Raw genomic sequence first — 144,179 nt, 5'->3', positions numbered from 1 at the left:
TGCCCAGCTGGACCCAGTAGCATCAGGAGCACCACCATGACAAAGAGGAGTAGCTGCTACAGCCTTGCTAGTGACAAAAACTGTTGATTTAGCATTGGGATGCTCATTAACAATTATGTGCCCATATGAAGTAGAAGCATTGTTGCTAAGGCATAGAACACAGGCATTCTTGCATCAGTGAATTATAAGGTATGAAATTACCTTGTTAAATAGCAAAAACATTACATTGAAAAGCTGTAAAATCCTTAACTCTTCCACCTTGCTTCCAGATTTACCAACTTCAGGAGAACCATTACACAGTTGTGAAACACTAGTGTCCATGGCAGAAAAACCTTAGACAATTCAGTAGTAAGAAGAGGACAGATGGAAAACGAAACTTATATGCAAGACCATGTGTTGAAATAATAAACAAAAGTAATTTCATATATTAGGGAAATAACATGCATCACTACATAACTTGGAAGGAAAAGAGATCCATTAGTTAACATGAGAAGTGGAAATCTGAAGAAACATGAGAAGTATTAATACAACACAACACTATTAGACACAAAACATAAAATCACAAACTGACATATTGGATGACCTTGTTTAAATAAATAAGTGTCTGAAATTGTATTTATTGCAAAATGTAAATATGTATATAGTTAGTTCCATAAGGTCTTAGGCAAATAGAAAGATCAATAGATATTTCTATTTGACTGATGTCAGGATGTGGAACAATGCATATTATTGTATTCTATGTAAATAATCTCTATAAATAATGTATATACTACAATTAGGTTAGTAACACTGATAGAGTCTGTAAATATTTAGCATAGCATGTTTATATGTTGTACATAAGATTAAGTTATAGATTAGATTAGAGACTTAGAAAATAGTTATAAGTAGGGAATAGATTCAGAGTAATTTAATTTAAACATAGCATAGACAATTAGTTATATATAGGAATAAACTTAAGCTGCATTTGCAGATAGTAAACTTTTAATTATTTATTTTAAAGCTGAAATTGTGTTTAATTGATATATATATGTATATATATATATAAAGATAGATAAGATAGTCTGCAAATAATAAAATATATAAAATCGGAAAACCATTTGTTTTAGTTAACTTAGTAAGAGTAAGTAGTATTAGCACTAAGATTCAAATTTCTTTGTAATGGTTTTGTTTAAACATTTATTGTACTGAATTTATTGTAAAACCCAAAACTACCCTTACCCAAACTTTCCAGCAAAGAATTCCTTAGAATAGATTTAGTAAATTGGTAACCATAATAAAAATAAGTGACCTTGGGAAGATCACAACAAAAAATTGTGGAAAGGAAACAAGACTGACAGTTGGTAGGGGAAGGGGCAACTGGTAGTGGTAGTTGAGTCTTGTGACTAGCACTTCATTCTTGCCAGGCTTGACTTCCTTCCTGGTGTTGGAGGTGGGAGGAGCTTGTTCAGCCCAGTCTGAAGTGGTGTGCCTCTACTTGGTTCAGTCCAAAGATTCAGGCCCAATCAGCTCTGAAAGTTAGAACTTTACTTGGTTTCTTGCTGTCTATCTCAGAGATGTCTCCCCTATTTTTAAGAATACTATAAAGCCTGCTACTTCATCCTCCCTAGGGCTGTGTTCTAGTCTTAGGTTTTTAAGGGTTGACAGATAAATGTGCATGTATGCATATTTCCTTAGTGTGTGTATACATACACACTTATATTTTCTTTATGCATTTTTGCATGCTGCCTCCCCCATTAGAATATGAGCTCCATGAGAGCAAAGTTTGGTTTATTTGACTTTCTTTAGATTCCCAGGGTGAATGGGGTGTTCAGGGAGGGGTAGTATCTCTGGTATGGAGTGCTTGTCATACCCTTCTAGGGCTCTCCAGCCTTTGACCCCCACCTGACACTCAGCTCTCACTTGTGGCTCCTAGTAGCTGCTAGCATGCGGCAGCGGCCACACCCTGGGCAATGGCTTCGACAGGCCGACTAAACCTTGTGAGAGTAGCCATCGAGTCGTAGACCTCTGGTGAGCCAGGGCCTTGCTCACCCAGCATGTGAAGACTGCTTCAGCTGAACAGATGGAAGAAACCAATAAGAAGGTTCAAATGCTGAGATGGCGACGCAGCAAAGCACTGCGGAGTGCTTAGGATGTGTTGGAGCACAAAGGCAACATGGCCATCCAATGCAGCTGAGGAAGTCTCCAGGTGTAACAACTTTTCATGCCACTGGACCCAGGCTTCCAATGCCGAGAGAGTGGGACTGTCTCTGTGCATTGACTTTTCCACTTAAATCTCCTTCATGCACAAGTGTCTCTGTATACACTCATCTATCATAGATGAAAACTCACAAAGACAATCATCATCCTCGGTTACTGAGAGACTACTACTACTACTACTACTACTACTACTACTACTACTACTACTACTACTACTACTATTGCTAAGTTTCTGAATTTGACAAAGCTAACACAGATATAGATTATACGGACATGGGAGAAACCCTCCACCAGCTGGGCCTCAGCTCAAAACTGTGGATGGTTCCAACCTTATTTAGGGGCATACCTTGTCCCTCTTTCCTGATACCTCTCCAATCCAAACTGGTTATTAAACTTTATCTTATTTGAATTCACATTCAGATAAGTGGACTATCTTTTCTGGGGCATAGAGGGACCTGAACATCAGTTCAGTCATTCAACGACAAACAGTCCTCATTTGGACCCCTGCTGCTTTCTCTTGGCAGGGGGCATATCTCTCCTTTGCCTCACCGAACAATATTCCCTCTCTCCCTTAAACTCCTCCATACCCTGCTACAAACCTTCCTTATTCCCTGTTTTCCAAATTCCCCATCTTTTCCCAAAAATATAACAATATACATAATGATATGCATACAGATATGCCTACATACTCATAAAACATTCCAAAGTTATGTGAAAATAAGGGAAATTTTTTTTAAATTTGAATATATTTCTAAATTCTTAAAAGTATGTTTTAGAGATGAAAATCTCAAAGAACAATAGAAAATTTATTTTTAAAATATATGAGTCATTAAGAAAATAATATTAAAATATTAAGGGCACAGATGCTTTTAATAGAATAATTTTATCAAGACATTTAAAAAGTGAACAAGATCAGGCAAAAAAATCAAATAGTAGAAAATAAGATCATTTTAATCTGAACTCAGAAAATCTTACTTTATTTCACACTGAAGAGGAGAATACAAAATCTTCCCGTTGACTTTAGTCAATGAAGTCAATGTATATCAGGTACTTGTAAACAGATCAAAGTGTGAATTCTGAGTCTGTCAAAATATGAGGCTCTATGAAATGAGTCTCTTGGGTCTTATTAACTGTGCATGACTTACAGATGACTTCAACAACTTTAGAAAGATTTGGAAGAAACTCAGGAATATGCATTTCTCAGGACACCAATATATTATATCATATAAAATGAATATATAAAGAAGATAAATATTCAGAAATCCAATATTATTATAGCTAGTGATGTAAGTAATCCTTTAAAAGGAACTCTATTATAAATTATTAATGTGATCATTTATAATGAGATACCTGAAAATTGTGTATTAATTACATTTTATAATTATCTAAAATTTATATTTCTCCCATCTTTTGCCAATATTCTTGAGTAAATAAAGTTTTGGGTGTTGTGATTCTGTGCTTAACAAATAAAAAAAGTAACCTTCATATAAGCAGCACTCTTGCCTTTGTATATTACATTGAAAGGTTTTAGCATTTACATTATAAAGAGTGTAAAATAGCCCTTCTTTCTAAAACAATTAACTTGTACTTGTTTTGTATGTTTGCTCCTGGAGGACTGCTTTGTTTCTCAGTATTTTTTATTTCTATACATAATAGTTTGAACATAGCAAGTCAAATAAGTACTTGAAATGCTATTTGCTTAAACAATTGATGATAACAAGCCCTTAACAATTAGATCTTGCTTTTAACATTGACTTTTCTTTGTCAGAAAAGAAATCTGTGTGTTTGAGTGTGTTTGTATTTGAAAATATTACCTGTGAATTTTTTTTCATACTACGGGAGGCAAGAGAAAGGACTAAATGAGTTTTCTAGGTGTATGTAGGTGGCATACAATTCCAGACTTGGTAACAGAAAAAAATAAATTAGAATCTCATTGAACACTATTAGTGAGAATCTGGATATATCAGTTAACCCCTCTGCCAGTGGGTTTCCTTATATATAAAGTCACATTACTAAAAGAAAGTCAATTGAGATAAAGTGGTATGGGGGAAATAGAGAGGTAAAACTTAAAGTATCATATTAATGAAAGCTATTATTCACATTTCTATTGGTTGTTAAAGATTCCACTTAATAAATTTATGAATATTGAGTTCTTATGAATTGTAATGAGCTAGCTATTATCATATATAAAGTATCTTTCTTATGCACAAATTAAGACTAATTTTTCTAGGATTTTATTTAATTAATTTATCCCTCTTTCTGTGTATATGTCAATATACACAGACACACACATTTACTAAATTTGTAATGATTTGAAATGCAATTTGCTAGTCCCTGGTGTTGTGGGGGAACTTGAGGTGACCTCAGGTTTGGGAAAGGTACTCTTTTTCAAGACTCCAAAACAGCATAAAAATAAAAAGAGAAATATATTAACTTGAAATTCATGTTGAAATGACCAGAAGACAGTGTAGGTTGGAGCACTGCCTCCTAGAGTAGATGGATTCTGGGCTCCTTATACCTTTTAGACAACAAAGACTATGTGACTAGAAATGAGGGGATGGAATGAGGTTAGGAAGACATGGGGGATGTTTGTTATATGATAAGGGCTAGAGTGATGTTTTGTGTCCCAAAGACACAGTAGGTGACTGGCAGTAGTTTAGGGGACAAGAAGATATTCTAGATACAATCCAGTGGTATCAGAATATAACCAGGGGATGTATATCTGTGTCCATCCCATAATGTAGGGGGGAATCCAAGGGGAATATTTCTCTCAGGGATCTTTCCTTATTGTGGGTCTCTGATACCCAGGATCACCTTTCCCTCAGCACCACAAGAATGCAAGGAAGGAAAGGAATTTTCCTGCTTTCTTTTTGACTGGAAACATTTCTGGAGTTTTGAGAATCCAAGGGAAAATTGGGGCCCCATGCCAGGGGAAGCCTGTACCCCATATCACTGGTATGAGTTGTTGGCAAGCTTCCTCAATAAAGGAATTTAATGTCTAGAAAAGGGACTTGGGCTACAAGCACTTCAAAACTTCAAAGATGAGTGATTTTATTACCTTAGATACTTCTTCTAGACCCTTCATTGTGGTAGATGTTATTCAGGAATTTCTTTTGACATCTTCAGCCATATGGGTGAGAACTCTATGAATTTAGCTAGGCTATTTATCAATTCAAAGACTTTCAGGCTGTTTCTAAGTCTAGACAGAAAAAAGCTTTAAGGACATGGGAGGAAGGCATCTTCCAGAGTTGGAAAAATTTTTGTTAACTTTCTGGCCACAATGAGAAAGTACCTTAGGGGAGGATAATGTAAGTACAAATAACTATAATATGAAATAATATATCAATAGCATGTAAAATAAATTGACAAGTACAGTATGAGTTTCAAGGGGGGGCAAGGTCATTACTAATTCCAGGGAATTATGGTTGATGTCCTGGAGGAGGTGGCATATGAATTATGCTTTAATAGATGGACCAAAATTCATACATGGGTGGGAGCTGGTTTATAATATTCTATATTTGTACTCATAATGCCTATCAAGAACAATGCTTAGCACGTAGCCCAAGTTGGCAAGTTATGATTTACCTATATACACACACACATGCACACACACACACACACACACACACACACACCCCAAAGTCCACAGAAGCTATATTCAATATAGATGGGATGTACTCTGAGAGGAAAAGGCACTAGTGTCTGAAGAGTCCTAGAAAGACTTTTAATATTTAGTAACATTTCTCAAAATTTTCAGTTAGAAGGTATCTCAGTTTAGAATTAGAAACATACTTTAAGTTATGGCAAAGAATTTGAGTACTCCATCATAAATACAGAAAACTGTAATTATAGTTAGGAGAATTAGAGATTTGATTTTTCTGAAGCCACAAGAAAATAAGATTCAGAAAAGGTTATCAGAGTATTAGTTGCTACAAATGTCAAAAAAGATGAGATTTGAAAAAAGAAGAGGTCATTTGGGGTTCAATTTCCTCATCTTTAAAATTAAATGATTAGGCAACATTATGATATATGACATTTTTCTAAGGTTCCTTTCAACTCTAAAGTCAAAGATATTATGATATTAGAATTAATTGATCATTCATGACTTTCTAGAAAATAATTTCAATAAAGTAATAAAATGGAAGCAACATTACAGAGGCTAATCAGAGAAGGAATGATAGGAAAGTGAAGGGTCAAAAAATTGAATTTTTTTGTCAAGAAGAAAAAGAGTGTAGATGTCATGGTAGATTGATAACATAGAATCATCAAAGAGATTGGCCAGGGATGATATATCTTTATAGACCATCAAGTGGCATACAAAACATTTAATAATGTATCATTTTGCCATCTATCCAGGCCTCTTACTCCTTACTCTTTTCCTATTTTCTTAACATTGCACATTTTCAGTTCCTTGAACTTCAATCCATTTTCTGTGTTTTCTCTCAAACTTAGGACTCTCCCCAAAACCTAGGATGCTTTGCCACATCAATTCTAGCACTTAGTTTCTCTGAACTATATAAAGATTCAATTTGAGCCCCTCTTTCTTGGGAATGTTTTCCAAGACCCTTGAGATACTAATGCCTTCTTTTGTCAGGTTATGTACTTCTATACTGTATATAGTTTATATAGGTTATATGTTTCCCTTGGTGTGTATATTTTATTCATTTAAGTAATGTATGTCAGTATGAGCTATCTTTCACAGGAAGGCATGGATTGAAATCCCTGGAATTTTCCCAATCCTATCCTCCCTGGAGGGGAATAGTCAGTCAATTAGCCTTTATTTTGTGCCTAATATGTGCCAGGGCCTTAGTAAGTTGAGGGATACAAAGAAAGAGAATATAATACTTCCTTTCATTGTGCTAGTTCAGGAGACAACATATAAGTAACTATTTAAAAACAAAAAAAATTATAATAAATGTACAAACTGTATCAAAATACCTTCCATCTTGAAAATGGGATAGGGGTGGAAAGAAGAGAGAGAACATGGATCAAAAATATTATAAATTGCTGAAAATTGTATTGACATATAATCTGGGGAAAAGTTAAGTGAATGAAAAAATTTATATTTGCTAGAGCAAGGTCAATGAAGAAAAAGGAGGTATTGGGATGCGTGGATCAAGTAAAGGTATTGGTTTTAGCAAAGAGTAGAGATGATTTTTGCTCTAAGGTAGGAAAATGGAGGCGAAAATAACTGGTGAATAAAGGTGAGTAGAATTGTGAAAGGGACATTTATGGATCTCCTGTCAAATGCTGTCAGTATTCCAGATTCATCTAATTTATATGCTGTGTAAAGAGTTGGATATGTAATTGGAAGCTTTTATAGAGGAGAACTAATGTGAGAATAAGTTTTCAATAATAATAGAGGGAAAGGGCTTGTATAACTATGGTGATGTCCAAACAAAGGTTATATTACATAATTTCATATTGGATGAAATCAACCTGATTTTGTTTTCCTCAGAGATACTCAGTACTTCAGGACCAAGAACAAAGTTTTCAACCATGAAGTTTAGTTTTCCAGGACTGAGAATTAACAATCTAAAAACTCTAGAAGCTAAGAGAAATTAGATTTGTCATAATCATTAAAGGTATTTCACACAGTTGAGAAAAATGAAACCAAAGTTAGAAGAATGGATACTAGAGTAAGAAAAACCTTTCATTCAGACAAAGACAAAATCTCTTATCTGACATTTAGTGGCTGTGCAGTGTTCCTGTAGCTCACTTAACTTGTTTGTAAAATGGGTTGGAAAATTAATATGGAATTGTCATATGATGCAAAATCTTTAGCCCCTTACCCTTCCCAAGATCAGACTGAAACAACCTGCTACCAAACTTGAGGTTACTTCTAACTTACCCTCCTGTCCTCTCAAGCTTTGAAATGGGAATGGAACTTTCCTCCTTTTGTTAAGCTCTTAAAAGGAAAAGATTAAAGAAATAAGGGCAGGGCTGATCAGCCATGGTAAACTTTTATTCATTTAAATATGGTGGTCCAGACAGATGGCAAGATGGAAAGGTATGTTGGCATCTCCCTTGTATGAACCCACCTCCCCTGTGAGGAAGTAAGAAGGAGGAATCCCCATCTTTAAGTCCATCTCTTCTTTCAAAACATCCACCAATGGGACCTGTCAAGGAAGATTCAAAATAAACTGTGAGGTCAATCAGAAAGAGAACACAATTCCTTTAATAAGCAAGAGGCAGGATTCTTTTTCATTGAAGGAGGATAGCAAAAAGATCCATTCTTTGTTCATGTGAATTGCATACCCCCATTAACAAACAATATTATTCTTGGAATGACCTCATAGTCATTATAGATTAAAATCCAATCATTAATAGTTTTGATGACTTTTTTGTAGGATAAGGAGTAAAAGAAAAGCTCCATGCCTCAGAACCTTGTAAGAATCCTTTCTCTAAGCCATGGGTTGGTCCAAAAGAAGGACAAATTTGTCCTCCAAAAGAGAGCTTCTTGGTTGAGGGAATCTGTGGTTGTGGATGAACTCTCCAGGGAACAGAGAAGAGTGAATAACTGCATGTTTTGTCTGCTTTATGCCCTTGTATCAAATTGGAACTTATATCACCAAATTTTTGTTGGGCATTTAAAAAAATGGAAATGTCTTAGGAGGTCCATGTCCTTATGTTTGAGTTTCTCTTTTTTGTTATATTTTCTATGTTTGAACTGGATTTGGGAGATATTCTCCTTTGAAGGAATTTTCATAATCAGGCTTTGACAGCCTTGAAGAAAGCATTCTCCCCTAAAAGAGAGAGGGGGCAGTGGAATATATAGCATGTAGCCTTTTCTGAGCTTAAATAATTGAAGAAGTCCTAGAAAAGCCACCATGACAATTATTACATGGCAAGCTATATAACTCAGTGGCTATGACAGCTTCATGACTCCTGCATCTCTGTGATAGTCTTTTCAGGAACTAATAGACTTAAAGTATTGTGCTTCACTTCACAATGTGTTTTCACATTATATCCTAGTTTAGATCTTAGAGAAGTATAATGTCCATTAATCTTTCTTTTTTTTAATTTCATTTTTTAAAACCTTTCCCTTTAGTCTTAGAATTTATACTGTGCATTGGTTCCAAGGCAGAAGAGTAGTAAGGGATAGGAAATGGGGGCTAAATTACTTGCCCAGGGTTACACAGCTAGGAAATATCTAAGGCAAGATTTGAATCAAGGAGCTCAAGTCTTTAGGTCAGCTTTCAATCCACTGAGCCACACAGCTGCCCCATATTTCATTTTTTGAAGGTTGAGTAAATCAAATTTTCTGCTTATAAATAAATAAGCTGTCACTTGATAACTTTCTACTCATAGCTGGCAACCACTTCCAGGTAACGCGCACACACACACACACACACACACACACACACATATATGTATATACATATACATATATATATATATATATAAACTATTTATTTGGAATATTTTTCCATAGTTACATGATTCATGATTTTTCCCATCCCTCTTCTCTCCCCACTCCCAGAACTGACAAGCAATTCTATTGGGTTATACATGTATCATTGTTCAAAACCTATTACATATTCTTCATATTTGCAAAAGATTGATCTTTTAATGCCAAAACTCCAGTAATATCCCCATGATCAATCATATGCTTTTCTTCTGCATAAAATATGTATTTTATATACTGTCTACAATGTACATTTTTTAAAATTGGAAATAAGTCTATATTTAATTTCAGATGACTACTTCTTTAAGACTAAAAAATGTTGGGAGATAGTGTATTTGTGAGGTTTATGGCGATGTAGGGAAATAGGTGCCTAAAATGAATTGAGATTCTATATGTGTGGTGAGCTCTTGAAGGTATCTGCCTTATAAGAGATACTTTCCTTTTGGGAAGTGATTCTCTCAAAATTATTCCTTAAGTAAGGGCCTCACTTTTGAGAAAGGAGGTAAATCTTTAAAAGGCTTCTGTTTTGATGTAGCACAATTGGACTCTATCCAGCCTTTAAATAGGGTGTAATCTAGGAAACTTTGTCCTCTACATGTATTATAAGAAGGAAATTTAATTAAGCAGCCTCTCATTTGTATTAACTTAAGAATACTTTTAATTCAATAACTTGTATCTGTGTAATTTGTAGTAAGAATATAGTCCCATGCAAGAGCTTGTGTATGTAACTAGACGAAGAATGTAATCCCAGAATAGTACTTAAATTGTGATCTTAAATGTGTGTTACCATATTAATCTTAAGAGAGTTACTATGTTAATCCTAGGTATGTGAATCTATTTTATAATGCACTTTATATTAAATTAATTCACATGAAAGGCTACAATGTCCAGGTCATCAAAAGTTCATGGAGGACAAGAACCCTAGCGGCTATAGGGACAAGAAAATCACCCAAAGGTCATGGAGAACAGAAGCCCTGAGAAAGCAGAAGCCATCTGAGGGTATGGGCCCTCAGGACTTATGGGAGTTGTAGATTTTGATGAGATAAAATAATACAAAGGATTAAACTTAAGCTTAACCAAATTTAACCAAAGCTTAAGTAGTTTGCTATAAGGTAATTTGAAAATTTGGTAATAAGTCGTTTCATATTTTAAATTCTTAATATTGTTTATGATAAAGATGAAATTTGATAAATGGTTATAAAGGTATAATGTTAAAAGTCTTTCTCTTTAATATGGATATTGTTAGATTATGGACTAAATTATTATAAAAATAATTAGAAGACAATAGATAGATATAGATTTTTTTTAAGTTGTGATGTTATTTCATCATTCCTGTACATTCTGGTTCTAAATATAATTTTAAAACACTGTTTTATTCTGAAGTTATGTGATTATTCTTTATGAAAATGGTAAAAATAATTCACTTAAGTTTATTGTATAATACTGCTAATGTTAAAGCCCTTCAATTATTTAATTGCATATAGATAGATATATAGATATAGATGATATAGATATAGATATAGATATAGATATAGATATAGATATAGATATAGATATAGATATAGATATAGATATAGATATAGATATAGATATAGATATAGATATAGATATATAGCTGGGAAGTTTCTGTGGCCAGATTTGAATTTAGGACCTCCTGCCTCTAGGCTTGGCTCTCAATTCACTGAGCTACCCAGCTTCCCCCTAACTGGCTATATTTTTTAAGAAGAAAATTTAAGAGGTCTATTTAAATCTCTTTTGTTTGCTTGAAAGCCATAACATCAAGTAAAAATTGTTATTACCTTTTTCTATTATAGCCACTTCTTAATTAGAGGAACAGTTATTTTTAATCTGAGAAAGAAGTAATTAGGAATTTAATTATCTTGTAAAATTACTTAATTGTAAATTATGAATTTTTTTCTTCAATGGAATTATAATCTATTTATCAGTATCTATATCTCATTTGGAGATTTACAATTGGACAATATTCTTTTAGAATTTTGGAATGCTGGGGAAGTTTTCTTGGATAATTTCCTGTTTGATGATGTCCAGGCTTTTTCTTTTGTCATGGTCTTCTGGGAGACCAATTATTCTTAAGTTGTCTCTCCTTGATCAATTTTCTAAATCTTCTGTTTTGTGAATGAAGTGTTTCATATTTTCCTCAATTTTTTTCAATCTTTTCATTTTGTTTTATAGTTTCTTGCTTCCTTGTGAAGTTGCTTGCTTCTAATTGTTGTATTCTGGTTTTTAAAGATTGAATTTCATCCCTGGTTTTTTGGTCATCCTTCTCCTTCTGGTCTGATTTTCTTTGGAGGTCATCTTTCATTTCCTTTGCATCATTTTCAAGCTGATTAATTTTGGCTTTCAAAACACTATTTTCTGTTTCCATATGATGTATCCTGATTTTTAAGTTCTTTTCTAGTTGCCTTAAACCTCTCTTAATTGTGTTTTGAATTGTATTTTGAGTTCTTCCAATGCCTGTGTCCAATTTGCTGGAGTTTCTGTGTTTTTGCTTGGAGTTCCTTGATCTTCCTCTGTTACATTTGCTCTCTGTTCATTGCCTGGATAGAAGCTGTCAATTGTAATTTCTTTTTATTTTCTTTTTTCTGTTGTTTGCTCATATTTGCCCTTCCACCTCCCCATAGTTGCTTGTAGTCTTGCTCCTCTCATTATATGCTGGATCTGTGGGTTTGGGCTTTTCTGTCAACCTTCACCCTTGAAATTTAGTAAGCCAAGCTCACAGAGCAGTCTGTGGGTGAGGGGTGTTGGAGCTTGAGCTTCCCTGCCCTCAGAAGTCTTAATAAGATCAAGCCCAGAGGAGTTGATCTTGCAGAGCTGGATATGTCCTGAGGCCAGAACCTCAGGAAAGGGAGTGGGGGATATGGAGTGTCTCAGCTGTGATTGGGTTGCCTTTTCTGAGGTTCTCCTCCAGCTGCCTCTTCACTGCCTGTGTTCAAAGCCCTGAGCCTGGCACAGTTTTACCCGCAAGGTATGCCCTCCAGACTAGCACTCTTACCCGCCCAGAGATTCCAGCCACTGCTGAAGGTTCAGTACTGTAGTTTGGCAGGGGTCCTGGGACCTTCCTTCTTTTTTCCCCTTAAATTCAAGTGTTCTTGAATTCAGGATTTTTGGGGGTACACCTTTTGAATTGAGTCCAGCAGGAGGGTTCCTTAGCTCTGTCCTATTGTTAGATTTGGTTTTCAGTCCCCTAGGAGCATTTGGTTTTTAATTGGTGAGGAAGGATTTTCAGAGGTCTGAACTTTCACTGTTTCTATGCTACCATCTTGACTCAGCCTCCCCTTTTTTAGAATTTTGGGAACACTATCATATATTCCTTCTCTATGTAGAATTAAAAAGAAAACAATCAATTCCCTGGTTTCTAATAATAGATTTAAACATGGGTAAGTTTAGCCACTAGGAGAGAATATAAGTAAGATCTTAAATCCTGACACTCTTTATTATTACAATATCAGGTGAGAAATAATTTAGCCCTAAGCAATAGTTAATAAAATTTGCTATTTAAGGTGAAGTACTTTATAAATATAATTGATATTATTTGGAGTTTGATAACAGATATGCTCATCAGGGTGTTCTACTAAGGCAATGATACCTATCAACAGTAGCCTTATGGGGTGATGTCTGTGATTTACATGTACAATTCTGTCTAATGAAAAAAAAGATATTCTGCTGGGTTTGTACCCCAAAGAGATAATAAGGAAAAAGACTTGTACAAGAATACTCATAGCCTCACAGTTTGTGGTGGCAAAAAATTGGAAAATGAGGGGATGCCCTTCAATTAAGGAATGGCTAAACAAATTGTGGAATATGCTGGTGATGGAATACTATTGTGCTCAAAGGAATAATAAATTGGAAGAATTCCATATGAACTGGAATGACCTCCAGGAATTGATTCATAGTGAAAGGAGCAGAACCAGGAAAACATTGTACACAGAGACTGATACACTGTGGTAAAATCAAATGTAATGGACTTCTCTACTAGTAGCAGTGCAATGATCAAGAACTCTTTGGAGGGACATATGAGAAAGAACTCTATGCATATCCAGGGGAAGAACTATGGGAAAAGAAACACAGAAGAAAAACAACTGCTTGATCACATGGGTCAGTGGAGTCATGACTGTGAAAGTAGACTCTAAAAGATCATCCTAGTACAAATATTAATAATAAGAAAATGGATCTTGATTGATGGCACATGTTAAACCCAGTGGAATTGTGTGTCAGATACAGCAGGGGTCTGTGAGGAGGGTAGGGGAGGAACATGAGTCTTGTAACCATTGAAAATTATTCTAAATCATCTAATTAAATAAAATTAAAAAATAAAAAATAAAGAGAATAAGATAGAGGAGTGATTCAGCAGGAGCAGAGATAGGTCTCCCCTGCCTTTATTTCCCCATTATGACATTTCTGCCTAAAGGGAAAACATTTCCACTTAATTAATTCTGATTCTGGCAGATTGAATTTCTGTCAATGAACTTGGCTGTATCTTTTATTCCTTCCTGGTGTAAAGGTTAAAATTAATGATTGGATGATAATTATATGAAATTAGGTGGTCACTAATATTTATTATATCTTGAGTAAGAAATTTATTTACAAATATTTAGAAATAAAGAGGCTTGTTGTTTATTGTGACTCCTTGTCCCTTCCCCTCTTCACAAGGGCCAATCACAGTTTCCAAATTGTCTAGCACTTCCCAGGAGAAAGTATCTGTAGTACTGACTTCTCATCTTCTGAAGGTTAAAAATAGGTTATCTTATCAAAAAGATTCACAGTTTTCTGATATGATTGGATTTCTAAGGGTGTAAATTCTCTAAGTACCTTGCTAGCTTCTCACCTAGTATTAAGTAGGGCTTTTAATCTTTTGTTGATTCAATTCAAAAGTAGACAAGGGGGAGTTAATTCTGTGTTCAGTCTAGTGAGGTACTAAGTAGGGGTACTTAAGTTAGTGTTAACTCAGGATAGACAATAGAGTAAAGAATTCTCTTTCACACTAAAATTTACATTAGACTAGTGGACCATGTCCCCTTTTCCCTAGTGATGATGTTTTTTTTTCCTTTTATAGAAACTATATAATAATGGCTGATGAAAGGTGAAATATCTGAACATAATATTAAATCATCTCTATTAGACTAAAACTGAAATACAGCTAAGCTCTTAGATTGCAAGACTGAAGCTATTAGAAATTTAATACCTCTTAACATAACTAAGTAGATGAGTATTTGGACGTGCTATCTACCAATAGTTAACTATATATTCATTTATAAGATTTTTTGAATATCTCTGAGTGGTATAAGACTAATTAGACAATGATGTAGCAACATGTAAAACAAGGATATAATTCTACAGATTAATAAGTGGTATGAGTATAAATTAATCTTGGAGACTTTAAGCTAATTTATAAGTATTAATTATTAAAGATAAAGAAAAAGAGAAATAAAGTTACCAGACTAACAATCTCAATGTCTCCAGCTGCAGTTTCAAGTCTTGATTCCTGGATTTCCAGCCTGGTATAATCCCTGCTGTACTCCTTGCCAAAGATGGCTTACATAGATAAGCACTTGGTCATCTAGGTAGTGAGAGAGCTTCTTTCATAAGCCAAAAAATGGCAGAAAGAGCTTTCCAGCTTGTCCTGGATCTTATATCTTGTCCATGATGTTAAACCTACTCCATTTTGTTAGAAGGCAAGTGGTGACATTTTGCAGGGAAGTGGCATGAGACTAGTAGGAAGACTCCAAAACTTTGGAAGAGGTTTAGGTTGGAGAAAGACAGTTGGGGTCTCTGGAAAATCTCTGGAGGTGTCAGCTGCAGTTTTCTTGGAGTCTATCCTTTTTCCTGATTTCCCATTTTGCTGTTTGTCATCGAGGCTATCCCTGGTCAACCTGATCCAGCTACAAGACCATGAAATCAAGTCTGCATCCTTTTGGATCTAAGACCTTCCCTGAACTTAGCAAAACCTTTCACAGACCCTTTCCTTAATTCTAACAGGGGGATATAGTTGAGGGTTAGTTAAGATTAGGGATTGTAGATTTGGGTTACGGAGAAGTAGAGTAGGAAAGTTCTTTAAGAAGAAATCCCTTTTCAAGGATTATTAGATCTGGTGGGGGATAAATAGATTAAAGTTAGATTAGATAACCCCAAATACCCTTTCCAGCTTTCCCTTATATATTAAATCCAAACTGTCTAGTGTTTATATATTTTGTCTGTGTTTATTAGCTCAGGGTCTGGCCCTGCCTGGTCTGAGCTTAACTACCTTTACCAAACCAGATTATTGGCCCTAAATATCAAACCTGAACCCAACACAACACAGTTAAGTCAGACTTTATATATATATATATATATATATATATATATATATATATATATATATATATATATATATATATATATATAATTAGCCAAATCAACTTTCTATGGAAAAGACTAGGACAAATTAAGCCCACTGAGGAAAAGCAGCCAGAAGAGACATACTTATGAGTTTGCCTGAGACTCTTGGCAAGGCCAGTCTCAGCTTACAGTAGCGCTGTTCTCTAGGCTGTAATTTAGGTAAGAAAGAATTCCTCCCACAGTATGGTCATCATCAAACCTTGAGGCCTTTCTTATTCTGAAGAGCAAAGAAATCTTTGTAATATCATGACTGAGAGATCTTCCTTTCCCTAAATAACACAGAATAGGTTAACTGTTACTCTTTCTTAATTTGCTTATGTTTGTGAAGGAATTCCTGGTAACTTATATTTTTGTGTGAAGTCATTTCATACAGTATTCTGTGGGAAAGCAACACCCCCAAGAATGATGTAATGTTCATTGTTTTACTCTCTATAAAACTCTTTTTGTCACAATAAATGGAGTTCATGGAAACTATGCCTCTCCATCTGGCCCCTGTTTTGTTATCTCTGCATCTCTCTCTCTCTCTCTCTCTCTCTCTCTCTCTCTCTCTCTCTCTCTCTCTCTCTCTCTCTCTCTCTCTCTCTCTTTGTCTCTGTCTCTCTCTCTCTGTGTCTCTCTCCTTTCTCTCTCAGCTATGGAACCCCAGCACTCTACATATAGTGCCCCCAACAGCTTTCTACAGGGCATCTGAGTCATGTGTTTTGACATCTAAGCACATAATCATGTCATGCCAAAGGGTCAGAAGCCAAGCAGGGTGGTTTATGCCCATCCATTCCAGAAGTCAGAAACTGTCTCTATGCATCCTACCTTAATGTGAATGTGCCAACTATGAGTTTATACTTTATGTTAATTCCACTCCTAAGGTAACATCAGAAACATTTCCTATTTTGTGTCAGAAGAATTTTGTGCAAAAGAGAAAATTATTTATAGTATTGTGTATAGGATATACTTTTTTATTTCAGATTTCAGATTAGCTTGGAAGAAGATAAGATCAGTAGTCTATGTATGCATAATATCCACTTTATTTGAGCATGGTTACCACCTGAATATTGATAATTTATTTGATAAAATGTGGAATAATTTGCCTAGCTTTTTACAAGTCCCATCCCAAGTCTATTGTTATAATACAAGCATGGAATATTTTTGGGGGGTAAAATCATTCATGTAGCCATCAAGTTTAGGCATAGGAGACACATAACAGTGTTGCCATCTATGACCCATATATAGGATGAGATCCTTAGCAGAATTTCATCATCCTAGGGTGGGTATAATAAAATTATATTGAATAAATAATGATATACATAATTCTAAAAATAACTGAAGCGAATATGATATTATCATATAATATATTCATATAATATATAAATAATAATAGAAATAGTAATATGATATGACTATATATGTCAAATACAGTAAAACCTTGGTTTGTGATGGTTTCTTAATCATCAAATTTGATATTTAATACATTTTGAAGAGAAAAAATTGTCAACAATATTTGACATATATATACCTGGCTCTTGAAGGACTTGCTAGAACTTGTTGGTGTCATGATCTCAGGGATTATATGCCTGCTTTTGTAAAACAAAGGATCACATGTTAGTTCCGGAGCATAAAGAACAGCTTAACACTGGGGAACTGCAGAAACTTCAAGAGGAACAGCAACTTGCGGTGGGAGAGTTTTCTTCACGTGAGGAGGAGATAAAGCCGATGCTCCTACTTCATTAACTAAGTAAATGTGTGTAAAATTGGTGGAACTGCAAGACTTGGTTGAAAAATATTACCCTGATAAAGCTTTAACAAGCAGAACTGGAAAATTGTTAAATTACCAGCCCATTTACCATTTTAGAGAAATTTTGAAACGCAGACAAAAACAACTATCATTTGGAATGTTTCTTTTGAATCTTAAACCTAGTGAATTTCAAAACTGCCTTGATATATTAGAACAGAAATATTGTTGAATTTTTGGGGAACAAGATGGTATCAATTCAATTCATCAAACCTTTATTGAATGCTTTCTATGTCTAAGGCATTAAACATTCAGAAACAAATAGAAAACACTATCTTTTCACAAAGTCCTTACATTCTATTGAGACAGATATGATTTATGCGCAGATAAATCTGATGAAAAGAAGGGGCTGATGGCAGCAAAGGAGAGCACAACGTTCTCTAGTAATGTATTTGATAAGAGAGAAAACTCTATTAGAGTGGGGGAATAGTTCAGGACCAGGGATGATGGAAGCTAAAATGAAGAAAATAACATGAGGGTTTTGAGCCTTGAAGGAGTATACGAATTCTGGTAATAATTTCTAATTCCACAAAGACCTGTAAGGATTAAAATTCTACTCATAATCAATGAATAAAATGAATTAAAAACATGCTCTGATGCAATGATCCAGGACAATTCTGAGGGACTAATGAGAAAGAACACTATCCACATTCAGAAGAAGATCTGTGGGAGTAGAAAGACAGAAGAAAAACAACTGCTTGATCACATTTTTTGATGGGGGTATGACTGGGGATGTAGACTCTAAGCGATCACCCTAGTGCAAATATTCATAATATGGAAATAGGTCTTGATCAATGACACATTTAAAACCCTGTAGAGTTGCTTGTTGACTATGGGAAAGGGGTAGGAAGAAGGGAGGGTAAGAACATAATTCATGTAACCACGGAAAAATATTCAAAATTAATTAAATAAATAAAATTTAAAATAAAGACATACTCTGCATCCTTAGTATATGTATTAACTACTCAATTCAATATTAGGTATATACACAAAACACTGTCTTTAACCTAAAGGAGTTTCTAACAGAGATAAAGCATATGGGGGATTTAGGGTCATGTTTTATTTTTGTTTTAAAGTTCACAGGAATCATGAATGAAGCCATAGTTGAGTTTATTGAATGAACCTTATCAGTACTAATAACAAATTAATCAACTATTAATTTGATTAAGCTTCCAGAATTGGACAAAACAAATGGCAAATGGCAAGATAATCTAGGAGTGGATTTTGACTGGTATTGGCCTTGATATAATGGGTCATGTAAGGCACTCAACAAATAGAATGGAAGGGGGTAGGAGAGAAAGACTTCTCAAATGAAAAGGATTATCGTTCAGCCCCACTCATTTTGGTCTGATTAGAAAACCTGACTCATAATCATTCTGACCCTCTGACTTATAGTCAGTTGAATATAACCTTAGAAATGGAGCTTTCCAAAAGCTTCACTGAAATATGGGAAGTTATCAGTTCTTCAAGGGAGAAGTCATACATGAGAGTTTAGTTTGAAGAGAAATTTGTCCTGTGTTGTGATAATTTTCTTCAACTACTTGAAAGAATGTCAATTAAAAGAATTAGCACATGAATGTTATTGTTAGAAATATAATGTAAAAATGTTATCAGAAATAACAAAAAAGTAATAATTGTTTAAGGATTTTCATAGAAAAATTTATTTTAATTGTGAAACAAAAAGGAACAAAAATAAAATAAAAAATGTAAAAAGACAAATGTACAACAAAAATTAAATGGTTAAGTACATTGTGATATATTGATGTAATGGCATATTATAATGTGTGAGAAAGGAATTCAACCCAAGCCCCCAAAAATTCAATTATTTCTCCAGTTTTACAGAGATACTTAGTAATGGAGCAGGGACTAGAACTTGAGCCACCTTGACTCCTAATATTGAATTCCTTTCACTACACTTTATAGTAAGGGACAAAGAAGCAAATTTGGACTCTATACAAGTAAAGATTTCCAGGAGATTTATCTAAGACAAGTATAGCCTATCTTGGGCTGTTGTGATCTCTCCTCCATAAGAAGTATAGAAGTATTGGTGTACCTAATTTTTTATTGAAATTATATTAGACTTAAGGCCTTTAAATATTTTTACAAGCCTAAAATCCTTTGTTCATTTTATTTCTGGACAATTTTTTTTATAAATATGAGAGGAGCTATTTAATTTAAAGGCTGCCTATATCCTAGAAAGTTAGTAAAACATAGAACTTCTGTCTTTTGGATAAAAGTTTCAAACTCTTATTAGGTAGAAATAATCTAATAATGCATCTTAGAAATACTGGCAATTCATTTTGCAGTAATCTGAATTATGCCACACTAACCCTAAAAAGGAATGAGCTGTGGTCACTTAGTATCCATATAAGTCTTTAAGACTTTTTTCCTCTCTATATCCTCAGGCTAATTCTAAGTATTAATTTTTTAATATGTAATTGGTGGGAAAAGTAAACATTTTAAAGAATATTAAAAATTAATTAATGAAAAAAGGATGATGAATGAGATTCATTTTAATGGCCACTGTGCTAATCTATTTTAGTTGACAATGCATTTGTTATAACTTTTTTTTCTTTTCTTTTTCAAATGAGAGGAGTAGGAGGAATAAAACCTATTTTTGATCATTAAAAATAATAAAAGGCCAGAGATGTGAATCTTAAAAGGTCATTGATGCCTTTTAAGAGATCAGTTTAAAGAGTGGTCAAGTAGCCCATTTGCAAAGGGTACATTAAAGAGTAAATTATGAGAAAATTGACTTCACTGGATATAGATTTTTTTTCAGAAAGTTTAGTAATGAAAGACAGATAGAAGATAATCACTGTATGGTTAGTTTAGAAAGATCAGAGGGGAATTTTTAAGGATTTTGAAGGTCCAAGAATGGTCATAGGTAGACATGAAGAAGATATTGTAGGATTCTGATTTTAAACAATAAAGAATATGAGGTAATTTCTCTAAGAATAACTTTGTTTATTAATAGTGGTTTATAATTCACATTAACAAAAATGAATTCTTTTCACCAGCCTCCTTCTGTGGAAAAAAAAAAAAAACAAGTGAGCCCTGCCTCTTGATTTTAAAGAGAATTGTGTCCTCTTTCTGATCAGCCTGATAGTTTTACCTTTGAACTTCCCCTAATAGCTCCCCTTGAATATTTCAAAAGAGAAGGTAGACATAGAAACCTCAATTCCTTTCTCATTATTTCATCACAGGAGTGGTGGGTCTTTGTTTATACACGGAAGATACCAGCACAAACTTTCCTCCTTACCACTCGGCTAGACCACCATATTTTAAATGCATCAAAGTTCAACATGGCCAATCAGTCCACCCTTAATTTTTTAAATGGGTCATGGTTAACCATGGTTGATCAGACATCCACTTAATCTTTTTAACCTTTTAAGATTGTAGCAAAAGAAAACAATCCCAATATAGTTCCATAACCTAGTAGGAACTCATGGGAGTAGCCTCAAATTTGGCAAAAGGATATTTTATCCTGACTTTGAGAAGCTTAAAGGGAAAATGGTTTCACATATTACAATTCCTATATTAGTTTTACACAAAACTCTAAAGAGTGATATTGAATATAAATGATTGAGGAGTTGATGATGGTAGTAAGATCCTGAAAGACTCGAGACAATAGGAACAAGGGTAGAAGTAGGGTTAGTTTTAATGAATAATAATATATTTTCTTTGATCAGTGGGAAGGAAAAGAGTAGGGGCCAACACTGAGAAATTATGAGGAATATGGTAGAACTATGTGCATCTCATTTAATTATTTCAATCTTGGTCAAATAATGTTAAGTCATTAGGAGTAAATGTGAGTGAATGGAAACACGATCCCCTTAAAGGAGGGTAGATGAAGGTTTTAGATTACAACATTTATCTGTGGGAATGGATAAAACATGAATTGGACTAGTTTCAAATGTTGGCAAAATTTGAATTCCAAACCTATGTCTGACACTAGCTCTTCTGAACTAAAGCAAATTATTTTATCTCTTTATCTCACTTAACTTTTAGGGTCCTTGTGAGATTATGAGCTGGTATATGTAAGACTTTTTAGTAAAGTCTTAAACAAGGACTATCCATAAATCTAATGAGGGTAAAGAAGATGACGATGAATTTCAAATAACAAAGACCTAGCTAAATTCATATAATATTAAGCAATAGATGAAAATATCTAAATTGGATTTCTGGGTTAACATGGCTTCAGTTTAGACACATGACTCTTCCTCTCCTCATCACCTACCAATATGGACTATATCAAAAGGCCAAAAATACCCAAATTCAGATGAATGAAAGGTCTCCATAATAGGGCACAGCACTAAAGTTACATGGAGAAAAATAAATAGGGACAAAAAGGAATACACCTTTTCAGCCACACATGGTACATACACAAAGATTGACCATGTACTAGGGCATAAACACATGGCAAACAAGTGCAAAAGAGCAGAAATAATAAATGCAAACTTTTTCAGATCATAATGCAATAAAAATAATTACTAAGAGTAAATGGAGAGGCAAATCAAAAATTAATTGGAAATTAAATAAAATAATAGGATTATCCAAAATTGGTTAAAGAACAAATCATAAAAACAATTAATAATTTCATTGAAGAAAATGACAATGATGAGACATCTTTTAAAAATCTATGCAATATAGCCAAAGCAGTACTTGGGGAGGTGGGGGGGGATTTATATTCTTGAGTTAATATATAAATAAATTAGGGAGTGCAAAGGTCAATGAATTGGGCATGCAAATTAAAAAACTAGAAAGTGAATAAATTAAAAATCCCCAGATGAAAAGTAAATTAGAGATCCTAAAAATTAAAGGATAAATTAATAAAATTGAAATGAAAAGAACTATTGGATAAGGGTAGAAGCTCATATTCTGAAAAAAAAATAAAGTACTGGCCCATCTAATTAAAAAACAGAAAGAAGAAAGCCAAATTGACATCATCCAAGATGAAAAGGGAGACCTCAGCTCTATGAAGAGGAAATTAAAGCAATCATTAAAAACTATTTTGCCTAATTATATGGCAATAAATATGCCAATCTAGGTGATATGGATGAATATTTAAAAATATATATAAATTGCCTAGATTAACAGAAGAAGAAATAGAATTCTTAAATTATCCCACATCAGAAAAAGAATTTGAACAAGCCATCAAAGAACTCCCTAAGAAAAAATCCCCAAGACCTGATGGATTTATAAGAGAATTCTATGAAGCATTCAAATAACAACTAAGCCCAATGCTATAAAAACTGTTTGATATAATAAGCAAAGAAGTAATTCTACCAAATTCTTTTTATGACATAAATATGGTACTGATCCCAAAGCCAGGCAGGTCAAAAACAGAGGAAGAAAACTATAGACCAATCTCCTTAATGAACATAGATGCAAACGTCTTAAATAGAATACTAGCAAAAAGACTCCAGCAAGTGATCATGAAGGTTATTCATTATGAGAGATTTGTGCTAGGAATGCAAGGATGGTTCAATATTAGGAAAACCATCCACATAATTGACCATATCAACCAAAACAACATGATTATCTCTATGGATGCAGAAAAAGTCTTTGACAAAATACAACATTCATTCCTATTGAAAACACTAGAAAGCATAGGAATAGAAGGGTCTTTCCTAAGAATAATAAACAGTATATATCTCAAACCATCAGCAAGTATTATCTGTAATGGGAATAAACTAGAAGATCAGATGTAAAACAAGAATGCCCATTATCACCTCTATTATTTAACATTGTACTAGAAACACTAGCAGTAGCAATTAGAAAAGAAAAATAAATTGAAGTTATTAAAATAGCTAATGAGAAATCCAAGATAATACTCTTTGCAGATAATATGATGGTCTACTTAAAGAATCCTAGAGAATCAACTAAAAAGCTAGTGGAAATAATTGACAACTTTAGTAAAGCTGCAGAATACAAAATAAATCCACATTAATCATCAGCATTTTTATATTTTATATATTTCCAACACATCTCAGCAGCAAGATTTAGAAAGAGAAATTCCATTTAAAACCACCCTACACAATATAAAATATTTAGGAAACAAACACAGTAAGTTGATGAACACAACTACATAACACTTTTAAAACAATTAAAACAAGATCTAAATAATAAATAATATAAATAAATAATTGGAAAAACATCAATTGCTCATGGGTAGGATGAGCTAACATAATAAAAATGACAATCCTACCCAAACTAATTTACTTATTTAGTGCCATAGCCATCAAGCTATCGTGAAACTTTTTTACTGAATTAGAAAAAAACATAACAAAGTTCATTTGGAAGAATAAAAGATCAAGAATAAAAAGGGAAATAATGAAAAAAAATGTGAAGTAAGGGGGCTTAGCAGTACCAGATCTCAAAATGTACTATAAAGCAGTGGTCATCAAAACAATATGATACTGGCTAAGAGACAGGAGGGAGAATCAGTAGAACAGACTTGGCATAAGTGACATCAGCAAGATAGTTTATGACAAACACAAAGATCCCAGCTTTTGGTACAAAAATCCACTATTTGATAAAAACCGCTGTAAAATTGGAAGACAGTATGGGAGAGATTAGGTTTAGATCAACATCTCACACTCTATATCAAGATAAAGTCAGAATGGGTGAATGACTTGAATATAAAGAAGGAAACTATAAGTAAATTAGATGAATATAGAATAGTATACTTGTCAGACCTTTGGGAAAGGAAAGATTTTAAGTCCAAGCAAGAGTTAGAAAAAATTACAAAATATAAAATGAATAATTTTGATTACATTAAATTTAAAAGATTTCATACAAACAAAAGCAATGCAACTAAAATTAGAAGGGGAGTAACAAATTGAGGAAACAATCTTCATAACAAAAAACTCTGACAAATGTCTAATTACTCAAATTTATAAGGAGTTAAATCAATTGTAAAAAAAAAATAACCCAAGCCATTTCCCATTTGATAAATGGTCAAGGGGCATGAATAGACAATTTTCAGGTAAATCAAAACTATTAATGAACACATGATAAAGTGTTATAATCATAAAAATGCAAATCAAAACTTGAATTGATCCAACTATTCTGGAAGGCTATGCCTGGAACTATGTACAAAGGGCACTAAAAGACTTCCTGCCCTTGATTCAGTCATAGAACTGCTGAGTTTGTACACCAAAGAGATAATAAGGAAAAAGACTTATACAAGAATATTCATAGCTGAGCAAAAAGTTGAAAAATGAGGGGATTCCCTCTGATTGGGGAATGGCTGAACAAATTGTGGTATATGTTGGTGGTAGAATACTATTATGCTCAAAGAAATAATGCACTGGAGGAATTTCATGTGAACTGGAATGGCCTCCAGGAATTGATGCAAAATGAAAAGAGCAGAACCAGTAGAACATTAGACACAGAGACTGATACAGTGTTGTGCAATCTATTGTAATGGAGTTCTCTACTGGTAGCAATGCAATGCAATTATTCATTCAATTCCTAGGGAAAGGGACTTATGAGAAAGCATGCCATCCACATTGAGAGGAAGAACTGGAAGTAGAAAAGCAGAAGAAATACAGTTGCTTGATCACATGGGTTGATGGGGATATGATTGGGGTTGTAGCCTCTAAATGATCACCCAAGTTCAAATATCAATAATATGGAAATAGGTCTTAATCAATGACACATGTAAAACCCAGTGGAATTGTGTGTCAGCTACAGGGGGGGATTGGTGGGATGGGAGGGAAAGAATGTGAATATTGTAACCGTAGAAAAATATTCTAAATTAACTAAATATTTTTTTAAAAAACCCTTACCTTCTGTCTTGGAGCCAATACTATGTATTGGCTCCAAGGCAGAAGAGCGGTGAGGGCTAGGCAATGGGGGTTAAGTGACTTGCACAGGGTCACACAGCTGGGAAGTATCTGAGGCCAGATTTGAATCTAGGACCTCCCTTCTCTAGGCCTGGCTTTCAATCCACTAAGCTACCCAGCTGTCCACTAACTAAATATTTTTTTTTTAAAAAAGGATAAAAAGTAAAAATCTAAAATATAACTAAATTGATTCAAAGGAATATTGAGAAACCCCTTTCTCTAAAATTTTAACTGATATTTAAGTAGTGTTTTAAAAATTTCAAAGTACTTTACCTACTTTATTTCATTTGAATCTAAAGATGTACTAAAGAGTTACGTCTTAAGTACAGGAACTGTACCATTTTTATATTTGTTTTTCTAGTTCAGTCTCTGTCATCTATAGGCCTGAGTAAATATGGCTTGAGTACTGATGAATTAACTATTACTTCCATTATACAGCTAAAGAAATTTAATCAGAGAAAGATTAAGTAACTTGTACTTGATTTAATAGCTAATCAGTATTATAGGAGAAAGTGAAGTCCTTTCTTATACTGAATCATCCACTTAAAACATTACACCATGCTTAAATAGTTTCATAAAACTTATTCCCAAGCATCTTTATTCTTCATTACCAAATAAAATAATAAGTTCATTGACCTAGAGGTGGAAGGAATCACAGAGGCCATATGGTCTAGCCCTTCATTTTATAGAGGAAGCAACTGAGATCCATGAAAAGTAAATGACTTGCCCAAGATCACAAGGCAATAAGCAACAGAGACATACTTGAACTCAATTTTTTTTTCAAATAATTTTCATCATTGATATGATTTTTTTATATTTTGGTATATTTTGAAGTTAAGCTGGCAAATCGTTAATTATTATTGTTTAATAGCTTTTTTTAAAAAATGCAGGCTACTGAGGCCTTTTTCCAGTCTTTAGGAACCGAGAGATATTCTATGAACCACTGGCCTCCTGCCAAATCTTGAAACATTCCAGAGTGTGACTCATCAGGCATCTTTCTTTATGAACTCATTTTAAAGAATGCCTAATTCTTAGAATTGGACACATTCCGTAATACATGCCCGTTGATGAATTTTAAACCTTTTACTTGAATATCCTTTTCTTTCATCACACACTTATTAATTAAAGCTATTTCTGCCTGCTTAATCTATTGGAATGTGTTTTATGGTAATAAAGATTTTCTATCTGAATGATTTCCAGCTAGGAGCCAACTCATTTTTTTCAGTAACATTCACTTTGACTTTTACTGTTTGCATCACTGTTTTGTTATACAAAACAACTGCAGGAGGGACAGAAGTAGGCATCTGTCAATAGTTTCGGGGGAAGGCAGAGGGAACATGATACAGGCAGTGAGGAACTGGAAAGTGACTTGTGATTCCCATTCAGGTCAGGGTAGTTATAAATTCAAAATAACCCAATTCAGGTTATTCAGTGAAAGAATGAAGACTAGAGGCCAAGAGTCTCTCAATGAAAAGTGCCTCAGCCATGTTGGTCACAGGATTGAATATATTATAATTCATTGCTCTTCTCTCATGTTCCTTTGTCTCAGGAGGCCAGTGGTGCTGATAAATACTGTGGAAAGAAAACTGAAACTGAGGTTCCTTGCAGTTTTCCTTTCCACAATATTTAGTGCATCTATAGTGTCTCTCCTAGACCATGGCTTTTAAAATGCTATTCATCTGATCTGCCTGAGTCATATGGAGTGACTTTTGTGGAGACTAGAACCAAGTAGTCATCTAAGGTAATGGTCACTGATGGGACCAGTTGCTCAGAGGCTAGGCTTTTTCCTAAGTGCATAAAGCTTTCATTTTTCTCCAGGATATATTTACCCCAGTGGGTGACTTTACTTCTCTCAGGTAAGTGCCTAAAAATAAGGAACATATTTTTTCAATCCTTTTAGGTACACGCTTCCCAAAGTGTCAAGAATATTTCTCTAGGTTTTTGATGATAATACATATATAACCCAGATCAAGTTACTTATCCTCTCTAGGAAGGGGAAGGGGAGGGAGGAAAACAATTTGGATCTCATAACTTCAGGAAACCTGTGTGGAAAATTGTTATTACACATAATTGATAAAATCCAATATCTTTTTTAAAAAAGAAAAAAGAAAAGATGAAAATGCATATTTCCCTCTCTTCTAGGTAATTCCTTATTATTGTTGTCTGTTCTTTGATTTTGAAAAGGACCAATGGAACCGCAGAATGATGTCTTGAGTTGTAAATGAATTGAATTGAAGTAAGGGTTATTGAAGAAATTGAAGAATTGAAGAAAATGATACATCTCGCTCTCCTTGCAAAATCATCGAAGTCCAGTGGCAAAACAAAATTCGAGATGAATGTTCATGGTCTGGTTTCCTGTGCATGGCACTGGCAAGTGTCTTCAGTGTTTGACAAACCTCCACAACTCCTGGTTCAGGTTCCTTCATGACAGATGGAATGAACTGCTCTCCTCTACCTCATCTACTGGGGAAAGTATTCACATTTTTGTTTGAGCTTGTCACTTACCATCAATCTGGTTTTGCCTGTCTGTGGAGATAATTTTACTAGGTCATAGCAGCTGCATACACTACAGCTTCTTGGAGCCACAGGTGAAAGTTTGGTGAAAGGTAGATATCAAAGATAGTACTGAAAAGAGCTCAGTAAGCTCTCACATTAGCTGTCCCTGAAAAAAAAAAAAATCATCATTGCTAGGTAACTATCCCAGAGACTCGGGACTGCTTAGAACACTAATTTTTTTCAAAATAAATGCTTCAGACCCCTCTGGAAATCCAACTTAGAGCATTGTAAAGGAGATGAGAAGCAGGGGCTGGGACAGGCAGTGCCAGACTGTCACATCAATCCAATGATCCAGCTATGAGCATTTTTTTACTGCATTTACTTTAATATATACTCTTGGTGCTAGAATTACCTCAGCTGTTGGCACCAGACTTGCCTTCCAATGGATCCTCATTAAAGGTTGTAAAGTGTATTCATTTCAATTACAAAGCTTCAAAGGAGTCCTGTACTGTTATTTTTCATCACTAGTGAGGTAATTCTTTAGTGATTGGGAGATTTAGGTATTAGCAAAGAGTACTAAATATTTACATCAAGATTTCTCCATTCATTATGCTCACTTCATTCATCAATAAATGCTCACTCTCATTTTCCACACTGATCATTATCATGATTTCCATAATTATTAACAAGAATTATTAAAAAAATTAACATTTGCTTTTTACATCAACCATTTAAAAAGTTTTATTATATTTCTACAATTATATGTAGATATAATTTTAAATAATTATTCTCTTACATTTGCAATCCATATTACTCTCCCTTCCTGCTACCCTTTCCCCTTTTCTAAGGTGGTAGATACTTGATATAGATTATATATATGCTTTCATGCAGTACACATTTTAATGTTCATCATGTTGTGAAAGAAGACTCAACACATATAAGAAAAAAGCTCATGAAGGAAATAAGGTGAAAAATAGTATGCTTTAATCTTTATTGACTCCATCAATTCCTTCTTTGGCAATAGGTAGCCTTTTCCCTCACAAATTCCTTGTACTGTCTTAGATTCTTAGTTAATTAAAGCTATTCACAATTTATGATCATACATTATTGCTGTTATTGTATACAATTTCTCCTGTTTTCTCTCATTTCACTTTGCATAATTTCTTAAAACTTTCCCATATTTGTATTAGGATCATTTTGTTCATCATTGTTTACGACAATACTATTCCATTACAATCATATACTAAAGCTTTTTCAGGCATTCCCCAATTGATGGACATTTCTTAAGTTTCCAATTTTTTTATTTCTTTTTTTTTTTAATATTTTTTTTTATAGTATTTTATTTGATCATTTCCATGCATTTTTCATTAAAGACAAAGATCATTTTCTTTTCCTCCCTCCCACCCCCCGTGGCCGACGTGTGATTCCACTGGTATCATATGTGTTCTTGACTTGAACCCATTGCCATGTTGTTAGTATTTGCATCAGAGTGTTCGCTCCGAGTCTTTCCTCTGTCATGTCCCCTCAGCCATTGTAGTCAGGCAGTTGCTTTTCCTTGGTGTTTCTATTCCCTCAGTTTGTCCTCTGCTTTTGGATAGTGTTTTTTTCTCCTTGATCCCTGCAGATTGTGCAGGGACATTACACCACCACTAATGGAGAAGTCCATTACGTTCGATGATACCACAGTGTGTTTGTCTCTGTGTACAATGTTCTCCTGGTTCTGCTCCTCTCGCTCTGCATCACTTCCTGGAGGTTGTTCCAGTTCACATGGAAATCCTCCACTTTATTATTCCTTTGGGCACAATAGTATTCCATCACCAACATATACCACAATTTGTTCAGCCATTCCCCAATTGATGGGCATCCCCTCATTTTCCAATTTTTGGCCACCACAAAGAGCGCAGCTATGAATATTTTTGTACAAGTCTTTTTGTCCATTATCTCTTTGGGGTACAAACCCAGCAGTGCTATGGCTGGATCAAAGGGTAGACATTCTTTTATCGCCCTTTGTGCATAGTTCCAAATTGCCCTCCAGAATGGCTGGATCAGTTCACAACTCCACCAGCAATGAATTAATGTCCCTACTTTGCCACATCCCCTCCAGCATTCATTACTTTCCTTTGCTGTCATGTTAGCCAATCTGCTAGGTGTGAGGTGATACCTCAGAGTTGTTTTGATTTGCATCTCTCTGATTATAAGAGATGTAGAGCACTTCTTCATGTGCTTGTTAATAGTTTTGATTTCTTTATCTGAAAACTGTCTATCCATGTCCCTTGCCCAATTTTTTTTTATTTCTACAAAAAGAGCTATTATAAATATTTTTACAAGTAGATCATTTCCACTATCTTGGATCACTTTACACCAGCTTTTTGATGTAGGGTAAGGAAAGTATTATTTTTTCCATTTTGTCAAGTAGGAAACTAGGGATCAAAAAAATAAGTAACTTGAACAGACACAGAGCCAGTAAGTGACAGAAAGATGAGTCAAACCGAAGGATATCAATGTTTAACAACTACATCTTGACTATTAAGTTGAATCTTCATTATAAACATTTTCCTCTATTACTTTCTAAAGTCTAGACAATCAACAAACCTTAATTCAAGCTCTGATTTACATCATTTGCTCATTTCTGGGCTGACTTCACAATGCTTTATATCTCAGTGCACTGATTCAGAATTCAACATGCTCTCTTGCTGATGCAGGTGTTCCCTATTTTTCTTCCCCCCCCCAAAGTTATTTCTGAACACTCTATCTATTGAGTCCTTACAAAAGTATAGGTTGCTTCTCAGTACTAGATTAGGACTTTCCCTCTTTGGAACATGTTAAAATTATGAAATTCAAAAGAAATAGAAAGTTTTAAATCATCTGCATGGTTTCATATAGAACTATATAAAAAGAGATTTATCCATAAAATTAAAAAGTCATTAAAAGTTTAGATTGGGAGAGCTGTTTTCCACCCCCTTCCACTAAATACCTCTCTATCTGTGAAATGTAGACTTAAAAATGAATACTATTCTCTCTTTCTTAGTTCCACTCCTATTTTGAGTTAATTACCTCTTTCTGGGTATAATGAATATTTGTCAGAATGTTCTGATCAATGTCAATATTAGACTTTAATATTAGTTGTATAACACTGTAAACTAAACGTGTAATGTTCTTTAAATTGAGGTAATATAACCTTTTAGAAACTGTGAGATTATATCAGGGGTTCTTACATTTTCTAAAACTTTCATTTTGTAATTAGACTTCTTTGGAAGACTAATGAAGCTTATAAGCCTTAGAATAATCTTCTTAAATAATCAAGGATATGCTAGTTTCTTTAAAATATTAGTGAAAATAAAGGTACATTTTTTTTCTCATTCAAGTTCATGGATTCTCTGTTATTTATCCATGAACTTCCAGGTGGTTAGTAACCACAGACCCCAAGACAAGAATCCTTATTTTAGGTACTTTCAGTAAGATTGGCATACAGCATAGAGTATTGGATTTGTGGCCAAGACTTGAATTCAAATTATATTTTTGACATTTACTAGCTATCTATCCTTGGGCAAGTCAATTAATCTTACTGAGCCACAAAATCTTCATCTATAAAATGAGGATAATAATAATACTTATACCAGCTGCCTCAAAAAGTTGTGTAACTGAAATGAGATATCAATAAAATGCCCTACAAATCTGAAAATATTATAAAATGTGTTTGATGTTTGCTATTTGTTCCGTTTCTATTGATTGGAATTTGAAAAGCGAGGACTATAAACTAAAATATTTTGTCTACATGATATTCAACAGCCTGTCTGAGGAATATGTTATAGCAAAAAGAGCACACTGACTCAAGAGTTAGATGACCTAGGCTCAAATCTCACCCCTCTCTCCTTTTTATTGTATGTCTGGACACTACACTTAGTTTCTTAGATTCTCAGTTTCCTCATCTATAAAATTAGAGTAAAATTAGATGGTCACTGAGTTTTGTTCCAGTTCTAAATCTATGATTCTCATATCATTTTAGACATAGTAGCAGGAAAGACAGATAAATAATTATCACATTTCTATTCAACTGGCTATATTCATACACACTATTTTCTAAATATTAGCAATGAAATATCTGTGAAATAACCAGTTTTTAATTTTATTAAGCCAACATATGACTTTATTATAGCATTGCTTTTATACCTGTGCTTTAAATTCACCTCCTCCCACTAAATAAAGGATATATGCATTTTACATAATATATATTTAATAAATGCTCATTTTAAGTAAAAGACTGTTTATCAGTTTGAAGTTTAAAAAGTACTTCCACACTCATCATCTCATTTTCGTCTCATATCTGCCCTGTGAGACAGCAGAGAAAATATTTTTGTTTTATAGACAAGAAAAGAGCCATATGAACTATAGGAAGGTCCAGCAAGGTAGTAGTAGTCTCTCGGTAACCAAGGATGACAATTGTCTTTGTGTGTTTTCATCTGTGATGTAGATGAGTGTGCACAAAGACACTTGTGCGTGAAAGAGATTTAAGTGGGAAAGTCATTGCACAGAAACAGTCCCACTCTCTCGGCTTTGGAAACCTGGGTCCAATGGCATGAAAAATCGTTACACCTGGAGACTTCCTCAGCTGCATTGGATGGCCGTGTTGTCTTTTGTGCTCCAACATGCCCTAAGCACTCCACAGTGCTTTGCTGCATCGCCATCTCAGCCATTGAACCTTCTTATTGGTTTCTTCCATCTGTTCAGCCGAAGCAGTCTTCACATGCTGGGTGAGCAAAGCCCTAGTTCACCAGGGGTCCACAACCCGATGGCTACCCTCATAAGGTTTAGTCGGCTTGTTGAAGCCATTACCTGGGGTGTGGCCGCTGCCACATGCTAGCAGCTACTGGGAGCCATAAGTCAGAGCTGGGTGTCAGGTGGGGTCAGAGGCTGGAGAGTTGCCCTAAGAGGGCACGACAAGCCCTCCATACCAGAAATACTACCCCTCCCTGAGCACCCCATACACCCATACATATAATATGTATGACAAGCATTATGTTACTCTCCTATTAAATTTAGTAGTGTCTACACTTTTACTAGTTTTATATTATTATAGACTTCCCAAGTATATGAACAAAGACAGAAAATGGGAGATGATGCAGGATATAACAGAGAAGATTTTGGAAAATGGAGAGAGCAGTACAAGGAATTGGGATTCTTCAGTCTAGAGAAGGGAAAGCTAAAGGTGACCCTAGAATCATTTTTAATAAAGTAAAAGAATTGTAGAAAAGAGAAGATTTCTAGCTGCTCTGTTGCTGCATTGAGAACAAAATAACCATGAGTGGATGAAGGAGAAAAAACAAACTAAATGAACAAGAAACCTAAGCCCTAATCAAACCTAACAATAAGACAGAGCCAAGGCACCCTCCTGCTGGACACAACTTAAAAGGTATCAGCCCCCCCTCCAAAAAAAAGCCAGAATTCAAGAACACACCAGTTTAAGGGGAAGGAAGAAGGACGGTTCTGGGACCACTCCTCCAACGAGAGTGCTAAGCCTCCAGCGGCAGCTAGAACCTCTATGTGTAAAAAGGTGCTGGTCTGGAGGGAGCAACTTGAGGGCAAAGCTATGCCAGGCTCAGAGCATCCAACACAGGGAGTGGGGAAGCAGTTAGAGGAGAAACGCAGAGCCCAGAGTGGGCAGCAGTTGCAGCAGAGGAGACACTCCATATAGTACCCCCCTTCCAAGGTTTTGACCTCAGTGCACATCCAGCAAACCAGATGGAATTAATCCCATCAAAGCCTCCAGAGACCAGGGAAGCTCTACCTCCAAAACATCTCCCCCACAGACTACACTGAGAGATTTACTAATAAAACTCCAAGTGTGAAGGCAGAAAGAAAAGCCCAAAACCACACACACACACACACACACACACACACAAGAGGAGCAAGAGCTCACACAACTGCAGGAAGTAAATAAGGGGTAAATATAAGCAAACAACAGAAAAATAAAAAAAGATATTACAATCGACAGCTTCTATACAGGCAATGAACAAAGAGCAAATGGAACAGAGAAGGATGAGGGAACACCAAGCAAAAAAAAAGAAAACCAACGAATTGGATACAGGGTCTGGAAGAACTCAAAAGACAATTCAAAACACAATTAAGAGAGGCTGAAGACAACTGGGAAAAGAACTTTAAAAAATTCTCTTGAGTTTTGTGCTTGGACATCAAATTTTCTGTTCAGGTCAGGTCTTTTCTTTACAAATGCTTGGAATTCTTCTATTTTGTTAAATGAGCATACTTTCCCCTGTAAGAATATTCTCAGTTTTGCTGTGTAGTTGATTCTTGGTTGTAGACCCAGTTCTCTTGCTTTCTGGAATATCATATTCCATGCCTTTCTGTCCTTCAGTGTAGATGCAGCCAGATCATGTGTTATCCTCACTGTGGTTCCATGGTGTCTGAATATCTTCTTCTTAGCAGCTTGTAATTTTTTTTTCCTTTATCTGATATTTCTTGAATTTGGCTATAACATTCCTGGGTGTTATCAGCTGGGGATTAAGTACAGGAGGTGATCTGTGGATTTTTCAATATCCACTTTTCCCTCTTGTTCTAGAATATCAGGGAAGTTTTCTTGGATAATTTTTTATAGTATGATGGCCAGGCTTTTTCTTCTGTCATGATATTCTAGTAGACCAATGATTCTTACACTCTCTCCCTTTGAACAATTTTTCTAAATCTTCTGTTTTGTGAATGAGGTGCTTCATATTTTTCTCAATTTTTTCATTCTTTTGATTTTGTTTTATAGTGTCCTGCTGCCTTGTGATGTCGCTTGTTTCTAGTTGTATTCTGGTTCTTAAAGACTGAATTTCAACCCTGGCTTTTTGGTCATCCTTCTCCTTCTGGTCTGATTTTCTTTGGAGGTCATTTTTTATTCTCTTTACCTCATCTCTCATCTTCTTTGCCTCATCTTTCATCTTCTTTGCCTCATCTTTCATCTTCTTTGCCTCATTTCCAGCAAGGTATAGAACAGAAATATCAACACACTCCTGAGTAAGTTCAATCTCTATTAAAAATATCTGGGAAATATTTAACAAAATAAATGCAAGTTAGTATCAGAGATGGATTTTATATAAAAGCTCTGCATTCTACTCTTTACAACAGTGATATCTATATCAAATGGAAATGGGGCCACTAAACCATGTGTAAAGATCTCTACAGGCTACATATTAGCATTATCCATTCTCTGTGCAATAAAATTAATTAAAGAAATAATTTTCTGAACTCTTTTTGCAGTGATAACTTATGTCTAAATTTCCCTTTGTGGTAGGTGCTATTATTATCTTCAATTTACAAATGAGGAAACTGAGGCTTATGTTGTTTAAATTACTCACTCAGTTATACGAATAATATGACTGAAATAAGATTCATATTCAGTTGTGTATATATATATATTTGAATTATATTTAATATGTATATATATGGAAATATGTATGGAATATACATGTATATGTATAGATATATGCACATACAATGTTTTTTAGATTATTTTTATTAGATAAATAAATAAATAAATAAATATATATATATATATATATATATAATGTATTTGTCCTATTCAGGTCATAGTTTACTAGCCTTCATAACAATAACCTCATCAGAGGATGTTGGGTTGTATATGTAGGAGTATTCAAAGTCACATCCAATATCAACTTCTGCAATGCCTGGACATCAAAGCAAAGATGCCCTTTGAAGGCTTGTATTCTTGGATGTGTCCTCCAGGCAAAGTGACTAATTCAATGAAGCCTTGTAATAGATATTGGATTATGCCACATAGATAATACCCCCATCTACTAGAATGAGAATGAAGTGAGTGAGACCATCCAAGAGATCAAGGAAGTTTTCAAATAGATTCTTCATTGTCAGCAAGCTTTGAGGCACATAACATGAAAACTATTTGGTTAAGAAAATGGAAACCAAAAGAAAAAAAATTCTCAGTGACCTGAAGCTGAATTACTTGAATCTCTATCTTAGCTTTTGACATACAGAATTTAAGTTTAAGAAAGACATTTTTTCTGCTCACGGGATGCCCAGTATGATTTCCAATGACACAAATTTTGTAGCTACATGGATGGTTATGGAAGAGATGGTAGATGCAAGACTGGTCACATCTTTGGAATCTTCAACTATTAGCAGATTGAAAGAATTTTCACCAAGCAGTGGCTGAAGCATATGTCAGCAGTTAACTCAATAAAATGCCATTCATATATCAACAAAAGAAGTTAATTTAATATTATTTATTTTTATTTTTTAAACCCTTAACCTCTGACTTAGAATGGATACTGAGCATCAGTTCTAAAACAGATTAGGGATAGAGAGTGGTAAGGCCTAGGCAATTGGGGATAAGTGAATTATCCAGGATTACATAGCTAGGAAGTGTATGAGGTTAGATTTGAACTACGACCTCCCATCTCCAGGCCTGGAACTCTATCCATTGAGACATCCATCTGCCCCTCAATAGTATTTCTAATTTGATACTATTTCAAAGACATTGAGGTGATGGCATATTGATTCCTTGGTTCTCCAGATCAGCACCAGGCCAAGACAGAAGACACTTTTCTCTTGGATGACTATTATCTAGGCCATTGTAACTAAACACAATAAAAACACAGTGCAGGTTCTAACTAAAATTCACATTCAGAGGAAAGAGATTGTGATAGTTGTTCTCTGCAGTGTGATATACCAAGAACTATTGATGTTTGATTTTGAGTTAATGATATGGAGATGTCAGCTATACTCAGCTATTAACTATGTCTGGAGAGTCTGCTTTAGTCAATGCCATTGCTCATAGAGATTATTCTTATGAGCTTCATCTTGTGTGTGTGTATATATATATATATGTATATATATGTGTGTGTGTGTGTGTGTGTGTGTGTGTGTGTATGTGTCTGTGACTTCTGTCCAATATATAGATGATATTCTCCTGTTCCTTTCAGCTGTGCCAACTTGTCTTAACAAAAGCGTATCATTATTTTGTATTTCTTTGGTCACACTCCTACCCTCTACTCTCAAAAAGATGGATCAATCAGTTTTAGATCTCAGCTTGATTATGTAACTTCCATTTCTCTCTCCCCTTCTTTCTTCTCGTCTAGGAAAGATACACAATTTCTTGATCCTTGTTAGCTGGGTCATGCAAATAAGAATTATTCCATTGGCTATTTTTTCCCTTTAGGAACAAGTAGATTTCATCTTCTTGAAGTTATAAATCCTTACTTCTTGATTGAAATAACATGTCTTTGATGTTAAATAATTTCATCATCATCACTAGCATATATATGCATATATGTGTGTATGTGTGTGTGTGTGCACTTAAAGTTCTAAAAAGTGCTTTTAAAATATTAGCTCAGGGGGCAACTGGGTGGCTCAGTGGATTGAGAGCCAGGCCTAGAGACTGAATCTTGGATTCAAATCTGGCCTCAAACACTTCCCAGCTATGTGACCCTAGGCAAGTCACTTGATCTCCATTGCCTAGCCCTTACCACTCTTCTGCCTTGGAGCCAATACACAGTATTGATTCCAAGAAAGAAGGTAAGGATTAAAAAATATATTAGCTCATTTTTTCCTCATAATAATCCTGATAGGTGGGTGCTATTACATCATTTTACTGACGAGTAAATAAAAAAACAGAGAAATGATAAGTGACTTACCCAGGAACACACAGCTAATCAAGTGTTTGCATCTGGATAAGTTTAACTTTTTCTAGTCTTCTTAACATATACTTGTCTGTCCTTTCTCTCCATTCAGGTAGCAATTGTCTTCTTTCTGTCCTTTGCATGTGCCACTCTATTTTATGGCTGTCACTTTGTTTTGTGCATGAAATACTTTCTTCACCACTGTCTTCTTGCTTTGCCAATATTATGCAAAACTGATCAAATTCTGCCTTAAGCAAGTCTTTTCCTAATTATTCCAAATAATTTTGCATTTCTTCTGAAACTACTTGTTGGTTTCTGAGGTACATGTTGATTAGAGTAAACTGCTTGAGATCAGGGGCAGTGTTCTTTCTTTTCTTTGTATTCCAGCACTCTGTACAGCACATGGTACCCTATAAATGCTTATTGACTAGACCTACATAAACTTGATAGCAAGTCTCTTCCCAAACTATGGTCACTCCCCCCAAAAAAGGAAGGCAGGAACATATGGACCTAAACATTTGTTTTTAATTTCATCTATGTCATGCATTCCTTGAGCAGCTGGTGAACCTATGAAACCTTCCTTAAGAAAAGGTTTTTATTTTTAATTGCATAAATAAATATATATATATGTGTGTGTGTGTGTGTGTGTGTGTGGAATTACCAATGAAACCAACTATACTATAATAGTTACTCAAATTAAAATATAAATAAATTCCACATCTTTAAGAAACCCAAAAAGAAACATTCAGAAGTGCTAGTTAATGAAAGAAGTTGCATGCCTAAAAACTGGGAAAACAGTATTGTCAAGAGTTGCCAGAAAGTTAGAATGAAATGGCCTCATTGACTGAAGGCAGCTGGAACCTCTAATTAGACTTATGGTTCTTGAGTGGATAGTTTAATATACAAAAACATGTCACTGAAATCTTGTTTACATATAAACAATATTTTATCTGAAGTGACCAATCACCTCTCATTGATTTTTTCGGTTGTTTGTAGTGATTGAATTGCTAATTTGACTTTAATTTTGTTTTTCAAAAAGACTAAAGAAAATGATTGTAGAGTCAAAGGGGCTTGTTTCCTGGAATTATAATCTGGTCAAAGGGTAAAGTTCTGGTTCAGTCTCTTTCTGTTAAGTCCATTTTTTCCATTTCCATTTGGTTATTTTGCTCAGTGTAATTAGAAATATATTTTAGGAGGCTTTATTTTGTAAAATAGGATATGTTAGGATTACTCAGAGATGAGGGTTATCATGCTTAGTACTTGACTGGGAGCTGGTATTTTTTCTTAGGAAATCAAATGTAAACATTTTTCTCGTTCTTTTTTTGGTGCCTTCCTGTTCAATAATAAGAAATGTCTTCCATTTCATACTGTTTTGAATGCCATCCAGACTGTTTAGCTAGTAATAAAAAAAATGCAGAATTCTACTTGCTGTAATAACAGTAGCTGACATTTATGTAACATTTTATAGTTTGTAAAGTGTTACCCACACTCTCTCTCATTTAATTCTCACAACAACCTTGTGAGAAAGGTGGTGAAGCCTACTCTACTTTACAGAGGAAAGTGAGGTCCAGAGAGTTTAAAGGAGCTTGCTTAAGGTTGCAAAGATAAATAAGTTTTCTTAAGTGATCATAAATAACATCAGGACACAGAGCTAGAGCTAGAATGACACAATGGCCATCCAGTTCAAGCTCCTAATTTCACGAATGAAGAAAATGACACCCAAGAAGCTTTTGTGAATTTTCTATGGTAGCACAGGTCAATGTTAGAGGCAAGATATGAAATCAATACTCTCTTCATTGTTACAGAGTAACAAATATTAAATGAATATTTCATTATTTTTCAGCAAGTATATATTGAAAATCCCACTCTGTAATAAGAGCTTACAAACATTTGGATAGAGGTAAAACATATGGACTGAATACCTACAGAGATTATATAACCAAATGAAAAATGGGTGGAATAAGAGCACTGAAATTCCTTGTTCTCTTATATCCTGTCTGACCACGCCTCCTTCTGTTTTGCTCCTAATTTTTCTTCTTCCCTGTCTCCCCACAGTATGAATGTTTCCCAATTCTCTTTATTTGAACCTTTCCCCTTAATACACTCAGTTATCACATTTAATAATCATCTCTTTGTAGATAAAAGCTAAGTCTATATCTAAGAGGCAACTGAGAAGCAAATGAATTGAGTTGGAAAGGAAGAAGTATAAAAATATATATATAAATAAATAAATATATATATATATATAGTGATATGGAAATCACTTTAAAAGACTGATATATATTAATTTAAGGTTGTCAAGGAATTCAGCTATGTAATTCCTAAATGAAAACTCAAGTCAGCAGTCAACCTTTTATGGAGTTTTTAATTACAAACAAGAGGAAGAAAGGTATGAGAGAGAGAGAGAGAGAGAGAGAGAGAGAGAGAGAGAGAGAGAAAGAGAGAGAGAGAGAGAAAGAGAAAGGGGAGAGAAGGGAATAGGGCTTAAATACCCACGCTGCTTAGGCTGGGCCAAAGGCCCAAGGTCTCAGATAGCCACCAAGGCAAAGAAAAGAGATCAGTCCCTATCACTCAGGTGACCAAAATGGAGAAACCGTCTGAGGGCCTCCACTCTAAGCACCAGGCTCCAACAAACACACTCTCCTCCACACAGGAAGTTCCAGCACTCCTGAGCTCTCCTCTACCTCACTTCCTGTGTCTCACCTGTGCCATTGGTGGCTCTAGCTTAACCCAGGACCGCCCAGAGGTCTGTCCCCTTTGCACATGTCTGTTGAAGGCCATATTCTCAAATAATTAAATCTTGAGCTTTGCTGCAGCCCTTTCTAAATCCTGTTACCTTGAGTAGGGTGGAGATTGTAGTTTCCAAGACCTGATTCTGTCATTCCAAGTATCTCTATTATTATTGATCAGGAAATAGCCAAATCCCATCCTCTAAAGAATGGTTTCAACAGGGTTGAGTAGTTTTGAAATTCACAATATACATATATATGCTATTATATTCCTGTCAATGTACTGTTTTTTTTCAAATATTATCTTACAAAAACCTTCTGAAAACAACTCTGTGAGTTCTTCTGCTATTATTATTTCCATTTTATAAATAAAGCAACTGAGGCAAACAGACTCAATCACTGACCCAGAGGCACACATCAAGTAAGTGTTTGAAAACTTATTTAAACTCAAGTTTTCCTAACTCCAGGTTCAGAATTCCAGTTGGTTGAGGCAATTGGTGGTTAAGTGAAGAGTGTATGGAGTACAAGACCAGGAATCAGAACGACTGATGCTGACTTCCAGTCAAGATGGCGGCTTAGAGAAAGCTAAAGTCCAGATCTCTTGAAACCCTTCCTTACCGATCCCAAACCAAATGCTCCTAGGGCATCGAAATTCAAAACAATCAACAGCATAGACCCCAGGAGTCCTCCTCCTGGACCTGGACCTGGATCAAAAGGTACACCCTCCCCAAAAGCCAGAACCCGAGACCACTTGGACCTAAGGGGTAGGCAGAAGGAAGGTCCTAGGACCCATCCCCCCCAACCCAGAGCTCTGAGTCCAAGTCCGAGGCAGCAGAGGCAACCTCAGAGCCCCACGGCCTGCTATTCTGAAGGCCACATCCTGAAAACAACCTGACCCAGTCGAGGGGGCACCCAGACAGCAGGGAAACAGAGAGAGACAGGGGAGCCTGTAACCCCCTGGGAGGAGCCCTTGGAGCTCCGGGAAGCCGCAGCCTCTCCCCCTCACAGAGCAGGGTGGTCTGGAACAACAGCAACACTCAGGGCTGGCAAAAGGGCTTCGGGAGCCGGCTACTCTGAAGGCCACATCCTGAAAACAACCTAACCCAGTCGAGGGGGCACCCAGACAGCAGGGAAACAGAGGGGGGGGGAGCTTGTAACCCCCCTGGCTGGATCCTTCCATTAGTGTCTCAGGAAAAAAAGTCCCTGTCTCAAGGCAAACTAAATTCAACCCAGGGAAATCTGATCTCATTAGGAGCCCTCAGAGCTCCTGGAAGCTGTGGCCCCTCCACCCGCAGAGTGCTGCCACTGGCCGGCTAAGGCACAGGAACAAGGGCCAAGCCAGGCTTAGCGGGTAGAAGTAAGACAATGGAGAAGCATCAGGAGGGTGCCGAGGAGAGGAGGGCAGTAATAGGGACACACCAGCTTCCTGGGAAGACAGAACAACAACCGCATAGAATGGACAATCTGCCTGGGGCTAAAACCTCTGAACTCCAGACAGAGATAAGAAAACCTAGTCCACCCCACTCAGATAGAGATGGCAAACTCCACAGAAGCACAAAAAACCCAAAATTCCAAAAAAAAATAAGAAAAAGGGGGTGACTTTGGACACATTTTATGGAGCAAAAATACAAAACACAGAGGAGATAGAAGAGGAAACACAAGCAAATGCTCTGAAACCTTCCAAAGGAAATGGAAACTCTCCACAAACCCATGAAGAATTTGAATCAGAAATGACCAAAAAGATGGAAGCCTTCTGGGAGGAAAAGTTGGAAATAATGCAAAAGAAATTCACGCATCTACAAAACCAGTTTGACCAAACTGTAAAAGAAAACCAGGCTTTAAAGCAAGAACTAATAAAGCAAAGACAAAAGACCAAGAAATTAGAAGAGAACATAAAATATCTTACTGACAAGGTGACAGATTTGGAAAATTGAGGGAGAAGAGATAATTTAAGAATAATTGGACTTCCAGAAAAGCCAGAAATAAACAGCAAACTCGATATCTTAATACAAGATATAATAAAAGAAAATTGCCCAGAGATTCTAGAACAAGGGGGCAATACAGCCACTGACAGAGCTCACAGAACACCCTCTACACTAAACCCCCAAAACACAACTCCCAGGAATGTAATTGCCAAATTGAAAAACTCTCAAACAAAAGAAAAAATCCTACAAGAAGCCAGAAAAAGACAATTTAGATATAAAGGAATGCCAATCAGGGTCACACAAGACCTTGCAAGTTCTACTCTGAATGATCGTAAGGCATGGAACATGATCTTCAGAAAGGCAAGAGAGCTGGGTCTTCAACCAAGAATCAGCTATCCAGCCAAACTGACTATATACTTAAAAGGGAAAGTATGGGCATTCAACAAAATAGAAGATTTCCAAGTTTTGCAAAGAAAAGACCAGAGCTCTGTGGAAAGTTTGACACCAAAATCAAAGAGCATGGAATACCTGAAAAGGTAAATATGAAGGAAAGGGAAAAGGAGAAAAATGTTATCTTCTTCTTTTACTCAAACTCTCTTCTATAAGGACTACATTTATATCAATCTATGTATACTAACATGTGGGGAAAAGACCAAAGAGAATAATCATTCTCACACAAAGATATACATGGGAAGGGGAGGGGAAAAAAAACCCTATAAGAAGGAGAGGAAGAGAATTTTTACTGAAACCTTACTCTCAGGGAAATTAATTCTGAGAGGGAAAACCATCCAGATCCATTGGGATCTTGAATTCTATCTTACCCAACAAGGGTAGGGAGAAGGGAAAACCAAGGGGGGGAGGGGGAGAGGGAAAACAAAAAGGGAGGGAAAGAGAGGGGGTAGGGGGAGGGAACAAAAAGGGAGGGACTAAAAAGGGAAACATATCAAGGGAGGGGACAAGGGGGACCAATTTAAAGTAAATCACTGGACTAAAAGGTAGAGCCGAAGAAGAAAAGGTTAGAACCAGGGAAGGATATCAAAATGCCAGGGAGTTCACAAATGACAGTCATAACTTTGAATGTGAATGGGATGAACTCACCCAAAAAATTTAGACGAATAGCAGAATGGATTAGAATACAAAACCCTACCATATGTTGTCTTCAAGAAACACACATGAGGAGGGTTGACACCCACAAGGTCAGAATTAAAGGATGGAGTAAGACCTTCTGGGCCTCAACTGACAGAAAGAAGGCAGGAGTGGTAATCATGATATCTGATAAAGCCAAAGCAAAAATACACCTGATCAAAAGGGATAGGGAAAGTAATTATATTTTGTTAAAAGGGACTTTAGATAATGAGGAAATATCACTAATCAACATGTATGCACCAAATAATATGGCACCCAAATTTCTAATGGAGAAACTCGGAGAACTGAAGGAAGAAATAGACAGTAGAACCATATTAGTGGGAGACTCTACCAACCATTATCAAATTTAGATAAATCAAACCAAAAATAAATAAGAAAGAGGTGAAAGAAGTGAATGAAATCTTAGAAAAATTAGAATTAATAGACATATGGAGAAAAATAAATAGGGATAAAAAGGAATACACCTTCTTCTCAGCACCACATGGTATATTCACAAAGATTAACCATACATTAGGTCACAGAAATATGGCACATAAATGCAGAAAAGCAGAAATAATAAATGCAGCCTTCTCAGATCACAAGGCAATAAAAATAATGATCAGTAATGGTACATGGAAAACCAAATCAAAAACTAATTGGAAATTAAACAATATGATACTCCAAAATCATTTAGTTAGAGAAGAAATAATAGAAACAATTAATAATTTCATCCAGGAAAATGACAATGGCAAGACATTCTTTCAAACCTTTTGGGGTGCAGCCAAAGCAGTAATCAGAGGTAAATTCATATCCCTGAGTGCATATATTAACAAACTAGGGAGAGCAGAGATCAATCAATTGGAAATGCAAATGAAAAAACTCAAAAGCAATCAAATTAAAACCCCCCAGCAGAAAACCAAACTAGAAATCCTAAAAATTAAGGGAGAAATTAATAAAATCGAAAGTAATAGAACTATTGATTTAATAAATAAGACAAGAAGCTGGTACTTTGAAAAAACAAACAAAATAGACAAAGTACTGGTCAATCTAATTTAAAAAAGGAAGGAAGGAAAGCAAATTAACAGCATCAAAGATGAAAAGGGGGACAGCACCTCCAATGAAGAGGAAATTAAGGCAATCATTAGAAATTACTTTGCCCAATTATATGGCAATAAATACACCAATTTAGGTGATATGAATGAATATATACAAAAATACAGACTGCCTAGACTAACAGAAGAGGAAATAGAATTCTTAAATAATCCCATATCAGAAAATGAAATCCAACAAGCCATCAAAGAACTTCTTAAGAAAAAATCCCCAGGGACTGATGGATTCACCAGTGAATTCTATCAAACATTCAGAGAACAGTTAATCCCAATACTATACAAATTATTTGACATAATAAGCAAAGAGGGAGTTCTACCAAACTCCTTTTATGACACAAACATGGTACTGATTCCAAAACCAGGCAGGTCAAAAACAGAGAAAGAAAACTATAGACCAATCTCCCTAATGAATATAGATGCAAAAATATTAAATAGGATACTAGCAAAAAGACTCCAGCAAGTGATCAGAAGGGTCATCCACCATGATCAAGTAGGATTTATACCACGGATGCAGGGCTGGTTCAATATTAGGAAAACCATCCACATAATTGACCACATCAACAAACAAACCAACAAGAATTACATGATTATTCAATAGACGCAGAAAAAGCCTTTGATAAAATACAACACCCATTCCTATTAAAAACACCAGAAAGCTTAGGAATAGAAGGGTCATTCCTAAAAATAATAAACATCTAAAACCATCAGCTAATATCATCTGCAATGGGGATAAACTAGATGCATTCCTAATAAGATCAAGAGTGAAACAAGGATGCCCATTATCACCTCTACTATTTGACATTGTACTAGAAACACTAGCAGTAGCCATTAGAGAAGAAAAAGAAATTGAAGGCATCAAAATAGGCAAGGAGGAGACCAAGTTATCACTCTTTGCAGGTGACATGATGGCCTACTTAAAGAATCCTAGAGATTCAACCAAAAAGCTAATTGAAATAATCAACAACTTTAGCAAAGTTGCAGGATACAAAATAAACCCACAAAAGTCATCAGCATTTCTATATATCTCCAACACAGCTCAGCAGCAAAAACTAGAAAGAGAAATCCCATTCAAAATCACCTTAGACAAAATAAAATACCTAGGAATCTACCTCCCAAGACAAACACAGGAACTATATGAACACAACTACAAAATACTCTCCACACAACTAAAACTAGACTTGAACAATTGGAAGAACATTAACTGCTCATGGGTAGGACGAGCCAATATAATAAAAATGACCATCCTACCCAAACTTATTTATCTATTTAGTGCCATACCCATTGAACTACCAAAATATTTCTTTACTGATTTAGAAAAAAACATAACAAAATTCATCTGGAATAACAAAAGATCAAGGATATCCAGGGAAATAATGGAAAAAGAAACACATATGATGGGGGCCTTGCAGTCCCAGACCTTAAACTATATTACAAAGTAGCAGTCGTCAAAACAATTTGGTACTGGCTAAGAAACAGAAAGGAAGATCAGAGGAATAGACTGGGGGAAAGCGACCTCAGCAAGACAGTATAAGATAAATCCAAAGATTCCAGCTTCTGGGACAAAAATCCACTATTCGATAAAAACTGCTGGGAAAATTGGAAGACAGTGTGGGAGAGACTAGGAATAGATCAACACCTCACTCCCTACACCAAGATAAATTCAAAATGGGTGAATGACTTAAACATAAAGTAGGAAACCGTAAGTAAATTGTGTAAACACAGAATAGAATACATGCCTGACATTTGGGAGGGGAAAGACTTTAAAACCAAGCAAGACATAGAAAGAATCACAAAATGTAAAACAAATAATTTTGACTACATCAAATTAAAAAGTTTTTGTACAAACAAAACCAATGTAACTAAAATCAGAAGGGAAACAACAAACTGGGAAAAAATCTTCATAAAAACCTCTGTCAAAGGTTTAATTACTCAAATTTATAAAGAGCTAAATCAATTGTGCAAAAAATCAAGCCATTTTCCAATTGATAAATGGGCAAGGGACATGGATAGGCAGTTCTCAGATAAAGAAATCAAAACTATTAATAAGCACATGAAGAAGTGTTCTAAATCTCTTATAATCAGAGAGATGCAAATCAAAACAACTCTGAGGTATCACCTCACACCTAGCAGATTGGCTAACATAACAGCAAAGGAAAGTAATGAATGCTGGAGGGGATGTGGCAAAGTAGGGACATTAATTCATTGCTGGTGGAGTTGTGAACTGATCCAACCATTCTGGAGGGCAATTTGGAACTATGCCCAAAGGGTGATAAAAGAATGTCTACCCTTTGACCCACCCATACCCCAAAGAGATCAAATGGACAAAAGGACTTTTACAAAAATATTCATAGCTGAGCTCTTTGTGGTGTCCAAAAACTGGAAAACCAGGGGATGCCCATCAATTGGGGAATGGCTGAGCAAATTGTGGTATATGTTGGTGATGGAATACTATTGTGCTCAAAGGAATAATAAAGTGTAGGAATTCCATGGAGCCTGGAACATCCTCCAGGAAGTGATGCAGAGTGAGAGGAGCAGAACCAGGAGAACATTGTACACAGAGACTAATACACTGTGGTATAATCGAATGTAATGGACTTCTACATTAGTAGTGGTGTAATATCCCTGAACAATCTGCAGGGATCTAGGAGAAAAAACACTATTCATAAGCAAAGGAAAAACTATGGGAATAGAAACACCGAGGAAAAGCAACTGCCTGACTACAGCGGTTGAGGGCACATGACAGAGGAGAGACTCTAAATGAAACTCTAATGCAAATATTAACAACATGGAAATGGGTTCGAATCAAGAACACATGTGACACCCAGTGGAATCACGCATTGGCTATGGGGGTTAGGGGGGAGGAAAAGAAAATGATCTTTGTCTTTAATGAATAATGATTGGAAATGATCAAATAAAATATCATTTAAAAAATTAAAAAATAAATTAAAAAATATATATAAAAAGAAAGACTAATGCTCTGTCTCAGAAATTTACTAAGTATAAGGCTTTGGGCAATTCACTTAATTTCTCTTAGACTCAGTTTCCTCATCTGTAAAAGGAAGGTGATATTCAGATCTACCTCCTAAATCATAAGGCTATTGTTGAGGCTCAAATGAAACAAAATATATAAAACACTTGGAAAACTTTAAAATACTAAATATTTAGCCCAACATCCTAGAAGATTCCTAAATCTATCTTTGCTAAATTTCTGTCCTCTACTTCTGACTGCTTGGATACCTAAATGTGGACATTCTATCTGCAGCTGAACCTCAACTTTTCTATACCTGAACTCATCATCTTTTCCTCAAACAAAAACAAAAACAAAATACTCTATATCATTCCTTCTCTTGATGGCACAACTCCATGCTAGGAAGCTATCTGAATTAGTACTTCTGTATATAGTTATAGTTCATGGGTCTTATCTCTCCAAAACTACTTATAAGCATTTTGATATCATTGGCTCTCCTATTACAGGATAAATAAAGAGAATTCCTTCCCCCTCCCCCTCTTGGGTTGTAGACTGACTTCCCATAATTCATTTGCATGCCTATTGGATGTTACCATACAGATGGTACATACAGGAGGATAATGGAAGGGGTGCCAATGATGCCTACTCTCTAATTCCCTAGATAGGTGTGTGAGAAGTGGATGGAGAATCATGTGGGAGGATCAATTTGTGGTCAGACTTACAGTAGAAAAATAGGCTTTAAACTTCTACTTATCTGCTTTCTTTATTTCAAGTGATTATTAATAAACTCTATGGAAAATAAGAACCTGGAGTTTTTAATTTAACTTTAACAAGTATTAGGTTCTCAAATTATACCACCTTTTAAAAAAATAAGTCTTAAAAGCAAATTACTGATACTTCAACATTTTCCTATCGAATTAATTGATCATTGGATTTTAACTAAATACCAAAAGTACTTGACATGTGGAGAAATAAAATATGCTTGAATTGTCTGAGGAAACTTGGATGTATTCTGGGGCTATCTATAAAATACTTAATCAGGCCAATCATTTTCAATTTAGGAGAGAATATACAAGACAAACCCTTAAGAAGGAACTCCTGGGAAAGGAGGGATCAAATTGACTTGACATTTGACTTCTTTCACTTGGTCCATAGAACCTCTGATTGATTGATTCAATAGAAGAATGTTCTCACCTGGTTAAGGTATCTAACTTTGTCTCTTGACACTTAAATTAAATAGGATAATTATCTAGATTAGGATGACCCTGGCCCTTGCACTTCAAAACATGATTTACTGGTTTCCTTACTTCTAAGTCTCTTCTTTTGATGATCTGTTTTCATTTGCCAACTTAATGCTCTAATAAAAAGATTAAATTACATAACTCACCTGTTAAAAAAGAACAAAAATAAAACATACTTTCTATATTTCCTTATTACAAATGTTTTCTGATAATAGTTTAGTCCTTCACAGCTGACCATCAGATAATATTTCTGTTATCTTATAACCTGTTCTGCTTTTGTTCACTTCACTTGGCAGCAGTACATATAAGTCTTTCCAGATTTTTGGGAATGCATCCTGTTTATCATTTCTTATAGTGAAATAGTTATCCATAGCAACAGTATGCCACATATTGTTCAGCCATTCCCCAATTAATAGAAATACATCCAATTTCCAATTCTTTGCCACTACAAATAAAAACAACAACTACTTAAATATTTCAATATAGGTAAATCCTTTCCCCTTATCTCTGGTCCTTTTGGGATACAGATCTAGTAGTGTTATTGATGGTTCAAAGAGAATGCATAATTTTACGGAATTTGGGGCAGGGCTCCACATTGCTTTCCTAATGTTTGTGTCAGTTCACAATTCTACCAATAGTGTGCATTAGCATCCCAATTTTCCTACATCCCCTCAAATAGTTGTGAAGTGGTATCTCAGAGTTGCCTTAATCTACATTTTTCTAATCAGTAGTGATTTAGAGCATTTCTTCATATGACTATAAATAGTTTAATTTCTTCATCTTGGAACTACCTGTTCATATCATTGGAACATTTATCAATTGCAAAATGCTTTATATTCTTATAAATTTGACTATTCTCTCTTTTTGAAAAATGATGCCTTTGTAAGAGATATTTGCTAAAAGAATTTTCCCAATATATTATTTTCCTTCTAATTAAATCTAATCTTGGTTTTATTTGTTCAGAAACGTTTTAGTTTAGTGTAATCAAAATGTTTCATTTTAGTTTTCATAATGTTTCCTGTGCCTTGTGTAAGGATGATATTAGAAAATAAGTAGTGTTTTATTAGTTTAGAGATAAGAAATAGAGTGGCTGGTTTGAGAAAGAATTAGAGTTTGAAGCAGAGCTGAGAGAACATGTTAATTTCAAATGTTGACAGTTATCGTTTTTCTGTGTCAGTTACTCTCTCCGGCAGTTGAGTTGGTCTCTGGCAGTTGGCAGAGACACACACTCAGAGACTCACTCTCAGGGCTGGAGGAGGTAACATCTTTGCCTCTCTTTTTTGTCTGAAGGAAAGATCTGAAGAAGCTTAGTGGTTTGTTTTTTTTTTCCAACTTGGGAAACACTATTGACTATTTCAGTCTTCATAATTTGGTTTATATCTGAGAAGACTAAGGAAAGATCTGGTCTTTGGTTTGGCCTCTGGGTCTCTTAATGTGATTCTTGTTGATACTAAACCAGCTAGCCTTTGTTATTTTATAACTGTAAGGTGAAGTTAAAAATTATAAGGATAATAGGGGCAGTCTTATTTAGATAGTATAAATTTGGGTTAGTCAGATCAGGGAGGATTAGTGTTGCCTTTGAAACACAGGAGAAGAGATTCCTTATGCAACCAGGGAGTTTATTTGGGTAGATTTAGAATTCCTTAGAATTAGAAATCTTTCTTATCCTTATATATTTCAACAAATATTTTATTTTTATAATAAAAGTTTCTTTAGTGTTTTTGCATCTGGCCCTGAAGGAAAGTTCACATTTGATGGAATACTACTGTGCTATAAGAAATGGCAAATAGGTTAATTTTGGGGAAAAAATGAAAAATACATGAAAATATGAAGAGTAAAATGAGTAAAACCAAAAGAATATTATATTCAGCAATAGAAATATTGTTTGAAGAATACCTTATGTAAGTCCATCTCCAGATAAAGGACTAATAGATAGAAATAAATAAGACATAATTTTATATATACATAGATCTTTTTGTCAAGTGGTGCCTTCTCCAATGGGGGTAGAAGAAAGAAGGGAAATAATTGAGTATTTTAAAGTAAAAAATAAAAAAAATAGATTTTTAAAGTACTATAGGCAACATTAATATCAGTATTTAGTATAATGATAGCATTAAATATTTCCAGAAAAACAAACTTGTTTGAAGGAAGAGATAGGCAATAAAATTACAATAGAGTCTTCAGGGGACCTCTTTCAGATTTAAAATATTTAATGAAAATAAAAACAAGCAGGAAGTTAATGATCTGAATAAACTTTTAGAAAAGTTAAATATTAAATATCTCTTGTAGTTACTGAATAGAAATAGAAAAAAGCTATACATATATTCAGCTGCAAAGAACATTTTTTTTAAAAAATGGCTGTAAATTAGTATATAAAAAACTTTCAAATAAAAAGAGAAATAAAAATAATAAAGGAATAGAATTACTATGATTTTGATTTTTCTAGTTTCATGATGCTATAACTCTGATCTTTAACATATTTACCCTCTGAATTCTTTAGAAATTGAGTGATTCTTAATTTTTCATTATATCAAATCAATACCTTTTTTGCTTAAAGACCAAAGTTTTTAAAAAAGTATACCCAACTGGGTCACTCAAGATTGTCTTAGATCATTGAATTGCTACCAGTAAAGAAGTCTATTACTTTTTTCACTACAATGTTTCACTTTCTGTGTATAACATTCTGCTGGTTCTGCTCCTCTGTATTACTTCCTGGAGGTCTTTCCAGTTCACACGGAAATGCTCCAGTTCATCATTCCTTTCAGTACAATAGTATTATATCACTGATATACCACAATTTGTTCAGCCATTTTCCAATCTCCCCATCATCTCATTTTCCAATATTTTGCCACTAAAAAAAAGGACAGTTATAAATATTTTTGTATAAGTATTTTCCCTTAGTATATCTTTAAGGTACAAACTCAGAAGTAGTATGGCTGGATCAAAGGACAGGCAGTCTTTTAAAGTCCTTTGCACATAGTTCCAAAATTGCCTTCCAGAATGGTTGGATCCATTCATAACTCCACGAGCAATGCATTAGTATCCCAATTTTGCCACCACTCCTCCAACATTTATTATTTTCTTTCACTGTCATATTGGCCAATCTGCTAGGTGTCAGGTGGTACCTGACAGTTGTTTTGATTTGCATTTCTCCAATTTTGAGAGATTTAGAACACTTTTGCATGTGCTTATTGTGAGTTTTGATTTTTTTATCTGAAAATTGCATATTCATGTCTCTTGACCATTTGTTGGGAATTGGGGAATGGCCTGATTTTTGTGCAATTGATTTAACTCAGAGGTTTTATTATAAAAAAACTTCCCCAATTTGTTGTTTCACTTCTAATTTTGGCTGCTTGTACAAAACTTTTTAAATTTAATGTAATCAGAATTATTCATTTTGCATTTTGTAATATTCTCTATCTCTTTCTAGGTCTTAATTTTGTTTTCCTTTCCCATAGATCTGACAGATATACTATTCTATGTTCACCTAATTTACTTATAACTTCCCTCTTTATATTTGTCATTTACTCATTCTGAATTTATCTTGGTGTAGGGTGTGAGATGTTGATCTAAACCTAATCTCTCCCATATTGTTTTCATATTTTTATCAAATACTGGGTACTTGTCCCAAAAGGTAGGATCTTTTGTTTTATTAAACACTATCTTGCTGAGGTCATTTACCGCAAGTGTATTCCACTGATCCTCCCTTCTTTCTCCTTGCCAGTACTATATTATTTTGATGACCACTGCTTTATACTACAGTTTAAGATCTGGTACTGCTAGGCCCGCCTCCTTCATTTTTTATTCATTATTTCCCTTGATATTCTTAATCTTTTGTTCTTCCAAATGAATTTTGTCAGATGTTTTAAAAAATATTTTGGTAGTTTTATAGGTATAGCACTGAATAAAGTAAATTAATTTAGGTAAGATTGTCTTTTTTTTTATTATATTAGCTAGTCCTATCCATGACCAAATGAAGTTTTTCAAATTATTCAGACCTATATTAATTGTGTGGAAAGTGTTTTGTAGTTATGTTCATATAATTACTGTGTTTGTCTTATAGATTCCTAAATATTTTATATTGTCTAGAGTGAATTTAAATGGAATTTCTCTTTCTAACTCTTGCTACTGAGATGTGTTGGAAATATATAGAAATGCTGAAGATCTGTGTGGGTTTATTTTGTATCTTGCAACTTTGCTAAAGTTGTTGATTATTTCTATTAGCCTTTTAGTTGATTATCTAGGATTCTTTAAGTAGAACATCATATCATCTGCAAAGAGTGATAGTTTGGTGTCCTCATTGCCTACTTTGATCCCTTCAATTTCTTTTTTCTTCTCTATTTGCTACTGCTAGTGTTTCTAGTAACATGTTAAATAATAGAGATGATAATGGGCATTCTTGCTTCACTCCAAATCTTATTGGGAAGGCTTCTAGCTTATCCCCATTGCAGATGATGCTTACTGATGGTTTTAAATATATTCTGTAAATTATTTTGAGGAAAGGCCCTTCTATTCCTATACTTTCTAGTGTTTTCAATAGGAATGAGTGTTGTATATTGTTAAAGACTTTTTCTGCATCTTTTTAGATAATCATGTGATTTCTGTTGGTTTGGATGATCACTTTTTTTTGAAGATGTCATGTACTGCTGAGGAAATGTTATATTCCTTTTCATTCCCATTCAGTTTTCTTCAGAGCCATATCAAGTCTAACTTTTCTAAAATGTTATTCACCTACTCATTTCTTTCATGTCTACTCTTTGGTTTGATTCATCTAATCCTAAGAGGGGAAGGTTAATGTCTCCTACTAGTATAGTTTTATGGTCTATTTTCTGTTGTAATTAATATAATTTCTACTTTAGGAATTTGGATGCTATATGCTATATAGTGCATATGTGTTTAATATTAATACTACTTCATTATCTATTGTTCTTTTTAATCAATATATAATTTCATTCCTTATGCTTTTAATTAAATCAGTTTTCACTTTTGCTTTGTCTAAAAATCACAATTGCTACTCCTGCTTTTTTACTTTAAATAAATCATAGTCGATTCCATTCCAGCCTTTTATCTTACTCTCTTTGAGTCTCTTTTATTTAATTAGTGTCTTGTATACAACATATTATGGATTGTAGCTTTTAATCCACTCTGTTCTCCTTTTTTATTTTATGGGTGGTTTCATCTCATTCACATTCATAGTTATAACTACTGTTTCCTTTTATCTTATTTTTCCTATTTGCTCTTTTCTTTCAGTATTTTCCTGTTCACAAATGTTTTCCCAAATTGCCTCTCCCTTTAGTTTGTTCCCCTCCCATTTTTGTTCCCCCCCTCCTCCTCTTACTTCCTTATTGTGTAAGATAGGTTTCTATACCTGAATATTGATGTTTTTCTCACTTTGTATCCATTTTGATAAGTAAGGTTCAAATATTTTGCCCTTCCCACTTTTTTCCTTCAAATGCATTGACATACATGTGTTTCTTCATGTGTGATAATTTAGCCTTAACTTTCTCTCCTTTTATTTTTTTTCCCAGTGTATTCCTTTTTCTTATCCTTTGATGTTCCCTTTTTTGTGGTGGTGGGGGGTGATATATCATCATACTCAACTTAATCCTTGATCTCTGTCTATATATGTTCCTACTCATTGTCCTAATAGTGATAAAGTTCTAGTTCTTAAATACCTTCAATATCTTAGATATCCAAGTACTTTAGGTACCTTAGGTACTTTGAGTATCATAGATATCTTAAGTATCTTACTTATCATCTTACTAGTTATATAATATAACTCTATTGTTTCCTTTGGTTACCTTAAAATATCTTGAGTAACTTAAATAACTCTTGTATCATAAATATATTAAGTATCTTAATTATCAATTTTCAAGTGGCAGGGATGTGGTAAATTTAACCATACTGACTCTCTTGAGTTGTTTTGTTTTTGTTTATCTTTTTATGCCTGTTTTGAGTGTCAGATTTACTCACTGAATTTTATTTTCAGCTCTGGTAACTTCATCATAAATGGCTGGAAATACTCTAATTCCTTAAATAACTGTTTCTTCTCCTTGAGTATTATGCTCAGTTTTCCTAGGTAGGTGATTTTTGGTTGTAGATGAAGATCCTTTGCTTTGTGGAGAATTTTATACCACACTTTCCAATTCCTTAATGTAGAAGCTTCAGGGTCCTATGTAATATTTACTGCACTTCCACAATATTTTGGCTTCTTCTACTATTTTTTCCTTGGATTAGGAGTTCTGGTATTTGGTAATAATAATCTCAATATTTTTAAATTTGGGAATACTTTCAGGAATTGATCAATGAGTTATTTCAATTTCTATTTCTCTCCTCTTGTTCAAACATGATAAGACAATTTTCCCTCATGATTTCTTATGATATGGTGTTCAGGTACTTTTCTTTTATTTTTTTTTTGTCACAGCTTTGAGGCAACAGAGTGGTCCTTAGTTCATCTCTTATGAATCTATCTTCCAGGTTAGTTGTTTTTCCTTTGAGTGAGTTCAGATTTTCTTCTTTTTATTTTCATTCTTTTGTGTTAATTTTAACATTTTCTGCTCTATTAATATTTCATTATATTTCATTTTCTAATACTAATTTTTAAAAAGCCATTTTCTTCTTTGAGACTTTGCCCTTCCTTTCTTAGAGGGTTATTTCTCTATTTGAGTATCTCCTTTTTAAGGAAACTTTTCTTCAGTACATTTTTTGTTCTAAGCTTTTTTTCTATTATTTTCTTTTCTTATTTTTCTTCTAAGTCTCATTATTTACTATATATTTTTTATCTTGTTTTGGAACTCCTACAGATATTTGTTATGGCTTTAACATCTTTCACATTTTTCTTTGAGGCTTCACATATTTTCTTTTCTTTATTTTTTGTATTGTGTCCTCTTCTGAGCCTGTGTTTTTGAGGATCTTTGTTGCTGAAATGTTTTTCTAATATTGGAATTTTCTCTGTCTTATGCTCATTTGGGGGTTATTTTCCCCTCTTTGAATTTGCCTGTATGCTAAAGCTTAACTCTGTTCCTGGGGTAAATGAAGTACTATCCCATGGTTATTACATGGTCTGTTCCAGTGCCCAGTGTCCCAGATTCAGCATTCTGCAGAAGTATCCTGGTAGTCCTGCTGTATGGAGATTTGCAGCTGTTCAGTTCAGATGTCATTCTCCTAGAGCAAAGCTGAATTCTGCCCAATTCTGTCAAGACTGGATCTTGTCAGGCTGGATTTCTACCACTGCTGAATGTGCTGGCTCACACCCAGCCTCTTTTGTTGTTGGACTATGCAGGACTGCTTTCTTCCCATTGCCACCTATTCTGTATTTCATTGGTTTCTGCTCTTTCTTGATGAGGTTGGACTGAGCCAACTAGGCTATTTGTCTTGCTACTGGTGCTATATCACATTTGAGTTTCACTGAGACTTGTTCAGTACTCTGTCCTCCTACCCCAGTGAAATGATGTTGTTGATGTCCTTGTTGTTTCTCCATGCTGCCGAGGGTAGGAACACTGCTTCAGACTTTCTGTTGGTTTCACCACTCTAAGATTCATTTAGAGCCATTTTTTTCTTCTCTAGTTGATGGCTGGTAGAGTCTGAGTATTTCTTACTCTGATAACTTGGCAATTAGATATCAATGTAGAAGTGGGATCCTGGGTTCACATTTTGCTTCTTTTATTTATTATCTGTGAGATTTGAGGAGAATTTTTAGGCAACAATTTCTTTTGTTTTTATAAAATGAAGGAGAAGAAATAAATGTTCTCTCAGGTCCATTCCAGGTCTAGATCTATGATCCTGTCAAATCAGGTAATTTTCACTATTAGTTGTAGGTCTCTGGACAAATTCCTTAATTCCCATAAACTTAAGAAACATCTTTAGGATTTATGTATATTAATAGACCTGGTTCTGAATGACCCAAAAGAACTGACAGGAGAAAAACAAGTCCCATTGGTGGGATATCAATAATGTTTATTTTCTAAAAGTATGAATATGCATGTGAAGCAAAGAGAGCCTAGTCTTAGCTGCTCAAAGTCAATCTGTTATAAGACCACAATTATAGTGTTTTTGATGAAAGGGGTGTTTGAGAGGTAAAAAAGTCAAAGAAGGATAAGGAAGTGCCCAAACATATGTTGCTTGACTTAGATCACAGATGTTTTGAAAAGTCTCAATCCCAGCGACAATATTATGATGAAAAATGTCTGAGGCTAACTGGGTCAGCTCAGTGATTGCAGGTGTGTTTCATTCTTCTGGGGTCAGTGAAGTACTTTTTCAAGGGTTGCCATTGTGTCAGAGGCATTGCTTCCCCATCCCATTCAATAGTTATTGAATTCTCTTCCTTCTGTATAATTGGGAAGAATGAAGTTCAAACACACAGTTAAAATCTAAATACTTTCCACAGAGATGTTATGATCATCTGTGTTGGTGAAGGGAGTTCCCATGCAGGAAATGTTGGTTAAAACATAGATACTCATGTGTTCCTATATTTACATGTTAGTATATGAAATATACATAAGTGAGAGAGAGTAAATTTAGATTTATTTTTAATTTGTTAAAATTATAAACTGTAGAAGTTACAGACAAGTAGTTGATCTGTAACTATGAAATTTGTCATAGGGAGATCCCTGCAGAGATGAAATTACAAGTCTGGACAAAAAATAAAGGGATAAATAATGTACTATCTTCTTCCAGGTTGCTTTTGCAAGAAAGAAGCATGTACTAGCTAAAACTTGTGCAAAATTTATGAATGTTACCCACAACTGAAATGGCACCTTCTCTGCCCTTGTACTGAATTTAAATTTATTACATTGCACTCCTGTCAGCTCTTATTGACACATCAAACTTTTTAGAAATATAAATTTTCCTCGTGCAAATAAAATGGTGTGTTACTAAGAGGGAAGCATCATTTCCCCATTTTCCCAGATTTTAATGAGTAAAGAAAATAATACAATACCTTTTTCATAAGATGGCTAAAGGAAAATAATCTTTCCCAAAACATATACCCCTAACCTTCCCCAGAGCTTTCTGATGAATTTTCAGTTTCCTTTGGAATCTTTTCTTTTTAATTATAAAGGAAAAGCAAGAAATTCTGCTTTCTTAAATTTATTTCTGTAAATGGATATTTAGCAAGGAAATGCTGAGATTAATCTTAGATTTTCTCCCAGCATTGTTATACTTTTTTTTTCCTACTAAATAAAATGCTGACATGATGTTAATGTCAAAAGTATTCATATAATTTTGTCTGACTACTGGAAGTCCTTCAGGATGCTACTTGATCAATATATACATGCTTTCTAATTTTTACATTCATTTTAATTATTTCACATTGTAATTTTAAAGGAATTGTAAGTATTTAAAAGGTACAGGGTTATGATAAGGAAGGGTTTGTAACAGGGAATGGAGGAGTTGAAGGGATAGAGGGAATATGGATGCTGGTGAGGTAAAAGGAGATATCCCCTGCTGAGAGGCTATCTCTGAAAATTGGGATTCTCAAGAAATGGGCCTCATGATCACCTGAGGGGGATATCTTCTCTATTGATTATGTTGAAGATAACCCCAGAGCAGGTAAGCATAGACCCTACTGAGGGACAAGCCTCCCCCCAGACCAAAGTTGCCCAGCAGGGGTTCAATAAGGACTGTTTATTATTGAATTGTTGTCCTTGGGTTCTGCTCCCTCTATGTCCACATGAAATGATAGTCCTCTTATCTGAATGTGGTTTATTTAAATAAAGATGAATTTTAATAACAAGTTTGGATTGGGAGGTATCAGGGTAGAGAGAATAAGGATTTCCCTATACTTTTCCCCAGATGGGATTTGAGTCTCTCTTAGCTTTTGAGCTGAGGCCAGGCCTCACATGCTGGTGGAGGGTTTCTTTTATTCCCGACTATGTTGTATCTTTGCTAGCTTTCTTAAGTTCAAAGTCTTTAGCAATAGATAGGATGAGGATGAAAAGGTTTTGGCCTTTAGAGATGGTTGGGCCTGTCTCTTCGGGCTGACGCCCCTAAAGATTGGCCTTACAGTTCAAACCACTCCCCTTAAATCCTTTTGTTTGATGGCACGACCACAGGAATCCAGGTAGAGCACACAGTTGGGAAAAGCAGGAATAGAGGTACTTCTTTCCTGAGACAGGGAGAGAGTGTTCTTTCCAGTCTGAGGGCCAGCAAAGAGAGAGTCTCATGGGACCAACTATCCCTCTCCAAGTACCTTCCCCCCACCAACTGTCATTCTTGTCAATATCTTCTCTCTAACATTCCAACTGCTGTCAGTTCCACCTGAGTAGCAGAAAGTGCAAAACTTTCTTCAGTTTTCCCTTCCACAATTGTCCCCTTTTTTTGTTGTGACGTTCCCAAGTTCACTTATTTTATAGTACTTACCAATCTACTAAATCTAATCTCTAACTACTCCCCCCCAAAATAATAAACTTCCCTCAATTACTCTATCACTATTCTATGCTAACTTTATCTAATCTAAGGAATTCTTTGCAGGAAAGTTTTGGGTAAGGGTAGTTTTGAGGTTTTGCAATATAATTTTGTCTGACTACTAGAAGACCTTCAGGATGCTACGTGATCAATATATACATGCTTTATAACTTTTAAATTTATTCTAATTATTTCAAATTTACAAAAAAGTTTTTTGAAGTACAAGAAATAATAGTTTGTTTTGTTACCCCTAAATCATCCCCTAAAATGTTTTAGATGATGAAGAAACCTTTCCTTTTGCAGAATTCTTTATTGCCAGCTTTTGGTAAGACATACTAAGATTTATGTTCACTTGTTAAGGGATTTTAGCAGGAGCCATCTGAAAGCAGAAAATCCTACAAACCAGGAAGACTTACAAGGAAGAAACATGAAGTCCTGGAGAGCAGAGGATTCCAGAACATTGGGGAGAGAAAGGCTGTTGCTGTTCCCTAACAGTCAGGAGAGCCAAGAGGGTTTTTCTGTCTGGTAATTCTGGGGTGGACCCATAGAGCCAATGATACCCTCTTCCATGAGCTTTCTTGATATTTTGCCTATCCCTGCTGCTGTTGCTGAAGAGTGGATGTTCAACAGAACTTTTTCTAGTGACTTCCTACTGGATTACTGCTTGACCCAAAAAGGACTCCATCTGTGTGAGATTCTTTGGCCCTTGTTCTTGCTCCAACCAAACCCTCCCCAATCTTAATTAATAATTTAAGTAGTCAGTTTAGTATCGTTATAGGAAGTTATAAGGGTTTTAGTTATTCCCTTATCCCCTTTCCCTTCTCCCTTTAGCTAAATAAACCTGTTTATATATATATATATATATATATATATGAACCATTATTTAACCCACCTATTTCACTTTACAGTCTTTGAGATCTTATGGTCATATCTGTACCATAAAAATATACATATGCATATATGTATATGTAATATATATATATTTATAATATATATATATTGAAAAAAGAAACCCTTTTGAATAGCAAGAGTTTATACAGTGTTCCAAAATCTTTAAGCAGTTTTAAGCAAATAAAGGAAAACAAATTAATACTTAGACTATGTCTGAAAATCTACCTTATTCTATACTTCTGATACATCACTTCTTTGCCCAAAGGTGGGACTCATTCTTCATTATTAGTCTTTTGAAGCATAATTTATAATTTTATCCATCAAAGTTCTTGACTTTCAAATCTTAGTTCCTTTTCATTATTTCAATTATTATATATTTTTCTCTGTTTTGTTCACATTACTATGCAACCATTCATGTACATTTTTAGATTTCTGTGAATCTGTCCCTTTCATAATTTTTATGATAAAGTAATATTTCATTACACTAATTTCACATATCAGCAAGGTTATGCTCAAGATTTCACAAGATAGTCTTCAGCAATATGTGAATTGAGAATTACCATAAGAACAATCTGGTTTTCAAAAAAGCAGAGGGAATTGAAAGAAAATTGCTAACATTCTCTGGATAATGAAAAACAAAAACAAGGGAATTCCAGTTAAAATATCTACTTTTGTTTCATTGATGACACTAAAGGCTTTGATAGTGTGGATCACAATAAAATGTGTCATGTTCTCAAAGATAAGAGTATCAGATCATCTTACTTGTCTCCTCAGGAATCTGTATGAGTGGCAAGAAGCAACATTTACAAACAAAATGAACTTATTGGCTTAATATTTGGAAAAGAATACAACAAGGCGGTATATTGTCACTTTGTTTTCTTAATTTAAATGTAGCATACATAGTGCAAAATGCCAGGCTTGATGAATTAAAAGCCAGAATTTGTGTTGCCAGGAAAAAATATTTACAATTTCAGATGTGAAGACAGTTCCACTTTGATGGCAGAAAGCGAAGAAAAATTAAGAAGCCTCTTGATGAAGGTTAAAGAAGAGAGTCAAATACAGTGATTCCTCTGGCAGATAATCCATCTGAAAACAATCAGAAAAATTCAAAGCCAATGAAACCAAAACAATTATTTCCATATGAATCAATGTAAATTTAATTAATTCATTCTAGACACTCCAAAATACATAACAAAAACACATTTTATAGAGATAAATACAGTGTTTAGTATTAAAACCAATAAGAAATTAATATATAATGAATACAATAGACTAACATAAAGAATAGATGAACATTTAACATGTCATTTACCTTTCTGAAGACTCCTCTTGGAGTATGGAAGACAGCAAGGAGAGGAGAGAGAGGTTATTGTTTGGAAGGGGAATCCCCCTCCATAAGGACCTTAGGTATCAATGCATTATCTGGAAAGAGTTTGGATAGAAGCTGACATGTAGAGGAATTGTTACCTTGATTATGTCCCTCTTCTCAGCTGAGTTACTATGGGGGAATTTCTATTTGGCTGAGATGAAATATCTCACTCCCAATGAAAGAGCTCATTCATTTTGCATAGTCAGGTATACATTCTCCTCCATACACTTAATCTGATTTTGCTATCTGCATGGATAAATGAATTTATTTGCTTTTCAATACATGTACTGCTTACACTGAGCAGAACATGTGGGTCTCCCTTTGATTTTGCAAAATTAGCATCAAGGTCAAGTGGGCACACTGATTAAATTTTGACAACCAATGAAAACTGAGGCAAATGCAGGAAATGTCAACAAAAACCCAAACTGACAATAACCACTGTTAACGAAAACTGAGGTATTACTGTAGTTGATTTGAAACTGAACATTAAAAATACAAAAGCTAAGACTATGGTAGCTGGTCCCATCACTTCCTGGGACTTAGTGATTAGAGGGAGAATACATAGAAGCAATGTCACATTTTATATTTGTAAACCCTAAGATCATTACTTATGGTGACAATAGCCATGAACTAGAAAAAATGCTTATACCTTAAAAGGAAAATTATGGCAAATCTGAACAGCATACTAAAACACAAAGATACCACCTTGTCAGCAAAGGTTCATGTAGCCAAAGCTTTGTTTTTTGTTTTTCCATTAGTAATTTATGGCTGGAAGAGTTGGATTATAAGGAAAGATGAATACCTTAGAACTGATATTTTCAAGTTATGATCATGGAGAAACTTTTGAAGGCACTTGGGCCAGCAGGGAAATCAAATCAATCAATATTTAAATTAATTCAGTGTACTCATTAGAAGGGCAAATACTGAAGCTAAAGCTTAAATTCTTTGGTCACATAATGAGAAGATAGGACTTTTTGGAAAAGACCTGATAAAAGGGGGAAAAAAAATCAACGTTCAAAGGAGAAGGGGATTACCCAGCATAGTATGGATAGTTAATGCCATGGAAGCAAGGGATATGAGCTCGGACAAACTTTAGGAAATGGTGGAGTATAGAAGGAAGTGATGTGTTATGGTGCATGTGGTCATGAAGAGTCAGACATGACTGAACAACTGAATAACAACAAATATTCCATTATATTGATAGGTCACAATTTGTTCAGCAGTCCTGTTGGGTGAGTTTCTCTTATGTTTCCAGTTATTTCTTACTACAAAATATAATTCCATCTATCTGATATCTTTTACGTATATTTTTAATACTGGTATCTTTTGGTCATAGGGTAGGCACAGTTAAATGACTGTCCTAATTATATTGTAGTATATGTAAACATATTATGTATGGAATACAATATATCTATATCTATATATGTACATGTATTTGTTTTTACATACTACCAATATATCTTCTGTTAAGTATGCATGGTGCAAATATTTATATTGATATTGCTTATGTATTCATATGCATGTGTGTGTCTATATATTATGAAAAAGTAAAATTCAAATGGAAGAGGCAAATAACATCTTTGATCAGCAAGAAACTTTTTCAGTGTTTTAATGTCCTTAATGAACTGTTTTACATTTTAGTTTGGAGATGAGAAGGTTTATTTCTTATACTTCTTTTTCTATGATAATACCTTTAAAAACATTATAGCAACCAAATTTGGATACTAGATCTATAAATAAAGACTTTCATCAAATAGCTTTACCTGGGTAGTCTCATCCCTTTGTATTCATTCAGTAGCTGTCTCCATGTTTCATTAATTGATTCATTTAAAGCACATTTAATTCTATGTACATATTACTATACATAGAGCTGAGGAATACATAAAATGTATATTGTATTGTACGTGGTCTAATATATAATATATATAACATAATATAATATAATTGTGGAGTCAAAATATCACACGTGAAAAAAAAAGTAACAATATAAAGCTAGTTGGCTCAGTGGATAGATTGCTAGGCCTGGAGTCAGGCAGTCATAAGTTCAAAGCCAAATTCAAATATCACTAGCTGTGACCCTGGGCAATCTCCTTAACCTCTGCTTTCATCTACTGGAGAAGGAAATGGCAAACCATTCTAGGATCTTTCCTAAGAAAATTCTGTACAGTGTCAGAAAGGACTAAACAACAACAAATAAAGCAATTAAATTTAAATCCCGAAATTAGCAACATAGACAGGTGTTATCTCTCAGGTCTATTACAGCTCTCAGAGCTGCTGTGATCTCTGAGAAAAAGACAAGTTGTTGGAATTACTTTACAGAGACCCCACAGTAATTGAAAAAATCTTCGAACTGGCAAGAGAGCAAACAGACTGATGCTATAGTCACTGAGCCAATCAGGGCCCAGGACACAGAACACAGCCCTGTGGTTCGTCTCCTTTAGCCAATAGTGTGCTGTGCACAATCTAACATTGGCAAGCTTGTGCAAGTGGTAGTGGCATACTGCATTTCCATTGTGTACAGTATGGCATTCATCCACAAAACTCCGTGATATAGTGAAAACTTCACAATACAGAATTAGTTTTTTTTTTTTAAAGTGATACAGTGAAGCCACAGTAAGAGAACTGCAATATAGAGAGGGAGGATTACACCTCAAATAATCACTAAGAACTAACCAGGAAGAGCAGAAGGAGGAAATTCTCTTGTATATCTTATTCTCACAAAAAGCAAAGAATTATTAGCTAAGAAGAAAATTACCAAAATATTTTGGGGTTGGTTTATACACAGTAGAATTTCAGAGAATGTATTTCAAAGAGTTCAGAGTGACACTGAGCAGGATTCCATGAACTAAAATTCTATAGGATGAGTCATCTTTGGAACAATGAGAACTTCCCAAAAGGGATATGCTGAAGATAGAAATATAAACAAATGTAATGATGCCTAGGAAAAGTTTAGTTGTTTACAAAGACTGATGTGTATGTTATAAGAAATCAAAGAACTTATGTTAAAAGTTATGCATAGAACCTTTGAATAAAGAAAGGTTAACATTGGATTACGATATATATATTTACATATATATGTAATGTTGCTTTTTCTTGACAGTATAATGTCAAAGGTATTAAATTACAGAATTCACTTTAGCTGGTAAAGATATATAATGACTTTTTTTTAAGCATTAAAAGAGGAATAAGATCATTGTTCCAGGGAAATGGACTGATTGGTGTAAACCTCAAAATTCCTTAGACTTATAAATGTTGGAAATTTCACCATTGGGATATTTCATACTTGGAAAATTTCTTACTGATAGTCTATTGGAATGGGAACCCCATTGGCATGGGAGGTTCCTTCTCTTCCCTTCTTAAGATTACTTTAGGACAGAAACCCTTTGCTGAACAATGGAAAGGACTTTGACCTATGCTTAAGCATAGAACAGGAATTTCTTTGAGTCTTGATTGATTTTAGAATTGATACAATGGAGATACTTGGAATAAATCTCCACCCTATTCAGTCCTAATAGGATTGAGTAAGGGCTGCAGCCTAGATCAAAATTTAATTATTCCAATCTCTACCATACTCAAGTTAACAGGATTTAGAAAGGGCTGTAGCAAAGGAGTAAAGATTTAATCATTTGAAAATATAACCTTCAACAGACATGTGCAAAAGCCAGAAACCTCTGGGCGGTCCTGGGTTAAGCGAGAGCCTCCATTGGCACAGGGAAATTGATGAAGAGTGATTGGTAGATGGGAGAACGGAGGGGATGAACTTGGATGGTTTTCCTTAAAGATAGGGGGAGTTTTGGCTCCAAGACTCCAGGAGTTTTGTTGAGGTTTTGGTCGGGGTGGTTCCTGGGCTCGGAGAAGGCTTGCCCTGAAGGAAGCTGAAGGTGGGGGCCTCTGAGACTGTTTCTCCATTTTGGACACGTGAGTAATAGGGACTGATCCCTTTTCTTTGCCCCAGCTATCTAAGGGCTTGGGCCTTTTGGCCCAGCCTAAAACAGAAGGGGTATTTAAGCCCTATTCCCTTCTCTCCCTTTTTCTCTCTCTCTATCTCTAATTCCTTTCTTGCTCCTATTGTAATTAAACTCCAAAAAAGGCTGACGGCTGACTTGAGTTTTTCATTTAGGAATTACATAGCTGATTCCTTGGCGACCTTAAATTAATATATATCAGTCTTTTAAAGTGATTCCCTTGTTACATTGGGTGGTCATGGCATTCTAGTAGTTCTTTCAATAATCAGCACACTGAAGCAGTTAGCTATTTATTATGTAGTATTTTTCCCCTTTTCACTACATATGTCTCTTTGGTGAACTACAATGGAAAGAGAATTGGCTTGGGATTCAGAAGTCCTCTCCCTAAATTTTGCTTTGACATTCACTGAATGACTTTGGACAAGTCGTTTTACTTCTCTGGGCTTTTGTTTCCTCATTTGCAAAATAATGAGGTTGGAATTGATGCCATCTATGATCCATTTTAGTTTCAAATTTATGTTCCCAAATGTCAATCCTCTTAGGTGATTTGTATGGTTATTCTCCACCTATTGTTCATCTTGCTTCCTTTCTAGGCTTAGCATTCCTTAAATCATTGTTCCACAGTGAAATTCAAATTTAGAAGTTATGTTAATTTCTGTAAGTTCACAGTAAAATCAAGAATATGCCAAAGAACAAAATTCCACTCTCTCCTAATCTAATCTTCCAATATAACTAATCCCATCCTTTGGAGTATAGTCCATTCTTTTTCTTCAATCTCCCAACTACAGCATGGTACTAAGGGCAAAGGCAGAAGTTAGAATCCTTTAATTATCTCCCATCTCAAAGAAAAGTAGGAATAGTATAGAGACAATCAGTTATGAACAGCTTGTCTACAATAGACTAGAAAGTGTGATTGGCTCCTTAGGTACTTCTCACTATTGTGGGTAGATTGGTACACCCTATAAAAAAGATTCTGGACCTTGTATTTCAGGATTTCAAAGTATGATATCTGGCATTGAACTGATTTGGATTTTAAACCTGCCTGCCATTGACAGCCCTTCTTCTTTGCTTTAGAAAGTGCATAAAAGGCTATCATAATCAAATGTGGCCTTGAGCCTAATGTGATGAAACTTGACTTCTTACCTGACATTTTACTCTTTTCTCTGTTCTATCACCTACTAAACTTATTCTTCCTTGTACCTCACATGTTCCCATTCATCCTCCATTATCATCAATCCATAAGTCAAAATAATAGATGAAACTCTTTCAGAATCTAAGAGTACCAGCAAAAGTTCTAGGATGATTCCTTCTAACTGATGAGGGAGAGTTATTCTTGACTTCTCTGCTTAGAAGAATGATTTTTGAATTGGAAAGAAAAGAACATTGCTATTAAGTAGTGAGTTGATAATTAATATAAGATATATTAAGAGAAACTAGCTGCCCTTGAATGAGGTTATATCTCTTAGACTATAACTTTAAGTACTACAAGAACTGTCAAATAAGATTGATAAGTCACTGTCAGTGATATATTTAAAAGATCAAGAACAGAAAAGGTCCTTTAGTATTAAAGTTAGTAAAATATCCTGCTTTTCAAAAACAGAAATATGATGGACCCTAAAAACATTAAAGTTGAGTCGAGGGAACTCAATTTCAATTTTGGAAAAATATTTGAATTTACTATTAAAGTTAGTAAATATAAAGGAAAAAACAGTGAGCATAAGAGCTTATTTGTCTTCATTGTGAACAGGTCATGCCAGATTAACATTATTTTCATTTTTAAAAAAAAGGGATACCAAACCTGAAAGATTAAGACAACATTGAGAAGTTTTGCATAAGTTTTAGAAAAAAATATTAAATCTTTTGTTTTTTTTGTGGAAATATATCAAGAGATATATTGTTAGAAGACAATCAAGTGAGATTTATTCAAAACAGGTTCACTGACTAGAAATAAGAGGCATCATTAATGTGGGATATTAAGTTAGAAGGATATCTCCAGAGGCTGTATTTTTTAAAATCAATGGTTTAAATAAAACCATAGATGATAATACTCCTCAGATTTAGAGATGATAAGAAATTGGAAGGGTTTCCTGATCATGTAGTCGAATTCAAAGTTCTTTATAGATTAATGGCCTGCATTTTTAAAAGATATAATTTAATACTAATAAATGAAAGTCTAATTTTTGACTTTAAAAATAGTTCCCAAGAAGAGGACAATATTTTTAAAATAGACAGAAATTCAACTGAAAAGATTTAGGAATTTTAGTGGAAGGCAAGCTCAATATACATCTAAAATATGATTTTACAGTCATGAAAGAACTAAATAAGAAAAGTTCTTTGATAGGCTCTATAGATTGAAAGCCAAAATCATAAATAGTTCTTATCCCCCATGGACTGCACAAAATATTGGAGCATGTAATGTGTAAACACATTAGGATAAAGCTAATGATATAGGAAGGTGATTAACCTTGTTCTGCTTGATATCACATCCCAGAACTAAGAGCAATACAATTACAAAGAGGCTAATTAGGATTTGACATAAAGAAAAACTTCTTAATTTCCTAACAATTAAAGTAATCCAAAAGCAGACTGAGATACATAGAAAAGCAATGCACATCCCTTGGTAGAAGTTCTTCAAAAATAGATTTGACAAGGATGATGCTCTGCTGAATATGTTGTAGAAATAATTCTGTTTTTGTAATAATATATAGACTAAAAGACTGCTGGCTCTTTTGGCTCTGGGATTTGATAATTCTGAGGACTTGTAAAGAGTGAGCAAGGATTATATCATGCTTTCTGGTTCTTTAGTTTTTCTTCCTTCATATGGATTATGATTCTCATGAGGACAGAAGCTATATTCTGAAATGTCTTATAGTATAAAGAATACTGTCTTGAACTCCAAGAGTCTTGGATTTAGTTCCCACAATAGTCTGATTCTCACAAGGTTTTTTACTATGCAGAAGTCACTTAACCTTACAATGGAAATAATAATAAAGCACAGAAAGTACTTAACCTATAGGCTTATTGAGTGTATTAAATTATGAATATATGTATAATTAAAAAAACCAAAAAATTATATCTGTAAATTTTGCATATTTCTCTTAGTGCACAGGATATCTGTGCTTCATAAGTATTCTTGAAAACTTTTTATATGCTTATATCCCAAAGAGATCAAGGAAAGAAGAAAGCTTTTCCCAAGTGTTCCAAATTTTAATCAGACTTTAGTCTTAGACTTTGTACATATAAATATATTTAAATTAAAATACATCTGTTCATATTTAAAGACATATTTATGTGTTTTTTCCATCAATTGGAACAAATTATATAATATAAATGTAATTGAATGCTGCTGTGTTATAAAGAAGTGATGAAATTAATGTTTTCTGAGTGTGGGTTTTGAAGTGGATCTAAGCCCTGAGAGACTCCATCTCCTAGGACTCTCTACTGAAACTTTCTCTGACACAACCCACTCCCTAGGGGGAGAGTTTTGGTCCCTGCCTTGCTGCAGATCAGACTTTCCCTCACTTTCCCAAAGTTTCCTTTCCTAACCCTAAATAAACCTACCCAACTTTCTTTGGAGTCTAGCCTGATTTAATTTACTTTCTAGCCTACTTACAAGAAAACCACAGTCAATTTCCCTACCACAAGTGGGGACACCCTGCTACCTTTCTTCCCTTCCTGTTCCCTCCTTTTTCCCAAACAACATAGGAAACTTGGAAAGACTTTTATGAAATGATTCCAAAGAAAGTGAGCATAACTAAAAGAACATTTTATAATATAGCAAAAGCAATCTAAATACAATTTTGAAAGACTTAAGAATTCTGATCAATAATACTAGGAACCATGTATCCAAGGAATGAAGAAGAATGCAACTCACCTCCAGAAAGAGATGCAATAGACTTAAATGTACAAAATTAGACACATTTTTGGACATAATCAATATAGGAATTTTTTTTGCTTCACTATGCATTTTGTTGCAAGATTTTGTTTCTCTTCCTTTTCTCTTTTTTTTTTTAGAATGGGGAGAGGAAAGAAACAAGTTCTTATTAATTAAAAAATAATAAAACAAAATAGTGTATTTAACAAATGTCTAAAAATAAAATAAATTAGTTATACCAGGTGAGTCTCTTATTTAAAGTAATTCAATTATTCAAAAGTAAAATTGCTATCATTTTTGGCGTTGTTTTTATTTTGCCAATCAAGATATAAACAGTCTCTTATGGTTTTAATTTCAGTTCAAACTAGAATTCTGCATCTATTATTTGTTTCTTTTCAGGCTGTATTCTGACATTTTCACCCAAGAAAATACTACATCCTGAAGCTTCACACCATCTCTGGACTTCACACATTGAAGGCATGTTCACACCTTTTGGCTTCTCCCCCTGATCAGATGGCTCTTCCCATAGCCTCCAATTTTAGAGTGTCTAAGCCAGCCATTTCTCATTCTTTTCTAGCTGTACCTCAGATTTTCTCTATTATACCCATCCCTTCCTTTTATATATTGTCTTTATTAAAAACACACAAAGACAATCGTCATCCTCAGTTACCGAGAGACTACTACTATTAAACTGTACCTCCTTTGAGAGCAGGAAATGTCTTTTTTTCTGCTTGTATTTGTATACCCAGTGATTAGGACACAGAGTCTGGTATATGACAAGGACTGAATAAATACTTGTTGTGTAATCTTTTGATTTTAGTTTGATGAAAATATTTCTATTTATTTTCAATACATATAGCCCTTATGAGTTGTTGCATTATCAATACATAATAAATAAATGGTGAATATGCAAAAGAACCTCTAGGTTTACTAAGATAGTGTTATCTACATAAAATTTTTTAGGCAATTGCTTCCAAAAATTATGAAGATTCAAACATATAATTGTTTCCAGTTAACCTAACACCAGAAGAGTTCTTTTCCACCCTTTTTCCATGATTGTGTAGTCAGAATTATCTATGTCTACAAAAGTGTCTGAATCAGCATTAGCTGTGGCCTGAGATAACTCACTAAGAGAGTCTATAAATGAATGAATGTCCTCACCAACTGTCCCCCAGGCCATAAAGCCACACTATTTTTTTTATCCTAGGAATATCCCAGGAAGTGTTATCATGCACTTGTGCTGGATTTTCTAGTTAGGGGATCTGGAAGTTCTAGAACTCAGACTATATTTAGTAGCCAGCTCAAATGTATCCAGTCTAACTCCAATATATTAAGGATTGTGGACTGGGACTCCACCTAAGCAGAAGCCAAAAGAGTTATGGCATTTTAAATATGGACTTGATGGAACAAATGCTAAGTCAGAACTGAGTTAAATTGTAAACCTAATCCTTCTCACCACCAGAGACTGAGGTGGTATAGGGGGAAGGAACAAGGTAATAAACAATTATATAGCAACTATCATGTGCCAGGCATGTTGATAAGCCCTTTACAAATATCTAATTTGATCCTCAAAACAATTCTGTGAGGTAAGTGCTATTATGTCCCCTATTTCACAATTGAGAAAATTGAGGCAGACAGCAATTAAGTGACATAACTAACTGTAAATCTTGAAATCTCTCAGACTTGTGAATATTAAAAATTTCCCCATCTGGGAATTCTTAATTGGAACAAATTCCCTACTGAGAAACATTCCCCATTTTGATGTGAGAACTCGCCAGGATCAGAAATGGGAGGACCTCTATTCCATCTGTACTTAAGAATGCTTTAGGGCAGAAAACTCCTTGCTAAACAAAGAAAGTACTTGGATCCATGCTTATGGTGGGGCAAGGAGTTCTTTGAGCCAGGCCTGTTTTTAGAATTGATACAATGGGATGCTAGGTTCCTAAAAGGGTCAGGCAAGTTTTCTCTTGATGAGATTAGTTGACTCAGCTGTGTTTTCTCTCCTTCAGACTTACTGAGGATCTTGGTCGACACAGCAGCATTTTTTCTGATTCAGACTTACTGAGGAGATTGGTTGACTTAGCAGGAATTTAGATGGGCAGTCCTTTGGAAAGCATCTACAGTGATTGGTAGATGTAGAGACTTAGGGGAGGTGACATGGGAGAAAAACCCCTATGTAAGAAAAAGCAGAATTTCTTGAGGATATATCCTTTTGGGGAATTCCTTTTGGAGGATCTCTGATGAGGACGGCTTGGGAAGAATCTCTTGAGAGTGGCTCTGGAGAAGGGAAGTTCTTGAAGGACAATCTCTAAGGAGGTCTCGCTGGAGCTCTCTCTGGTGAAGTCAGCTGAGATGAAGCTGGTCTGGTGTCACTAGAATCCTTGTTTAGGCAGACCTTGTGGTGAGTGTTAAAAGACTGACTGACTGATTCTCTCTCTTAAGACTCAGGTCTAGGCCATATTGGCTTGAGGCCCTTCATAATTATTCCTTTCCTACTCTTTCTCTCTTTCTCTAATTCCTCATTATATTATTAATTAAAAATCTCTATAAAACCCAGTTGACTTGGGTATTTGAATAATTGGGAATATTTCCCTGGCGACCACCTTATATTTGATTTAAAAACCAAGATACTGTAGTGAAACATATTTTCTGCAGTCAAATTTACTCACCCTCTCTTATATCTATCACGATTTATATCTCCCACTATTTTAACTCACTACAGTTTAAGACCTTCACCATTTTAAATCTCACATAACTTTACATAGGGAGTAAGCAAGTAATTAATGCATATTCCCTTTCCATTTTCCCATTAATTCTTCCCAACAATATTTTGCAGAATACATAATGATGGTTAAAGAATAAGTTTATCATTGGACATGAGGAGTGTCCAAGTTTCTTTCTAGCTAGAATATTTTATACTATGTCAATTAAAAGTAACCATGAGGAAATGAGATATGGAAGGTGAAGGAGAAAAGGGATAGTAGAAGACAAATGATCTTTAACTGTACGTTTTTTTGATTACAAGGAATATTTTCATGTTTTCACTTTTTATAGCAAGTACCTGGTACATTGCATTATAGAATATAGAATATGATACAATTGTTTTTACATTAATTGACTATATGTGCTATTAATAGTGCTTTGGATGGGAGAAGGTCTCTTTAAGATAACTGAAGTCAGCAAAAGTCATCAGTGTGTAGTTCATAGGGTAAGGAAGTATGTTTATTGTCTACATATGTTTCTTCCTTCCCTGTATTGGTGTATGTGTTCTTTCCTACAACTTTTTCAAGAAGGGACATTTTTTATTATCCAGAGTTTAGTAACTGAAAATTTATTGTAGGGTCTCTCACCTTTTTCTCATCTTTGAATGTTTACTTAAGGAGACAATGTGTACATGTATGCATGGTTATATATGTGAGAGCCCCTCCAAAAACAAACAAACAAACAAAAAAACCCAAACACTTAAAATGCAGCCATTCAAAATCTAGAAATGCAAATAATTGAGCTACTTATTCTACAAAAGACAATAAGGAACTAAAATAATTGTCTTCTTTAATCATTATAGAAATAATATAGCTGAAGGGATGTGTCCATATTTGAGAACAGAAAAAAAATAGTCCTATAGGGAAGAAGTAAGATGGGTGTTGCTTGTGCAGTACCTAATTTTATTTAGTCATGGGAAAAAAAAAGATTAGGATGCTCATATCTGAGTTGTCATCATTTAGTAGTTATTATCTTTAGAGTAACTAAGCTAAATTTCAAAATCTATTGCTCCATCAATCATGTTATCATGTACATTCATCACACAGGAATATAAAACATGTCCAGGCATCTCTTAATACCCATGTGGCTTCTGATAATCATTCATTTCTCTTCCCACACCCTTTTGCTACCTAAGGATTAAACCCAGATCAAAGATTTATTGTTAGTTAATACTTTTCAGGAAAGGAAAAAAAAATCACTTAAAAAGGTATGTTCTGATAGGTGTAAAGCCTCCAGGTTCTATATAGAAGCTTTTTTTATAATCATTCATTTGAATTAAACTCCATAGATTTGACTAATATTTTTAATATATCTTACCACTAATAAGATAATGGGTTGGGTGGCACCAGTACATTGATGAGAGGTGGCATGAAGGAAAGGAAAAGGACATTCAATTTAAAGCTAAAACACATGGATTCATACCCACTTCTGCTCCTTTTGTCTGTTTGATCTTAGAAAGTGGATAGAGTAAATGCTGATCTGAAGTTAGGAAGACCTGAATTCAGATCTAACCATTCTTATAAGCTATGTACCCATGGGCAAGACACCTGATTTTTGCCTGTTCCAGTTTTCTTATATGTAAAATGGGAAAATAATAGCACCCAACTCCTTAAGTAAGTAGAGAATACAATGAAAATTTATAAAAAGTTTTGTAAAGCTTAAAGCACTAAATACTAGATAAAAAATTAATAATAATAAGCACGTAAGATATTTATTCTTCACAGGAATAAATAGCAATTCTGTGGAATGAGAATTGAGAGGAAAGATAGGCTAAGACAGCAAATTAGAATTTGATTATTCAGGAATAAGGTATATTGACTTTAGGAATAAGAAAGAAGGCATTTTATAGAATTATTATTATTGTTAATATTAGTAAACCGAACTTTTGTTTTGTTTCTCTATTTGTAATATAAGGAAGCTCAACAAAATGAATTCTAATGTGTCCTCTATTTCTAAATGTATAAGCTTATTATTTATTTGTTTATTTATTCATTTTTCATTTGGTCAATTTTGAAAATTATTCCCTGATTACAAAAATCATTTTCTATTCCTCCTTCCCCTCCCATTTCCCCTCCCCTCCCATAGCGGATGCACAATTCCACTGGGTATTATATGTGTCCTTGACCAGAATCCATTTCCATATTGTTGGTATTTGCACTAGGATGTTCATTCAAAGTCTATATCCCCAATCGTATCCCCCTCAACCCATGTAATCAAGCAGTTGTTTTTTCTTTGGTGTTTTTACTCCCAAACTTTTTCCTCTGACTGCAGATAGTGCTCTTTCTTATACATCCCTCCAGGTTGTTCAGGATCAATGCATTGCCACTAATGGAGAAGTCTATTACATTTCATCGTACCACAGTGTATCAGTCTCTGTGTACAATATACTCTGGGCTCTGCTCCTCTTACATCAATTCCTGGAGGTTCTTCTAGTTCTCATGTGTGACAAGGAAATCACTTTAAAAGACTGATATATATTAATTTAAGGTCGCCAAGGAATTCAGCTATGTAATTCCTAAATGAAAACTCAAGTCAGCAGTCAAACTTTTATGGAGTTTAATTACAAACAGGATGAAGAAAGGTATTAGAGATAGAGAGAGAGAGGGAGAGAGAAAGGGGAGAGAAGGGAATAGGGCTTAAATACCCCTTCTGTTTAGGCTGGGCCAAAAGGCCCAAACCCTTAGATAGCTGGGGCAAAGAAAGGAGATCAGTCCCTATTACTCACATGACCAAAATGGAGAAACAGTCTCAGGGGCCTCCACCTCCAGCTTCCTTCAGAGAAAGTTTCTCAGAGCACCTCTCCAACCACTCAGAACCAAAACTCTCCAACCAACCACCCCTCAGTCCTCAGACCCCTCTCTCTTTAAGCAAACCATCCAAGTTCCCTCCCCTCAGTTCTCACATCTACCAATCACTGTCCATGTCTTCCCTGTGCCAATGGTGGCTCTAGCTTAACCCAGGACCGCCCAGAGGTCTGTGGCTTTGCACATGTCTGTTGAAGGTCATATTCTCAAATAATTAAATCTTGATCCTTTGCTACAGCCCTTCCTAAATCCTGTTACCCTGAGTAGGGTAGAGATTGGAATAATTAAATTTTGATCTATGCTGCAGCCCTTCCTAAATCCTGTTAGGACTGAGTAGGGTGGAGATTGTAATTTCCAAGACCTGGTTCTGTCATTCCAAGTATCTCTATTGTATCAATTCTAAAATCAATCATGACTCAAAGAACTTCCTGTTCTATGCTTAAGCATAGGTCAAAGCCCTTTCCATTGTTCAGCAAAAGGTTTCTGTCCTAAAGTAATCTTAAGAAGGGAGGAGGAGGAACCTCCCATGCCAATGGGGTTCACATTCCAATAGAGTTCCCACTATCAATAGGAAATTTTTCAAGTATGAAATTTCCCAATGGTGAAATTTCCACCATTTATAAGTCTAAGAAATTTTAAGGTTTACACATGGCATTCCTCCACTTCATTGTTCCTTTTAGCACAATAGTATTCCATCAACAACAGATAGCAAAATTTATTCAGCCATTCCCCACCTGAAGGGCATCCTCTCATTTTTCAATTTTTTGCCACCACAAAGAGCTCAGCTCTGAATATTCTTATAAATGTATTTTTCCTTATTATCTCTTTGGGGAACAAAACCAGCAATGCTATGGCTGGATCAAAGGGCAGACAGTCTTTTAGAGCCCTTTGGGTATAGTTCCAAATTGCCCTCCAGAATGGTTGGATCAGTTAACAACTCCACCAGCAATGAATTAATGTCCCAAGTTTGCCACGTTGCCTCCAGTATTCATTACTTTCCTTTGCTGTCATGTTAGCCAATCTGCTAGGTGTGAGGTGATACCTCAGAGTTGTTTGATTTGCATCTCTCTGATTATCAGAGATTTAGAATACTTTTTCAAGTGCTTTTTAATAGTTTTGATTTATTTGACTGAAAATTGCCTATTCATGTCCCTTACCCATTTATCAATTGGAAAATGGCTTGATTTTTTGTACAATTGATTTAACTCTTTTTAAATTTGAGTAATTAGACCTTTGTCAGAGGTTTTTGTTATGAAGATTATTTCCCAGTTTGTTATTTCCCTTCTGATTTTGGTTACATTGGTTTTGTTTGAACAAAACCTTTTTAATTTGATGTAATCAAAATTATTTATTTTATATTTTGTGACTCTTTCTAAGTCTTGCTTGGTTTTAAAAATTTTCCCTTCCCAAAAGTCTGACTTGTATACTATTTGGTGTTCACATAATTTACTTATGGTTTCCTTCTTTATATTCAGGTCATTCATTCATTCTGAGTTTATCTTGGTGTATGGTGTAAGGTTTTGATCCAAACCTAATCTCTCCCACACTGTCTTCCAATTTTCCCAGCAGTTTTTATCAAATACTGGATTTTTGTCCCAGAAGCTGGGATCATTGGGCTTGTCACAAACTATCCTGCTGAAGTCACTTATTCCACTAATCCTCCTTTCTGTCACTTAGCCAGTACCAAATTGTTTTCATGACCAATGCTTTATAATATAGTTTGAGATCTATAACTGCAAGGCCACCTTCCTTTATATTTCTTTTTCATAATTTACCTGGATATCCTTGATCTTTTGTTCTTCCAAATGAACTTTGTTATGGCATTTCCTAATTCAATAAAAAAGTTTTTGGAAGTTTAATGGGTATGGCACTAAATAAATAAATAAATAAATTTGGGTAGGATGTTCATTTTTATTATGTTAGCGCATCCTACACATGAGCAGTTAAGGTTTTCCAATTGCTCAGATCTAATTTTAGTTGTGTGGAAAGTATTTTGTAGTTGTGTTCATATAGTTCCTGTGTTTGTCTTGGCAGATAGATACCTAAGTATTTCATATTGTCTAGAGTGATTTTGAATGGAATTTTTCTTTCTAATTCCTGCTGCTAAGATGTGTTGGAGATAAATAGAAATGCTGAAGACTTATGTGGGTTTATTTTGTATCCTGCAACTTTGCTAAAGTTGTCGATTATTTCCACTAGCTTTTTAGTTGATTCTCTAGGATTCTTTAAGTAGACCATCATATCATCTGCAAAGAGTGATAGCTTGGTCTCTTCACTGCCAATTTTAATACCTTCAATTTCCTTTTCTTCTCTAATTGCTACTGCTAGTGTTTCTAGTACAATGTTAAATAATGAGCATCCTTATTTCATTTCTGATCTTATTGGGAATGCATCTTGGTTTTCCCCGTTGCAGATGATATTGGCTGATGGTTTTAGATAGATACTGTTTATTATTTTTAGGAAAAACCCTTCTATTCATATACTTTCTAGTGTTTTTAATAGGAATGAATATTGGATTTTGTCAAAGGCTTTTTCTGAGTCTATTGAGATAATCATGTGATTTTTGTTTGTTTGCTTATTGATATGTTGAATTATGTGAATGGTTTTCCTGATATTGAACCATCCTTGCATTCCTGGTATAAATCCCCCTGATAATAGTGAATTACCCTCCTGATCACTTGCTGGAGTCTTTTTGCTAGTATTCTATTTAAGATTTTTGCATCTGTGTTCATTAAGGAGGTTGGTCTGTAGCTTGCTTTCTCTGTTTTTGACCTGCCTAGCTTTGGAATCAGTACCATATTTGTGTCATAAAAGGAATTTGGTAGAACTTCCTCTTTGCTTATTATGTCGAATAGTTTGTATAGTATTAGGATTAGCTTTTCTTTTAATGTTTGATAGAATTCACTTGTGAATCCATCAGGCCCTGGGGATTTTTTCTTAGGCAGTTCGTTGATAGCCTGTTCAATTTATTTTTCTGACATGGGATTACTTAAGAATTCTATTTCTTGGACTTCCGGTTAAGATGGCGGCTTAGAGAAAGCTGAAGTTCAGATCTCCGGAAAACCCTTCCCGACCGATCTCAAACTAGAAGCTCTTAAGGCGCCGAAATTCAAAACGATCAACAGCACAGACCCTGGGAACCCTCCTCCTGGACCTGGACCCGGTTCAAAAGGTACGGCTCCCCTTAAAAGCCAGAACCTGAGATCCCTCGGACCTCAGGGGTAGGAGCGCAGAGTCCAAGGCTCCCGGAAGCGGCAGCCGCGCAGGGCTCAGAGAGCAGGGTCTGAGGAACAACAACCCTCAGGGTCTTCTACCCAAGTCCCAGTCCGGGTGAAAGTTACTGCCTGGGGCTTCCGCTGCAAAGAGCTGGTCGGTCCGGGTGAAAGTTACTGCCTGGGGCCTCCGCTGCAAAGAGCTGGTCGGTCCGGGTGAAAGTTACTGCCTGGGGCCTCCGCTGCAGAGAGCTGGTCAAAACAACAGCAACCCTCAGGGCGGGCAAGACAGCCTCACGGGCTGGATCCTGCTATCCAAGTCTCAGTGAAAGTCTGTGCTCTCGGAGCTTGGGGAAGCGGCAGCCCATCCCCCCGCAGGCCGACGAAACAGCCTCACGGCCAGGGATTCTGAAGGCAACTTCCGGAAATCGAGCCAGGGGAAGAGTGTGGCCTCGTGGTCCGACCCTTCCATTCCAGTTCCAGTGAGGCATATTCAGTTTAACCCAGGGAACGCTCATAGAACCAACATCTGCCCAGGACTAAAGCCTCTGATCACCAGACAAAGACAAGGAAAGCCAATCCTCCACGTTCAGAGATGACAAACTAAACAGAAGCACAGAAGCCCCAAAATACCAAGAAAAATAAGAAGAAAGGGGCGACTCTGGACACATTCTATGGAGCCAAAATACAAAATACAGAGCAGATAGAAGAAGATATACAAGAAAATTCTCCAAAATCTCCCAAAGGAAATAGAAACTCTCCACAAACCCATGAAGAATTTGAATCAGAAAGGACCAAAAAGATGGAAGCCCTCTGGGAGGAAAAGTGGGAAATGATGCAAAAGAAATTCACGCATCTACAAAACCAGTTTGACCAAACTGTAAAAGAAAACCAGGCTTTAAAGCAAGAACTAATAAAGCAAAGCCAAAACACCAAGAAATTAGAAGAGAACATAAAATATCTCACCGACAAGGTGATAGATCTGGAAAACAGGGGGAGAAGAGAAAATTTAAGAATAATTGGACTCCCAGAAAAGCCAGAAATAAACACCAAACTGGACATGGTGATACAAGATATAATCAAAGAAAATTGCCCAGAGATTCTAGAACAAGGGGGCAATACATCCACTGACAGAGCTCACAGAACACCTTCTACACTAAACCCCCAAAAGACAACTCCCAGGAATGTAATTGCCAAATTCCAAAGCTATCAAACAAAAGAAAAAATCCTACAGGAAGCCAGAAAAAGACAATTTAGATATAAAGGAATGCCAATCAGGGTCACACAAGACCTTGCAAGTTCTACGCTGAATGATCGTAAGGCATGGAACATGATCTTCAGAAAGGCAAGAGAGCTGGGTCTCCAACCAAGAATCAGCTACCCAGCAAAACTGACTATATACTTCCAAGGGAAAGTATGGGCATTCAACAAAATAGAAGACTTCCAACTTTTTGCAAAGAAAAGACCAGAGCTCTGTGGAAAGTTTGATACCGAAAATCAAAGAGCAAGGAATACCTGAAAAGGTAAATATTAAGGAAAGGGGAAAAATGTTATCTTCTTTTACTCAAACTCTCTTCTATAAGGACTACATTTATATCAACCTATGTATACTAATATGTGGGGAAAATGTAATGTATAAATAGGGGGTAAAGAAAGACCAAATAGAATAATGGTTCTCACACAAAGATTCACAGGGGAAGGGGAAGGGAAGAAAACTCCTATAAGAAGGAGAGGAAGAGAGGGGGGGGGGGGTTTACTTAAACCTCAATCTCAGGGAAATCAACTCTGAGAGGGAAAAACATCCAGATCCATTGGGATCTTGAATTCTATCTTACCCAACAAGGGTAAGGAGAAGGGAAAACCAAGGGGGGGAGGGGGATAGGGAGAACAAAAAGGGAGGGAAAGAGAGGGGGGAGGGGGAGGGAACAAAAAGGGAGGGACTAAAAAGGGAAACATCAAGGGAGGGGACAAGGGGGACTGATTCAAAGTAAATCACTGGACTAAAAGGTAGAGCCGAAGAAGAAAAGGTTAGAATTAGGGAAGGCAATCAAAATGCCAGGGAGTCCACAAATGACAATCATAACTTTGAACGTGAATGGGATGAACTCACCCATAAAACGTAGACGAATAGCAGAATGGATTAGAATCCAAAACCCTACCATATGTTGTCTTCAAGAAACACACATGAGGCGGGTTGACACCCACAAGGTCAGAATTAAAGGATGGAGTAAGACCTTCTGGGCCTCAACTGATAGAAAGAAGGCAGGAGTGGTAATCATGATATCTGATAAAGCCAATGCAAAAATAGACCTGATCAAAAGGGATAGGGAAGGTAATTATATTTTGTTAAAAGGGACTCTAGACAATGAGGAAATATCATTAATCAACATGTATGCACCAAATAATATAGCACCCAAATTTCTAATGGAGAAACTAGGAGAATTGAAGGAAGAAATAGACAATAAAACCATACTAGTGGGAGACTTAAACCAACCATTATCAAATTTAGATAAATCAAATCAAAAAATAAATAAGAAAGAGGTAAAAGAAGTGAATGAAATCTTAGAAAAATTAGAATTAATAGACATATGGAGAAAAATAAATAGGGATAAAAAGGAATACACCTTCTTCTCAGCACCACATGGCACATTCATAAAAATTGACCATACATTAGGTCACAGAAACATAGCACACAAATGCAAAAAAGCAGAAATAATGAATGCAGCCTTCTCAGATCACAAGGCAATAAAAATAATGATTAGTAATGGTACATGGAAAACCAAATCTAAAACCAATTGGAAATTAAACAATATGATACTCCAAAACCGTTTAGCTAAAGAAGAAATCATAGAAACAATTAATAATTTCATCAAGGAAAATGACAATGGCGAAACATCCTTTCAAACCTTTTGGGATGCAGCCAAAGCGGTAATCAGAGGCAAATTCATATCCCTGAAAGCTCATATTAACAAACAAGGGAGAGCAGAGATCAATCAATTGGAAATGCAATTGAAAAAACTCGAAAGCGATCAAATTAAAACCCCCCAGCAGAAAACCAAATTAGAAATCCTAAAAATTAAGGGAGAAATTAATAAAATCGAAAGTGATAGAACTATTGATTTAATAAATAAGACAAGAAGCTGGTACTTTGAAAAAACAAACAAAATAGACAAAGTACTGGTCAATCTAATTAAAAAAAGGAAGGAAGAAAAGCAAATTCACAGCATTAAAGATGAAAAGGGGGACAGCACCTCCAATGAGGAGGAAATTAAGGCAATCATTAGAAATTACTTTGCCCAATTATATGGCAATAAATACACCAATTTAGGAGAAATGGATGAATATATACAAAAATACAAACTGCCTAGACTAACAGAAGAGGAAATAGAATTCTTAAATAATCCCATATCAGAAATTGAAATCCATCAAGCCATCAAAGAACTTCCTAAGAAAAAATCCCCAGGGCCTGATGGATTTACCTGTGAATTCTATCAAACATTCAGAGAACAGTTAACCCCAATACTATACAAACTATTTGACATAATAAGCAAAGAGGGAGTTCTACCAAACTCCTTTTACGACACAAACATGGTACTGATTCCAAAACCAGGCAGGTCAAAAACAGAGAAAGAAAACTATAGACCAATCTCCCTAATGAATATAGATGCAAAAATTTTAAATAGGATACTAGCAAAAAGACTCCAGCAAGTGATCAGAAAGATCATTCACCATGATCAAGTAGGATTCATACCAGGGATGCAGGGCTGGTTCAACATTAGGAAAACCATCCACATAATTGACCACATCAACAAGCAAACTAGCAAGAACCACATGATTATCTCAATAGATGCAGAAAAAGCCTTTGATAAAATACAACACCCATTCCTATTAAAAACACTAGAAAGCATAGGAATAGAAGGGTCATTCCTAAAAATAATAAACAGTATATATCTAAAACCAACAGCTAATATCATCTGCAATGGGGATAAACTAGATGCATTCCCAATAAGATCAGGAGTGAAACAAGGATGCCCATTATCACCTCTACTATTTGACATTGTACTAGAAACACTAGCAGTAGCAATTAGAGAAGATAAAGAAATTGAAGGCATCAGAATAGGCAAGGAGGAGACCAAGTTATCACTCTTTGCGGATGACATGATGGTCTACTTAAAGAATCCTAGAGATTCAACCAAAAAGCTAATTGAAATAATCAACAACTTTAGCAAAGTTGCAGGATACAAAATAAACCCACATAAATCATCAGCTTTTCTATATATCTCCAACACAGCTCAGCAGCAAGAACTAGAAAGAGAAATCCCATTCAAAATCACCTTAGACAAAATAAAATACCTAGGAATCTATCTCCCAAGACAAACACAGGAACTATATGAACACAACTACAAAACACTCACCACACAACTAAAACTAGACTTGAACAATTGGAAAAACATTAACTGCTCATGGATAGGACGAGCCAATATAATAAAAATGACCATCCTACCCAAACTTATTTATCTATTTAGTGCCATACCCATTGAACTACCAAAATACTTCTTCACTGATTTAGAAAAAACCATAACAAAGTTCATTTGGAAGGACAAAAGATCAAGGATATCCATGGAAATAATGAAAAAAAAACACATATGATGGGGGCCTTGCAGTCCCAGACCTCAAACTATATTACAAAGCAGCAGTCATCAAAACAATTTGGTACTGGCTAAGAAACAGAAAGGAAGATCAGTGGAATAGACTGGGGGAAAACGACCTCAGCAAGGCAGTATACGATAAACCCAAAGATCCCAGCTTTTGGGACAAAAATCCACTATTCGATAAAAACTGCTGGGAAAATTGGAAGACAGTGTGGGAGAGACTAGGAATAGATCAACACCTCACACCCTACACCAAGATAAATTCAAAATGGGTGAGTGACTTAAACATAAAGAAGGAAACCATAAGTAAATTGGGTAAACACAGAATAGTATACATGTCAGACCTTTGGGAGGGGAAAGGCTTTAAAACCAAGCAAGATATAGAAAGAATCACAAAATGTAAAATAAATAATTTTGACTACATCAAACTAAAAAGCTTTTGTACAAACAAAACCAATATAACTAAAATCAGAAGGGAAACAACAAATTGGGAAAAAATCTTCATAGAAACCTCTGACAAAGGTTTAATTACTCATATTTATAATGAGCTAAATCAATTGTACAAAAAATCAAGCCATTCTCCAATTGATAAATGGGCAAGGAAATGGATAGGCAGTTCTCAGATAAAGAAATCAAAACTATTAACAAGCACATGAAGAAGTGTTCTACATCTCTTATAATCAGAGAGATGCAAATCAAAACAACTCTGAGGTATCACCTCACACCTAGCAGATTGGCTAACATAACAGCAAAGGAAATTAATAAATGCTGGAGGGGATGTGGCCAAGTAGGGACATTAATTCATTGCTGGTGGAGTTGTGAACTGATCCAACCATTCTGGAGGGCAATTTGGAACTATGCCCAAAGGGCGACAAAAGAATATCTACCCTTTGACCCAGCCATAGCACTGCTGGGTCTGTACCCCAAAGAGATAATGGACACAAAGACTTGTACAAAAATATTCATAGCTGCACTCTTTGTGGTGGCCCAAAACTGGAAAACGAGGGGATGCCCATCAATTGGGGAATGGCTGAACAAACTGTGGTATATGTTGGTGATGGAATACTATTGTGCTCAAAGGAATAATAAAGTGGAGAAGTTCCATGGAGACTGGAACAACCTCCAGGAAGTGATGCAGAGAGAGAGGAGCAGAACCAGGAGAACATTGTACACAGAGACTAATACACTGTGGTATAATCGAACGTAATGGACTTCTCCATTAGGGGCGGTGTAATGTCCCTGAACAACTTTCAGGGATCCAGGAGAAAAAAAACACCATTCATAAGCAAAGGATAAACTATGGGAGTGGAAACACCGAGAAAAAGCAACTGCCTGAATACAGAGGTTGAGGGGACATGACAGAGGATAGACTTTAAATGAACACTCTAATGCAAATACTATCAACAAAGCAATGGGTTCAAATCAAGAAAACATCTAATGCCCAGTGGACTTACGCGTCGGCTATGGGGGGTGGGGGGGAGGAAAAGAAAATGATCTATGTCTTTAACGAATAATGCTTGGAAATGATCAAATAAAATATATTTAAAAAAAACAAAAAAAAAAACAAAAAAAAAGAATTCTATTTCTTCTTCTGTTAATCTAGGCAATTTGTATTTTATTCATCCATATCACCTAGATTGGCATGTTTATTGCCATACAATTGGGCAAAATATTTTTTAATGATTGCTTTAATTTCCTCTTCATTGGAGGTGAGTTCTCCCTTTTCATCTATGATACTGTTAATTTGATTTTCTTCTTTCCTTTTTTTTATTAGATTGACCAGTACTTTGTGTATTTTGTTTGTCTTTTCAAAATACCAGCTTCAAGTCTTATTGATTAGTTCAATAATTCTATCACTTTAGATTTTATTAATTTCTCCCTTAATTTTTAGGATCTCTAATTTGGTTTTCTTCTGGGGATTTTTAAAGTTTTTGGATTTGCATGTCCAAATCATTAACCTCTGCCCTCCCTAATTTGTTAATATATGAACTCACAGATATAAATTTTCCCTTGAGTCATACTTTGGCTGAATCCCATAGATATTAAAAGGATGTCTCATCATTGTCATTTTCTTCAATGAAATTATTGTTTCTATGATTTGTTCTCTAACCTATTTTGGAGAATCATATTGTTTAATTTCCAATTAATTTTTGATTTGGCTCTCCATGTACCCTTACTGATCATTATTTTTATTGTGTTATGATCTGAAAAGGTTGCATTAATATTTCTGTTTTTGTGCATTTGTATGCCATATTTTTATGTTTTTTATATGATCAATCTTTGGAATGTAACATGTGCTGCTGAAAAGAAGATATATTTCTTTTTGTTCCTATATATTTTCTCTATATATCTCTTAACTCTAATTTTTCTAAAATTTCATTCACCTCTTTTACCTCTTTTTTATTTATTTTTTATTTGTTTTATCTAAATTTGATAGTGGTAGGTTCAGGTCTCCCACTAGTATAGTTTTACTATCCACTTCCTCCTTCAAGTCTACTAGTTTTTCCATTAGAAATTTGGGTGCTATACCACTTGGTACATACATGTTGATTAGTGATATTTCCTTATTCTCTATACTCCCTTTTATCAGGCTATATTTACCTTCCCTATCCCTTGTAATAAGATCTATTTTTATTTTGGCTTTGTCTGATATCATGATTGCAACTCCTGTCTTCCTTCTATCAGTTAAGGCTCAATAGGTCTTGCTCCAACCTTTAATTCTGACCTTGTGAGTATTTACCCACCTGAGGTGTGTTTCTTGTAGACAACACATGGTAGGATTTTGGATTCTAATCCACTCTGCTATTCATCTACTTTTTATGGGTGAATTCATCCCATTCATGTTCAAAGTTATGATTGTCACTTGTGAATTCCCTAGCATTTTGATATCCTCTCCTAGTTCTTTCATTTCTTCTTTTGCTATATCCTTTTAAACCAGTGGTTTACTTTTAATCAATCCCACTAATCACCTCCCTTGATATGCTTCTGTTTCTTGTCCCTCCCTTTTTGTTCCCTTCTTGTTTGTTTTTTTTAAGACCTGTTGATTTTCCCCCTCTCCTTCCATCCCTTTTTGTACTCCATCCCACCTAACCCCCTTAGTTTTACCTTCTCCCTTACCCTGTGAGATAAGATAGACTTCAAGATCCCTATGGATCTAGATGCTCTTCCCTCTCAGAGTTGATTTCATTGAAAGTAATGTTTAAGTATTAAATATAGCACTCTCTTCTTCTCCTTCTTATAGGAGTATTCTTCCTCTCCTCTTCTCATGTGTATCTTTGTGTGAAAAAGATTATTCTATTTATTTTATTTCTTCAAGTATCTCTTGGTACCCTCTTCGATTCCCCCCACCCTTTTTCTTTTTTGCATAACATCTTATATCCCTTAATGTCCCATTCTTTTCCTATGAGTGATTCTTCTATTTACTATTATAATGAATACAGTTTTTGAGAGTTACAAATAACATTTCCCCCAAATATTAATATATATAATTTTATCTAATTGTAGCCTTTAAAGAAGAGAGTTTGAATACAAAGGAAAAACATTTTTCTCCTCTTCCCTCTTTTTCTTATTTACCTTTTTCATGTTTTTCTAGCTCTTTGTGTTTGGATATCAAACTTTCCACTTAGTTCTGGGCTTTTCTTTACAAAAACGTGGAAATCTTAAATTTTTTTTGAATGCCCATACTTACCCTGGCAGTATATAGTCAGTTTTGATGGACAGGTGATTCTTGGTTGAAGATCCAGTTCTCTTGCCTTTCTGAATATCATGTTCTAGGCCTTGTGGCCCTTTAGTATGGAAGCTGCCAGGTCTTGTGTGATCCTAATTGGTGCTCCTTGGTATCTGAATTGTCTCTTTTTGGCTTCTTGTAGAATTTTCTCCTTAGCTTGAAAGCTCTGGAATTTGGCAGTTACATCCCTGGGAGTTGTCTTTTGAGGATTTAGTATAGAGGTGTTCTATGAACTCTTTCAATGTCTATTTTTCCCCCTTGTTCAAAAACATCAGGACACTTTTCTTGGATGATTTCTTTTAGTATGATGTCAAGTTTTTTGTTTATTTCTGGTTTTTCAGGTAGACCAATGATTCTCAAATTGTCTCGCCTTCCTCTGTTTTCCTGATCTGTCACCCTGTCAATGAGATATTTTATGTTTTCTTCTATTTTGTCAGTCTTTTGACTTTGCTTTATTAATTCTTTCTCTTTTGCAAGATTATTGATTTGCAGTTGCTCAATTCTGGTCCTTAAGGTCTTGTTTTCTGCTTTAACATTTTGATTTTCAGCTATAATTTGTTGGTTTTGTGCTATAATTTTTTTTATTTTCTTTTTGAACCTTTTCCCACATATCTTACCAGAAGGCTTCCATCTTTTTGATAAGCTCCAATTGAAATTCTTCCAGAATATGTGGATAATTCTCATTTCTTTTGGAAGGTTTTGGGGCATTTATTTGGATTTCCTTTTCTGCTATTTCCTCTGTAGTCTGTATTTTTCCTCAGTAAAAATTATCCAAGGTCAACTCCTTCTTCTTGCTTTTCTTTGTATTGGGGAGTTATTCCTAGGCACTATTTGCCATCACTATGGTTGTTTTTCCTTCCTTTTACAGTCAGAAATCTGAATGGGGAGGGCAGGCTCTCTGTGTATGGAGCAAAGGAACAAGGCTGTTGCCTGAGGCAAGCTTTTGAATCTCCATAGCTGTGTTAACTTTCTCAGGTTGCCAAAGGTCTGCACTCCCCCGCCCGCAGGGGTTTTGGGTGTAAATGCTTTCAGAGGTAGGTCCTTGGTGGTCTTAGTCAACTCCCAAGATCTAGAGCTGCCCATTGCTCTTTCCAGAGGTGCCTCTCGCTCACACATTGATTCTGGCAAGTGCTGGCTCTAACTCTGGCTCCATAGGTGGGGTGAGGGAGGGTAGATCAGTTTGAAGCTTTGTCACTCCCTTATAGTGTGGAAATGCCCAAATCCCATGTACCCTCTATGCTGAGCCCTACTGTAGAGTCCCTTCGTTCTTATGAAAATGTTTTTTTGGGGTCTTGTTAGGTCATCTATATCACTGGTCTGAGGAGGGTAAACATCCTACATCTAGACTGCCGCCGTGCTTACCTGGAAGTCTCAAATGTATAAATTCAAGATGAGCAAGATAAATAGCCTTTCTTAAAAGAGCTTAAAAATCTAGTGGACCTATTAACTATATCAATAACTATAAAAATAGGTTGTTATAAGTGTTATGTTAATTGCAGAATACTATCAAGTTCAGCATAGGGAGTAGTCATTCCCTACTAGTGATTAGGTGGTCTAATAGAGAGAATCAAGGTATGTAAATTATACATTATTAGCTGGAATATAGTGACATTTGCATTTTCACTATATTCCAGCACTTCCAGTTTTGAAACTGTAAGCTGTGTATTGTGCGCCTCAGCATATGTAAAAAGCGTGACTATCTCCTGAGACAAATGGGAACTGCCGACCAAACACCTATTTGTTTTGGTATTCTGTCAAATGTCACCATTAATACCAAAGGCACCAAATTCATGTTGATTAAAACTACAGGAAATTGGAAAACTAGAATGGCAATGATGCTTGCAGTCACAGCTAATGGGTGAAAACTGATTTCTTATGTAATTTTCAGGCTTTAAAAAATGACCCAAGGAAAAGTTACTATCAGTAGTGATCTTTTATGTGCAGGAAAAGGAATAGATGTTGTCTGGAGTAGGCTTCTGGGTGCTTACTGAATCAGAGAGGAATGCTCTTACTCAACAAGTTGCCAAAATGCACGCAGGGACCTAGTTGATCTTCTGGGAGGATATACGTTGCAATTCCAAGTGTTTGATATAGTAATTAATAAACCATTCAAAGATAATTTGAGGGAAGAATATCATGAGTGGATGTTGTATGGAAACCATGAACTTAATCCATCAGGAAAAATAAAGAAACTGTAGGTCACTGTATTAGGGAACTGGATCAAAACTGCTTGGGACAAAATCTCCACTGAGTCCATTGTGTTTGGATTTAAAAAATGTTGTCTATCAAACAATATGGATGATAGTTAAGATGGTGTTTTGTGGGAAGAAGAGGGTGACAATGATGACTTGAATGATGTTTCTATTTGGGGAGATAAGGAAATAGAAGGGGAAGGAGCACATGATTAAATATTGGAAGGTAGTTTCTCACAAATAACTATAAAAGTAATACATATTTAATAAAAGTGTTTGCATTAAAACTTCTTTAACTTGTTTTTAGAACCTTGAAAAAACTTCAAATACAAAGTACCTGCATTATTGACAAGTTAGGAGAAAGTTGTAATTTAAAAGAAGAAAATAAAATGGGTGTCTTTTCAAAATATTTGTGATAGCACTGTATTATATTCGGACTAATATGGCATTCACTCAACCCACTATCAAAAAATCATGCCTTTATTTCTGTCAAACTACAAAACCAGAAAACCTAACTTTACATGTGTAATACACAAGGATAAGAGTAAATACTATTAAATATGGTTAAGTACTATTAAATTTTTAAAATTATTTTTTCTAAAATTATTTTGTTAATTTTCATTTTGGGTTAATTTTCTAATTTTTATAATTAAATTAAATTAATATAGACATAGCATATCAACTAAAATTATCATTTTAAATAGTTATTTATGGAAATACACTCCTAGCAAGGTGAAGACATATTGACAGACAACAGAAACTTCTCTTGAAGAAGCATCTGGTAGGTTTATTCTTTCTGGGCACAGATGGGATTGCTGTGTAATGGGGATCAAGGAAATGGTTGGCAGGATAAAATGGAGACTAAGAATAATAAGGTATTTAATCTACTAGGGAAATGAAACCAGCAAGATATAGAAGAAAGGTAAAATAATCTAGACAAAAGAAAACTTCTGTGGTTTCTAAGATAGGTAGTAAGTAGTATTTTGACCAGGTATGAATTCTACTTTTGTGAGTCATCTTCATTGGAAAGGTGGGATAGGGAAAAAGAGAGGAAACATTCATAGTGAGCATATGACTATGTACATCTTACATTTAGTTTTGAATGATGGGAAAGATTTCAGCTATCAACATTGGGTAGGGGTGAGGAAGGAGAATTCATTGACAGTGTATAAGTTCCTGTAAATGAATGCATGTGGGCAAGACAAGGAGAAACAATTTATATGATAAATAATAATTTCATTTAAATATGGAAGATATGAAGGAAAATATTCTGAGAAAACCTTGAAAGATTTTGAATTACTTTGTACAAACCTGAATAAAGTTTTATGAGGAGTCATAAACAGAAGTACACATTGAGCAGATATTTAGTAAAAAGGTTATGGAATAGAGAAGAGAATAGTAATAGAAATATTTTGGATTTTGGACTGTCTTGCAATAGTATGTTGTTTAGTTATTCAGTCATGTTTGATACTTCATGACCCCATGAACAACTGCACACCAATGCCTTCCATGAGATTTTCTTGTCAAAGAGTAGTTTATCATTTTTGCCTCTAATTACAAAAGTCTAGGGCACAGTTAATTAGCTAGGATCTGAATTAGGGGAATGATAATAGGAAGGGGAAGGGAAAGGCATAATCATTTATTTAGTGCCTACTACATGCCAAGAACTGTTCTAAGTACTTTACAAATGTTTTCTTATTTGACCCCTCTCAGCAACCCTATGAAAGAAGGTACTATTATCATCCATATTTTATAAGGAAATAAGGAAACTTAGACAAACAGAGAATAAGTGATTTGCCCAGAATTATGCAGATAGTAAATATCTGCAGCTGCTTTTGAACTTATGTACTCCTGACTCAAGGTCTATAACTCTATTGGGAGGAAATGGAATGTAAGGAAAGTGATAAATTCTAGTGATTTTGTGGAAGTTGAACAATAGAACTTGACAATTGGATATAAGAAAAGGGGGAAAAGTGGCAAATCAAAGAAAATTAAAAGATTTTGGAGCTCTACAACTGGGTATAGATAGAAGAAAATTAGTCGATCTGACATATTTCAGGGAGAAGATTATAGGCTTTGGCATGTTTAGCTTAAGATGTCAATGGTGCAGGTAGGGGTAAATGTCCAACAAGCAACTGGAAAAGTTAGTTTTGGGCTTGAGAGAGGCAAAGGAGCTGCATATTATAGATCTGGAAGTCCTAATGTACATGATTAGAGAAATGAAAGCAGTAGTTGAATTCACCAGTGAAAAAGAGTGGGAGAGAGAAAGAGATATACAAAGAAGGGGAGAGAGGTAGAAGGAAAGAGAGGCAGAGACAGAGACTGAGGAAGAAGAACAAGAAGTAAAATGAAAAAAAGAGAGAAGAGGTCAGGACAGTACCTTAAGGGGCAGCAATTTCATAGACAATGAGAAGTTGAAGATGGACACCTAAAGTGTCAAAAGGAATGGTAAGAGTTAAAAGATGTACCTCTTTCATAGACAAAGAGAGTAGCAATATATTTAACTTACATGACATAACTTATCAGGATATAAATCTTTAGACTATCATGAATTTGGATGAATCTTCATAATATCAATGTGTGTACTACTTCTACCTTAAAGAAATTACAATTCATTCAAGTCTTATTCTCAGTGACTCTTGTCTATGTCTTTCCATCAATTCTCCCCATACAGAGTCTACAGAGTCTACACATAAATTACTAGACTTTCCTCTAGGTATTTTGCTATTGGGTAGATACCAATACAAAATTTGATTAATTTCATAGAAACATACTTGATCTTTATATGAATATGATGAAATGAAAATATGAAATGTTTTGAGGAAGTCATCAGGTACAAGATTTTTAATATTCTTTTGGATTTCCTTCAAAAGGATTCTATCCTTTGTTCCACCTCACTTCCTGATGGCACCAAATAACCAGTTAAGGAGAATTTTTGAGATGTTGGTTTTGTCAGACTGGAAAAACAGAACTACCAAAGCAGGTACAAATTTAATCAGGATGAAGAATTCAATGTTCTTATGACTGACCACACAGAGTCATACTCTCTCCCTCTCTCTCTCTCTCTCTCTCTCTCTCTCTCTCTCTCTCTCTCTCTCTCTCTCTCTCTCTCTCTCTCTCTCTCTCTCTCTTTCTCACACACACACACACACACACACACACACACACACACACACACACAAAACTCAACCTCTGAGACTCTAGGCACAATGAATGAAAAAAAAAAACACCATAAATCAAAATTTCCATCAAATTGAAGAATTAGGGGTATATATACTTTAGATAGTATAAGAAAGGAAGGAAAACAGATTGGCTTACACCAGGGAACAGCCTAGATACAATAAGAGAAACATAGATTATAAAAATGAAGATAAAACAAGTACTTAATTGACAACCTACTACTCCTATCCAGGGTGTTCAGTGGGTACTGTAAAAATTAAAATTAGATCTCAATAAATGAAAAGAGATTTACTAATTATCATTTGAAATAAAAGAATAAAGGGATACAAAAATAAAGACCATGTGCCCATCACTGATTACCCAGTTCAAACGCGCGCCTTACCACCATCATGCCAAAGGAGCGTGGGCCCATGTCCCCACCTAATATCCCCTGTCTATAAGAAGTACATAGAGACAGGATGTCAGTGGGCTTCAGGGAAATATAGTTCTTTTTTAGGGTAACAGATTTTCAGTTATACAGTACTTAATGGCTTATTGTTCAGTCAGGGTCAAGGAACAGTCTGGGAATTTCCCATGGGACAAGACTAAATTTGGGGTTTCATAAAACAATATTGCCAATTTTTACATTGTTTCAATATAAATTTGAAAGTTCACATTGCTCAGTGAAATAAACTATGCTTATTTTCAGTTGAAAGTTGACTCATTGTTCAAATTAAAAAGACCAAACAAGATAGCTTGAGTTCTTGTAAGCTCTAGTTAGTTTTGCTTTTGATTGATAGAGTCACATTTACTGATGTTAAAATGGCATGAGAATTGGTATCAATGGCATTTAAATGAGCCCTACCAGTTTTCCTTCATTTTTAGTCATCTTTTTATGGAAACATCTTAATGCAAATATCCAAAGCTTGGATCTTCTGAGCTTCAAGTAGAATCTACATTAACCTAGCAGCCTAGGGCATTTCTTAAATTAACTTCTATGAGGGTATTTAGGGTTGGTAGCTACTTCTTGCTCTTCTTTGTTCTCTTAATGAAGTGTGTTAATTTGATCCCTATTTAAATTTCTCCTCTACAATCTAAATGACATCCTCCTAATTTCACAGCTTCTCTATTTGAATAATTGAAGGAAATACAATCATTTATGGGAGGAGTTCATCAATTACCTCAGGTGGACTAGCTCACTTAGTGCAGTGGGAACAAACTATATATGGGTTTTATGTCCAGACATCAATTGTTACAGTACTGTAATTACCTCTTAGTCCCCTCGGGGGCTCTGGAAAAGCTTTCTTTTCCCAGAACAAGACAATGCCTTAATTTGGAAAAAAAAATCTCACAAAAGAAATAGGAAAAATCCTGTGATAAATTCACTAAAATGTCATTCAACTCTAGCTAGTAAAATCCAAAGTAAAAAAATAAAAGTACTTTGCAAAGTTCAGTGTGCTCAATATATTTTAGATATTTTGCTGTTAAAGACGATGTTGCATGGTGTTGTCTGAAAAGGGCATTTATGTATAGATGATAATGTGTGGAATGAAAAATTATGGTGTTATTCTCAAGTTATCAAAAGTTATTAATATTTAAAGGTTGGTGATTCCCCCTCTCCAATTCTTACAAAAGTTTTACAGCTTTAAGTGAGCCTGTCTGGGAATTGCCCAAGGCAGGAGGCCCAGGCTGGTCTTAAATCCTGAAGTAGTGACCAAATCCTAAGTACCAATCTTGAGTACCTTTTTGTCTTAGAAAACTCTCCTATTGTATCTTTATATTTGGAATATTGAAACTTCTAACAAGAGGTCAAGCCTAATAGCTTCAATGATACTCTCATCAGCCCCTCCTCATCCAGTCATGAGATACTTTCCTCTTTATATTTGTCTCCAACTTCCTGGTAATTTCTTTAAAATATTGCTTTGCCTGGATGTATCCATTGTGAGGCTATTCTCCAATTTCTTGAAGATGCTAATTAGCTTGAATGTGTTCATTGTAAAGCCAGTGTGTAAAACTATTCAACACTCTGTCTCCAACTATTGTAAAATGTTTTAATCCCTTCTGGGAAACTTGATGACATCAGGATTATTTTATAATTATATAAGGGACTTTTCTGTGAAATTTTTGGCATTAGTCTTGGATCCTTGACTTGAGACAGTGACCCTCCACCCATCTCTTTTGCTCTCTCCCTCTCTCTCTCATTAAGCATTATATTTTAAGTGATTGACTTCCATGGTCATATATATTTTAATAAGTGGTAAAAGAGGGTAAACTTTGAAATTTCCAAGGTCCCTTCAATTTCCACTCGACACAATAGGAATAATAATAAAACTATGAATGATAATTAACTGAAGAATAGAAACCATATTGAGCCCAAAGATTGCCCATTGACAAAAGCATTATATTAATGTTTATTTTTTTGTCAAAGGGCAATATTTCTTCAAAACACTCAATATATCAATATGAGAAAGTACTGTTACCACTGACAATATTATTCCAAGGGTTCTCCAGGTTGACTATTTCTCAGTTTATCTGCAGGAAGTTAAAACAAAAGATAAAAACTGAATAAATTATGATTTGGGTTTGCCTTCTTTCCAAAGAGTGAATTTAAAAAAGAAAATATGTTCTTAAGTACCTTTCCAATTGCCCTGTCCAGAATTAGCAAGAACAATCAAAACTTAAGTACCACTTCAGCAACGTTATCCTCTCATATTGTATCTAGGCTTATTTCAGCCACCTTAGCCTTTGGATACCTAGACTTTCCCAAGTATTTGTTTCCCTTCGTTTTTTTCCCTAAAAATTTTATAAATACCTTGTTTTCTGTAGATCAACATGTAAGGAGTGGAAATTGAGGGGATCTTAAAAATTTCAAAGTACACCCTCTTTTACCACTAAAATAATATGAGTGTGGAAATCCATCACTTAAAAATATAATACTTATTGAGAGAGAGAAAAAGAGAAGTGGGGGTCACCACCTTCTCAAGTTATTGATGGGAGAGAGATGTCCACACCACCAAGAATGTACAGAGAAAATGCAGGGCACTTCCTCAAGTCATTGACCTAAGACAAATGCTCCCAAATTCACATAAAAATTCCTTACTTATAGGAGAATCCTAATGCAATCAAGACTTCCTGAAGGGATTATAACATTTTTACAATGGTTGGAGACAGGATGTTGAATAGCTTTACAATGAACAAATTCAAGCTAATTGACATTTAAAAGGAATGATCAGGAAGATGGAGATAGATTAAATGAGGGGATTATATGGGACTGGCTTATCTAGGAGGGACTGATATAAGGATCAGTCAAGCCATTGAACTTGACCTTCTGGAAGAAACTTCAATAGATAAAATACAAATACAAAGATACAATAGGAGAGACTTTGAAGGCAAAAAGGTACACAAGATTGGTGCTTAAGATTTGATCCTGGCACTCTTGCCTAGGGCAATTTCTAGACAGATTCATTTAAAGCCCTAAAGCCTTTGTAAGGATATGAGGTGTAGATGGGGAACAATAGCTTTTAAATATTAATAACTATTAATAACTTGAGAAAAACACACCAATTTCTCACTCTCTTCAAACAGAAATCGCTTTTTCTATTGTGTATCATTCTTGAGATTATAATCCTTCAAAGAGAGTGGATATGTGCAGTGTTTTTGATTCCAGTCTTCCTTTCCCTGATTAAAAATCTATCATAACTACTACAAATCCCTCTCTCCATTATGTGGCCTTTTTTTTTTTAACATCATCTCTCAGTGTCCTGGAGGTCAAAGACCACTGAGTAAATTTAGATATAGATAATCCCTCAGAGAAAAGAAGTTAAAGAAACAAGGAACAGACAGGAAACTGACTATACAGGCAGTGCCCCCTGGGTGGCCCAAGCAAATTAAGAAACTATGGTTGGTTCCTTAATTGTGACATGTGAGAGCTAGTGGGTGGAGAAAACAGTTTATGAGGGAAGATCCAGGAGCCTCTGGGGGACTTCTGGCTTGAATTGTGGAGAGCTGAGGAGCCCTTGGAGGTTAGTTTCAGTCTATCATGTTGGCCAATAGATTAGTAAGCTAAGTATCTCTCAACTTTCCCCTAAATTTTCCTCTCTTTACTATTACTCCTTTGATTTAATAAAGATATAAAAACTACTAGCAGTCTCACAATTTTAATTATTACACTACTTTGGTAGTTCTATGATTTTTTTCAGGTTGACATAAACCCACTTTTACAAATAAAGAAACAGGTTCATAGAAGTTTATTGACTTGCCCTGATCACATAGCTAAGTAAATACCTGAGGCAGAATTTGAATTCAGGTTTTCCTATCTCCACATCTAACCTAAGAACAATGTCATGATTTCTGGTTGCCTCATTCCAGCTGATTGATAGGAAAATAGTCTTTTTTTGTTTGTTTGTTTGTTTCCCCATTGCCTTATACTCTTTGTAACCATGCAAAAATAATCCTATTAGATCAATGCAGAATTAAATTACAAATTTAGGTTAGATCAAGTAAATCAAAAAGCATTTATTAAGCAGTTATCATGTGGCAGCAATGTAGTAGGAATGGGAAATAAAAAGGGAAAAAATAATGACTTTTTTGTCTGTCCATGTACCCAGGAACTTTTGTATTCCAATAGGAAAGATAACCTGAAAACACCTGTGTTCAAACAAGATTCATACAATAAATTGGAGACAATCTCAAAAGGAAGTCATTGATATTAATCCTCCTGACTCATCCTCCTGAGTTCAAATCTTCCTCAGACACTGTAAAGGATAATTTTAGCATTGTGACCTAAACTATATTAATTATTGGTCGCCATGGATATCCCAAATAAAAAAAAATACCCAAGTCAGCTGTAAATTTATGGTGATTTAATTAATATAGTTGAAAGAAATTAAGAAGAAGGGAGAAGGAAAGGGTATAGGATTTCTCCTGCCTGGCTTGTGCCAGGGGGAATATTAGAGCCTCTAGGAAGATAAGGTTTTGGAGAGTAAAGGCAGAAGGAATCAGCCTGAACTCCAAGAGGGCTCAGCCAAGATGCCTGAACCTGAATTTGCTCAAGGGCAAACTCACCGCCAAAACCCAGATAAATAGCTGCCGCCACGTCAAGATGTCAGAAGGCTCAGCATGCTGCCAACCAGAGCCGCCTCTCTGGGGAAAGAGACACATGATAGGAAGCCCTGCGCAATAAAACCTAGACGATTCTACCTCCCTTTCCTGCATCTCCTCTGCACCAGTTGTACCCTAAGCTTGAGTTAGGACAGCCCAGGAGGTCTGTCAGCTGTTTCTGATTTGTCAGTTTCTCTATTGAAGGCCATCCTCCTAAACACTCAATCTTCAAGCATGGTTACATGGTTTCATGGTTACAGATTTTGTTAGGCTAAGCATCTTCATTGTTAAAAATCAGGAGATAGCTAAATCCACTCTTCACAACACTTACTAGCTGTGTGGCCCTGGACAATCATTTAACCCTATTTGCCTTAGTTTTCTTATCTATAAAATGAGTTAAAGAAGTAAATGCAAAGTACTCCAATATTTTTCCCAAGAAATCCCTGAAAATCCCAAATTGGGTCAGGAAGGGTGGGACATGAATGAAGGAATGAATGAATGAATGAATGATAACAAAAATTAAGAAGGCCTGGGAAAGGATTTTTTCAGATCAATGATTATTTAGGATGTTCATATAACTGGCATGTCTAATGTGGTTCAAGAGCTACTCAATTTCAAGAATCACTCCATTTTGTTTACATATAGATGACTATACTCTACCATTAGTACTGGACATCCTGACTTAACTACTATCTAGCCATGGTAGGTAGTACAGTAGATAGAACTCCTGGTGGAGAGTCAGGAAAACTTGAGTTCCAGTCTGATATCAGACACCAGTTGTGTGACCCTTGGTAAGTTACTTAAATCTATTTACCTCAGCATTGCCATCTGTAAAATGAACTGGAAAAGGAAATGGAAAGCCACTCCAATATCTTTGCAAAAAAAATCCAAATTGGGTAACAGAGTCAATATGACTAAAACTTAAATGACTGAACAGGTCACAAAAGGCTAGATTCAAACAATATGATAAATAATTGTTTTCCCATAGCAGGTTAAATAGAGAGGATTTGAGACTGATAGCTTATGAAATGCCCCTATTAAGAAAATATCAACAACAAAAAAAGAAACAGCCTCTTTATTTATATTTCTGAGTGATTCATTGTAAACTCCAATCCAACACAATTATTTTTTTATTGAGTATCTACTATGTGCCAGGATTTATGCTAAACTCTGAGTATATAAATAAGAAAAAGAAAAACTGTCCTTGCCTTCAAGGAGCTAACAATCCAATGGGGGGACAACTATACAAAAAAAGGAAGCTAGAGAAGGGATAGAACACTGGAGAGATACCCTGGTGAGGACATCTGTTCAGTGGAATTTAAACTAGTAAGAGCTTTACTGTAAAAGGAGAACTTTGGGAAAAGTTTAATAATGTATGCTGTATAGCCCTCCAGTCCTAAAGAGGAGACTGAGAGGGTGATATCCACGGTCTGAGATATCAACATGATATCTCATAGGGTTTTTTTTTTTGTTATTTTTTTAATAAGGGCATTTCATAAGCTATGAGTCTCAAAGATATCTTAGAAGTGATCAGTTTATTCTGGGAGGGGCTATTATTCTAGAGAGATAAAGCCAAGCACAGATTCACATGATGAGTAGAGTGAATGCTGCCTTCTCACTCTTGCCAATGCTCTTTTTCTTCTTCAACTAGCTGCTACAACACACAAATCTTCATGTGGTCTTGCTTTCCTGCTCAACACTCTCTTGTCCATAGTGACAATCTCATTTTAGGGAACCCCCAGATTTACCTTTGTACCTTGGATATTTGCCTTTAAGGAACTCCCAGGCTGACCCTAGACTGAAAAATAAATTATCAAGCATTCATTAAGCACCTTGAATAGGAGTGATAGAAACAATGAAATTTTATGTACCCTTTTGACTTAGAAGTTTCTACCATTGTATGTAGGTTTCTCCTAGGTAGTCCTGCCCCTGGATGGAATCCTCTTTCTGAAGTTTCCTTGTAAGCCAATAAGTTGTCCTTCTTTTATTTTATTTCCTCAGAGTATATATAGGACTCCAAGTTCTTCAGGAAATTTCCATGATGGGCATTCCCTTTAGAAATATATTTCCTTGAGAAATTGTTCTCAGAGTTCCAGAGTTTGGTTCTTTATGGTATATGTTTATGAATCTGTGTGGTGACTGCATGAACTATGTCTCCCTTGTCCTGATTAAAGACTCTTTATAACCACTTTAGTGGTTCTGTGTTTTTAAAGGTTGACAATAGTTTTTCAGTTCTAGAGCTAGAAAAAAAACAAACAAACAAACAAATTAAGTAGCTATTGCTACTGAAAAAAGCCACTTAAGGCTCCTATAAATTTCCAAACCAAAACTGTTCTTTACACTCTGTAGTCTCAACTTCTTAGATTGTATAACATAGAACTCCTTGTGGGCAAGGACTGTTTTGCCTTTAAAAATTTTATCTATAATTTTAGCATGATGTATCTACAGATTAAGCCTTTATCAGTAATGGCAAATCTATGGCACAGATGAAAAAGATGGTACACAGAGACCTCTCTGTGGGGATTCAGTCATACTCCTTGCCACCCCACCCCAACATAATTTTTACTAGAAAGGCAGAGGGATTCTGGTTGAACTCCTCCTTCCCCCTCTCCACTGTGCCTGATAACATTTTTCCACATCACCCGCCCCTCTGCCCAGCAGCCCAATGTGAGCATTTCCTCTCTCCCCTATGTGGGCTAAGGGAGGGGGGGAGAGAACATCTGGCACTCAGGTAGAGAGAGGGGAGCACAGCACATAGTCTCTGGTGGGGGGGCAGATATGGGCACATGGTCTGGGGGCAGGACCTGGCATTCTGGCTCTAAAAGGTTTCCCATCACTGGCCTATAGGAAGTAATCAGTAAGTGCTTTCACAATATTTCACTAAAGAAAGAATATTTTGAAGTAACTTTGTTTCTCTGGTATTTTTAAGTTTGATACTGATGTTTAGTTGCTCCACTTTGGGAAATATTTTAGATATGATGCACTGAAAAGAAAAGAACTGCTTCATATTCAGATAATCTGGGTATCCATTTCACATTTAGTTCTGGCTACGTCTGTGACTTTGGGCAAGGTAATTAACTTCACTTGGCAGTGCTTTCCTCTTCTGTCCAAAAAACAAAAATGGAGGGAAGAAATCTGAGGATCCTTTTACCTCTACATCTATTCTCCTAAGCAGTTTTGATAGACTATTCTTATTTGTCCTCTATTTTTGTTTTTTTGAAGTTTTGTTTCTGAAAGGGTTGGTTCTCATATTTTGTAGTAATTAACTATATGTATATTCTGTTTTTTTTTTAAATCTGTGAACTAATATATCTCTTGAGTAGGATGTAAGCTCCTTTTAGAAAACAGGAGTATATTTTTTTATACTCTGATGCCTGGGCTTTTTCTTTTTTTAATTTTTAAAATTTGTTTATTTAATTAATTTAGAATATTTTTTCACAAGGTTACATGATTCATGTTCTTTACCCCTCTCATAGCCATCAAACAATTCCACTGGGTTTTACATGTATCATTTATCAAGACCTATTTCCCTATTATTAATATTTGCAAGAGTGATTGTTTAGAGTTTATATCCCCAACCATATTCCCATCGAACCATGTGATCAAGCAGTTATTTTTCTTCTGTGATTTTACTCCAACAGTTCTTTCTCTGGATGTGGAGAGCATTCTTTCTCATAAGTCTCTCAGAATTGTCCTGGATCATTGTATTGCTGCCAGTAGAAAAGTCCATTACATTCGATAGTACCTCAGTGTATCCATCTCTGTGTGTAATGTTCTCCTGGTTCTTCTCTTCTCACTCTGCATCAATTCCTGAAGGTCGTTCCAGTTTACATGGAATTCCTCCAGTTCATTATTCCTTTGAGCACAAGTGTTCCATCACCAACATATACCACAATTTGTTCAGCCATTCCCCAATCAAAGAGCATCCCCTCATTTTCCAAATTTTTTGCTACCACAAGGAGCACTGCTATAAATGTTTTTGTACACATATTTTTCCCTATTATCTCTTTGGGGTACAAACCCAACAATGGTATGGTTGGATCAAAGGGAAGGCAGTCTTTTAAAGCTCTTTGGGCATAGTTCCAAATTGTCCTCCAGAATGGTTGGATCAATTCACAACTCCACCAGCAATGCATTAATGTCCCAATTTTGCCACATCCTCTCCAGCATTTATTACTTTCCTTTGCTGTCATGTTAGACAATCTGCTAGGTGAGGTGGTACCTCAGAGTTGTTTTGATTTGCATTTCTCTAGTTATGAGAGATTTAGACTACTTTTTCATGGGCTTACTGATAGTTTTGATTTCTTTATCTGAAAATTGCCTATTCACATCCTTTGTCCATTCATCTATTGGGGAATGGCTTGATTTTTTTATATAATTTTCTTTCTCTTCCTGAATTCCTGATCCCAATCCCCTTAAAAGACCAAAGTGGATAAAGACTTGAAGAAGAGAACAGTTCACAAAGAAGATCTGTTACAATCTCCCTTTACCCTGAACTTGGTGACACCTGCTGTGCCAGTCAAGAAGCCAGGGTTCACTACTCTGAACCCCTCAGGGACTCAGACCACCAGACCTGAGTTACCTAACTTTGGGGGGGAAGGTTATTATTTAGATAGGGACCCCTTTCTCCCTCTTTCCCTCCTGAACCCCAATTTACCCTCTCTTCCACCTTGTCCCATATCCTTGTCTCTCCTGAAATAAACCTGTTGTTAGGACCCAGAATTGACTCAAGCTTCATTGAATGGAAGCCCAATCTGAGGGGAGAGAAAAGTGCCCTCCCTCTCCTCAGAAGCAAGAAGCTTGTTACCATAGGAGAGCCTGGCAGTGGAGAATGAAAGGGCAACCATAGTGAGGGGGCTAGTCAGAGAGGGCTGAAGGGGGAAAAAGACAAACTCATCCTTCCTTCTCCATTTTGGCTTAACCACAACAACACCTCCTCCTCCTCCTTTTTCTCGGCCTTAGAGAGAGAACTCTGTTTTCCTCTTCCCACACCTTTAAGTAGATGACAGGGAGAGACCTTTCAGTGGCACATGCACCAACACACACCAGAGTTAGTTACTATAAAGACAGAGGGAGGCAGGTGCAGTTGTTCCTTTGCCCCTCTCCACCATGTCTCCCTGTCCCTCTGCCCAGAAGCACAGTGGAAGTACTTACTCTCTCCCCTGAGAAAAGTGCTCCAACCAATTCTCTCCCTTTCTCTCTCCCCTGTCTGGAGTAAAGAGTGTGTGTGTGTGGGTACTCAGTCTCTAGGGGGCATGGGGCATGGCATCCAGTATGGGTGGGTGGGGCACCACACATGATCTCTAAAAGATTTGTCATCACTGGTATAGGTCCCTATCACTTCATACCTATAATTCTGCAATTGTATGATGATTGGCTTCCCTGCCTCAAGTCTCTTCTTATTTTATTCCACACACTGAGAATCAGTTATCTAACTGATCTTCTAAAAATAGTCTCACCATGTCAAATAATCTCAAATCACTTGATCCCCTATTTTACTTCTAGGAATAAATATTAAATTCTTTGCTTGACTCGTAAAGACAACCTTTCCACTTCCTACTTCTCTATTCTTTTTATATTTCTTCCCATGTCCCCTCACCCCCAACAATACCACAATTCCTCTTTGCTCAAGTGACATTGGCCTTTTTGCTGTCTCTCACAATTCATCTCCTGACTGATAATTCTCACTGGCTATCCCTCATACCTGGGACTCTAGCCTCCTAGTTTCTCTGACTGCCTTCCAGTCTCAGTTAAATTATCACCTTCTTTGAGAAGACTTTCCCAATTCTCTTTAATCTTACAACTTTCCCTCCTAGACTATCTCCATTTTTTAAGTACATATTTTATTTGAAGTTTTTTACATGTTGTTTCCCTCATTACATTGAGATTCTTCAGACCATTGTAAAAATGGATACTTGAATCCAGGACTTCAATCCCCAGAAATCCTTGCTCTACTTCCCCAGAGTGCTTTGTAATCTCACTGGGGTCTCATCTGGGCCAAGAGCAAAATCATTATTTAGAGGGTCTCTGCCCATGGCAGGGTCTCTTCTCTTCCTGGCTCCACTGGCAAATAGACCCGTCTTATGATGTGAGTGAAATTTAGGTGGGCTTCATGGCCCATCTAGCATGTCTTTCTCTTGCTTGTATTTTCTTTAACCCTTGACCTTTAATAAACCTCATAAAAATAATACTCCTTGAAGAGAGAAACTAATTTCTACCTGCCTCAGTTTTCCCCAAATTTTAATCTTTACAGTTGGTGACCTAACAGGAAAATGAAATACTCTCAATCTTCTGATTCTTTTCTTCACTGATCTTTGGTTCAGCCTTTAATAGCTACTGCCTAGAATTTTTTTAAGCCACGTTTCTCCAAGATGCTTTTTTAGAAAACCATCTTGATCAGCTCCTGCTGGCAGCCATCCATTTCAGACTTCTTGAGCCCTTACCTCCCACTGGCTCAGCCACTTCTCCCTGCCTGCGTGCATTCCTGCCTGTAGCCCCCACTCCAGACCTGTTTTCCCCTCACCTGGTTCCTGGCTGCTTTGTTCTGCCTGCCTGTTTCTTCGCTGGCCCCAGAAAACTCTAGCCCTGGAGCAGATCCACTCATCAAGCAGGACTCATTTCTACCAGCTGGTAAAAAAACGAGGGTATTGGCTCCACGTGGGCGGATTGGGCTCCAAGTGGGTGGATCGGAGAGAGAAACTAATTTCTACCTGCCTTAGTTTTTCCCAAATTTTAATCTTTACACCATGGACTTTCCCCACCTCTCCTTTATAACCCTAGCATTTAGTATAATGACTAGCAGATAGCAGTAACTTAATAAAAGACTTGTGATGGATTAGTTTGTTGATGACATTTTATTTGGAGACTTTCTGGGTTGACTACCAGAAATCACAAGCAATTCAACTAACACTATACTAGGCAAAAGACAAGTAGCAATCATTTCAATGAAAAATGAAGACAACCATTTGCTCTCAGAGATTTAAAGTTGACATCTCAGACATGATATTTCATTAGTATATCAGATACAACATTTAGGGACACTAAATTAGCTTGGATATTTTGATGGGTACATATTTTTACCTGTGTGGTTACTTGCTAAAGATGACATCTCCTCTTTAACTTCTTATCTTATTCAATTTTTGTTATGTTTATTTTTTTCACCCAACTTTCTTAGTGATCTCATGTTTTAAAATTCTTTTTTTTTTTTTTGGTTCAGTTTGTATGTACCACTGTACCTCTCCGTCCAACTATTTCTCATTGTCATCACTTGTACACATACTAAGATTTTTTAAAAGCATTTGACATCAATGTTTTGTCAGGTACTAAATTTAAAAAATATATATTTAATACAAAGAAGGAGAGTAATATATTTTGATAAGTAGTATGTAGAAAGCCTAATATTAATGACTTACATTTTGTATTTCTATGGGATTACAAATCAAGTAAGACTTGGGCATCTGATTCAACAAGGAAAAATGTGTACTTTTTTCATCTAAGATAGAAAAATAGGACTGAAAATAAGCAGTAACTATCAATTAGGAAGAATGTTTATAGAATGCTTGTTTCATATACTATCAGAAAAATGAATCATGAAATAGTAGGTGCCATTGTCAGAGCTTATCAATCAAAAGCAGAGACTATCATATTCATCAAAATTTGCCTGTGATTCAAAAATGTCAGCAACATATCATTGTCATAAAAAAATAATGTAGTAGATATATACAATAATGAATGAATGTGAGCTCCTTGAGTATGGATAATTTTTTTTTACTTCTTTTTGTTTCTCCAGTTTCCAGTTTAGTGACTGGTATAAAAGTTAAAAATAAATCTCATTAATAAAATATTATATTTTAAGGGATTTATTAATGATATTTAGAAATCAAGGAATAAAGAGGATACAAAATAAAGACCATGTGTCCATGGCTTATCAGCCAGTTCAAACACCTTCCTTACCACCACTTAAACCCAGGACAGGAAGTAAAGAGGTGGGACCCTCCATATCCCCACCTAATATCCCCTGTCTATAGGAAGCACGTAATGACAGGAAGACAGTGGGCTCTCAAGAAAGGTAGCTCATAGTATCCACTTAATAAAAGCTTACTGACTGACTAATTAAAAACATCAATACATGATGTTGTAAAATTGGAGATTTGAACCCCAGACTTCAATCCCCAGAAGTCCATGGCAGTTCCCAGAATTCCCTAATATATCACAAAAATCCCCACTGGGGCCAAGAACAAAATTTGTATTTAAACTGACAGTACCATGGACTTGCTCTTTCTCTCTCTCTGCTTCCACTTCTAAGCACATGCGTCTCTCTACCTAACAGGCAAGATGTAGCAAGTAGGTTGCAGGTGCTTTCTTATTTTGTATTTCTTTATCAACTTTTTTCTAATAATCGTTAATAAACCTCTAAAATATAATACTTTAAGTAGAGCAATTAATTTAATTTTTACAATTTGATTAAGCACGTCGTTGTGATGAAATACCCTCAATCTTCTTAATTTTCCTAAATCTTTTCTCTACTGTGACTAAGTTCAGCTTTTAATAGCTACTGCCTATATTTTTTTAAGCCAAGTTTCTCCAAGATGCTTTTTTGAAAACCTTCTTGATCAGCTCCTGCCTGCAGCCAACCGCTTCAAACTTTCTTGATTCAATACCTCTCACCTGGACCCAGCCCTGCCCGCCTGGCTGCTGACTGCAATCCAAAGCCAGACTGTTCTCCCAGTCCTGAACTGCCCAGCCCAGCAACTCTGGCCTCTGAGTAAATTTATCATCTCCAAAGGCCCAGGACTCACTTCCACCAGCTGGTAAAAATGGGTGTGTTTTTTCTTTAGGCTACAATTAGCCTCCACATGTACTGGGGGCAGGAGATCACAATGAGGGAGAAAGAGGGAAAGAAGGAAGAGACTTTTCCAAACAGGAGCTTACAAGCATGGCTACTTTAAAGGATATCTTTTGACTGTACTGATACTTTTATTTATATCACCTGAGAGTCAGGGGAAAAATTCAACTCCCTGCAATTCTTTGGCAAAATTTGAAATTCCTAAAACCCATCCTTACTATGGGGGCTGGGGGGAGGGCAACTAGATAGCTCAGAGAGCGAGGCCTAGAGACAGGAAGTCCTTGATTGAAATCTGGCCTCAGACACTTCCTGGCAGTGTGGCCCTGGGCAGGTCATTTAACCTCCATTGCTTAGCCCTTACCAGTCTTCTGCCTTCTGTCAAGGGGCATCTAAATGGATAATTAAAAAAAACAAAAACCCACTGGAGGTTATATTTTTAAGGCATTTCAGACTCCAATGTTTTTTAAAAATCTCTGTATTTTATTGCATTTTACTGATTGTTTTGTTTAAAATTTAATCTTGTTGGTTTAAGTTCATATATTACTGCATTCAATACTATTCTGCTACATTAAATCATTTTAATGTACTCTGTTTTAACTACTGTTAAATTCTGTTGATTTTCCCCTATAACTGTGTTGAACAAATATTATTGAGTAAGCCCAATAAAAACAGCTTTTCTGTTTTGACTTTGTAAATTGTCACTTAGAGGATAGATGGACTCCAACAGAACATTTCTACAACTGTATAACAGCCTTTGGAAATTTTGATGAGTTAAATATCTCAAATTGATTTTAAGAGTTCTTTAGACATGATTTTTAGAATTTTTTTTAACAAACTCTGGTCATTTTGCCTGCCCATAACAGGTGGTAAGGCCCATTTTAGTAGCTGAAGTAAAATATAATTATAATCCCCACCTCCCACATTTAGAAAAATATGAATGGAAGCTGGGAAGTTAATCCCAGGGTGCCCCTGGATGGCTCCCCAAAAGAGGAGCATCTCTCATTTATAAATTTTCAGCTCATTTTACCTCCACCAGAATGATATCTAGATTTCTTGATGATGTCCTAAACCCAAAATAAGTTTTACTTTGTTTAAAAAAAATATGTTTACCAAGGTTGAAAGATTTTCTACATTTGTAAAAATTGTGAAAAATATCTATCAGGTGATAGGCTTTTAAAAATTCCATACAGCAACTTATGTGAAATATGATAATGGATTTGTTTGATATTTTAATTAACTGGACTATTGAGAATTTGGGAGATATTGATACCTACATATTTGTACTACTGTTCTTTATAAAAAAAAAAAACTATTACCTTGTAAAATTCATTTGCTTGTACTCACAGTATATCATGGCCAGATATGAAGAGGAAATGGGTCTCATTTTTGGTGAGAAAGCCTTTTATTCTATATTTTCTTAGCTGACACAGTGTGTCAATGATTATAAGCTATATTTTTGAATTTTTAAAACCCATTTATCATATTTTTTGCATGTGAAATATACTATTTCAGTTTTTTAAATTTTTTCTTTCCTTTTTATATTTGAAGCACAGATTTCTTTAACTTTCTTGATTTAGCAGGAATATAAGCTTAAAATATATTTGCCATAATGTCAATGCATGTCCCAAAAGCTTGAGACTATACAAATGATGCAACTAAGTGTTTAAAATAATTAAGGGACTTTGCCTAATGAGTCTGTCAGCTTCCAGGACAAGATATACAAAAGAGCCATTGCACAGGGCCAAAGAAGCACAAAGCTAAACCTGAATTGTGCCAAAAGAGCACACAGGTCAACCGAGAAATGAATACAAGAAGAATTGATGCACTTCTAAGCCAATACAAATGACTTGAACCTAGTGTGAAGATTCAAGTTTGCGACGCTTAACATACATTAAGACATAGAGCTTCCCTGTATCCACACTCTGAAAATACTTACAGAAGAGTATCTCAAACTTGGCTCCTAATCTGGCTCCTATAATCTAGTCCCTTTTCTATCTTTCATAGTGTGGAAAACTTTCTGCAGTCCTGGCTACTGACTGGGTAAATGCTTACTTGCTTATATCATTTTAATTGGGCCCTGATTCAAGGACCTGTTATAGATTTATTTTTCCTTTATTTAGAATTTTTACACATAAGATTTTGATAGTCTACATTTTCATCCAGACATTCTTTTTTATTTGGATTTTTCTGATGTCTTTTTAATCTCTCTTGCCAATTGATTCATATACCTCATAACTCAGCCATGCATCCATAAATGATCCCTTTTTATTTTTCAATCACCCTCTTAATGGGGGGGAATGTAAAAATATTCTTATTTTTAAATTGCAAGTTTAAATTTCTTTTGAGAAGAATTTTAGGTTAAGAAACGTGCTACCTCTCCAAATCCAGAAACTGAACTGTTTGGAAAGACACCATGAAGATGCCTCCAGACCACAAGCTGCACAAGAAGATCAAGAATGAACTTTGGGTGTGGTTGATTGAATATTTATTTGTATGTATACTTTCATGCCAAAGGGGACTGCCCTCTATCTGTTTTTTTTTTTTTGTCAATGTGTCTAGCATTTATTGGTTTTGTTGTTTTCCTCTTATCCTCAAATTATTGTCATCTTTAAGTTGATTATGTTTTCATGATCCTTTTTGGGGAAATACTTCCCAATAAGGATCAAATGGGGGGGAATGTAAAAATGGTGATTTGAACCCCAGACTTCAATCCCCAGAAGTCCTTGGCAGTTCCCAGAATTCCCTATAATCTCACAAAAATCCCCACTGGGACTGAGAACAAATTTTGTATTTAAACTGACTGTACCACGGACTTGCTTTGTCTCTCTCTGTTTCTGCTTCTAAGCACACACGTCTCTCTACCTAGTAGGCAAGATGCAGCAACTTTCTTATTTTGTATTTCTTTATCCTTGATTTCTAATAATCATTAATAAACCTCTAAAATATAATACTTTTAGTAGAGAAATTAATTTAATTTTTACAATGTTTAGTTGACACAGTATTTCACTTGGTGATTTCTCATTGAATTTTTGAAAGGTCTAATAATAAAGGCAGTTTATTCTTCTGTAATTCCATAAGAGTTCTTAAGTACTTTCTATTCATTATTACATCTGATTTATGATCTAACAACCATATCATCAATATGGAATAAATATTACATACAGTCCATTTATTGGATAAAAATATACTCTCTGAAAGGTTCAATGACTTACCGCAGCCTATAGATCTAATATCTGGATTCTAAAGCCATTACTTATTATCTTTCATTAGAGGATGGAATCTCTAGCATCTAGACTGGGCCTTGTCAATTTTACTAAATGCAACATTAAATCCAGTGCCTCAGTTAAAATTTTCAAATTCAAATTTTCTGTTGCTTTTTAGTAAGTTCTGAGACTGGGTATGCAATTTTGTAAACAAGTTTATCATTTGAATATATCCTCTGAGTAATCTCTTGGGTTCAATAAGCAGTAGTAGCTGAGTGCTCCCCAAACTCTACTCTCTTAGCACCTTTGGCTCCTTTAGAGCCAAAGGTGCTAAGTTTGTCACTCCTCATCTCCTTCCCCACCCTGCCTAAATTTGAATTGGAAAACATGGCCTAAGGCTATTGGAGGTGATAGTACAGTAAGATGGGAGCTTCTAAATGATTTTAGTTATCATTTAATTTGTTCACAAAAGTGATACTTTTTGAAAAAGTAAAAAGGACCCGAGGCACAAAGAAAATAAGCTTCTTAAGAAGTCTCATCATGAAAGTTGCAGCTTTCCTCAACATATCCCTTCCACCAAGAGTTGGAAGAAAACTTTTTAGCATTTTACATGCTCAGCTGCCTCAAGGACATCTCTATTCCAAACAGCCAGATGGCCAAACATCAGAGGTATCTCTGTACCTGCAAAATAACTATACATTTATAAGCACTCCATTTATTATGCAGGTCACTTTAAAACTTTTGATTTATTTATGGAGGTGTTTATGTGGTACCTGAATACTATGCATACATATTTTATAATGTTGATGTGGTACAACCCAGCCTTGTCATTCCTTAAAGTTTAGATGGGGAAGGGGGCATTTTAACTAGTTGGGAAGATGGTTTTCATCTTCTACTTCAGGTTTTTAAAGTTAGAAATTAATTCTTAAAGGGAAAGGAATCAGTATTTATTCTATAATGGTACTGATTTAACTCCAACAGAATAAAATGTCAGAAGACAAAGTAGCATAACTGAGAATCATAGTTTTGGAGTAAGAGGGGAAATCATCTCATCCAACTCTCATTTTAAAATGAGGGAACTGTGATCCACATATTTATAGTGACTTACCAGGAATGCTGCCATGTATCCAAACTCATAAACGAGCCTCTATCTCCTGCCTCTGTGTCTTTGTACTGGTTGTCTCTTATGGTTGGGATATTCTTCCTCCTCTCCTCTATCTCTTAGAACACACACACACACACACACACACACACACACATAAACATAGATATATACATGCACATATAAACATAGATATATATATATGCACATATAAAAATAGATATATATGCACATTTTATATCTACATATATATCATATATATACTTATACATATGTGTGTATGTGCACACATGCCATAGATAAACACTTACATGTTTCTCCAACACTTAGATTATAAACTCCATGAAGAGAGGACCAATTGTCTGTTTTGTGTCTGCACTGTCAATTCCTACAAAATTTTGAGCACATCATAAACATTATTTATTAGATGTTAATAAACATAGATATTAATAAATATCGATTAATTGATTATCTAAAGAGAAACATGTTATTACTAGTATAGTCTAAATTTAAATCTAGTACCTCTAATATAAAATTAAATATTACTTTCGTTATATCAAATTTGTGCAGTGAAACACCTGAAGCCTCCTTTATCATATGTAAAAGAACCTTTAACATGTGAGTCTACCATAAAAACTCTCTAATGTTCTTAATAATCAACCTATGGTCATGTACTAAGTACCTGATATATGCTTCCCCCTTTGTAATCACTCAGGATACAAAAACAAAAGTGAAAGGATATGGAGAGATAGCATATGCATATGTTAGCATAGCTAGATAGCTAGATAGATAGCTAGATAGATAGATAGATAGATAGATAGATAGATAGATAGATAGATAGATAGATAGATAGATATAGACAGATAGATAGATATACAGATTCAGTTATTAATAGACATTCGCATATATGTATATAAACACACATACACATGCATATATAAAATCAATTCAAAGTTGTTTCAGGGAAGATTACACTAATCTCTGAGGGGATGTTGATGGGGAAGAAATTTCCAGAGAGAGATAATTATACTTAAGCACTTAGTCAAAAGTCTTAAACTGAGCCTTGAAGAAAACCAAAGATTATGAGAGGTGAAAGTGAGGATGTTAATTCTTGTCATGGGGGATAGTAGTTCAAAGACACTTTAAATGAGGTGAAGAAGATGAGAAAACAAAGATAAATCAAATAATGTTGTTGTACTTTTCCATTTTCAATATATGACCTTTGGAGTATGAACTCATTAGATTGGCCCATGGGGATTGAGGATTGAGGTATTTGATCATTTACTCAGATATATTTGGAAAGAAGCAATTTTTTTTCTCATTAAAAAAACCTAATGAAAGTCAAGGAAGGAGAAATTCAAGAAAAAAAGGCAAAGTATCTAATAGAGATCAGGAAATGTGAGATTAAATTTGTTCTGCCCAAAAGACTGATAACTTAGTCAAGATTTTTTTATTCCTTATCTTCTGCCTTAGTCTAAATACCACATATTAATTCCAAGGAAAAAAGGGGGGTAAAGCCTAAACAATGAGGTTAAGTGACTTGTCCAGGGTCAAAGTAATTTAATTTTTACATTGTTAATATAAGGAGTTAATCAAGTAAATTCCCTGACCAACTTGATGAGCTTATAGGACTTTGAAAGTCTTGAACTTACATTGCATTTTTCTATAAAAAGTGTGGACATTCCCTTTTCACTATAATTAACTAAATGTAGATGACTTGGTGATTTTTAATTGGAGGTTGACTACATCTGCTTCAGATTTATGTTGCATAATCTCAACTGGACCCTCCTTGCAGAAAGGCAATGATTTCACACTTGGTAAATGGTTCATTATCTAAATTTCCATAGAAGCAATTCTAAAATTTTTCATGTCTTCTCATACTTTCCATCTTACCCTCCCATCACCATCTTAGCTAAGAAACTTGTTTCATATTTCACAGAAAAAACTGAGGCGGCAATACACACACATACATACACCCCTCATTTCTGCTTCCTGGCAACCCATTTTTCTTCAAGTCTCATATCAAATCCCACCCTCTGTAGAAGATATTTTCTGACATTTCTTCCTTTAACAATCCATGCTATTAACTTTGTTTAAAGATAATCTTCAAATTACATGTAACTTACAGAAATATCTGATATTATAAGAACGCAGCAAGTAAGATGGACTTATTTAAAACTCCAAATATTACCTTTAATTTTCATTATATCCCTCTTGGTACAAAATTCATATCCATCTAGAAATCTATCTATGTCTTTCTTGTAACAAAACTACCTGATAAATTTTAATTTTAAAGAAACAATACCCATACCTGAGGGGAATAGCAATTTTTATTTAGGGCAAGGAATGTGTCTGCTTTTTTTTTTTTAATATCTCTAGAAATAAGCAAAGTGCCTGGGATATAGTTAACTCCTAAAGAATGCTTGTTGTTGTGTCACAATATTGTAAACTAAACTCTCATGGAAAAATTGCTCTTTTGTTTAATTCAATAAAAAATATGGAATTTGGAGTGGGTGGTATAATGGTCAGATCTACATAGCACTGTTCTTTTTGCAATTTTCTTCCTTTCTTTTTAAATTAATTTTAAGTGTTTTTCCAGATTACATGTTGATACAATTTTCATTAATAATTTTCTGACATTTTTTGATCCATGTTTTCTCCCTCTCTCCTGATCTTCTCCCCAAAACAGCAGGTAAAATTACATAGTCTGTACGTATATTATCATACATTACATATTTCCATGTTAATCATGTTGTGAAAGAAGATATATTACTTAACTAGAGAAAAATACATGAAGGAAATAAAGTGAAGAATGGCATCCTTTCATCTGTATCAATACTCTTATTGGTTGCTTTAATGGCAGTGGATAGCCTTTTCTGTCACAAATCCCCTGGAATTATCCTGGGTCTTTTTGATATTTTCCTGTTGTCTTTGGTATTCAGAGAAAGAACTAGAAGTAAAAGTGGGTTTGTATTCCAAGAAGATTTTTTGCTTCTTGGGGCCACTCTTTTCTACAGTGAGACATAGAGACAAGGGAAGTACCTTTCAGACCTATCTAGTCATGAAGATAGACTCTTTTCCCTAAATTTCTAGATTATAAATACTTGAATACCATTCTGGATTAGCAGAGGCAGAGCCAAACATACTGTCAACTATATCTCATAAACATGGAGATGGAACAATATGATTTGTATTGAGAGTTCCTTAACTCAGCCCCTACAGATAATGTAGTTTCTTGGCAATACAACACAAAACCCTGACTTTTAGGAGGATTTTTTAAGATGTATCAATCTTAGGGTTACCTTTCTCACACTCTCATATTTTTTAATTGAAAATTCTTATTTAATTAATTAATTTAGAATATTTTTTCAATGGTTACATGATTTATATCCTTTCCCTCCCTGCCTCCCACCCCTATAGCCAATGTGCAATTACACTGGGTTTTACTTGTGTCATTGATCTAGACCTATTTCCATATTATTGATAATTTCACTAGGGTGATCATTTAGAGTCTACATCCCCAGTCATATCCCCATTGACCCATGTGATCAAGTAGTTATTTTTCTTCTTTGTTTCTATTCTCACAGTTCTTCCTCTGAATGTGGATAGTGTTCTTTCTCATAAGTCCTTCAAAACTGTCCTGGGTCATTGTATTGCTGCTATAGAGAAGTCCGTTACATTCAGTTGTACCACAGTGTATCAGTCTCTGTGTACGCTGTTTTCCTGGTTCTGCTCCTCTCACTCTGCATCAATTCCTGGAGATTGTTCCAGTCCCCATGGAATTCCTCTACTTTATTATTCCTTTGAGCACAATAGTATTCCATCACCAACATATACCACAATTTATTCAGCCATTCCCCAATTGAAGGGGATCCCCTCATTTTCCAATTTTTTGCACCAGAAAGAGCATGGCTACAAATATTTTTGTACAGGTTTTTTCCTTATGATCTCTCAGCAATCATATGACTGGATCAAAAGGCAGATAGTCTTTTAAAGCCCTTTGAGCATAACTCCAAATTGCCATCCAGAATGGTTGGATCAATTCTCAACTCTACCAGCAATATATTAATGTCCCAGTTTTGCCACATTCCCTCCAACATTTATTACTTTCATTTGTTGTCATGTTAGCTAATCTGCTGTGCTCACACCATCATATTCTAAAATTCTGAGATTTGATTTAATAGAGTGAATAGGAATAAATAGGCAGAATAACTACCAGAATCTTGCCTTTTATCAAGAGAAGAGGCTTTCTAGATAATATTAATCACACACTTCTTTATTTTAATAGTCACAAGTTTGAGAGCTCTTGAATTTTGCCTTCTAGTAGGGGAGAAGGGAAATTGTTGGACTGAGCCATCCTTCTAGAAAGAGAAAAAATATAAATAATCAAATAGATATTGAATATAAATAATCCTGAAGCTAGAAAATCAAGGAATTAAAGAGAAGACCTAGGAATGAAAGAATCAGACTTTTCTCCCTAATATCACCATGAGTTATTAGAAAGGGGAATTGACTTTGTAGACACTCCGATTTCATTGGTTTCTTTTATTATGGGTATGTATTGTTTGGGGGACGGCAGCAACTCCAGTATTTCAATCCCAAGTATGTTTTTGTTCTGAGGGAATCCAAGCCTGCAAAGTTGTATAAAAAAGATTATGCTTATATGTTTTCCAAGAGATGAAAGTATAAAAATCAGAAGTCTGGGATGTTACCTAAAATATAGATAAATTCATTTTATTTCTAAGAAGAATCCAAACCACAAGATAGCACTTTAAATCTGGAAGACCAAAAGGGGAAAATAATTGCTTTGATAGTTTATGAGCTACTGTGAACCCTTTATGTATTTTCTGCATTTTCTATGGGGTGGAATAAAAGCTGTCCAGTACATGATGAAAGTGTCATTACCTGAAAGCATCTATTGGATCTGGGGAGCCTTTTGCCTATATATGAGGAAACCAAAAATGAGTTTTCCAACTGTATTTTGAAATATCCCTGAGGTTTCTATGGGTGATTTGGGGGAGCTTACAGAGATGAGAAGCACACAGATTAAATGTGATTTATGTAAGCTCAGGAGTTAAATGCCAACAATGGGGTACATTAGACTGGGGAAAACCATTCAAAGAAAATATATTTCACAAAAAAGTGTTCTTATCTATGAGCTCAAACCTGTCAACTCATTAGAAGCTCATCAATTGTTCTCAAATGTGATAAATGTATTTAAAGAAAGAACTGTTCCCTAATGAGTCATAGTCATTTGTGCCCGCTGTGATTTCTTTTGATTATACTGCTTTTGAATGAGGGCTTGTATCTGAAAGAAGTGATGTCATTCACTGATATCAATAAGTCTGTACATTCAAATAATGTTATAGATTATTTATGCCAGGTGAACCTATTTAGCACGTTTGTTAGCTACTTCATTTGACTAATACTTTTATATTTCTTTTTTATCTAAAATATTATATGGGTAGGTATATACATTATCATCTTTCCCTCTTTCCCTATCTCCCATCTCCACCTTCCTCCCTTCCTTTTTTCTTTCCTTCCTTCCATTTTCATAATTTAAAAAAATGGTAATGATCTCTTAGCAAGGTCCTGTGTCTTAACCAAACAAAAGAATATGTACTAGGTTGATTTATACCTGTCTTTGATCAGTAAACTGGGCTTTTTAGGGACAGAGGGAGGTTTTTTAGATTTAAAGAATTCTTCTTACCTGTGCAGATGAACCTGTAACTTATTGCTAAAAGGAAGGAAAGGAAGGGATCCTGATAACCAGGTCATATGTTAATCTTGGATAAGAGAGAAGAAAAATGAAGATGATATGACCCAGCATATGCCTCCTGCTTCATCAAATACAAAGAAACTCAAGTAGCTATCAATCAAATATTCAAAAGCCCACAGTATGCCAGATACTTAGTTGCTAAAGAGTCTTTTCTACTGTTATACACACATTTCTATAAATTTGCTTTGATTTTCTCTTATGTTTCGAATACAGTTCATTCTCACCTTCACCTTTAGAATCTCTGATTTCCCTCAAGGTAACTCAACAAATAACAAAAAAAAACCATGAAACATTTCCTTTGGAAATAGCTAGGTGGCAAACTAGGCCTGGAATTAACAAAATCTGAGTTCACATCTGTATGACCCTGGGGAAATAACTTAATCTACTTCTTCCTCAGTTATTTGTTTTCTTTTTGTTTGTTTGTTTTTGTTTTTTTAACAGGAGAATTGTTATATCATCTACCTCCCAGGGCTGTTGTCATAATCAAATGAGATAACATTTGTAAAGTGCTTGGTATAGTATCTGGCACAAAAAGGAGCTTCATAAATACATATTTCCTTCCCTTCTTTCCTTCCCCCAGCATTTATGAATCATCTCCTATCTGTTTGCATTCTTCTTGTTGCTAGGACTGAAAAAAAGTGAAATAGTCATTGACCTCAAGAAGTTTACACTCTTTGGGGGGGGGGGTGATTATGTACCCTGAATCAACATAGTACAGTAAAATATCAACTGGCAATACAGTTAAAGGATCGAATCTCGTTTATGCCTCTTATTATCTGTGTGACCTTAAGTTGTCCACTAAGCTTTCCCCCCCCCCCATGAAGCTGGTGCCTCAGTGGCTATACTACTGTCTGGAATCAGGAAGATGTGAATTCAAATAAAGCTGCAAATACTTCCTAGCTATATAATTCTAGATGTCACTTAAATTCTTATTGTCTATCAAGAGGATCTAGTGGATACACTGGAGAAGAAAATGGCAAACCTCTCTAGTACCTTTGCTAAGAAAATCCCATGGACAGGTATAGTCCATGAGATCAAGAAGAGTTGGATACTACTGAGTAACAGAATAATAAAACAAGAAAATAAACAAGCTTTCCTGAGTCTCAGTTTACCCAGTTGCTAAGTGAAGGGGTTAGACTAATTGATCTTTCAGTTCCCTTCTAACTCTATACGTACACTCTATCATCCTTATCCATATTTTCTATTAATTCTTTATGGTACATCACCTCTTTGCCATTGGCCCTACCTGCTTCTAGTTTAGTGGAAGCCTTCTTTTAAAAATAATTTTGAAAATACTAACATTAATCAGTTTTTCAAATTTTCATTAGAATTTATTTTTATAATATTAACTTTATTTCTTTTATTAGAATATCTGTTGCCTATCATTCTCACTTAGGGACTTCACAGAGATAATGATGAGATCTTTTGCACAACTTCTCATGAACAATTTGATTATTATAATACCTTTACTGTAAAGAAGTTATCCTATTTCAAATTGCAAAATGCCAGGCTGGTTGGTTTGTTGCTCTTATATCCATTGGAGGCATGGGAATGTGACATAATCTAGATTTGTCTTTCAAAGTGACTTTTTAAAGTATATTAGCCAGTTTTTCTTCTTATTGATCTAGTATAATGAGCCATTCATCTTACAAGAGTTTTCCAGGTCTCTTACATCATCTGTCCATGTGTCATCGCAAGGAACTTTGCACTTTGCTTCAATTTTGTTAAACTGTCCATGTTCAGGATCTCATGGGTGATGACTTAGCCTGTAATTAACTCCTCTGTAATTTGATATATTGAGGAGTTATGGGAGATAAAGTTGGTGAGGCAGTCTAGGGCTAGACAGCAGAAGGGAGAAGTTAGATTTGTATGCCATATCTTGAAGACATGCTTTGTAAGAGTATCAACACCATACAATCTAAAGATAATATTTTCCATAGTACAATTTTTTCTTATATATCTAAATTTGGACAAATAGTTCTTTCTTTATCTGGTAGAGAAACCTGTACTATAAGAATAAAACTTCATTTTCAAGATAAATCAAATAAAATAATTGAGTAATAAGCATTAATATAGCATTTTAAGGCTTGGAAAACAATTTAATATATAATTCTTTTATTAAGAAAACAATCCTTTGATGTATATACCATTATTATTTACATTTTACAGATAAGGAAAGTGAAACTGAGAGTTTAAGGGGCTTGCTCAAGGCAACCAGTAGCCAGTAAAGTCTCTGAAGGAGGATTTGAACTCTTCTTCCTGACTCCTAGTCCAACGTTCTATCTGCTATACTACTTGTCTCAAATCTCTTTCTGAAGTGCACAACAAATTCATGCAGATGCTCATGAGCTTTAATTTGATATTATGATATAATATTCTATTTTAATGCTATAATATTATTAAAACAAGCTTGTAAATTATATTCAATATTTGGAGCTGAGATGCAGAAGCAATTGGCAGCCAGTATAAACTATACAGAAAAAGGATAGTACATATCCTGCTGAGGAAATCTCTTAGCAGTTGATTCACCTTATTCTATATAAGCTGAATGTTTGAGTTGTCTTCCAAGATAATAGCTTCTACTAATTCATTTAAAATAGATTTTATTGATATATATATATACATATGTATATATATATATATATATATATATATATATATATGTTGTCTTTACATCGCCTACATTTCCCAGAGCCTTCCTTTATCCACCGATCCATTTTTCAGTTTGCAATGGTGTGGGAAGATAGATACTGTGGTTTCTGTGTCAAATATAGCAGCAAGAAGGTAACCAAGAAACAAGTAACTAAGGGCAATCATGTGCCTTTGAATAATGTAGCTGATTTTTTTTTTACTTTTCCTAAATATCTTCCCCTTTATTGTAAAGGTATTTCTGTCTTTATTTCTCTATATTTATTTCGTGTCTTTTTTTTCTGAAATTCTATCAGTTTCAATTTCTCTCTTTCTCTGTTTAATTCCATAAATATCCAAGTCCCTAAGTTACTATATTTATGAATTTATTAGAAAAAAGCTAGAATAATAGTGAAACAATTTAATAGAGAAGCTGAATTTACATAAAGTAAATTTCTCTTTCTGCAATGCAGAATGAAAGTTTAACAAATTACTTAGGTATTAAATGCCCTGTGGTTTGAGAATTCTTTCTTCAACCAATAAAACCATATCAGTCAGTCTCTAACAGGCCTTATAAACGTGAAATTGGAAATTGATGGCCCACTTTATTTTGTACCATTCATTACTTATTGATAGAGAATTCTATCTAATCACTGGAATAAATACTTAAGAGTTATTATAGTTATGAGTTTAAATATACTATTTCTCTGGGCTATGGCCTGGACTCAATCTATCTTTACCTAGAAGAGAGGAGGGAGATGAGTCAATATTATCTTACGATGTTGTGCCTGGTCATAAGCCTAGCACTGGAGCACTCTATATGGGGCTATCTAACATAGGGCTTTCCAGAGGATATCATTCTATTCTGTGTTTCTCCATAGTCATTCTTAGTTTAGTTTGCATCTCAGAGCTATTTTTGACACCTCATATAACCTGTTATCTTTTTAGTGGTTTAAAAACCATTTAAATGTTTAAAAAATATTAAAATGATTTTTTTAAAAAAAGGCCACTATCAAAGATATTCCTAGCTATTATTGAGGAGTTTGGGATGTCTCTTTATTGGCAGTTGCTAGTCTTATTAATAAATTTGAGAAAATTCATGCCTTAATTTCTCTTTATTGAAGATTTTTATCTACAATATAAGAGAACTGTACAATGAAAAGACAAAGTTGTTTCTGTTTAGTTTGAACAGCAGTATTTGGCCTGTGACAAGCATATCATTTTCATCTACTATATTGCATTTTAAAGCCTAGTTGTAATCACAAGATAAAGCTAGAAACCAGATACACTTCAAGTGCCTGATCCAAGGCTAACCTCAAATTATCTTCTCTAACCTCTCTCCTGGGTCAGAATTGGACAGATTTCCATTTAAACACTGTCAGGACACTCATCTAATTGGCAAGAGTGGTTAATGATGATGATGAAAGGCCCTCTCTCATGGGGGAATTTAGGAGATGGAGTTGTGTTAAACGAGCTGTCACCTCTGGGCTCCCAAACTCTGACAACCTGAAGAATAAATTGCCAGATATTTTATCCCTCACAGTTTGCCAGTGTATCAGTGCAAAGCAATCACAACATTGATCCAAATAAGACTTGGTTTCTTCCCTTAGTCAACTCATTATTCTTGCTAGTAACTTAAAAGTTCATAAGGAACATTCATTGTCTCTTAAAAAAAATAAACTGAGTAAATTCGCAAATGAAATGTGCATGTTTCCCCAATATTTAAGGAAATATACCTACCTAGAACTATAATAAACATGAAAAGGATTTTTTTCCTAGGATACCATCATCCTAGGGGATACATGTTTCCTCCTTTAGATGACTATCATCCTTATTTATTTCCTTAGAATTTTCTATCAGCTTGCATTTTCAAGAGGTACAGGAATCAGTGTTAGGATTTTATTATCATTACATCCTCTTCCTATCCCTGCTTTCCCTACAAACCTTCAGGCGTAAGAATCAGGCTGCATATAATTTGCATACATGATACTCGTAGTTGGGTTATATGCCCCTCTTATCCTTTGCAAATACCTCACCCAGGTAAAAACAAAACAAAACAAAGCAAAGCAAAACATGGGCACAGCTCTATGCTTACCATATTATTCATAATTCTTTGACTTCAAGTTTATATCCTTTTCTCCTTCTTGTATCAGGACAAATATACTATATCTAGAATAGGAGTTCTTAAAATTTTTGTGTAATTGTTATAATTAAAATTAATCTTGGAGACATATTAAAATTTAATAATTATTTATTAGTAAAAGTGAAAAAAAGAAAGAATGAGAAGTCTACCTCAAACAGTGTTTGTGACAGAGGCTGGCAAAAGTTCCAGGCTGAAGAGTATGAAACTGATTACCTCAATGGGGGAGGGGCCCCAAAGGTTTGGAATCTTGAGGAGGGTAAGACTCTGACTGGGAGAGGAGTTGGTCTTTCAGTCTTGAGAAGCTGAAGAGAGAAGATGGAAAAAAATTCTCCTGAGATTTACCCACTTTTCCTGCTGGTGACTGGAAATTTTTCCCCAAACATTTCTCAATTGAAAAGACTATTGAAAAGGAAACCTGAAAAAGACATTTTAACCAACTTTACCTCAGCTCCTGTTGTCCTGAGTCTGAACTGTGGCCACGGGGCCAAACTCAGGGTGAGTCAACTTGACTTTCTCTCAGGGGGCTCAGGCTGCCAAGGCCTGAGTTCCCTCCAAACTTGAGGAGGGAGGGGAAAGGGTTTTAGATAGAGACAAGGACCCACTTTTCCCCATTTTCCTCTCCCATTCTTTCCCTGCCAGTTATTCCTTTGTATTACCCCAATTGAGTTGACATTAAAATAGTTATCTTTTCCCCAAGCTGAGTGTGAGTGAACAGATCAAGGGGAGACCCTTTGGTCTCGAGTAGTGGAGGGGGGACAAGAGGGACAAGAGCAAAGCTGGGAGAGAAATCTTAGCTAAGGAGGGAAGGTAGAAGGGGAAAAATCTTCAAAACCCCTATCTTCTCTCTGAGCCAACCTTAAACATCAGCTGTCTCCCTTAAACCCTGCTTTGAGAAGAGGGGGATTGCCACTCTTCTTTCTATTTATACTGAAAGACTGAACCCCTCTAATACAAATTAACCTTCCCTTATAAAACACAACCTAGAACAGTGCTTATGAAGTATTCGCATGTGTGCTGGGCTGGTGGGGGAGCTACTCCGTTCCCCCTCTTCCCAGTGCCCAAGGACATTTTTCACATGCCCTGCCCCTCTGTCCAGCTGCCCAAAGCAAGCACTTCCTCCCTTCACTCTATGGGGTAATTATGGGGTAATGGGGGGAGGGCTCACAGGAAGCTTGAAGTTACAGTTTGGACATGCAAACTTAAAAATATTCACCAGTGCTGACCTAGAAGGTCTCTGAGTTCAAGTTCATCCTATGATTCTCATTTCCCTCATGGCTAATGCATCTTTTCTGATACAAGGCAGCCAGGTCTAGCACAGGCCTTCAGGAAAAATGGTAACATTAGATAAGAATGAGAATGCTCTCCCCAGAGAGAAGTGCTGATCTATTGAGAAAAATGGCTGAGTCAACTGTCCTACTGGCCTATTAAACTTTATTTTAATCCCATCTACCCAGATTTTCAAATTGGCAAGGATTTTTTTGAATCCACACCTTAGCAGACAAGTCACATAATATAGACTTTCTCTTGGCAGTAATTACTGCCCCTCTGGCAAATCAAAACACATGACTCTATGGCATCTGTGAGGTAAGACTTCATGGGATTGAGGTCCTTTAGATATTTAATTCACACAGTAATAGACATCTTTGGCATGCTGTTCAAGCTGATGATCCCCTTCACAGAATACTACTTTTTAATGCACGTAATAAGTAAATAGTTTAAAAAAGGAAATAATTTATATTTAAGTATAATTGTAAAAAGAGGTTTTTAACTCCTAATCTAGAAGAAATATGAGTACAGATATCATCATCATGATGGGTTTTGGCATCTACTTCTGAGTTTCTTTTTTGTTCCTCTATTTGTCATTATTGCTCTTTAAACATTTTAATCATTTTAATGAACTAAAAATATGTTAATTCAATTTGTTGTGCTTCACCATGGAAAAGAAAATGAAAATTTGAAATAGTGTTTACTTCAAACAGTATATTCACGTTTGAATTTTGTCCAGTAAAATAAAACTGAAAAAGGGTAAGACATAGAATAAAAAGGATACCTCATCAATAAGCACTGAGCCATATGTTTTGGATAAAGAAAAATCTTTAATTAAAAAGAGGAGACAATAGGCTCTTTGGGTTCACTTAATTTTCTGTTTTAAAAGGGAACAAATTTTTATTTTAATCATCATTTCAAAATCCTTCCAAAATGTACTAGAACTTCTAGTAAGGAAGGGTACAGAATGAAAAATTCTAAACTACCCCAGGTCCACAATATTTTGTACCTATACAAAGTAAAAATAAATCAGATTAAAAGTCTGGAAATATATATGCCAGATAAAAGGTGTCTTTTAAAATCTCTAAAGAAAATGACTTTGTAGGAAAGGTAATAGAATGGTTAAAGGAATGAACAAACATAAAGCAACTCTAACTTAGAAAATAAATATAATGGATTTAAAGGAATGTAAGAGAAAATATTAAAATAGGAGGGACATTAAACAATAATGAAGTAACATCAATGATATTCTCCCAAACACAGATGAATATAAAATGAGATTCATATCATTATTAATAGCCCTATCAATGAAAATAAATGAAGTTCTGTGTGCCAATAGGATAAGAATGGACATTAGCTTAAAATAAAAAAGAAGTTAAAATAATGATAAAAGCTAACAAATTTTAATTATTCCTGGATTACATGCACTAAAAATAGAAATTCAATGAGATATGCTACAAAATTCTTCTGGAAGGGATGCCAGAACTGGCTGAATAATTAGTAAAATGAGTTGAAAAATCAATAAAATTGGGAAAGAAGATAACTTTAAGTAAGTTATCTTTAAGTAAGATATCTTTAAGTAAGTGGTGACAGAAATGGGAAGTTATGAAGTCCCAAACTACTGGATTCTTAAAAATGTGAGGAAAGAATAATTTCTATATTAAAATATATGCAAGTTATTAAAATCCAGAGGAAGATCAATTGATTCCACAGGATGCCACCTGTGATGTACCTTAGATTCAAGTTACACAGGCATTTTGTTTTTTAGTTGTGTCTGACTCTATGTGACCCCATGAACCATAGCTTTCCCCAAGATTTTCTTGGCAAAGATACTGTAATGGTTTTACATTTTCTTCTCTTGCGGATCCAGTAGTTTCTTTTGTCAGGCATCATGGGTTAAATGACTTGACTGGGTTCAAACAATTCATGAGTGTCTGAGATGAGACAGGAACTCAGTTGTTTTTGACTCCAGGACCAGCACTCTATTCACTGAGCCACCACGTTACCAGTGATACTATCTTCGAACTCTGTGAACTGCCAAGAATAAACATATATTATATAAAATATATATAAATATTTTCTATATGCATGCATATGTCATACATATACATATACATAGTATCTGTGTATATATATATGTGTGTGTGTGTGTGTGTGTGTGTGTGTGTGTGTGTGTGTGATTTCAAAGCTAAGATAAAGAGCAACACAAATAGCTGGGAAATTATATGTTAATTAAGGTAAATTAGATTAAATCCCCAAATTAGCCTAGCTAGTTTATGTGTCAATCTGAAGTATGAGAGAAACAAAAAGAAATAGAAGTATTAATATAATTCACTATCATTGTTTGGTCTTCCTTTCAAAGAGAATGGGATGGATTTAAGTGAGGCAGAGTCGCACAAAATGGTCATCCTCACTCTCTTGCAGAGACATAGAAGTCCAGTGGCAAGGCAAAAGTCAAGATGACTGGTTATGATATGGGATGCAGTGGATGACTTTAGCATCTTTCATTTCTGGCCATACTCTAATAGCTCCATGGTACCTACTTCCACCTTCATTGCCTTTGGAACAAATTGTTCCACTCATTCTGCCTGAGGAATACTTCATATACTTAGGGCAGACGTCCCCTTAACTCATTGATTGTCTGAGGCTTGTTGCTTACCCTAAACCTGATTTAGGCCATCAACTGAGACAGTTTTACTGGAGTGTGGCCACTGTGCATGACACAGTTTCTTGGAACTGAGAGGAGAGTTGAGTGAAAAGTAAATATCTTTAGATGAAGAGCCCTGAAAAGGGATCAGCAAGCCCTGACCAGAGGTGCTAGTCCTCACTGAACACCCCAAACACTACAATAATTCAATATAAATTCTCAAGGAAGTCAACTTTCAAGCAACTGTAACTTGTGTGGAATCCCTTTAAATTTTTTTTTCTCGCCCCAGATTATGTGTTGATACAATCTTTTCTTTCCTTTTTTGTTTTTTTTAAATTTCTTTTAAAATTTATTTTTACACAATTTTCAACAATCATTTTCTAATATTTTGTGATTCATTTTCTCTCCCTCCCTTTCCATCCTCCTTCTCTCTCCTTTCTCCTTCCCAAGAGAGCAAGTATTATGATATAGGTTGTATATGTGTTATCATTCAACACACATTTTCATGTTCATCATGTTGTGAAAAGAAGACACATGTCATTTGCACTAGAGAAAAACTCATGGAGGAAATGAAGTGAAAAATGATAGCTTCATTTTGCATTCAGACTCTATCATTGCTTTCTGTGGCAACTGATAGCCTTTTTCACCATTAAAAGAAACTGTATAAAAAGCCCATGTCAGTCAGTAGTGAGATCAGATCCATAAGTGATCACTGTATTTCTAGTCTGGGTTAGACCGATTTTCAGAAATAAAGCAAAAGCAAATTAAAAAAATTAACTTTCCAGTATAAACACTTGAAAGAAAAAAGAAAGATACAAATGTATTATTATATTTAACTACTAAAAGGCACAGTAAGGTATTGATGAGATTTTAAGAACTAAAATTAAAATACCATTTTTTTAAATACAGAGAGGAAGAATGAGTTAATCAACTAAGATTTATTAAGTGCTTACAATATGTCAAGCACTGGCATAGGAAGACAAAAAGATAGTCCTTGCTCTCAAGGAGCTCATTCTAAAAGTGCAGGGTGAAAGATAATATGAAAGAAAAATATTGCAAGAGGAATGAAACAGAATGAAGGAAGAAAGCGATTATTTTTTACATGCTTAATGTGTTGAAGGCACTACACTAAACACTGGGGAATCAAATAGCGAAAGGAAAGAACAAAATTTTCTATGCTTAAACTAATTATAGAATATTAGAAGTTGGAGTCATGATATTAAACCAAGATGAGATCCACTTATAAAGCAGGAAGAAAGATAACCTTAGGCACTATACAATACCTAATATAACCATTGACAATGAAAGTATATCAATATTAAATTGACAGGAGTTGATGACATAGCATATATTGCTAAAGGAAAAGTTAAACTGAATTGCAAAATGATTTAGGAATAAAAAAAAGACAGTAGTAGTGATTGACTTCAGCAGTCCACTAATTGGATCTGACAAAATAATAATTAAGAAGGACATTACATACACAAAAAGGATTTTCAAAAATGTACTGATAGAGTTATAGAGAGAAATAAAACATCCTTTATGTAGTTTACTTTATATTTCTCAATGCATGCAAACATTCTTTCCCAAAATTCTACTAGTAACCTTGTAGTTACTAGTAACCCTGTCAAAGTATAATTTGATTAGCATCAAATCATCAAATTGCTGACTGAATTTGCTATAATTTGTTACATAAATTTAACTGGTTCCTCATTGATGCAAAGCAATTCTTTAGTACCTCTCTGATTAAGTCTATTATCCTGCTAAAGAAAGTTATTGACTCTTCCAAACTGTTTTATCACTTCTTCAATCTTCCATTGTTCTGTCTTTCCCAAATCTTTCAGATGAGAAACTTTCCTCATATTTTAATAAAAATTGAGGCCTTTCATCAAAAGACTAACTCTTATCTCTTCCTCATCTCACATTAGTTAGATACCTTCTGACATTATTTCCTCCTTCACCTTGGTTTCACATGAAGAGCTGGCCCTTCTCCTTGCCATGTGAAACCCTTCTACATATGCAAGTGATCTTATTCCATTCTCTCTTCTCCAGCAGATTCCCTCATCTCTCACACTTCTTTTCTCACTAACTTTCAAGTTTTCCCTAATGTTTTCTATTGCCTAGAAATATTTCCATGCCTCCCAGATAAAAATCCCTCATTTGAGCTAAAGCATTCCTTCTACAGAGTTTTTTATTTTTATCAAGCCCTCTTAATTCCAGTATCTTCCATTCCTATTTATCCTGTGTATATTTTCTATATTCATGGTGATTTTTCTGTTGTCTGCCTTGTTGGATTGTAAGCTTTCTGAGGGCAGTAACTACCCTTATCTTCCATCTTAAAATTAATACTATCTATTGATTCCAAGGCAAAAGAGTGGTAAGTGCATGCTTGCCTAGGGTTACACAGCTAGGAAGAATCTGAGGCCAAATTTGAACCCAAGACCTCCCATCTCTGGGTCTGGATCTCAATCTACTGAGCTACACACCTGCCCCCTATCTTTTTTTAAAAACCTTTTTCTATTTAGCACAGTGCCGGAAACATTGTAAATACTTAATATCTGTTGACTGACAACTTGATCCACCCATCCCTGTAAACTAGTCCCATATCTCTTGCTTTTTGTGGATAAACACCTTGGAAAGGTCATCTACAATAGGGACCTCTACTTTGTTCCTCTCCCTCAGTTCTTTATATGGTACAACTTCTGACCTTATCATTCAACTGAAATTATTCTTTCCAAAGTTATTCATAACTTCCCAACTGCCAAATCTTATGATCTTTTCTCAGTCCTCATACCTTTTATTTTCTCTTACAGTCTTTGACACTATCAATAATCCACTTCTCCTAGATACTCTCTTTATATTTTTCTCACACCATTCTCTCTTGATTCTCTTCCTACCTGACTGCTTATACTCAGTCTCTTTTGCTGCATCTTCATCCACAAGGTTACTCCCATTCAAATTAGTTGTCCACAGAGTCCTGTTCTTGGCTTTTATCTTTTCTTCTTCTTTATTATTTCATTTTTTAACCTTTTTCCTCTTCCATATATTAAGTTAGCTCTATGCTGATGTTTCTCAAATTTGGTTATTTAGCCTTGTCCTTGATGATTTCCAATCTCATATGTCCAAATGACTACTAAGCATCTCAGATTGGGAATTCTGTAGCCATCTTACACTCAACATATCTAAGATTAAATCATTATTTCCCCTCCAGCCCTCTCATCTCTTCAGTTTGAATTTCCTCATTGTTGCTATAGATGAGCATCCTGATTTATAACCTAGGAGTCATCATTGAATCCCTTTTCTCTTTCTCTTAATCCCTCTTTTATTACCAAGTCCTTTTGATTTTATCTTCTAACATTTTTCATATAAGCTCCCTTTTTAAATTTAACATCACCATTTTTGCTCTAAGTCCTCATCACCTCATACCTTGTCTACTACAATAGCTTTCTTTTTGGTCCCTCAACTTCAAGTATTTTCACATACTAATTCATCCTCTACCCAGCTGTTCAAGTGATTTTCCTAAAGTACAGATCTGACCAATCATGCACTTCCTAAATAAACTTCAGTAGTTCCCTATCATCTCCCAGGATGTGTGTATCTATCTATCTATCTATCTATCTATCTATCTATCTATCTATCTATCTATCTATATTGGCATTCAAAGCATTTTATATCTTGCCTCCAGTCTTGATTTTTTTAATCTTCTTACACTTTATTTTTTATCCATGTGCTTTGTGAAGCAGAGTTCTTAGACATGTGAGTGTGAAATCCGCTACCCCTTATATAAGGGTCAAATTGTTAGATTAGCAACTAACACTGAATTAATTAATATAATGATTTTATGATAATTGTGTTAGCATTGGTAAATTTATAATTTTCTTTATGATTTTAGTAACATTTTATAATTGTTTTAGAAATAGAAATGTAGTATTAGCCTAGTTAATAACTGTTAGAATAGGCCTCAGGCCTCAGTTTGAACCTTAAACTTGCTATGTCATGCACCCTCAGCAACTTTGATCGTGAACTTGTGTCCTGAGCTTTAGATATAGTATATATCATCAGGTTTTTCCCCTGGTTCAAATACTGGTACCACTGACTCATCATCATTGACATTAACAGCCTTAAAAAGCTGTGTTCAGACTCCTTACGCCCCCCCTTGTCTATCAAATGACTTTCAAGTCATCATCAAGCTACTTCTTTTACCAAAGAGAAGTATTTCCTGATTGCTTCAACCAATCCACATCTTTCCATTTTTATCACTGTCCTGAATTATTTTTAAACTGGTATATAAGTTGTCTAATTCTTTGGGCATAAAAGAAATTCTCTTACAAAGCTCTGGGTCTTTTGGTCTTGGCCTGAATTTCGACTTTATTGTGAGATAGGTCTTCTCTCAATAAACCTATTTCTTTTTTGTCTTGGGACCTGAAACTTTGTTTCCCTTATTTGAATTCCTGCAGTTAGAAATTCCACAATAGACTTACTGCTGTTCCTGAAACAAGACATTCCAGTCTTTAAAGTGCACACGTGTTTAATTGTTGTTTCCCACTTCCAGAATGATTTTCATTTCTGCTTTTTGGTTTCTTGGACTTCCTGTAAGTCACATTAAAAAAAAAAATCTTCTAATTTTTTCCCAATCCCTATTACTTCTAATGTCTTCGTTCTTTTGATTTTTTTCCAATTGACTCTGCATATAGCTTGTTTGTATACAGCTTTTAGCATGTTGTTTCCATAAAACTCTGAGTTTCTTTAGAAAAGTCATTATTTTTTGCCTCTCTTTGTATACCCAGAAAATGCCTGACACATTTGTGATTATTCAATGTCATTAGACTGAGTGATTTTAAAATAAATTCCCTTATATCCTAAATCTATTTTCCAGTTATTTTAAACCACATTGGCTTGTGACTACTTCTTCATTTTTCTAGATACCCAATAGTCAAACCTTTAATCACATCTTAGAATTTTATCAGGAATCAATCAATCTACTAACATTTATTAAATAAATAATTAGGCAGTGACATATGTCCTGGACTTAGAGTAGAGAAGATTTTATTTCAGTACTGCTTCAGATACTTTCTAGTTCTGTGACCTTAGAAAAACCATTTAACATTTTTCAGTCTGTTTCATAATCTGAAAAATGTATATATAGTACATATAAATGCATAATAAATACAAGATACATAAATTGGTTACAAAGGGTGATAATTTTTGATATTTTGTAGCAAGAATCTCTTGTAATCTGATAAATCCTATTGATCCCTTCTCAGAATATTTTTTTAATTCACACAATCAAATAATGAAACCAATCATTTCAAAATAGACATTTTCCTCATCCAAGTTCACAGACACCCCCTCCTTCCCCCAAATACATCCACAAACCACTTTAGGATCCATTGAAACCATGTTAAGGACTAAGGACATGATAGATGAAAGTACTCAGGCAGAGTGAGAGAATGGAAGTAAGGTACTACATAAGGTGTAGATGATGAAAGAGTACACTCCAGATATAAGATAAGTAATGGCTACCATAAAGGCATAGAGAATAATTCAGAAGGAAAGCCATGGAAGAGGCAGAGAAAAGGCTAGTTTGATTTAAAGTATAAAGTGTAAGAAAAGGAATAATGGATAACAAAGTTAGAAGGATAGGTTTGAATGAAATTGTGAAGGCTTTTAAAGGAAAAGCTTGAAGTCAAACTGACTGATCTATGATAAGTAAATCTATTCAATTAGTTGGCACAGTGGTGTTGATAGAGGTCCATTTATGGAGTCAGGAAGACCTTAGTTCAACTCATACCAGATATTTACTAGCTGTGTGACTTTGCACAAGTAACTTAGCCTGTCTCTGTTTTTTTTCACATGTAAAATAAATATAATTATAATATTTAGCTCTCAGAGTTGCTATGAGGATTAAATTATAATGTTTAATTAATTGCCTATTTAAATAATAATTATATATAACTCAGTGCCTACATAAATGTTAGCTTAATTCAGTGTAGCTAAGTTAGTTATCTATAACTCAGTATATAAATGTTAGCTATTTTAAATTTTTTTATTTTATTTTAAGAATTACAATGTTAACCATTCTTTAGTTCTATAGCACTATTTCCAACTCCACAATTTAAAAAAATAGATCACCAATAGTGGTGAAGTAATCCTTCTGGCTGCTTTATTTCCTGACCTAAATGCTTTCTTCCTAGGATTTAACTCCTTGTTAGCACCTTTTGCTCTATACTTGGCAGACAAAAAAGCAAAATGAAAGGTAAGTAGTAGCACCATCTCTTCCGTTCATATTCATATATTTGATACTTGTCTTTTTTTAATGGAAGTAAAAAGAAAATTGATTTTTGGGAAAACTGGTTATAAGCCCACATAGCTATCTTAGTAAGTGCAACATATATGAATATAATTGAATATTTCTTTGATAAATTCCTTCAAGGTCTTAGAATCATTCTTTTGAATAATATATCATTTCTCAGGACCAAAATATCTTCCCCCTGGGCTGTGTCAGAATCCATGAAAATCAGGAATTGACTTTAAATGAAGCTTTTGAAGTAAACTATTAAAAGGAAAAATGAGTAAAGGGTTTTTTTTTCCTTGTTTGTTTTTAATGAATAGGGAAAGAAGCACTGGACTTCAGAGAAGAACAAAGGTTGAAATTAAAGTAAAATATTTAAAAAATAAATATTACATTTCTAAAAACACATACATTCATGTATCTGTCTTCAAACATTATCTTAAGGGCTGAATCTATCTTTAAAAAAATACTTGAGCAGTTGTCAATTTGTACTTAGACTGATTCCATGTTAAAACTGACTAATTTCAATATATGTCACTGTGTGAATATATGTGAATCTATACATATATCTGTAGATACAAGCATATATATTTAATAGAGTATATACATATGTACATTGAGTAGATAATGTATCTATACATATTATACATACAAATATACAGATAAGTTTTATGCATGTGCATATGTATACATACCCATACAACATACATATATACATATATTTATATATGTTCATATGCAGAAAACTATATATTAAAAAACCAAATATTTGTTTATAGATAAATATTCAGGTGAATATAATTAAAGGAAAAGACAAATATTCTTGTGTATATATTGGTGATTTGAAATATTTTAAATCATGGAACTTATTTTTACTCAAAAAAATTACAGTCTCATCTTTGTACAATATGATTTGGGGGGATACATACACAAACTTTCTACAATAATATCTACAAAACATTTTAAGCTTTGGAAAATGTGTATATATATACATATATACACATACATATATATTTATTTACACATGTGATCTTCAAAACAATCCTGTAAAGTGGGGACTATTATTTTTTTCCATTTTAGATGTGGAAACTGAGGCTAGGGAGGTTAAATCTAGAAGTACATGGCTAGTCAATATCTAAGGCAGGATTCTAGCTTAAGCCTTTCTTATTCCAAGTTATATACTCTATCCTTTGTGTCACCCCTTTCTGAATGCTCCACTTAGATAGGCTTTATATTTCTCTCTCTCTCTCTCTCTCTCTCTCTCTCTCTCTCTCTCTCTCTCTCTCTCTCTCTCTCTCTCTCTCTCTCTCTCTCTCTCTCTCTCTCTCTCTCTCTCTCTCTCTCTCTCTCTCTCTCTCTCTCTCTCTCTCTCTCTCTCTCTCTCTCTCTCTCTCTCTCTCTCTCTCTCTCTCTCTCTCTCTCTCTCTCCCTATCTATCCACACATATAAAAGACTTGACTTTTAATTACCTACATGAAAATCTCTAAGACCATTTGCTTTGGACAATAACTAGGGTTGGTCTTGACTGACTGTATGACCCAAATGCAGTAGTTAGTTGTGATCCAGTCATATAAAGAATATCTTTCTCAGCTCTGCCTACTAGAATTCCTGACTTTTTCAAATCACAGTTTAAATGACATCTGCTACTTGTGACCTTTTCTGATTCTGACATTCTGTTAAATCTCTCTCCTTTTGATTTTTTGGGAATTTGCTTTATATTATTTCATATGTGCTTGTTCTGATCTCCTCAATGAATATGCACTCCTTTAGACCAGAAATGCTTTAATGTTTTTCTTCCTTCCTTCCTCCCTTCCTCCTTCCCTTCCTTCTTTCCTTCCCTTCCTTCCTTCCTTCCTTCCTTCCTTCCTTCCTTCCTTCCTTCCTTCCTTCCTTCCTTCCTTCCTTCCTTCCTTCCTTCCTTCCTTCCTTCCTTCCTTTCTTTCTTTCTTTCTTTCTTTCTTTCTTTCTTTCTTTCTTTCTTTCTTTCTTTCTTTCTTTCTTTCTTTCTTTCTTTCTTTCTTTCTTTCTTTCTTTCTTTCTTTCTTTCTTTCTTTCTTTCTTTCTTTCTTTCTTTCTTTCTCTCTCTCTCTCTCTCTCTCTCTCTCTCTCTCTCTCTCTCACAAATTAATTCATTCAGTTGATTACAAAATAACCTTCAAAAATATTCCAGATCAGATACATTATTTTGCTATGTATAGAACAATTTCAGTCAGGCACAGTGTTGATTAGATAATTAGCACAATGTTAGATATTGTTGGATAAGATATAGATCCTACTTTTAACCTTTTAACTAGAAATATTAAAGATAGCATAAATTAAACAATTTAATCATGTTCTTCCTATTTTTTCAAGAATTAAAATACACATTTTAGAAAATAATGTTGTAGAAATTCAACCAAAAATATTTTAAACTGAAATGATCAAGAGAAAATTAGTAGTCCAAAAATTCAATTGCATGATTGTTTTAAGCTCAATTAGTTATCTGTTTGTATAATTATATCCAAAATTTCATATTACATATAACGTGAGTACATTGGTTCACAGTACCATTCTTTGGAGCACACATAAATATTTCTTATTGTTGGTTCAAGCCTCACTATGGTTAATAAGGAAAACTCAGGATTGAAAAAGGTAGGAGTATTTTGGTAGCACACTAAGGCAACAAGCAGTTGGGTCAAGTGGGCTGAATTTCAAACTGCCCTTACTTTTATAGGCAAGAACAACAACAAAAAAACCTTCCATATAAAGATAATAGAATTCCAACATAATTATGAAGAGATGGAATTAACCCTCTTAGTTCCTCCCCCATTATAGTATCAAAAGGAAGATGGAATTAGTGCTCACTCTCAATGGTTTTTCTGGCCTGCCATCTCCTACAGATTGGCTGTACATATATCCAAAGTTTAGGAAAGGTTTTAAACATGGAGTCAGTCAAATCAATTCTACACAAGTAGCTGGCTTTGCTTTGGAACTAATATTTCTTTGGGGACATTTTTTCTGGCTATAAATGATTGAGGGACTTATACGGTATTTTAACAAAGAGTACCCTAATTGGATGCTGACCTAGAAGAGCTGATGATTTAGTTTTTCAATGTCAGATTCCAAGGAATTGCTAATCTAGAATTCAGTAAATATACAAAGGTGCCAACTTGTCTCTTTTACATTCTCTTTCCTTCCCAACTATAAGTGTGGAAAACTTTGACAGAGCTATCTCATGAAAACAAAGGAACAGATCACTTATGATACAAACAAAATGAAAGAAATCCAAGGTAAGTGATTTGAAGGGTAACTAGCTTCTTTTTTGCAGTGCTCAAGACAGGTTCAATGGAGAAGGTATGATTTCATCGGAGTTTTGAAACAGGTGTAGAATTTAGATAGGGGAAATTATAGTAACAGTATTCCAACTGGGGAACTTAATGAGTCAAAGTGTGGAGGTAGGAATTCACCAGGTAGGTTAAAGAATAGTAACCAAACTTCAAGGTCTTTAATAGTGATGGTTGGTGCCCACCATACCTGAAGAGGACAACTGACACTTGTGACTAGCACATAACTTGGATTTAAGTGAGGCAGAGTGGCACCAAGTCTTTGGCCTCACTCTCTTTTCCAGAGTCATTGAGGTCCAGTGCCAAAACAAGTCAAGATGCCTGACAGTGTCTCAGGATGTGGTGAATGATCTTGACTTCTTCAATGTCTAACTAATTAATTGTTCCCCAGAATCTGTTTCTTCCCCATTCATTCATGGTCATTGGAACAGATTGTTCCCATCTTTCCCTTCCACTGAACAAAGTCTTTGCATGACTATGATAGACACCTCCCTAACTTACCTATAGGTTTGAGACCTATATGTTACCCTTAACTTGGTTTAGCCCATCTGCCAACATGGTTTCACCTAGGTGTGGCCACTGCACATGCTATAGTTTCTTGGAGCTGCAAGTGAAAGCTGAGTGGCAGGCAGATGTCAAAAGGAAAAAGAAGCTATGAAAAAGGCTCAGCAAGCCCGCACACCAGAAGTATTAGTCTTCTTTGATTACCTCTTACATCCTTTAAGAAAGGCTTTTATCTGACTTTAATAAAATCTTCTTTTTAAGAAAATGTGATAAATATGGAAAAGTAGGTTTAGGCTAGATTGTGGAAGGCATTGAGTGTCAGACTTATGAAGTTTAGGTGTAATTGTATTGACAGAGAAACTATGGAAAGTTATTTAGTGGAAGGTTCACATCACAAAATAATCTTTTTGGAACTAAAATAATCTAGCTTGCATTGAAATGTAGGATGAATAGAAGAAAAGAATGACTGGAAGAAAGAGATTAGCTGGAGAATTATGGTAATAATGTATCTATGTCTTATAAGGGGGTGCACTTAGGTGGCATAGTGGAAACTTTACAAGGCCTGGAATCAGGAAGACTTATTTACCTGAATTCAAATGTGACCTCAGACACAAATGAAATGACTGAACAATAATGACAAATATTAAAAGGACTTGAACTATAATCAATAAAACTCAATTCAAGTCAAGGAACATTTATGAAGTGTCTGTTATAGGACAGACCCTAAGCTAGCTCCTGAGGAAAGAAAAAGACAATGATAAACTAGCTTTTGTACTCAGGGAACTTATATTCCTCAGTGATGTCAACAGGAGGGTGAAGACTTTGACAAAATCCTAAATTTTGTCATTTGTTTTAAAGAATGCCTATAAGTTTGGTCCCATTCTGAAGTATTCTTAGAAAGTAGATTTAAACTTACTAGAGGATGCATAAATTGCTCTGCTCTCCTATAAAAGGTTTCCTGGAATTAAAAAATCCAATTGAATCCCATTGACCTTTCCTTGTAGGTCTGTGAAGCTTACAAAATTATCTTTAGTTTTGATGTCACACAACTGTTATGTGTTCATGGGCAGAGGGATCAGAAAGACTGTATGGTCTCTACTCAGCCCTACATGGATTGGAATGTACATAGGTTGAAAATAAAAAGAATGGAATAAAGTGACCAACAATTTCCATTATCTTATCACATACATGCTGCTGTTCAGTTATTTTTCAGTTGTTTCCAACTCCTCAAGAGCCCCTTTGAGGTTTTCTTGGCAAAGGTACTGGAGAGGTTTGCTATTTTCTTTTCCAAATCATTTTTGAGATGAGAATCGAGTCAAATAGGATTAAGTGAATTAAGCTATTAAGAGTCTGAGGTTAGATTTGAACTCACAAAGACTAGAGTCTTTGACTTCAGTCTACTATGCCATCTAGCTGCTTCCTCACACATAGGCATTGCATGATTCAAAGCAACTCTAACAAGATACTTCAGAAACAATGCATTTTTGAGCACTTCTATTTACAAATTGCTCAGAGATATTTTCTTTTAATATTTGAAAGCAATTGAAATTTTCACAAAGCTCAGTGGAATTTACTTCATCCACTTATACTTAATCATTGCAAAACAGAATGTAGATAATGTATTATTGCTTTAAAATGGTAACACATGATGATTTTAAAGACACTCATCAGGACTGAAATTTGAGAATTTACAGAGTTATTATATTTAATTCACTTTCTCTCACAGTAACACTGGTATTGTCATTGTTACCATTCTCTGTTAATTTCCATGAAAAACCTCTGTTTTGATGGTTGTTGTCTCAATCAGTCCCCATCGCTTCAGGCAGAAAGCTTGGTATGCAAGTATCTTGTCATCTGAGTTTCCCATGTGAACATTATATGAAATCTAATATTTAAAAATGAGTTATATGGTTTATTGTACAGAAAACTCAGTTCCTCCCTCTATACCATGGGTTAGATTTTTTTTTTCCTTAGCAGGTTAAAGCTAACAATCCCCAACAACTTAAAAAAGTAAACTTTGTAAGCAATCAAAGCTATATGTGGAAACTCTTTCTTTGGGGATGAAGACATTTTGAAAAACATCAAGTATATGCATAGCAAAGAAAATGCTATGTGTACTGATAGATGGAGCCATCCCAAGGGTTTTTTTTTCTTAAACTGGTTGCCATGGTTCTGTGTCTAAGGCCTGTGGAGAAGAGTCAGGACAGTCCCAAGAATTTTGCTTAGCAGATCCTTGGGGACATCATTCTTAGAAGCACTGCCAAAATGAGGCAAAGGCCTGTTTTAAGGTCTGTGGGAGGTACCCAGAGATTAGACATTCTGGTGCCTGTTTGCATTCAAGGGGAGACATTATAGATCAAGGAGGTGCCAACAACCACTGACTCCTCTGTTCAGTTCAGGAAGTCAGTAGGTCTTAAATGACATACACACAACTTATAGGATCTTCAGCTTTCTGTCTGTAAAGTGCTCTTAACTTTATAGAAAAGAAATGCCTTCACCATAATATTCAATACCATCCTTAGAGTTTTGAACAAACATTTATTATTTCTGGAATAGTAAGTTTGAAAATTCCAAGAGGTTTATCCATAGAACACTATTTAAAGAATAGTCAGCTTGGATGGTACCCTCACCACTGTAAACCGGTGTGAATGTCATGGGTAGAAATAATTTTTATCTCATTTCAGTTAATATCTCAAGAGTGCTAAGCTAACAGGAGTAACTTGGAAAGAAGCTTAACTATTTAAATTTTATTTTATGGATTTACTTGACTTAACAGAAATTAAAGGTTATTTAAATTGTTGGAGAGTGTAAAACAAGTGCTGCTCTGAGGCAAAATTACAAACCCCACTATGAAAACAATTGTTTCTCAGGAGTACTTTTAAGGTTAATGCTTCTTGATTTATGCTTTTATTATAGTCATAGGCATGGACTTGGCTTCCTCTACACTGACCTTGCTAAATCAGTATTAATAGTAATCAAGTTTTTTTTTTAATTAGACATTATATATGGGAACTTTTTAGAAGGAAAGTGCTATGGAGCATGAATGGTACAGATTGTAGTTTTCTGTATTTTGTTAAAAACTAAGTCACACATAGATTTTAGGTAATTTAGCATTGCCCTGTCCTTACACTGATCAGGGGTATTTGTGACTCTTGAATGATTCATGCTGTTAGTGGCCACCCCTGGAGACAGAGATAAAGGAGCTGCAGATGGTCCTGCAAAGACAACTAAGGTATTTGTGGAGATAGGAACTGTAGTTGCTCAAAAAAAAATCCTTCTGATTTCCCAGGAAAAGCCTTTTTCAATAGATTATTTCTATCTTAGAGATGGTCCCTCCTTCTGATTTGTAATCTAATTTTGCTCCCCTCTCTCTCCCTAACTGTAATCTTTTAGGTTTAGATGCTTTCAACCTAGAAATTTCTAGCCTTTAGCTAATTAATACTTCCTACTTTTGATACCAGGAATAGAAAATCATTCAGATCCACCTCAGTGAAGCCCAGCCAGTCCCTAAGGAAGTCCTGTCCTATTCACTTGTCTGTGTGATCAATAGGCTGTCATATACTGAGCTCCCTGTCAGGAGTATACTTCTCTTCTGGATATCCTTCCTTCTCTCACTTGTCTGAAGGCTGTCATACTTAAGTCAGGGATTCTGCCTTTGCTCTTCCCTCTACAGATCATCATCTTTCTTTGTCTTTCAGGTGTTACTAGTCCTAAAGTATCTTTACTTCCTCTTCTCTTCTCTGTTCCCTTTCCTGCTCTCTTCATTCTACCCCTATAACTTGTTAATAAACTCCTCATAAAAATCATTTAGGATTATGTAATATTTATTGGGAGAGATGGGGAGGATATGAAGAACAGGGGCATATGGAAGGTTTGTAGCAGGGTATGGAGGAGTTGAAGGGAAGAGAGAGAATATTGCTGTTACAAAAACAACCATTACAATTATTGGATAGTTTTCTTCTACCTCTAAGTCTCTTTCCTACCTGTTTCCCCCTTCAAAAAAATGCAAAATGTTGGGATAAAAACTTTGTATATAAATATCATTAGATTTCAAACTTTAAAGTTTAAAAAATGTACAATTTACATTCTGAGCAAGCACTATTAGAAACTGAATCTCAGAGGCCATGGTGATAAGGTGAAAAAGGGATGGAAAGTAGAAAACCTCTCCAAATTTTTCACTGATGAAAAATTAATTAATAAAGAAGTAGCAACATTAATTTTTCCAGCAGAATTAAGGAGTGTCAGTATTTAGGTTCGTTAGATCGTGAGTCTATAGATATAATTTGGGAAATATTTCAGAAGCCATCTTGTCTGATTTCAAGAAAAAATTATTTTTGAAAGAGTGATTTGGTGGATGAGGAGGCCCACAATTATTTGCAAACATATTTGCAAACAGAAAAAAAGGAAAAAATAGTTCTACTCTTGCTTCTTGGTATGTTAGAAGTAGTTGTGATTTTTGAATCTGCTTAAACAGGCATAACCATATCAAATTGCAACAACTAATTATACTTATTTATTCCAAAATGCTAATTAAACTTATTTACTCCAAAATTCTAAACTAGTACCAGAAATACATCATTGAATATGAATTAGCCTTTCACCCACACTGACAAGATTACTATTGGTAGAAATGAGTTGGATTTAGAATCATAGAATCATAAATTTCATAGAGTCATTGATCTAGAATTTAAGGTAGATTCAGAAGCCATCTAGAATTCTTCATTCATTTTACTGTTAAGGAAAGTGAAGACCCTGGAGAGATGAAGTGATCTGCCCACATTTGAACCTGAATTCTTTAACACCAAATCTAGCACATGTTCTGCACTTTCATACTATAGATATCATAATATATAATAATAATATATATGATATATATAATGATATATAATAAACTATGATATCTATAGTATGAAAGTGCAGAACATGTGCTAGATTTGGTGTTAAAGAATTTATTTAATAATTTTATTTAATAATAAAGAATTAAAGAAAAATGAGATAAACAATTATGATCTTATAGGCATTGATCAATGATTATGAGGATCATCAGAAATGATAATTTGCTCTTATAGATAATTTTCTTTAGGAATCATCAATCTCTATAAAAACAGGGGATTTTTAAACTTTTCAAAGTAATAGAACACATATGCTCATACATATACTAATGTATAAATGTGGATAAGTAAACATTTATGTACTTATAAATGTATAAAAATAAATACATGTATCTCTATATATAATACATACACATATTATCCTATACATTAGGTTAGTAATAAAACCTTAATCAATTTTAATTATGCAAGGTAATTGCAATAAAAATAATTATGATATTTTTAAAGTCAATATTTCAATCATATTCACATCCTTGCTCTAGATGAGGCCATGAAACCTAAAAAAATCAGAAATAAATTTGAAAAAAAATGAAACATAGATCATTCAAGAAACAAAAGATGTAGTAGACTTAAAATGGAAAAAAAATCTGAGTTTATCAATATACTTTGAAGGAATTTGTTATATTCCTTGATATTTCATGATTCCCATACAAAGATAAGCACATGGGAGAAGAGTGAACAATCTGAAGGAGTTATGTATGGTTCATCTGAGCACTGTGGCACATGCTCATGAGAAAGTGAAAAGATTAAGGAGTATAATAATTGATTGGATTTGCTCAACCCTCCATTTTTCCAGGAATTTCGAATACATAATAATAATACCTGGTGACTAAAACTAAGCTTGAGAAATACTAACTGAACCCTTCCCTAACTGCACCAACAGGGTCTGGATTGAGAACAATTCCAGGAACCTTTCCTGATCATTATCCAAGAGGAGGGGTCCAAAGATTTCCAGACAATATTACTATTATCAACCTATCTCCTTGAGACTCCAAAAGTTACTCCATGGAGATACTATCAAAAATTACTGTTATACCTGTGCCTTAAGCAATAATCTTTTTTTTCTCTTCCTTATCTTTTAAAGAATTAAAGCTACTTATTTCTGTATCTAAGGGACTTCTTTCCTTAGGAAAGAGATTCATGCTTGCTCTGCTCCATCTATTAGTTACCATTTCCAGAGAACTGATCTGGTCACACATGTAAATATATGTATATATGTGTTATGAACTCATCATCTTTCCCTTTAAACAAAAGTACTTAATTTTTCTGTGTGTCATAGATCCTTCTGGAAGTCTGGGAAAACCTATGGATCCTTTATCAAAATAATGGTTCACCATCCTATCTCTTCCTCACCTTTTTCCTGACTAAATTAATTAAATTAACACCTTGATTTAATCTTTTTTTTAAACATTTACTTTACAATACTGTTTATTGGTTCCAAGGCAGAAAAGTGTAAGAGCTAGGCAAGGGGGGTAAAGTGACTTGACCATAGTCACACATCTAGGAAGTGTCTGAGGTCATATTTGAACGTAGGACCTCTCATCTCTAGGCCTGGCTCTCAATCCACTGAGCCAAACAGCTGCCTCCCTGAATTTAATCTTGAAGGAAACCAGGGTAAAAAATTATAATGTTAAACATGCCAGGCATAGGGGATAGCAATAGCAAATGCCTAGAATAAAAGACAAAATTCCCTGCGTGAGAAATTGGATGCAGGCCAATATAACCTAACTGGAATACATTTGGAATAAGTTATAAAAAGTTTGGAAAGGTACAAAGAGGTCAGGTTAGAAAGAGTTTTAAATGTCAAACAGAGTTTATACTAATTCACTGGAGTAGTGCAGTGATGGCAAACCTATGGCATGTGTGCCAAAAAGAGCCCACAGAGCCCTCTCTCTGGGCATACCTACAGTTGCCTGCCAGAATTCATTACTAGAAAGGCAGAGGGTCTCTATCAGAGCTGCTTCCCTCCCCTTCTCCATGAACCTGAGGACATTACTCATTTCCCCCACCCCTCTACCCAGCAGCCAACAGGAGTGCTTCCTCTATCCCCTGTCTGGGGTAAGGTGCTGGGAGGTGGGGATAGGGTCACATTTTTGTGTGAGGGGCAGCACAGACCAGCCTGTTGAGTATGTGGGGAAGGTGATTCCCATCTTGGGGTTGGAGAGGAGCTAGGTTTGAGAGGAGCATAACTCACAGTGTGGCACATTGCTGGAGGGGAGGAGAGAGCTCCAGACACTCTCTTCCTCCTCTCTACACTTGCCTCTCATCACCTGCTTCTTTGCCCAGCAAACCAATGAGAGCACTTCTTCCCTCTTCTATCTGGAGTAAGGTACTGGGGAGAGGGGGAAGGTATGAAGGAGGGGTTTGGCACTCAGTCTCTGGGGGGTAGGGTGGGAGCAGGGCCTGGCACTCTGTCTCTAAAAGGTTCACCATCACTAGAGTAGTGTGTTATGATAAGTATTGCTTTTGAGCATGACTCAATTCAGAGATAACTATTTGTCTCTTTTGGTAGCATCGTTTTTTTTTTACTCTTACCTGGTCTAAAGTCATTGTTTCAACATTTTCTAAAGGCAATTAAAATATTTTCCCAATTACATGTAATAATAATTTCCAACATATTTCAACATAATGCATAATGCATTTTGTTTCAGACCATCATTTTAATTCTGTAAATTAAAAAAAAAATGTTTAATTGGGGCAACTTGGTTGCTCATTGGTTTGAGAGCCCGGCCTAGAAACATGAGGTCCTGGGCTCAAATCTGAACTCAAATACTTCCTAACTGTATGACCTGGGCAAGTCACTTTACCCATATTTCCTTACTAATCTACTCTTCTGCCCTGGAACAAATACATAATATTGATTCTAAGGTGGAAAGGTAAGGGTTTAAAAAATGTGTCTTATGTGAAGCTAATTGTTGAATTCTATTTTCCAACCTGATCTGTCACTGATCATCTATACATTTCCATCCTAAGTATGAGATTTATTTTTATATACTATATTATTTTTATATCAGAGTCCTGGATTATAAAGGTTACATTAGGGAGAATTCCTGAACCAAGTCAGGACCTGGCTCCATTCAGTCTATAGATTTTTGTGTTCTCTTTGTCTTGAGGAATGTGGTCCTTTCACAGACTCAGACTGATAGGAAAAGTTCTATAATACTTTTCATGCATCTGTACAAAATCTTACCTGTCATTTTCCGGAAGGGCTGAGGATCTGATTGACAATCTCTTAATTAACCAGTTAATCAGTTAAAGATGTCTTCTGATATTCAAGGGTGGCACTGAATAAAGAGCTCTCCAAAATGCATATACGTATCAGAGCCAGGAGTTTCCATTTGTCTTATGATGTTCAAGAAAGTCGTTTGACCACAGATAGGATATCTTGACTAGTCAATTAGTAAATTATTTTAAAATTAAGAAAATTCGTTTCTCAAGATATTTTAAATTACTACACAAGATATATCAATGAAATGATGACGATGGTTTGAAGATAGGTATCCTCTAACTTGGAGTTAGAAGAGCTAGGCTGTGTAGGGTCTGCTTTTTCCTATTTATATGATCTGGTACTCCAAACATCTGGACTCCTGGTCCCCATCTATAAAATGAATGTTAATCTCAAATTGTAACCCAAGTGCCTTCTCTATGTTTAATAACCTATTGATAATTATTTATTCCCTAAATATTTCAATTTCTGGTAAAACTCTTGTATTTTCCATAAGCAATTTATCTTTATTCATTTAATGAAAATTAGACAAAGTTGGTAGGCAGTAAAATATTGTGGATATTTATTTATGTTTTGAGGAGGATGCTGTGGAGAAATGCTTTGTTGATGTTCACAAAAGTATCTTTCAACTATCCCCTCAGAAAAAAAGCTAGGGATGGCTTCCCTTCATTAGGCCAATCTGTAAGTTTCTTGGGGACTAAATATTTATATAAAAAGATATTTATTTATATTTAATGATATGAAAATGAGTATTAGTAACAAGGAGAGTCATAACAGTAGAGGGGAACTAACTTTTCATCCACCATCTATGTTTGTCTCCGGCGAAATCTTCTTTGTCTTACAGCTATTCTGAACCTGACTTGCGCTTATTAAAAAAAAATGCTATCTGACTACAATCTAACCATAATCCTTATTAAAATTAACTTAATATTATTAAAGATGTCTCCAAGTAAAACCAAGTCAGGCAGCCTAATATGGCAGCAGCTGTCTAACCAAAAGGTAATCCTGAGATGGCCCAGAATCCAGGCAAACAGAACTTTGATCTTTCTTCTCTCAACACTGTTTTCCACCAAAGCAGATATGCCAACTTCTTTCTTCCAGATGAATTCTCAAGGTAAAGAGGGTATGAAACGTCTTCAGTTGGTTTAGAGTTTTCTCTCTCCTGTATATATACAGCTAAGAGCAAGGTCTGGGATTTCTGTATTCACCAGAAGCCAGAGAGTCTCCCTCTAACTGCAGCCAGTGAGTGAGTGACCAGTAACTCTCCAAGCTCATTCACGAACAGTCAGAATTTTATTTGCTTCTCACCTTCCAGATTCTGATCTCAGGCACAGCACT

Source organism: Monodelphis domestica, chromosome 3 (genome assembly GCF_027887165.1).
Source record: "Monodelphis domestica isolate mMonDom1 chromosome 3, mMonDom1.pri, whole genome shotgun sequence".
NCBI lineage: Eukaryota > Metazoa > Chordata > Mammalia > Didelphimorphia > Didelphidae > Monodelphis > Monodelphis domestica.
Note: the sequence above shows the minus strand (reverse complement) of the source record.